Source organism: Convolutriloba macropyga, chromosome 1 (assembly GCF_964194025.1).
Source record: "Convolutriloba macropyga chromosome 1, txConMacr16.3, whole genome shotgun sequence".
NCBI lineage: Eukaryota > Metazoa > Xenacoelomorpha > Acoela > Convolutidae > Convolutriloba > Convolutriloba macropyga.
Genome location: NC_134468.1, coordinates 47,925,082 through 48,042,828, shown reverse-complemented (window position 1 = coordinate 48,042,828; position 117,747 = coordinate 47,925,082). Strand labels below are relative to the sequence as shown.

The following is a 117,747-nucleotide window of genomic DNA, read 5'->3' as shown; positions in this document are numbered from 1 at the left end:
ATCTATGCGTTGTTATGTAATTGCATTGAGTTTTGGAAGTTCTGACCTTACTTTGTCCACCCAATTCGCTTTTGATTGCCAGTGTCAATGCTTTCTTTGGTTCTACTGTGTTACGGAGCAATTGTTTTTGAATTTCACCATCAGGCATGTTAGCTATGAAAATGTCTCGTAGTATGCAATCTTTGTGATATAGCGAATAACAAGTCTCTGTTAATTCTTTAGGACTTCTGAAAAACTTTAAAACGGTTTCACGTTTGAGCTGTTTGCGCACCAAAAACATAACGATTGGAAAGTGATGTTTCGCAGCATTGAAAATGCTTCAGTCATTGCGTCCTGTGATCCCTTAGTCATATATCATCCATTCAAACTTTTGATATTGAAAACGCTTCGCTTCCGCACCCAAACACGATGCTGCTTTCTAGTTGCAAAAATTAAGACATTTGTTCCACCATATAACTTTTGCGTTGTTGGAGTTCGCGTTCTGCTTGGGCTGTTGCATTCTCGTTTTTTTTTCTCAAATACTGCTCTGCTGAGCAACTGCACATTGGTGGACTAAGAATTTTTCTATTGCATTTCTTCTTCTTTGACCAGGATTGCCATTTTCAAGTGCACTTTCTGTCGTTCCCATCTTAAAGGTTGTTCCAGCCTCCAATTTGTTATACGGCTCCATTTGAAAAGGATATATTTACCGCGCGCTGCTGATTTCGGCATGTGGTAGGAGGAAATTAATATTAATCTATACTATTATTGCTATTGTCATAGTAATTTAGCTTTTGGGATTCGCGATGCGAATTGTATCTTAATTTGGGCTAGATTTGCCTAAAAAAGATGCAAAGTTAAGGGAATGATCGCCAGACAACAGTAAAGTGTAAAAAAAAACAATTTTTACAATTTTTTTTAAAATGGTGGCTGAAAATGGCTGAACAATTGAAAATCGGAAATCAGATGCAATTTGATCTAGACTAATCCATTCGGGAGAAAACGTAAGTAAACATTTAAGTTTGATAAAAAAATATGGCAAGCACTTGCAGTGGAGAATATGAATAATGTAGCAGTGTACCACAGATAAAAAATGAAAAAAAATAATGAAGTCATTTTTGATTGATTGCTGAGGAAAGGTGGCGGAATGAAGAAAGATCAACCCGCCAAAACAAAGATTTCAAAATTCAAGTTATGGCATTTGCGTGGCAGGTTCTTTAAAGCACTTTATAACAATATTCCATTACAACAAAGTTGGTTTTACAAAAGGCAGCTTGGCGGCTTTTATAAAAAAAACCTGCTCAGGGTAACTTTTTTTTCGAACAGTAAAAAGGTCAAATTAGTCAATTAGCAGCCGGGTATTTATACAAGCCGAGCCCTGAAACAGCCCGTTATAACGATGGGCGTATTGTTTTATGGCACAACAGGAACAACAGACTTTGAAAATTTGTTCCCATCTCATTTTGATATTGTAAATTTATGTTGAAGTGACAAATTTTTTTGCATAACTAAATAAAACCGCGGGGGTCACAATGACGCTAAAATAAGATAAACTAAAAATTTGCAGTTTATCTCCGCTTTCGGGAAAAAATTTGTATTTCGGATAACATACGCATGATTTTTGATGCCCTTTGCAGGATTAAAACAAATTTTAATAAATTAAAAATGAAGATTTGCCTATCAAAAACTCGAAAGCTGCGTAAAATTTGGACTCATTCCTTTACGGTCAAAAAAGTTAAATGAAACGGAAAACAATGCTTCGATGACGGGGAGGAAGCTGAAAGCTGAAGATGCATTTCCAATAGCAGTGAAACTGCTTGTAAACGTGGGAAACCCACACAGATTTAAAAAAAAAAAAATACCGCCATTTAATCTAGCAACTGAAAGACTGTAAAATTAACATGATGGCTTGGACAGCCGAACAACAGAAGTTAACTGAAAGATGCCAAATTTAGAACCTGACAGACACTGAAGAGACACCTGCTCTTTCTGCCAGCAGTAGCCAATGTGAACGGTTCCTGACAGTAGATAAAATGGAAAACTTTTCCTGAAGTCAACCTTGATATTTGCGAGATTTTAATAAGCGTTCATGTTGAAAATTTTTGAAAAACCAACGTTTTAGCATTTCAAAAACGATGTAGTACAGAGGACCTAAAAAAACTACATACCCAAGTTACTGCTCCAATTTTTGAGGAAATTTTTTCACAAAAATGATTATCAAGAGATTATCAGTTTATGGAGTAGGCAGTGCACCATGGTTCTTTTGCGGGACGACATTTTTTAAAAATTTCATAATTCATCTACCTCTGCTTTGCAAATACAGCAGCACATAAACGATTACGCTACATTTGATAAGTTCTCTCGTAAACGATCTTATTAACAAATTGGAAAAAAGTATGAAATCATCTGTGATTGATTGCTGGAAGAGAAACGTTATTTCAAGGAAGCAAACTCAATCCCTCAAAACAAAGATCTCAAAAAACAAATTTAACTCATTTTCCTGGCAGTGTCTTGTAAACATTTAGGAATATTCCCTGATGGCACAGGTGTTTTGACAAAACGCACTTTGGCGAAACACAAAAATAACGGCTCCGAATAACGGTTCATTTTTCGGACATTTAAATAGGCTGTTAGCCAAGTAGCACTCGGTTATCAATACAAGGCAAATATTCAACCAGCCAATTCTAACAATATGGTGTATTATTTTATGGCATAGCAGGTACAACAGAATTCGAAAATTTAATTTGGTCTCGCTTTGATCTTATAAAAGTTATATTTGAGTTATAAAAGTTTGAAAGCTTTTCAAACTCCTATGAGTTTTCAAGATCTTTGGCGCTTAAGAACTTCAATTTTGCGAACTCAGCCGGTTGGTTGCAAATACTTGAAGACAATAGTCGATGGACTGTTTTTGAATATCAAAGTATAGCTATCTTCGAAACAGAAAATCAAGAACAATAAACTGAAAACTTAGTTTCTAAACTTCTAAACTTTCTAAACCTAGTTTACAGAATTACCAAATTGATTTCAACGTTGGATAATAAATCCATCCATTGATTGGTTAAACAGCGTTCTAATTACACTGAAAGGACTGTGATGTAATCTTTGATTGGTTACTCCGAATTCATCTTAACATAAAGAGAAAAGGTAGATTTATGAAGACAGAAAAAATAACGACAAATTGATCTGAATATTCAAACACTAATAAACACTGCTTTTTTACTTTTTGATGACAAGTTTTTATTTACAACGCCAATTGAGAGACACAAAAACTACTAAAAGCAACAGCTTTTGTGAGCAACATGGAAAGCTTGTTAGTTGAGAAACACTAAATCTGTTATACAATGCCAACTTTCCCCCAATTCCTCAGAGAATCATATTCATATATGGTACAGTGAGTACCATTTACTCTCCAACCGACACACTATTTTTAGATAGCGCATTCAGTCATATAATTAAAAAAAACTTTCCCCTTGTATCATAACATTTACAGCATTTGAAAAGTATGCCTTTTCACCTATTTTGATCAATCATAATTATGTTTTGAAATTATCAGTATCTAATTTGTCTCGGTTGAATACAAACCTAACATAGTGTTCTTAGTTTTTGCGAAATCTTCAATTTGCCATATGTTTTGGTCCCAATTTGGAAATAACAATAAATTTGATATCTTATCTGAATTTGATATGTTATCCATAAACTTGTTATCCATTCGATATACTTTGATGCATGTTTAATTGTATACACAGAACTAACATATAAATGTGCTATATATCCCATTTAGGTGATCTTTGGTAATTTAAAGCCGTACAATTGTGCTGACCAAACATTTTAAGTTTGTTATCATTTATCTACAAATGTTTTATTTGTTTGCTCAAGAACAAAAAAGCTGTTTTTTGTTAACAAAACCGGTGAACCTCTCCAGCTTATGTGGTGTGTACAAAATTTATTTGACAACCTTCGCTTTGATGTTTGAAGTGCATATTCATCCATGAAAGTGTCAAGTTTGTTATAAACATATATTCTAGTCTGTTTATTACGAAAAATGTGAACTAAACAACGGAAGTTAGGCTAACGTTCACAAAAACTATAAACCTCCGTAATTCCTCTGAAAATGCTAAACTCAATAAAACCTTTTTAATTTGAAATTATATTGTCGACAAGCGTTCTAATGATACCACGCACATCTCTGTACCATTAATATATCGATAGGCTAAAATTGACCGAATAAAAAAACTAGTTGAGTATGTATTCCCCCCACTAAAGTGGGTCGGAACAATAATGGCTCCTGGAAAATTGGCAAAATAAGTGTTCTCTAAAGTGTAACGTGGTCGTGATCGTTCTCCAATTAAAAGATTGACCAATAAGGGACTTTGTTCGGCCGGAAAAAAAATAGAACATTAGTTAAATGTCCGTTTCATTAAATGGCCGGTGTCCAAAAAATTGGGTATAAAAACTTGATTGTGTCGGGCTTTTTCAGGACCATGTTTTAAGATTAAAGTTGTAAACGTGTGGGGGAAAATTGACGCTAAGCTAATTTAGTTCAAGCTCTCTTCGAGGTTGGAAATCTATCCTCCATTGTTTCACAAAGCGTGTTTTTAGGGATAGTGCAAAAACCTGTGACAATCTTTGGTCACTCATTTCCATGCTATAAAAAACTAGATTCAACACTGTGAAAAACTCTTTCCAAATATTTGATAGAGTGTGAATTAGACCAAAATGAATGAAAACCCAATTGGTAATTGTCTTTAAGTTGGGTCTCAAATAGTTTAAAATAAAACTCGGGCAGTAAAGTTTTAGTATAATTGTATGTTTTCAGTTGAGTTACTTAGAAATGAGTCAAATATATCCATGAGTACTCAAGAGAGAAAGAAAACGCTTTCCACGATCTTTTTTGCACGATTAGCGTAACTAATTTTCAACGTCAAAAGTGATATATGAATGCCACGAAATGCTAAACTTTTTGATTTTTCCCTTTTGGGACATTGGCCACGTAATGTTTCCTTCGTTATGATGACTAATGATAGCTTCTTACAACATAAATTTAAGGTCCAGAAACTTCGGTACACCATAATTTAGTAGGCAAGTATGTCGCTATGAAATTTGCTTTTGACTTAATGCCTATGGTTCGTTGTTCGTTGTTGGTTAATCGTTGCTTCCCGTTTCTCTGTATGTCACAAAATTCCATGAAAAACCAAGAAGACACACATAAAGGCTGAAAACTTTGCTTACATAGATTAGGACGCCAAAAGCACTAAAAATTGGAAAATTTCTTGGTAGTGTTTCATATCCCTCGTAAATTACTATAATTTAAAATTGATGCTGTTAGCCCGTACCGAACTTCAAGTCTATATCAATACTAGGCAAGTCTAAATCCCAAAATTTATTTCGTTTTTCAGTACTGGGCAAGTCTAAAAACAAGTCTTACCAGTCTGAAAAGACTTTGCCAAGACTTGGGTAACACATTCAAGTGGATTCACAAGTCAAAACTAACTCTCAAGTAACAAAAATTTCAACTGGCAATTTGGACTCCAGAAAATTTTGCAACGTGCCAAGATTTTCGTATTAATTTTTGGTCACTTTCCCGGGGTGTTATAAAATGATGTCGAGAGATACCAAACTGTATGTTAGCCTTCCTGTTCAGCACAAATCGATGGTATTTCAGGTGTTGAGGGCCGTTTTCAGCTATTTTTAAGCCGTCTGAGCCCCAAAAACAGCCAAAATCCTAACTGTTGTTTTTTTTGAGCTAAACCAAATGTCGAACGTTTCCAACCGAGCCAAAATTGTCAAAATGGATGCAACTGTGGGCGTCACCATGCTGGCACGAGGCCCTGTTATCCGACACCAAGTGGCAGTTGACCCTATTTTTGTACAATCACAAATTAGTCAGAACAGGAATTGCCTATAGATGTGCAATTCAAATTGTCCCGTGAATCGATATTGCCCTCAGTTAGTGCTAGTGTTCGATAAATAGCCTGGTTATAATTGGTTATAACACCGGTTATAAATAATATTGGTTATAATCGATTTTGTGACTTATAGTTAGGAATGAGTTAAAATTGAGAAGGTCGGGGGGAGTGACATCGCTCGTTGGTCTTTATTTCGCCAAATTTTTTTTCAAAACATGATGTCTTATATATGACGCTTGTTTCACGGGCAATTGAATGAGCTATGTCCCGTCCCGATTGGAATAATATTTGAGTCACAATTTCAGATTTCAATTGCGGTACCCCCAAACAATGGGTTATGCCTGATGCTCGCACTCGAACTCTTGTTTTTTTCGACTATTTTTGACGTTTCTTTGGTTATTTTTAGGCGTTTTCCCCAGCTATTTTTGATGTTTTTTTGGCTATTTTTGACGCTTCTTCGGCTATTTTTAGGCGTTCTCCCGGCATTTTTTGTCTTTTTTTGCTTTTTTTTTGACGTTTTTGTTTTTTTTTTTCGGCTAATTTTGACGTTTCTTTGGTCAATTTTGGGAGTTTTCCCAGCTATTTTTGATGTTTTTTTTGGCTATTTTTGACGCTTCTTCGGCTATTTTTGGGCGTTTTCCCGGCATTTTGTGTCTTTTTTGCTTTTTTTGACCTTTTACGGCTTTCTTTCAGTACGGGAGGAGTCCTGGCCACCAGGAGGTTTAGCCGAAAAATGAGAAGCTTAGCAGACGGCTTTAGTATTTTTATTACTTGAACAATCTAGTTGTTCAAAATGTCACTAGCTAACCAAACCATTAGAACTGGTACGTGTGGCTGAGGCGTTAGGTTATATAACCCCCTGTCGGCCAGTTCGGTGACCGCAATAATTGATACTTTTGTATCTTTACAGTGATACCTATTACTTGTAAGGACTACCTCTCCTCTTTTCAGGCTATGCAAACCATTATCTTCGAATTCGCTCAATTGTGTGCTCAGACAAGCTAATAAAAAATTTGTAGAGGAGAGAGAGAGTTTTAATTTCTGCCAGCAGCTTTTAAAGCAGAGCATTCTCTGTAAATAGTGGTTAAATTTCCGCCAAAGACGTTAATTTTGATGTTCAAATTGTTTATGATCAGCTCTATGTCTTCTATCAATAACGAGTATCTCCATCAAAAATTGAATTAGTTAACATATCACTGGTGAATGATTTTAATCAATAAATCAACATTATTTTTATCTATGCATCAGAATCACTGGGACCGTCCCTGAGAAGCTTAGTCTCGTCATCATCTCCTATCTCACTGTGTTTTCGTGATATGATTGCGTCCTCATTCCTTTTCCTCCCAATAATATTGGTGAGTTTTCCTTCCTTCTTTGCGTAGAGTAAGAATCCCGAACAGAGTACCAGGATTGCTCCAAATATTTTCCATTTGTTCAGACTTTCCTGTTTATTATCATCATGTCAACTTATGAAACAAATCATTTTTATCTCTATTTACCCCATCAGTTTTTGAACAAGTTTTCATGTAATCAGTGTTCAGCAGGTAGTTCCTGACCGAAATGACCTCTCAGCAGATCCTGTTCAGAATATCCAGTACACTTTTGTGCATGCAAACTGCTATCCAAATACCGTAATTTTGGTCTGAGAATGGCAGGGTGTGTGCTCAGATGGTTCTGATCAGAGGTTATTTCGATTTTTGAACTCGCTTTGAGAAATGAGGTTTAAAACGAAGGAACTACTTAACTTTAAAACTTTTAATAAACAGTAGAGAATATAGGGAACTTGTTTTTTGGGATCAGCTCCAAATTGTAGGTAATAATTAAAATAGTCCCAGCATTTTGTCGAGGCAAAAAGTTAAACAATTCAGTTTCATAACAGTCTGTCTACGTGTGGTCCTTCTTCGATTTTGTCTGAATTGTGTTACACCCCAAATATTTTTTCGCTTTCTTTCCTCTCTTTAAATCTTACCGTACCTAACACATTCTTTTTGTGTTATTCTCAGCGTTCTCATTCTTCATCTTCCTCTTTCTGCTTACGTTAAAAAATGGTTCGTATATGATAAAGTATGCTTTGTTTTGCTGCGGTATGTTGACTATGCCATTCTGCTGGTTGGTCGTTCTTGTTCCTATTGCTTTTTGCTTCTTAGGGTGTGATTTCGTTGAATCACGAGTTAAGGCTGTTTGTATAAGGACTTCAGTAGTTTAGAGGTGCTCTGTTGTAGTATATTAACTATTGATGTTGTATATTACTGACTTGATGAATAACAATTAATTTAGTCAGTCTAGATTAGGACGTAATTTATCCTAGATTAACGGTCGGATTGCTTCCTGAATTGTCCAACTGTGGTATTTCTTAAGTATGCTGTGGCATTTTTATTTTTTGTTTTACTATGTCTGATATTGTTAGCATGCGTGTTAGTTGTTTGGACGTAGGCTTATCAACGATTTGACTTATTTAACTTATTGTAAGCTCCGTGACTTTTTCTTAGATGTACTTTCCCTTTCGTGCGTTATTTGCCCTGCGTTTCCCTCCCTTCTGTTTCGTTTCTCGTTTCGTTTTTGAGTCATTCAATCAGCATTTTAGTCCCGACCTGTCTTGTTTCCCTATTCCGTTATGCGTCGGTCGTCCGGCGCTCCCACTCCGATTGCACTTCTTCGCCGCTCAGTGTCAGGCTGCGTGCGCACACGCAATTTTGACGATCTTCCCCCTTTGGCTGTTTACTCTTGCTGTGTACTGTCAAACCGGGTAACTTTTTTTCTGCTCATCTGTGGTTCAACTTTCAAGTTGCTCTCAATTGGGATCGGTGTAACCTTTCTGTTGTGCAATTGTTTTTCATACTATTTTAATTTATTCAGATGAATTTACCAATTCAAATCCGAGGTTAAACTGCAAGACAATTTGAGGAAGAGGAGTTTACATAGCAGGAGTTTAGAAAAACCTACAAAGATATAAATTAAGCTGTCAAATTGTACGTTAGGAGGGTAAAGATGAACGCTTAGTTACTAAATTTTAGGATACCTTCAGTATGCTAGTACTAAACAACGAAGAGCCCTTATACCTAAAGAACCTTGATTTTTCCTGTCCTAGAGCAGTGGCCGGATGTTGTAATTAAAAACAACGACAAATTCCTGCATGCAACTAGAGGTTTTATGGATGAGGCGATCCACCAGGACAATAAATGCAAATACAAGATACCTCGAGGCTTTTGCAAAAGACGATTGGACATAATTTCGTTTTGAACATTACCCATACGTCATCCAGGATACGTTATCCAGTGTAAACATGAATTTTCTCGTGGCAAAACTGAAACGCGAGCCGGCAAAGAATTAAACGCAAGCTTGTTGTTCCGACCCCTCTTGAGGGGGAGGAACTATATACTCAAATGCGTTTTTTTTGTTCAGTCAATTTTGGCCGATCGATATATTCATCGTAGAGAACTGAGACTGGTATCATTAGAAAGCTTGTCCAGCGTAGAATATGGAATTAAAAAGATTTTTTTATTTTTGTTTTTGACAGGGAGATATCGAGGTTTAAACTTTCGAGAAAATAGAGTGAACTCCGTTGATTTCATTCACCTTTTTTCGGAATTTTTGACTTAAATTTCGCCAATTTTGATAAAATTTAATAAAATTTTTCAAGAAAATGTTGTTGATTTTACGTTTAAAGACAAAATAAATTGTTGGCTATTTTCATTGAATTTTTTTGTCACAAATTCCGGCTAAATATTTCGCAAAATTCAGACTTTTTAATCAAAAACAGCACGAAATAAGTTTCTTTAGTCCACTCTGATTAAATTTGCAGGAAGTGCACACCCAAACACTACAAACACAATCTTTGCAAACTGAAAAGGGGGCTAATTCCACTTCAACTTCCGTTGAGAGTGCTCTGTAAATAAAACTTTGCCGTTTTTTGATAACTTTATTCGTTGATTATCAAAAACGCAGCATTTCTTTTTGATTTTTTAACTAACAAAATATCTTGGTCAATGACATTCCAAAAACTAAATTTTCCTATGAAACAATCAGCATTAGCAGGAGTAGTTCTGTACCAATCTTGGACCGTTACAACCCAAAAATAATTCGGATTGTCGACAGTCGGTTTTTTATAAAAAAAAATTCGGTCTTTATTATATTAATTAAATAACAGAACATTTCAAATCCTAGCTCACAAGTGATAGGTCCTATTGACTTCCTAATTCGGTCGAAATAAATTTATCTAGTTGATTGCTCGAAAGCTCATTGTCGTTTTTGACTTTTAAAATATTTGATTTTTAAATAAAAAATGGCTTATTGAACTTTGCCTCCAATTTTCTCTTAATTTGGTCAACTTGTAGCTTAGTGTCGGCAATCAAATAGTGCTCCGTCTTTCTGCTGAATTCAAATTGAGTCTGTTTTGCGGTTTTACGCCTTAAGTTATGGTGTTATGGCTTTGATACTACTAGATTTCACAATTTTTTTCTAATTTTTAGGTATTTGCCCATTTTTCATGTTTTCTAGTCTTGTCAAATTATCGCGTTATTGTCCGTTCATATATCACAATTGTCGCGTTCAAAATAACAAACAGCCTAATTGATAATAATTAAATCCTTAAAAATATAGATTGTGGTTCATTACCGCTTCGACATATTGGAAATAAATTTTTTTCAATAAAAATAAGTATTACATAATCTTGTTTTTTTTTTTCATTTTAGTCGAATTTTCACCTCGTTTCATTAATAAGAGGTCACATAATACATTTCAAAGGAAGTTGTCAGAGGGGAATGGTGTCACAAAATCAAATGTTTTAAGAGAATTCGTTATGACTTTACTGGCTTCCACACGGGTTTTTCACAAAAAAAGTAAATTAATTTTTTATTTTTGTCAGATTTGACATTCCTTTTGTAGACGTAAGACTTGTTCTGGATAATTGCAGGTCTTAAGGGCTTCCTTTGGAAGAATAAACGAACTTATTCAATTTTTTCATTTCGTAATTAATGGCTTTCATTTCTTTGGAAATAAATTTTTTTCGATAAAAATAAGTATTATATAATCTTGTTTTTAATTCTTTTTAGACGAATTGTTACCTAGTTTCATTAATAAGAGGTCACACAACATTTCAAATGAAGGTGTCAGAGGGGATTGGTGTCAAAAAATCTAATGTTTTAAGAGAATTCGTTATGACTTTACTGGCTTCCACACGGGTTTTTCACAAAAAAAGTAAATGAATTTTTGATTTTTGTCAAAATTGACGTTCTTTTTTGTAGACGTAAGACATATTCCGGATAATTTCAGGTCTTAAGGGCTTCCTTTGAAAGAATGGACGAATCTATTCAAATTTTTCATTTTGTAATTATTGGCTTTTATATCTTTGGAAATAAATTTTTTTCGAAAAAAAAACAAGTATTACACAATTTTGCATTTTTTTTCTTTTTTGTCTAACTGTTGCTTATTTTCAATAATGAGCGGCCACATTTTATATTATCGGTGTTCGACAAAGGAGCAATCGAACAAATTTTGGGGTCCAAAGTATGGCTTTACGGCTTCCAAACATTTTCTGGCAAGTTTTAATTGATTTTTAGTTTGTTGTCTATTTGCTGTTCTTTTTGTAACCGCATAAAAAATTGAATACCAATTGTTCTTAATTCCTTTATATAGAAGCATTGGTAATTATAAACCTATGTGATATTATAGTTGATTCCTAATGGTTTTCATTACTTTGAAATTAATTGTTTTTTTTTTTCAAAAAAATCAGCGAATTCTCTAACTTTAAAGTATCTGTTCATTTTTGTCTAATTGTTACCAAACTTTATTATGAACTGGTGAATAATCATTTTTTTATGGTGAATTACAAGTTATTTTTCTTTATTTTCAGTTTTATTTGACACTATTTTGACTTTTCTATTAAGTTTTGTTTTTTAAAACGGACATAAATTTTTTATGTAATTAATGTTTGTTGTTGTTGTTTGATTTTGCCGTTCGTCTTCGCTCGCTTTCTTAATATCGGCATATCTCATCAATCTAATGCATCATTTTTTACTCCACTGAGTTATTTGTTTTGGAGGCTATCTTTTCGTTCATACACCAGTTTTTTTTGAAAAATACTTGAATTTTTTGTGTTTTTCCATCTGTTCCTCATTTGGTAGACAATTATGCCAAAATTGTGGATGAGCGGGGTCGGAACCTTACGTGCGATCGCACATTACCGAGGCGCCTTGTTAATTAAGTGCAGCAAAGGCAGGATATTGCCATGCGAAAACAAATGCAGAAAAACAAATTGAGCAGAGGGCAGTTCAAGAAATATAGGAAGCTGCTGCATCCGAAATAAACAATACCGAATTGATGGGAAATTGTTCATTGTTCATAAATCACGCAACTTAAATGAATTTTCCAAAAAATAGGGTTTCAATTACCGGAAACTGTAGAGGACTGGGTAAATTCGTTTTCACCTCAAGTTAGTTTGACCGCATCAAATGAGTAGGTTTTGTCGAATCCTGCTTTTGAAAGCACCAGGTTTACCGGTAAAAATCCTGCAAAAACTGATCTACCAGAACAGCAACAAAATCTGGACCTGCTGAATGCTGCACGAACACCAAAAGATTCCAATAGAATCACTTTCATTGGAAGAAACACGAACAGAGCTGAACAATTGATTTGAGACTGATGACGTGAGTCAAAATTCGAAAAATGGCGAAATACAGTCTCAATAGACGCAACCGGAAGTTGCAATTTTTTGCTAATCAAAAGGCACTGCACTGCAATCGGATACCAACCTTCAAGCCTCCTTTGATCATCAATTTTCAGGTTTATTGGCTTCCCAGCTCAAAAACAGATTATTTACCGGCCCTGTCTAGATTTCCAGTTATAAATAGCGCTAAACGCATTTTTTTGAAAAAAACTGCTTGCTTTCAGTGTTTTTAAAAGGTGTTTTTTTAAGTTATGTGTTGAAATTGGCAAGCGAGAAAAAATCTCGTTTAACGGAATATTTCTCAATCATCAGATCTTTTGAAACTGGTTGACATGATGTGAATATTAACCTCTTGCGGAGTTAAGAGTACGGTATAAAGGAAGCCTAGGAATACATTGAGGGTATTGCATAGGACACTTTTGACACTGGCCCTGATGTGTTTGAGAACCTGTATGTTTGTGAACTGAGCAGAGTACCCGAGACACCCAGCCACTAGAACTAATGCACTTGTGTGCACAGTATTAATGCACAGATCTGTTGAGTGAACTTGCCCTGACTTGTACAGCACCAGAAAACCCACTGAGCCGTAAGCTGAAACAAATTGCAAGCTTGCAGCCACACTTAATGACAACTAGTTTCATAGTATAGTCTTTCTGTGTAATATTAACAGCCCGTATAAATTTTTGTCTGGATCGCTCTTTTAGTTTCCCATATTAAAACCCAGACCAAAGTGACCCCTGATCAGACAGTCGCAGGCTGAAATCACCTCTGATCACAGAATTCCGTGAGCAGAAAATGTTTTTTGCTTTTGCTCGAACCATCTCTGATCCAAGATCGAAAAAATTCTCTGGCCAGATCATGCCCAGACCGCTGCCCAAACTTTCTCGCGACGCCGTTCCATATAATTTTAAACATTGTCAGACTTTCGTGTGCTCAACATTATCTATGAGAATACCAAAACTAGCATTTTTTTTACTACAGTTCGGCATAAATCTTCTGATCAAATTCTCATCTTCTAAACAAGTTCTAATCATTCAAATCTTCTAAACAAGTTCTGATCATTTTTACCTCAGTTAGCTGCGTTTGAATTTCCTTAATAACTTATGAACTCTGAGATAATTTTTGTGATGCGTCAATAATTAATGACGCAAACTTAAATTCATTTCTATTTTTAAATTTGTTCAAGCGTTATCATTTATCTCAATCAATCAAATGTCACTAGATAAATTCTTCCACCCACAGAAACTTGATTCTAACATTCACTGACCTCAAGCTAATGAACTCGATCCAACCAAGTCTCATCTTAGCAAGACTGAATTCAAACATAAACAAATTAGGATGAATTGCTCTCGAACGACAGGATGGGGGCGATTTTATTCAGAAGGGTGTAGCTTAGAAAAGTTTTATTGGCGCAAGAAAAACGACCCCACAGGGGGTTCAAACCACCGACAACTCGGATGGCAGTCTGACCAGAATGAGCTACAATGCATTTGATTTCATGACGATCACACATCTTTTCTACCAGCAAACTTTTATATTTCAGAACGAGAGCAACTTCGATCAATCAAAAATTAAGAACTATAGTGAGAAAAAGTCACTCAAGAGTCACCGAATGTTCTAGAGCCAAAGCGCAAAAATGGTCGAGCCAAATCTTTGCACTAAAAATGACCAATACGTTTAGAAAAATTGCTTCAAACCCTATTCAGCTGATCTTAAAATTCTTTGTATTTTTTCCAATGTCTATTAATTTTTTTTGTAACAAGTTAAAGGTCACCACATAAGATTAAGATGATTTCACTATTAAAAATTGGTGAATGCTGCTGTTTTGGGCCACTATTGCAGTCTTGTTAAACTCACTCAAATAGAAAAATATTCCCATTCGTGCTTTGTGGCCACCGACCAGAGTTCTGTCAGCTTTAAACTGTTTCTGATCAGAAGTTTTAAACCACCTTTGAATATTTGTTGTCAATTCATTCTAGATTGAGTTGTCATTTGATAAAACTTTGTAGAGACCACCGTCCGAGGGTTCATTATCTCAAAATATTTGTCCCTGACTGTTCAGATGAGCAGAAAATGCCCCTGAAGGCTAGTTTCTTAAGAGAGAAGAACGATTTATTGTATTATTTGTACACTTTGCAAGAAATCTAGATTTTCGTTGTTAAAAGATTGCCAAAAATCGTTTTGTGGCAATTTTGAAGTAAAAGAATTATTCAATTGAACTTAATACAAGTTGTCATTAATTTTATAGCTGCCCATTGATTTCTATTCTTCTAATTTTATTGGAATTCAACGCAGAAGTTTAAAATTATCAGAGATCTGATTTTTGTCACAAGTAAACAGTTTGTTCTTCATTACGTTGAGTCAAAAATTGTTTGAAACCTTTAGAAAACCTTTTGGCTTTTTGCTGTCCCAAAACAATGATGTTTTCCTTTTTATCATGAGTTGCACTAGCTTAATAATGTTTCTGTTTTTGCCTTTATTTACTACTTTTTAACCTTTTGTATAAAAGAATCCCCTTTCTTACTGCTTCAAGTTATATTTAACTTTAACGACTCCGCATGTTAGAAGTATGTGAACGCACATAATTAACCATTTTTTTTAGAAGGAACGGGTTTTCACTACAAGTGCTCACCCAGACTGAACGTCAAGTCTTAATCAGCACTGAAAAAGTCTTAATGCAAGTCTTGGATCAGTACTGTATCAGAGCGCTGATCATGTCACTTTTCAAACGTGGCACGTTTTGAATCAAATCGTAAGACTTGACAAGTCTTGGGCAAGTCTTTACCAATACCTGGCATGTCTGAGTCAAGTCTCGAACGAGAAAAATAGCCAAGAAGTTGTCCAAAATAGGCCTGGAAAACGCCAAAATACAGTCTACGGGTCGCATTACTGCCCATTACAACTCCCCTTAACTCCATTTTATCAAAGCAACAGCCCGCGACCAGTATCAACCTAACTGTAGTGAGGTTCTGTGCAAATAATGGCACGTTACGAAACTTTTTTTGGTCAATTCGAAATTTTCTCTCAAAGCGCTTTACGACCTGTCAAGTCTTGGTCAAGACTTGTTGAGAAGTCTTAAGACTTGAAATAAGACGTGATCAGTGCTGATTAGCCAATCCAAAACGTACATTTCACTGGAGAGAAGTACTGATAAAGACTTTAAACCCGTTCCTGGTAAAGAAAATTGACTACCAGTATCTTCACCTACTTTACTAGCAACATAAATAAATACGTGTTTAAATTATTCCAAGGAAATATTACCGCCAGGCAGTAAAATCAAATATATACTTTTTGTTGCAGTTCTGGTGAAATTCAAAAAAAAAAGAAATTTGACTGACTACCTCCCAATGCGTATAGTTTCAAGCAATTTCATTTTAGATATAATAAATTCCTTGCTACTTCCTGGTAAATTCACTGGCTTAACTCAAGATGATGATCAACTCAAGATTGATGTTCATGTGACAAACAGTTTTCAATTTTGAAACTATTTTCCAACCAAATTTTTCTCACCCAATGTGCGGGGAAATTGAAAAAAAAATCAAAATTAAATGAGAACTTGAAAAACATGAAGAGCATGACGAGAAGTTTGAGCAAACATTCTCCACGTTGATGATGGAAATTTTGTTAAAACAATTGATCAAATGCGATTAAAGTACGATAAGCTCCCAGAACCAGATTGTGTGGGTCTCACCAGGAGATCGAAAGTGAGCATGAACTCTGCACACTGACCAGGAAAAAGGAAACTAAGATATTTACTCATTTATAAACTGGTTTATATAATAGTATTATAATAGTATCATTTATATAATAGTATGTTGCACCACAGTTGCTCTCACAGTTAACGTTAAGATTTAATGAATTTACATCAAAAGCACCTCAAAGGGTCAAGTTACAATGTTTTGACCGCTTCAAGCTTAATGAGCTTAAAATGTCGCCTTGCTGTTGACCTATTGCAGATCATAATTAAACTGAGCAAGATTTGCTTCATTTTATACAATTGGACTGAAATATCTCAAAATGATAATGCCCCTGGGTTTCTCCTTACATTCAGCTAAGACGTGGTGAGGAGCGCAAGCATAAAAGTTGGGAGGGGAGGGGGGCAATGAGTGTATAGGGTAAGGTCATGAGGAATGCAGGAGGCGGGGTTTCAGGGCTGTAGGAGTTTCCAAAACCAGCGCAAGCGCACATCTCGCCTTTTTTACATTACATCTTGAAAAATCTAACAACAAAAATTCCACGAGTTGTCTAGGTTATTCGGCGGTCTAGGTTGTTTTGAACGTTTTGATGAAAACTGAAAACCAATTGTTTGCGAGTTGAAGAAGAGTTTGCAAAGTTTGAAGCCATCTGGAGAAAATAGGTTTTTGACATTGAAGTGTTTTCTATGCATAAGGTTTTGTTAACTCATTTCACGACAAGGGGAGTACATCATGTTCTTGTACGACATCAGTTGAGTTGTCTGCAGCAATAAGTTAGGGTTGTAAGGTCCAAAAATACTATAGCAACATCAATTGCTGAGCTTAACCTTGATGTTGAAGTGAGGAAATACGCCATTCACTTAAGCGGAAATCATGAGGTCCTCACAATTTTGTGTGAGATACAATTTTTGTGATATGATTTCAGTTTTGTTCAACTACGGCTGAATATGATGCACATGTGTTCAGATGTAGAGAGAACATGGACGCGATTAAAATGTGAATCTATGGCAACTCTCTTTTTCATGTGAAACTATAAGTTCATCTCATTTACATTGGGGTTTCTAGTAAGTGAACTTTGCTAATCATCTGAATTTCATAGGTAGACGAAAGGACTAGTTAGGGGATCAATGGCATGAAATTTGACTTTAAGTTGGAGTAAATTTAATCCAAAAATTGACATTTTTGGTCGTTGAAAAATGGGGTGCCAACTTAGTTTAGCCGTTTAAAACAAAGGTAAAATTACCAGGATTTTGGCCTCAGGTCGTCCGATTTTTTGGTTATCATCAGTGTTAATATTCACAGCATGGCACTGATACAATACTAAAGGTCAGCAAACCCTGAGAGAAATTAGGCATTAGTAAAAATTTCTTTGCAAATAAAAAACCAGCATCGCCTTGAAACAACGTTTTCACACTTCACTCACAAATTTAACTTCTGGCGATTAAAATCAGTTTTTGATCCGACAACAACAGTTGTCTACTTGATTTGCTTGAGAACAATAAAAGCTCCAGACAATTCAGAGGACAGATATCAATTTTAAAAAAACAGATAATGTTCGGACAGAATAAAAAAAAACAAATTGCTAGATATTGTCTATCAGCAACTTTCTTGCAAAGTCAATCAGCACAGAAGGAATTAGAGCAATTAAAAGTTTATGACTTTCTCAATGAATTGAAATAGTATTCTTCATGGGAAAAATTCAAAAACCGTTTTCACCATTTCAAGGCTTTAATTTTTTCCCTTTTTGGTGCGGAAAAAGATGGTTGGGCTCTAAAAAACTTCCACCTAGGTTATTGCTCTTCATACGGCCAAAGAATCAGAATTTTTTGAGTCACATTGCGTCTTCCAATTTCTCCAAATTCTTATATTTGTATCTGATTCAGGACAAGTCTTAGCGTCATTATCCCCAACTATTACAAACACATGGGCATGTAGCCATATTTCATCAACCAACTCCATCGAAAGGGCGGAACGTCTTACGCCTTGATCATTAAAACGAGAGTTACAAGTACAATATGTTGTAATATTTTCGATGTCCGTGAAAATAAAGTTTCTGATGGTCAAATGGTTTTTCATAAGGTTGAGTTAGGTCGTCTTGCTTTATTAGAGGCACGAGTTTCTTAGTTTTTAATCTTATTACAAGGAAACTCATCTAAAAGAATCTAATTCAACAAACAGCTTTCAAACAGAGATTACGAGAGAAGTACAGTATGGACCTTTTAACATAAGAAATTTTAAGGACAATGACTTTAAAAAGCATTTCGAATTTAAAGCATTTGAATGCTTTAAATTTTTCTGTGCTGAAGGACTTTGCAAAATAATGCTGATAACAAATTGTAGCAGTTTGTTTTTATTGATTTCAAGTGAAATATATACGCCATTTACTGATACACTTAACTTCTGGCAATTAAAATCAACTTTTGATAAAAAAAACAGTTGGTTAATTGATTTGCTTGAGAGCAATAAAAACTCTACAAACTGCTACGAATTGTTATCAGCAGTTTTCTTGCAAAGGCCTTCCGCACAGAAGGAATTAGAGCATTTAAATGCTTATGAACTTCTCTATGAAATGAAACAGAGTTCTTGCTGGGAAAAATTCAAAAGTCGTTTTTCTTCACCATTTAAAGGCTTTAATTATTTTTCCCTTTTTGGTACGAAAAAAGATGGTTGTGCTCTAAAAGACTGTACCTAGGCTATTGCTTCTCTTACGGGCGAAGAATCAGAACTTTTTGGGTCACAGTGCGTATTCCAATATCTTCAAATTCTTGTATATATATATATATATATATATATATATATATATATATACATATATATATAATATATAAATATATATATATATATATATATATATATATATATATATATATATATAATGCAGGCCACGTCTTAGCGTTACAAGTACAAGAAATTGTAATTTTTTCGTTGTCTCTAAAAGTAAAGTTTTTTAAGATCAAATGGTTTTTCATAAGCTTGAGTTAAGTTGTTTTGCTTCATTAGAGGCATGAGTCTCTGATATTTTAGTCTATTATTACAAGGAAACTCATCTGAAAGATTCAACAGAGAAACAGCATTCAAACAGAGATTAAGAGGGAACTACAATATGGACCTTTCAACATATGAAGTTTTAAGGATGGGCCAACCAAAAGCTCTAGAAGAGAGAGGTTGCATTTGTAGTGTACGTCCTAACTGTCTCGTTAACCAGGTTAAAACTTTAATTAATAACAGCTTGTGTTATTAGGCTAACTAATTTAATCGTCTTGTATTTCGAATAAATTAATTAAAATAATAACACTAAAGGTTGTTAGATTTTAACCTAATTAACGAGACAGTTATGACATACAATAAACAAAAGCAAGGTGATTGTTAATATTTCTCGTCTAATGCAAAACGTCTCATTTTTCGGCCGAGGATCAAAAACCTTGGTGCAAGTCATTTAGAACACAAACATGTTTTTCTGTACTAAAAAGCGGAAAATATAAAAGCCTTAAAATTGTAAAGAACACTGACTTGGGAACTTTGTCCCAGTAAAAATACCGTTTCAATTTTTGGAAAAATTCATAAGCATTTGAATGCTCTAATTTTTTCTGTGCTGAAGGACTTTGCCAGAGAAATGCTGATAACAATTCTATTGTAGGGTTTTTTATTGCTCTCAAGCAAATCAAGTAACCAACTTTTTTTTCGGATCAAAAGTTGATTTTAATGGCCAGAAATTAAATTTATCAGTGAAGTGCAAAAATAGTGCTTGAAGGCAATACTGCATTTTTGTCTGCGGAAATATTTTTACTAATGCTGCCTAATTTGTCTCAGGGTTTGCTGACCTTTAATTCTTTTTATCATAGCCGTGCAATAAATATTTCCAATGATGATAACCAAAAAATCAGACGGCCGGAGGCCAAAAACCTTGTATTTTTATCTTTGTTGTGAGGGCAAAACTAAGTTAGCACCCCAAGAAAAAGTCAATTTTTGAGGCCACTTTACATCAACTGAAGGTCAAATATCAAAAACTGGTTGTTTCACAAGAAAAAGAGAGTTGCCATAAACTTACAACTGATCCATCTTCTCTCTTTATTCTAACACATGTGCAAATTAGCCATAGTTGAATAAATATGAAATCATATCACATCTTGTGACAACTTTTTTTCTGCTGTGAAAATTTAATGTGTTGTGAAACTTTATTGTGAAACTTTAATGAGTTCATCATATTTTCCTTGACATATCTCGCAAACGAACGCTGCCTTTCATCTGAATATTATAAGTAAACGAGAGCACTATTGTACGGGAACGAATTGGCAAAATTGGTTCTTCTTGAAAACAGAGGATGCTAACTTACTTTTGCCGTTCAGTATATTAATTGCTCTCAAAGTGTGTAGTTAATTATTTTGTCTTGCGGTGTTTTCTATGTGGTTTTTCTTAGAGTTGTACTCTATAATAGTCAAAGTTTATGCGATTCGGCAAAACCCCATTTACTTGAACCCCCCCCCCCCCCAAAAAAAAACCCCACTCCACTCCTCCCTATGCTAAGCCCCAGCTGCCTAATCTCTCGTGGGTTGTTTGACAGCATTTCGCCAGACGTTAGTCGGATAGGTACATTTTAAACAGTCATTCGCTGAAATCAATTAAATTGGATTGTTTGTAACAATTAAGGTCTTTAGGTTTTTAGGTGTTTACTCTATTTGCACCGCTTGCTCAGCCTTTTTTTTATAATTTGCACAGTCTGTGACTTATTAACAGAATGTACTTTTTGTCTGATCAAATAATTCAAAGACTTGTTTTTTAAAACTTTTGAGAGTAAGTACAGAAACTGACTTTTTTGTTCTGATTTTGTGTCGGCACAGGGTAAAAAGTGACATTATCAAAATATGGCCAGAATAGGAAACGCAGACGTGAGTTACTATGATTCAGTACTGATTTACTCTGAGTGTGGACTTTTGGTAAGTGTTTATTGCTGCCAGAAGCTATCGAGGTGCTATGAGAGCTACTGAGGAAGTTATTGTCTTCGGTTGTCACCTTTTTATTCTATTTCGCAAGATGAAAAATCACGTGAACTTGTCGGTTGGGTAAAAGAAGTTCCATTAAAAAATCGCAATAAAATACAAACAGGACTGTAAAAACAGAGTAATATTTCTTATTCTCTATAACTTTTTAAAAATTATACAGCTTGAATTTTTGTTACACCTTTTTATTTTTCTCGAATGCTCATTAAACTCTTACTCTTAATTTTACTTCGTTAAAGTGTACTGTACTATCGATGGAATTGTTTGCAGAGATGGTGACTAACCTAGAGTGGACCATCCGCTGGAACACATGATGACTGCGAAGTGTACATTAGCAGAGGCCAACTGTTTCAACATAACTGTAGTAGTAGCGTTCACAAATGATCCCGCCAGCATACAAGCAGCAGCTACAAAAACACCGCCATCACACTTCATCTTTCCTTTCTTTGTTAGTATTATAATATAAAGCTATTTTTGGCCAGAAAAGAGCTTTGATAGCTTTGTAGACGTATGCACTCTCAAAAAATAACATAGCTGGCATATTGCCTGAAAATAACCGCCGTTAACGTGCTTGACTCACGACGGTATTGAAACAGAAAAAAAGAAGAGATAGAAATTGATACAATTTTTTTTCTAAATGTCAGAAAGTCTATTATATTGGTGTGCAGTTCCAGTTAGATTCTAAGAGTATATTTAATTCAGCTTCTTAACTGAAAGCTATTAAGCTTAATAGTAGTTTCAGCTAGCAATCGCACTAATTAACTTTGACGACCTAATGCACTATGACTTTACGGCCGGGCGTTATCGGTGTCCCGTTCCTTTTCATTTTGCACCCTTGACTTTGACTCTATTCACTACATTTCATAAATCAATGAGTGAAAAAATTTGAAATACATTCAGTTCAAATAGAGAGTGAATTAAGTCACGAATCAAACGTGGAAATTGTGACTAATGCAAAAGTAAAAACGTAATCAAAATGTAAAGTAAAATAAAAAACATAGCAGGACAAGTCCTGACCTATAATTCACAGAATTTTCATTGACTAAACAAAAAACTCGACCTAAAACGGACTATGAATGGATTGAAAAATCATTTAGAAAAAAATCCGATCGAAAAATTGAAAATACAGTAAAAACCAAAGTAAAATTGCTGCATATGAACAAAAACCCGCCCGATTTTCTTTTCATTTCCTGTTTCGCCGTCACCAAAATCATCACTTCAATTTGACTTAAAAGATCGTGAAAATCTGTGAACAGATCTTAAAAAATAAAAGATTCTTTGGAATCTTAAAAAGAAAGGAGAGCATCTAAATAATAGCTGGTGAGAGGCTGACGGCGGCTATTAATAATGAACAAAAAAAACCAAAGAAGAGAATACTCAGTTTCGTTTTTACTAGTTGCATATAAGTTGTATTTTGATTGAATTGTATAACTGTGAACTGTATAATGTGTCATTTCTATTAGTTGCCCTCAAAAAACTCCATTAGAACTACTTATACTCAGTTATCTCTTCAATTGAAGTCAGTAAAAGTGTCTTTAAAATGAAGAAATTTTTGAGAATGAAGTAAACTCCGTCACGTGTGAGCAAAATTATAATCACACAAAAAACAAGTATAATTCTGTCCAATAAGAATGAATAATGAACTAAAGCACGCAATTCCGTCAAAATTTCTTGATTGAAATAATTAACAAAACGCAGATTTGGAGTGAGCGTGACGTCATATGTTGCTAACAAAAATTTTTAAGCCAAAATAAGAACAAATAAATGCACAAGTTCGGAGTTGCAATTTGAAAAAATAAATTGACTTATGGCCTCACTATCTAAACATTTAAAGCAACAGCAAATCGTCATTGTCAACGAGACATAGAAGCGTCCTATTTAATTGTAAAAAACCACATCTAAAAAGTCCTAAGCTTAATTTCTTTCGTAAACATCAAACCTTTGCAAAAGTCAATGGAAAAATTTTGAGTAAATGCACGTTCTGAAAACATTCACAACTAGTGTACACCTAATTTGCGGAGACCGAAGGAACTCAAAACTCGTTTGTTGTTCTTCTTGCTGTCTTATGTGTGTCTCAAAAATGGTCTATAATGCTGAACAGTTGAATGTAGCAAGATAGTGATACAAAGTTGCATTTTCTTTTGCTTTTGATGCCAATTAAAAATATGTTCTCGACATCCAAATTATTGCGGAGACCGAAGGAACACAAAACTTTTAAAAAAAGGATGTTGAGAACATATTTTTCATTGGCATCAAAAGCAAAAGAAAATGCAACTTTGTATCACTATTTTGCTACATTCAACTGTTCAGCATTATAGACCATTTTTGAGACACACATAAGACGGCAAGAAGAACAACGAATACAATCAAAAGATGAAATGAATCATTAAATGTAAACATTACAAAATTTAATCACACACAACTTGCGACTAATTACAATAAGTACTATGACATCAACTATAGGACAACAGAATCCCAAATAAGTTATGCAAATACGTAATGATCAAGTAAAAATCTATCGACTAGACCTATTAAATGGTTTTTTTAATGTCTCATTAGAAAACCATTTTGAAATGTAAATAACTGTAAATAACACTACTAAATGATAAAACATCAAAGACAACAACCAACAAAAATAAAACGTAAAAAAACACTTTTTTGAGAATAAGACGGCACACATAAGACATAAGACGGCAAGAAGAGCAACTATTACAATCAAAAGATGAAATGAACCATTAAATATAAAAATTACAAAATTTAATCACACAACATCCTAGAGCCAATGACACCAGTCATCAATATCACTAAGTGATAGGACAACAAACAGAAAAACAAATGCATGCCATAATCGAATTACATGAAATAATCGAATGTTCGTTCAACGACATTTTTTTAACAGAACGGTCCATTTTAAACAGTCATTCGCTGAAATCAATTAAATTGGATTGTTTGTAACAATTAAGGTCTTTAGGTTTTTAGGTGTTTACTCTATTTGCACCGCTTGCTCAGCCTTTTTTTTATAATTTGCACAGTCTGTGACTTATTAACAGAATGTACTTTTTGTCTGATCAAATAATTCAAAGACTTGTTTTTTAAAACTTTTGAGAGTAAGTACAGAAACTGACTTTTTTGTTCTGATTTTGTGTCGGCACAGGGTAAAAAGTGACATTATCAAAATATGGCCAGAATAGGAAACGCAGACGTGAGTTACTATGATTCAGTACTGATTTACTCTGAGTGTGGACTTTTGGTAAGTGTTTATTGCTGCCAGAAGCTATCGAGGTGCTATGAGAGCTACTGAGGAAGTTATTGTCTTCGGTTGTCACCTTTTTATTCTATTTCGCAAGATGAAAAATCACGTGAACTTGTCGGTTGGGTAAAAGAAGTTCCATTAAAAAATCGCAATAAAATACAAACAGGACTGTAAAAACAGAGTAATATTTCTTATTCTCTATAACTTTTTAAAAATTATACAGCTTGAATTTTTGTTACACCTTTTTATTTTTCTCGAATGCTCATTAAACTCTTACTCTTAATTTTACTTCGTTAAAGTGTACTGTACTATCGATGGAATTGTTTGCAGAGATGGTGACTAACCTAGAGTGGACCATCCGCTGGAACACATGATGACTGCGAAGTGTACATTAGCAGAGGCCAACTGTTTCAACATAACTGTAGTAGTAGCGTTCACAAATGATCCCGCCAGCATACAAGCAGCAGCTACAAAAACACCGCCATCACACTTCATCTTTCCTTTCTTTGTTAGTATTATAATATAAAGCTATTTTTGGCCAGAAAAGAGCTTTGATAGCTTTGTAGACGTATGCACTCTCAAAAAATAACATAGCTGGCATATTGCCTGAAAATAACCGCCGTTAACGTGCTTGACTCACGACGGTATTGAAACAGAAAAAAAGAAGAGATAGAAATTGATACAATTTTTTTTCTAAATGTCAGAAAGTCTATTATATTGGTGTGCAGTTCCAGTTAGATTCTAAGAGTATATTTAATTCAGCTTCTTAACTGAAAGCTATTAAGCTTAATAGTAGTTTCAGCTAGCAATCGCACTAATTAACTTTGACGACCTAATGCACTATGACTTTACGGCCGGGCGTTATCGGTGTCCCGTTCCTTTTCATTTTGCACCCTTGACTTTGACTCTATTCACTACATTTCATAAATCAATGAGTGAAAAAATTTGAAATACATTCAGTTCAAATAGAGAGTGAATTAAGTCACGAATCAAACGTGGAAATTGTGACTAATGCAAAAGTAAAAACGTAATCAAAATGTAAAGTAAAATAAAAAACATAGCAGGACAAGTCCTGACCTATAATTCACAGAATTTTCATTGACTAAACAAAAAACTCGACCTAAAACGGACTATGAATGGATTGAAAAATCATTTAGAAAAAAATCCGATCGAAAAATTGAAAATACAGTAAAAACCAAAGTAAAATTGCTGCATATGAACAAAAACCCGCCCGATTTTCTTTTCATTTCCTGTTTCGCCGTCACCAAAATCATCACTTCAATTTGACTTAAAAGATCGTGAAAATCTGTGAACAGATCTTAAAAAATAAAAGATTCTTTGGAATCTTAAAAAGAAAGGAGAGCATCTAAATAATAGCTGGTGAGAGGCTGACGGCGGCTATTAATAATGAACAAAAAAAACCAAAGAAGAGAATACTCAGTTTCGTTTTTACTAGTTGCATATAAGTTGTATTTTGATTGAATTGTATAACTGTGAACTGTATAATGTGTCATTTCTATTAGTTGCCCTCAAAAAACTCCATTAGAACTACTTATACTCAGTTATCTCTTCAATTGAAGTCAGTAAAAGTGTCTTTAAAATGAAGAAATTTTTGAGAATGAAGTAAACTCCGTCACGTGTGAGCAAAATCATAATCACACAAAAAACAAGTATAATTCTGTCCAATAAGAATGAATAATGAACTAAAGCACGCAATTCCGTCAAAATTTCTTGATTGAAATAATTAACAAAACGCAGATTTGGAGTGAGCGTGACGTCATATGTTGCTAACAAAAATTTTTAAGCCAAAATAAGAACAAATAAATGCACAAGTTCGGAGTTGCAATTTGAAAAAATAAATTGACTTATGGCCTCACTATCTAAACATTTAAAGCAACAGCAAATCGTCATTGTCAACGAGACATAGAAACGTCCTATTTAATTGTAAAAAACCACATCTAAAAAGTCCTAAGCTTAATTTCTTTCGTAAACATCAAACCTTTGCAAAAGTCAATGGAAAAATTTTGAGTAAATGCACGTTCTGAAAACATTCACAACTAGTGTACACCTAATTTGCGGAGACCGAAGGAACTCAAAACTCGTTTGTTGTTCTTCTTGCTGTCTTATGTGTGTCTCAAAAATGGTCTATAATGCTGAACAGTTGAATGTAGCAAGATAGTGATACAAAGTTGCATTTTCTTTTGCTTTTGATGCCAATTAAAAATATGTTCTCGACATCCAAATTATTGCGGAGACCGAAGGAACACAAAACTTTTAAAAAAAGGATGTTGAGAACATATTTTTCATTGGCATCAAAAGCAAAAGAAAATGCAACTTTGTATCACTATTTTGCTACATTCAACTGTTCAGCATTATAGACCTTTTTTGAGACACACATAAGACGGCAAGAAGAACAACGAATACAATCAAAAGATGAAATGAATCATTAAATGTAAACATTACAAAATTTAATCACACACAACTTGCGACTAATTACAATAAGTACTATGACATCAACTATAGGACAACAGAATCCCAAATAAGTTATGCAAATACGTAATGATCAAGTAAAAATCTATCGACTAGACCTATTAAATGGTTTTTTTAATGTCTCATTAGAAAACCATTTTGAAATGTAAATAACTGTAAATAACACTACTAAATGATAAAACATCAAAGACAACAACCAACAAAAATAAAACGTAAAAAAACACTTTTTTGAGAATAAGACGGCACACATAAGACATAAGACGGCAAGAAGAACAACTATTACAATCAAAAGATGAAATGAACCATTAAATATAAAAATTACAAAATTTAATCACACAACATCCTAGAGCCAATGACACCAGTCATCAATATCACTAAGTGATAGGACAACAAACAGAAAAACAAATGCATGCCATAATCGAATTACATGAAATAATCGAATGTTCGTTCAACGACATTTTTTTAACAGAACGGTCAAGTTAAGATAACATTAACCATTTACTTGTAAACATCAAACTAACGCCTGTTTAGGGATTTCAGGAGTGAGTTCATTAGAATGTGCGATTAAACAACGAACATAATAAGAGTTACTTGCAGAAAAAATCTACCTAATGTTTTATAATAAAACATAGTGATAAAGTCACGAGAACCACAAATTATTAGCCGAAACCTTAAATAGGTCTGTTTATGCTTCTTCAGAAAGCCAACTAAACCTGCGACAAATTACAATAAGTACTATGACACCAACTATAGGACAGCAAAATCCCAAATAAGTTATGCAAATACATAATGATCAAGTAAAAAAAACTGTCGACTAGACCTATTAAATGGTTTTTTTAATGTCTCATTAGAAAACCATTTGGAAATTTAAATAACTGTAAAGTACACCACTAAATGATAAAACATCAAAAACAACAACCAACAAAAATAAAACGTTAAAAAAACACTTTTTTGAGAATTCCTACCATGGAGGTTTTCGAAAAAGGAACTTCTGTCCTGCTACACATAACCATTAATAGCGCGTCGTCTTTTACGGTATTGAAATGTTCTATCTAACGATCACTTTTGTTTCAGCAACAGATTTAGTTTCTGAATTCTGTGCTTAGATGTCGAAAAAGTCAAGAGGTCAAGAGTGAAAAATCTATTGGTCAGCGGTTTCAAATCTTACAAGAATCTTGCGAAATGATTTAAAATTTGCAAGATTCTTGCAAGAATCTTGCAAGATATCAATCCAGGCAAAGAATTAAATTTTGGTAATAATGTTTTAGAAAACACCTTTGAAGCAACCTAATCTTTATTAAACAATTCAATAAACCTAAATCAATAAAAAAAATTCTGGCCAGGATTCAACAAATTGTAAACATTTTGCAAGAATCTTGCAAGTTTTTTAATTCTGCGAATTTTGTTTGAGTATTTTTGGAGACTACAACTAACTGAAAACAAATTGAATTGACTGTTACCAAATTTTTGATCAGCAGAACTCATTCTAATTGACTTTTTTTCCTAAATATCTTTTGAATGCGAAAAATCTTTCAAGAATCTTGCAAGATTCTTGAAGATTTTGATTTCCAATACAATTTCCGACAAATAATTAAAAACGTTTCGAGCTATCCGAATCTTTCTTTATAACTTCAATTTACGCAATAAACGACAAATTACTTCCATTTTCTTTCTCTTATTTTTTTCACGCAACATTTTTATAGGGAAACCAGCAGTCGGATTTGTTTGAGACTTTGCAAAGTACCTCACCAAACTAATTCTACAAAACAATCTGCCACCATTTTTTGTTGTCGCAAAAAATCTCATAAATAGAAGCAGGAACGGGTTGTTAGATTGCTTTGTTAAAAAGTTGATGTTGGTTCAAATCCGGGAACCTTGTTTTTAAAAAAAATGCCGAATGTTAACGGTTTTTAATCTTCAAGTGATGTACTTTTATTCAAAAAATCTTAAGGGATCAGAAAGCAAGGAAAAAATGTTTGAAACAATGGTTTTTCTCACAGCCTGGCAAATCCTCAAAAAACTTTGTTTGTTACTAGCTAATGACGACGAATAGCATAACGTTATACTCATCTCAACAGAATTTGTACTCACGCTGAAAATAATATTTTAACATTTTTTATTGAATTAGTGCTTGTTTTACAGGATATGTTTCTCTATCGGAAAGTAACAACTGAAAGATATTTTTCTTATTTCTGTTCCTATAACTCCTAATTACAGCACCAATTTTGACATCAGCGTTCACGGTCTATAGTTATCTGCAGTGATTTTTGCTCTTGTTTGCCAGCTTTATGGATGGATGGATAAAAAATCAAAATTAAAGCAAACACGGAATACGTTTTTAAGTGAAAGAAAAATCTTTTAAAACCAAGGTACAAAAGAATTGACTTTGGCTAAGTGTTTTTCCGCCTAAGATTGCTTTATTAGCTTTAAAGGAGAATTTCAGCCCGCAAATATTATAAAGCATTAAAAGGATAATTCCAGGCATAGAGAACATTCAGCAGTTGTGTATTTATAGTAAACAAAATCGAAGAGGAGTTTCGTTGTGTATCGACACGACGGAGGCATTATTGACTTTTCTTACATGTTTAGGTTCTTCCGTCAAAAATCATATGTCTTACTATATCACAATCAACACACGTATTTCAAAAGTAGATGAAAAACCTTTTGTGTCAAATTTTTTTCTTAATTTACCCGAATTTTCTTCTGCTGGATATTAAGAATTTTAGGTTTTGTGTTCAAGATTTCGTCTTAAAAATGAAGTCTTGAAAAGAAGTTTTCAAGATTTCGTCTTCAGGAGAACTCTTAAAAATTAGAGCGTATTTTGTGATATTCTCTTTATCTCGAAAACTTCTGACCGGTTGACATTTGATACCTGTTAATTCTTGTTATGAGACATTTTTTAATTCAAAAAGAACCACGGGTTAGGTGTAATCGGGCTCAGTGAAAAAGACCTTTACTTTCTGACTTACAAAATTCTTCTCTGAAAAGTCTTCTCTTTTCGAGATCTCTTGATTTCGAGAAAATATGGTTTTTCCCCGTGTTTTTGTAGTTCAATCGGTTTTGCCAGTCATATAAACTGTCTTTAATGCCGAAATTACTAAGGAATAAATTAATTGCAAAAAATGGAATTTCGATATTAGCAAAATTTTGACTTTTTTCAAGTTTCTTTGTATTTTATTCTTATGTCAGCATATTCAGTCCAAATGTTTACTAATCCCACCATTGCCGGTTCTTGATGCAAAAGGAAGGGAGAAAAACAACCAAATCATACTCGAAATGCTCAAAAAATCAGCTTCTACATGAGTTGAGTATTTTTTCCGACAGATGTTTATCTTGTTTTATGTTAGATTTTTATTTTTGGATAGCAGTATGGGTTGGTCGTGACAACACCCTATCAGTATTGCTATAACATTATTTGTAACTTCGCCAATGCTGGTACCAAGCTCGGAATTAAAAAGGACGAGGAAAAACAACCCAACCAAATGATACTCCAAACAGCTAAAAAAAATCTCAGTTTGTAAATGACTTGGGTAAATTTTCCGACACAATGTTATCAATATCATGCTTAGGATTGACATTTTTGTACGTCTGCCTTCCTCATCCAGCCAGCTAAGTAAAGAAGAATTCAAAATTTTGCAAGGTTTTTTATGAAAAGTATAAAATCTTGCAATATTTTCGCAAGAAGAATTAAACTCTTACAATAATCTTACAAGATGAACGCAACAGGGATGTATTATCTTGCAAGATTTTTCGCAAGAAATTGAATTCCTTGATCACTAGGGAAGTCACTAAAAATTGTAATTGAAGAAATAATCTGCAAAAAAATTGCAAACTAATTAAAACTCACATTAATTACCAGAAACTATCAAACCTTTATCAAAACAGCTTAAAAGTAACACAATATTATATCAAACCTAGAAGCATTTTAACAAATTGCTTCAAAAAGCCAATTCAGGGACAAAAATTTTGCTCGCTTGTAGAAAACATTTTCACACCTCAACATCGATATGAACAAAAAAAACCACAGTCTTTTTGCCCAACTCTTCAATTTTGTTCAAAATTCCAAAATTCAGACCACTCCAAAGTTTTCCACGCGTCTCATTAAATGCTTTAGAATTCACTCCAATAAAATTGATTCAATAAGACGATTCTCCAATACTTCTCTTCGAGTCTTAAAAAGACAGCACCCCATTACAATTCAAAGTCTTTGAGTGGTATTTAAAACATAATAGGGCCGCTATAATAGCAGATATAATAGAAGATGTGGGCGGATTTTAAATAACGCTGCAGAATATTTTGTAATACGTTTCACTGTCAACTTTTCTCTTCTCGTTTTATTGTTCCTACTGCCAGTGGGTACTGTATATGTCGCAACGCAACAACATGACCTTAGTATGATATTGAGAATCTCTTTCACAAATCTTACATGCCCTTCAACTATTTCCAAGAATTCTTTTCTTTCTGGGCTTCGCTTTTGGCACACTTAAAACTAGAACTTCAAAGGAAAGGAAAGACGTTAATTCCCGATTAAATAAGCAGGCCTGGTGCGAATCATGGAAGTATCAGGTTGCAGCACAAGGAACACTCCGAGGAAGCAGAGAGTGATTATGGCTGCGTCCACTAGTGTCAATTTCTCCTTCAAAAATATGACAGCTATGATGCAGACAAAGACAGGTGTCGTCTGACTGATCACTGACATGTCTGCCACTGACATGTATTGCACACAAATGGCTTTCAGTGTTATAGTGATCCCATTAATGCATGCCCTGAAACAAACAAACACACTAATTTGTAAGATTAACGTACAAATTGCAATTTCACATGATAAACTTTGTTTTTGGAGACATATTTAATAAACATAAATTTGGCTTGCTCATTTGACTTTCATATCAATCGACGCATAATCATCAAAAATTTAATAGATTTAGATTAAAAAAACTGACAAGCCTGCTGTTCAACTGTGAGTTCATAATGCAAAATTTTGCTTGAAATCATGGAGGCATGATCTTGGAGCGACTCAAAATACTATTGATTCCGTAAAACTGGCCAACCTCCATCTGATGACTTTTCTCTGTATGCAGGCTTGTCAGTTTTTTTAATTTAAATTTGTTAAAAATCTGATGATTATGTGTCGATTGATATATAATTCACACGAATCAGCCAATATTATGTTGACTAAATATGACTTCAAACGAAGACAGTTTATCATGTGAAATTTGTGTGTTTAATTAGATCAATTAGTGTATTCTCAAGAATCAACGATGTTGAGTCCGAGGTGAAAATCTCCAACTTCTTTATCACAAAACTCCTGAACTCACATGGTAAATAATTCTTTGAGACGGTTGAGGCAAGATCAATTTCAACGCATATCACGTGGGATTTGTTCGCGTACTCCCACTGACATCTTGACCCGATTGAAGTTCAAAAAATTGTTTATTTTCAAATTCTACGCGACGTAAAGAATATTCGTCAACTTCTGTCACATTTTTTTGTAATACCTTTGTTAATTTGTTAATGCCTGAAAATTATCCGTGCAATAATATTAGAAATAGAAAAATTTATGTTGACAAAAAGTAACTGCATAGCAGACAGTTTACACTACAGGAGGGCTTTTGTTACTGGCTATCAAAATCAACTTAACATCTTCTATTTTTACGAATTAAAAACTCATTTACAGGCCTGATGATATTACATCACTACAACGCAGAGGTACACCCCAAAACTTTTGCCTAAGTAAAAATCGCGCGAAAGATAGAAACATGAAATGAACGTAATTAGGACACAAGCTTTGTATCTTATTTTTTCGAAAAGTCTTTCCGATCATTTTAGGTATCTATTTTTTGCAATAAATTTGTCTCTAATTCGCAATTGAGCCTAATTAAAAGCGCGCTTTTGAGCAAGCAAAAGTAATTTAAAGCTTTATTAATTGATCATGAAACAAGTCCAGGACGAAATCTGTAAAGATAAAAGACCCTGTCAAATGTAACCCTGTCAAATGTAACCCTGTAAATGTAACCCTGTAAAAAGCAGCAAAAAATTGATGGACACCTATAAACCTGTAAATGGGCAGAGAAAATAATGATTTGAAAATTAATAGACCACGTAAACCTGTAAAAGGATGGAAAAAGCGGTCGAGCTATGAAAGGATTAATCACAAAAAAATATTGGACTCCCAAAACAGACGCAGAATTGACGGATATTTCAGAGAAAAAAATGCTAGACACCTGTTAACCTCTAAATATACGCAAAAACTTTGAACAATCCTAATTTAACAATTCATTTGCTGAATTCAAATGCAAATCACTCATTGAATCAATTTTAGCAAGAAAAAAACACGTATCAATTCTCATGTGATTTTTTACCAGAATTGCCCTCTGTCCAACTCTATCTTGTTATGAACAAATAAAAGGAGTTAATAAATTGGTACAGGACAAACCTTCGTTTTATTGATTGAAAACTTTACCTAAATGGTATATTTTTGATGAAATAGCCAATTCAACCATAGAGCAAAAAAAGAAAAATTTTTCAGAATTTATTTTACTCGTGAAATTTTCCAGCAACTCCCTAAAAAAAGCTTTGATTGATGCCAACTCCATTTCCCGACAACTCGCATCAGATAAAAATGTAGTGATAAATTTGAGCTCCATATGGCATATTTTTAACCTGTAAAGCGCTTTCAATCAGTTATTTCCTATCAATTAACAAACACGCCTTGAATTAGGCTTAATTGCAGATTATAGATACCTTCAATGCGCAATTCCTTTCAATTTTGCCTGTTTTTGCTAAAAGATCTATTTTTCACAGTACTGTTGCATTTTCAATGTATTAACAAAGTAAAAACGAACAAGAGGTACGCAGGTCGGAAAAATTTGCCCTTGACAATTTGGGTATACCTCTGCGGCGTAATGACCACTTGGTAATTAAACTTCGATATCAATATACTAATAAGCATAAATTTTTATGACCCCCAGGCGCACGTGCTATTTGTTTACATAGTAACGTGCTATATAACAACATATCATTTGTAAGGGGGGTCATAAAAAACACTGGCGGCCGAAACAGAATAGATCCAGATTTTGATATCATCGTTTGCCTAAACAAGAGGTTTTGCCTACCAATGGAATTGAGATAATATATTATGATGACTTACCAGAGACCACAATGTAACGTTGATGATCGCCATCCAAATATCACAATAAAAAGGGATCTTTTTTTTGGTGTCCCAATTTTTCACCCCTATTCATTTAACCCCCTATTATTTAACCCCGATTTCTTCACCCCTGTATCATTTGACCCTCTATCTTGTAACGCCTCTATCATTTCACCCCGATTTTAAACTTTCTATAAAATAAGGAATACTAAATTTGGAATATAATCATTTGACCACGCCTCCCGGGCCATGGCCAAGCCTCAGCGGCCCGTGGGAGTTGATATGAAACTATCACAACCGAACGTGGGATCAAATTATCCACTTAATTATGACAAAACACGCCTTTAATGTCGACTGCTAATTGGCGGAATGAAATGATTGAGGAGTTAAATGACAGAGGGGTTAAATGATTGAGGGGTTAAATGATGTGGTGTTAAAATATGCGGGGTTAAATGAATCGGGGTGAAAAGAAGTAGAACCCTTTTCTTTTGGCCCAACCAGCTTCGTGGGCAAATAATTTTAGCGCTCCCGTATGCACTTTCTAGTTTCTTAAAAATGTTATGCAACAAAACATAATTTGTAAGATGAAGAAAACAATAGCGAGCGAAACAAATACGTTCAAAATAAATTTATCACGAAATCAACCTATATTCGCATATCTCAAACAGAGTTGAAAATCCGTCAAAGGTATCTTAATTTGAGGCATTGTTTTTCCGTGTGAACCTTATACGGGATTCATAATTTTTACTTTGGGGTATCTGATAAACTATCACTAAGTATTATCTAAACTGCACAGGTAGGCAAGACCAATTGTGATTGACGATAAAAAAAGATTTTGAAATTTAATTAGAAGCTGGTGTATTATCATGGTCAAAATTTGCGTTTTACACTTCGTAAAGCTAGAGAGTGCAAAGTACGGGTTAGGCGACTCTGCTTCAAATCACTGAATTTTTCTAGCATTTATCGAGAACCACGCAACTTTTTAAGATGTTCGGCCAGAATTTCAAAGCAGTGACTTCTGCAGAGTGACTTAACGTGCATGTTGAACAGAAAACGAAAATGACGAAAGCCAAGGGAAGCCAACTTCTGGCAATTTCTGTAACTACAGAGATTTGGCATTTTACAACGTTCATGTGTGTGTTTTAGCATACTTTTGACGTTCAGTTTATCTCTGTTAATTATTGTGAGCCAGAATCTCTGTGGTATTCAAAAGTTGCAACAACTTTTGTTTTATTATTATGATAATAGGTTATCTGGGTCTTTCTCATGCACTCAAAGTTGTTTCTGATCAGGCTATTACCACCCGGAAGTGACCTCTGATGAGACCATCCTCAGACCCAAGTGACCTCTTATCATATATTGAGCGCTCTAACCAAATCCCACTCACTGTATTTTGTTACACCGTTTGCCTAGGACTTCGGTCTGATCAGAGGACACTTCCGTCTGGCACCTCAACCTGGGGTATACGATATCTGACCACTAATCTGGGGTACGGGGCTATAATGGGAAAGACTCGATTATCTTCCTACACATTGTCATGAGAATTAACTAGAATAAACAATATCTGACTTTCGTTTTATTGATTGAAAAATTTACCTAAATGAAACGTTTTTGATGAAATAGTAAATTCAACCATAGAGCAAAAAAAAGAAAATTTTGAAACTAAGAGACATTTCAGAATTTATTTCATTCGTGAAATTTTCCAGCAACTCCCTAGAAAAGGCTTTGGTTGATGCCAATTCCATTTCCCGACAACTCACATCAGATAAAAACATAGTGATAAATTTGAGCTCCATATGGCATATTATAAACCTGTAAAGCGCTTTTAACCACTTATTTCCTATCAATTAACAAACACGCCTTGAATTAGGTTTCATTGCGGATTATAGATACCTTCAGGAAGCAATTCCCTTCAATTTTGCCTGTTTTTGCTAAAAGATCTATATCTCACAATACTGTTGCATATTCAATGTATTAACATAGTAAAAACGAACAAGAGGTACCCAGTTCGGGCAAATTAGTCCGTGACAATTTGGGTATACCTCTGCGGCGTAATGACCAATTGGTAATTAAACTTCGATATCCATATACTAATGAGCATAAATTTTTATGCCCCCCAGGCGCACGTGCTATTTGTTTACATAGTAACGTGCTATATAACAACATATAATTTGTAAGGTGGGTCATAAAAAACACTGAGGGCCGAAACAGAATAGATCCAGATTTTGATATCATCGTTTGCCTAAACAAGAGGTTTTGCCTACCAATGGAACTGAGATAATATATAAGGATGACTTACCAGATACCACTATTTAACGTTGATGATCGCCATCCAAATATCACAATAAAAAGGGATCTCTTTTTTTTGGTGTCCCGCTTTTTCACCCTATTCATTTAACCCCCTATTATTTAACCCCGATTTATTCACCCCTGTATCATTTGACCCCTCTATCTTGTAACCCCTCTATCATTTCACCCCGATTTTAATCTTTCTATAAAATAAGGATTATTAAATTTGGAATATAATCATTTGACCACGCCTCCGGGGCCACGCCTCCGGGGCCATGATTGACGATAAAAAAATATTTTGAAATTCAATTAGAAGCTGGTGTAATATCATGGGCAAAATTTGCGTTTTACACTTCGTAAAGCTAGAGGTTGCAAAGTACGGGTTAGGCGACTCTGCTTCAAATCACTGAAATTTTCTAGCATTTATCGAGAACCACGGAACTTTTTAAGATGTTCGGCCAGAATTTCAGAGCAGTGACTTCCGCAGAGTGACTTAACGTGCACGTTGAACAGAAAACGAAAATGACGAAAGCCAATGGAAGCCAACTTCTGGCAATTCAACTTCTGTAACTACAGAGATTTGGCATTTTACAACGTGCATGTGTGTGTTTTAGCATACTTTTGACGTTCAGTTTATCTCTGTTAATTAATGTGAGCCAGAATATCTGTGGTATTCAAAAGTTGCAACAACTTTTGTTTTTTTATTATGAAAATAGATTATCTGGGTCTTTCTCATGCACTCAAAGTTGTCTCTGATCAGGCCATTACCACCCGGAAGCGACCTCTGATGAGACCATCCTCAGACCCAAGTGACCTCTTATCATATATTGTGCGCTCTAACCAAATCCCACTCCCTGTAATTTTGGTACACCGCGTGCCTTGGACTTCGGTCTGATCAGAGGTCACTTCCGTCTGGCACCTCAGCCTGGGGTATACGATATCTGACCATTAATCTGGGGGGAGGGGGCTATAATGGGAAAGACTCGATTATCTTCCTAAGCATTGTCATGAGAATTAACTTGGATAAACCATATCTGACCTGTATGTAAGCAGCTTTCTCTTAGACCAAGCAACTTCTGCAATATCTCTTCTCCAGAACAGTGAAAGCACTATTGAACTCAGCAGAATGTGAGCAGCGGATCTAGCCAGTAGAACAAATACAGGGGTAACTGGCAAAACATTGGCGAGGGCTAAATAGGTGCTGTCCGTTAAGGAATTCAAAACGGCTAGAAATAGTCCAACCAAGTTCAACTGAAGACCTTTCATTCGAGAAGCTGTTCATCGAACGATAACTTGTTACTGTATGCTGAACAAATAAAATGAACATGAATAATATGTGAACACTTCAAGTTTTGCTACTGTTTTTTTGGAGCAAATGATCTCAACATGAATAGTAGGATCCGCTATTGTATGTTATCATGATTCTTTTAAACAATGTACATGTATTATTATCAAGCCGACCCACATTTTAATTCAAAAACCTCTTACATCGCTCATATTTCTAAAAACGAACATTCCATCAGTTGCCAAAATTATCAGCTAAGATAATGTTTTGGTTATGTGGTTGCTTTGCGATACGATTGGCTTTGATCTGCAAAATAGATCTAAGGTCAAATGAGAAAAATTAAAACTTGGATCCAAAAGGATAAGAAAGAAAGGCATGTTTCACAAGAAACCAAGCTGTCTATCTAATCTAGACAAATTGACAAATGACTCTGTTTCATTATGCTGAGCAAACAGAATGACCACTAATACTACATAATCATTCATAATAACTGCTTGACAAAATAGGGTTTGTAAATATTTAAGTAGGATTTGCAACTGTTAGGTCAACGTGATGAGCAAGCATGTTGGCACTGACTGCTATAGAAGGAGCCGAACACTTTGTTACCACAAACCTCTCAATTTCTGCTTGGGTTTATCTGTGTTAAACTTCTTCACTAGTTAAAACAAGATTTGCTATCTTAATTGGAACCGAAGAGCCACCCGCTTCCTTCGCTCGTGAACAAACTTTTTGTTTTCATACACTTGTGTGAACAAACTAATTTGTGTTTTTGCCCTGATTCGAGAACGGAATTAGCCATAACAATCTATGTATCATGCTAAGGTTTCAAACATCCCGAGTCGGAAAAAAAGTTAATCTTGCAAGATCTTGCAAGATTCTTGCAAGATTCTTGCAAGATCTTGCAAGATTAACTTCTTCTTGCAAGATCTTGCAAGAATCTTGCAAGAATTAACTTTTTCTTGCAAGATTCTTGCAAGAACTTGCAAGATTAACTTTTTTTTGGAAGAAAAAAATCGGCTCAAAAAACATTAAAAAAACATAAAAAAAGCGCTCAAAAATAGCCGAAAGAGCTGTCCTAGGTCCTTATCCTAAGTCCTATCTTAGCAACAAAACCTTTTGAAAACGTCAATCAATTATACATGGGCAGATTTTAGGATTAAGGAAATAATTCCCTTGTTTTTTTTTTCAATAAAAAGAATGTGAGAACAGCGCTTTTAAAGACTTAATGCACGTTAAATAGTGCATTTTTGTTAAAGAAAGTTCAAAATTTCCAATAGCATCACTAACAAACAGGCATAGTTACGAATTAATCGGTTGCGGAAAAAACCCACGAAACCCCCCCCCCCCCCCCTTCATTTTAGATAGGAAATAAACCCCCAAGGAAGTAAACCCCCACGGAAATAGACCCCCACGGATAAAACCCCCAATTTACTATAAAAGAGTTGCGCATTTAGCGCGTTTGGCCATGCCTCGCGGGCCATGGCCATGCCTCAGCTGCCCGTGGGAGTTGATATGAAACTATCACAACCGAACAAATTATCACGACCGAAATTCAATTTTAAAATGGGGGTTTATTTCCGTGGGGGTTTATTCCGTGGGGGTTATTTTCGGTGGGGGTTATTTTCCGTGGGGGTTTGTTTCCTATCTAACGTTAAGTGGGTTTTTTTCCGTGGGGGTTCATTTCCTAGACCCGAATTAATTATTTATGAAAAAAATAACAACCAAAAGTCATTGATAAAGATAAATTTTATGCTTTGGCAGTTTCGTACAGGTCAGGTCTCTATTTTCATGTGGAAAAAACAAAACAATCATTTGATTTTTAATCTGTGTTTGACTTTTGTTACAAGCGAAATGCTCATATGAATATTTGCGCAATGTTTAAATCAAGTATTCAACACAAATTCTTACCTGAATGTAAATTACTTCGAGCTGCGACAAGTTTTTTTTAGTTTTGAATTTGGAATCCCCGCTGTCCATCGCTAGCCGCATAAACATAGGAACCAATTGAAAACGATTCGACAATACTCCTGCGATCCTGATTAAACCTTTAAAATCTGTTTGCCTGTGTTGTTCACATTATTGCGCAATGAAGACTACTACTGAGAGCATTTTTCTCAAGTTTTCTCGATTCAAACATGATGACTTTCTACATTAGTCTTCAACATTTTTTTCCTTATGTCCGTATGTTAAAAATTTTGAACTAGATTGAAATATTAATTATGCTGTGGAACATTGCAATGGAATTTTTTTTAAACAATGATCTTTTAGCAGTATTCAAACATAGCAGCATCTTTATGATATCGTGAATCAACTTTTTGCTTTACAAATCGAAGAGATAACTTTTTAATCGATGTGTCTTATTCAACGATAGTGTTAATGGAGCTTTGCATGTTTTAAAAAAGATACGACAAAAATGAGGAGAGGAGACAACGAAGTGACTATTTTTTCCTGCCTTTCATGACGGAGATCAAGAAGTGTGAGAAATTTTAAGCCAGTGAAAAGTTTAGTTTGTATTTGTCTTCTTTACTTCAATTTTGTTACGCTGTTTAAAAATAGTGGGTTTTTGCAAAAAATTGTGCGTACCCCAATGGGGCTACACTACTTGGGTAAAATAGGAAACATCAAGTACACATTCTCGATTTTATGGGGTTTTTCAAGACACATGTACTCGGGTTGAAAATCTGAGCGTGTGTGGAAAACACTGACTAGTATAGCTAGGCTAATTTAGCTCAAATTTTTTTCAAAATTTGTTATATGCGCCCCCAACATTCACAAAGAGCTATTGCCAAATTTCGGGACAATCTTTTGTCACTGATTTCGACGCAATCAGTCATTAGTTTCCATACTATAAGCAACTAATTTCCGCGTAACCCATTTACAATTTAAATTATCGAAATGAAATAAAGCCTGATTGCTGATTAATTTCCCTCTCGATACAATTAGTGGATTAAGACAAAAAGTGGTTATACAACTACCCATAGCGATGTTCACAAGAAGAAAGAAGCCTTCACATTTGGTCTCAATTAATTACTAAAAAAATCCGGCATAAGTGTAAGGCTCAAATAAGTGTTATTGTATAATCACAATGGATGAATATTTGTAAGTGAACACATGTGACAAATTGTAAATAAATTGATTGTCATATATCGGACCAGGTTACAGGTTATGGTCACTCGATTCCAATAACGGTCAAGTCTTTTGAAGTTTGCCTTCTCAAACATTGTTGCGTATTTTAGGTTAGGTGTCAAAGTAAACAAAAGCTTTCTATTTTTATAGAGGTTGATTGTCGAGGTACTTTGTTCTGCGGAGGTTTATTCTAGATTACGGCCTCTCAATAGGATTTGAGCATCTCATCAGGTAATAGAGCTCTGCAGGTTTTTCTCTTTTACCTTACTATTCCATCACACAGACGTTTCGTCATTCGTAGGTGTTCTTTTCTTGTTAAGGAACTGGTCAAATAAATTCTGAATTTATGCCAGTTGATAATATATTTTTGCAATACTCTCTTCCAGTATTTTCTAAATGTTAATGACGTCACTTAGTGGGGCCAGTTTTCTTTATTTTCTCAACATATCCCCGTTTATTTTGAGTTTGGAGATTTGATAATTTGAGCAATCATATGGAGCTTGAAGACAGTTAGCAAGAGCGCTTTGTGCTGAGAAAAGAAGGATTGGTTTTATTTTTTAATTTGTTTTACAGAAAACTTTAAAATTTTTAGTCCTCTAGAAAAAGTAAGCATAAAATAATCATTATTTAATTTTTTTTCAGGCGAAATCTGAAAAAAATTACCTACTCAGGAATCTAGTTTCTAATTTGGTTTATATTTTTTACTCTGAACTCTGATTATAACACAACTTCAGGAAGTAGATTTTTTCATTGTATCACAGACAATAAGACTTTTGAAAAAAAAGAAATAGAGAAAATTTTGAGAAAAATGAACTCTTATTCAAAGATCCTATAATTTCTTTAGCACTTCATTCAAAGATGAATGGCTTGAGAATATTTTTTTCCAGAAACTGAGAACGCAATTTTAGATTTCTGCTTAGAAAAAAATTACAAAAACAGAGCATTATTTTGAAAATTACCTTGAAAATGAGTATTATCAGTATCTTTGAATAATTGCTTTTTTGTTTCCAAGGAAAAGATGTCTAGACAAGTTTTTGGCTTCTCTCAGTTGATGCCCCCGTAAAATTAACAATAAGCAACAACCTTAAAACTGTGAAAAACGCGTTAAAGTTTTTTTAGAAAACCAACTTCAGTCAGCAACGACATTAACAAGTTTTGTTTTCAAGAGGATGCAATCTTCAGCAATTCCATTTTTACTCCAAACATTTTACTAACCATATAATTAAGCTGTTAAAAACGTTGGTTTGTTTTTCGCATCACCGTAATATGTTGCAACTTTATAGGCGTTTCTTCTTTGTTGATAAGTATTTATTCTCATTGGTAATCCAAAAACCCGAAAACTATCAATATACAACAACTATTTATAGTTAAGAAATTTAAAAGAAGTAAAGAATTAAAAAACAAGAAAAAATGATTAAGGGTAAGTAGTATGTATTACAGATAATTTTCTTGTTATTTAATTGTAGAGAACTCTTTCGCGTTTTAATATAGAAGTAACAGTGTCTAGTTGTCAGTAATGAGGAAAAAATGAATTATATTCCAGTCACATTTTGGAAAAAATTCTTTCAGAAATTCATTCAAACCACCTTAAGAAAACGTTGATTCCAGTTTATGAGTTTCAGAAAAAAACACAGAAAACCAGTTATAAGCAAAATAAATGTTTTCAATAAAAAATTTCTTAGAGACGTCTCAAAAAATTTTGCGTTAACAGCTGATCACTAGAAAGTTGACAAACTTTTGCAACCTACTATACTTCTTGTTTAGCAGGTTGCAAAAATGATTTTCAATGAAGGATTTGAAAACAAATGGTTTATTAGTTTTTACTGAGTAGTGTTTAAAAATATTCTATTAATTTAAATACCAATGAAAGATTTGAAAACAAGAAGTTTAGTAGCTTGCAAAAATTTATCGAACTTTCCAGTGACCAGCCGTTAACGCAAAGTTTTTTGAGACGTCTCTAGAAATTGTTGATTACAAAAACAAAAAAAATGAATGCTTCTACTGAAATTTTCCATTGAAAACATTTATTTTGCTCATTACTGGTTTTCTGTATTGTTCTAAAACTCGTAGATTTGAATCAACGTCTTCTTCGGGTGGTTCACAAGAACTTTCCTGTTTTTTGGATCATCTGCCATTGCTTAGTTAATATTCGCTGTTCAAGAAAGATTGTTTTTCTGTAGTCTATTTTGATGAGACTATTTGATCATACATCTGGTACATAAAGACCACAAAAAGGTTTTATATCAGATTGAAGTAAACTATCACATTATTTGCTTATACTTCGATCAAGTCGAAACAAAAATCTAACGTTTTTTCATTCTTCGTCCGTTTGTCGGTATTCTGCAATATGTTGAGCCGCGATTTGGAAAGATAAGCGAAGTTTAAATGCAGACTAATTTCAAATACACATATAACAATGGCTAAATAGTTGGCTAACGTTGCTAATTATGATGCTTTACGACCAAAAAAACATAGCACAAGCAGGGCTAGAAATTACTAGCAACTACCGGTACCAAATCTTGCGAGTAAATTTACTCACGTTTGTAACCACGTTTCATTTTACCATCTTAACATTGTACGTGTAAAACGTACTTAAAAGCTACAATTATGAAAAGGCAGTGCCCTAATTAATATTTCAGTCAGTGTTTTCCCCTTTTAAACTCAAAGTTGAACAGTGAAATCTACTCTCGGCTGCAAAATATATTCTGTGGAGTGGTGCTTTTTACGCAAACTTGCCGTAATTAGATTTCACTTAATTGGGGAGAGCATATTAGGTCTTCAAGGACTGGAAGCAAAAGTGTTTTTAAATGGATTCCAGTTCGCTTTTAAGTGAATTGGCTAAAAATAAAACTAGATTTCACAAATTAGCAACAAATATAATGGACTAAAAGTGCAGCATAGTCCACAAACCGTCCAAAGATGACAGTGGAGAACAAACAAAGAGAATAAAGTTCGCGGCAGATTAATTGCAGTATAATCCTCCATTTTAGGAATCAATGTTGATAAAAGTGTTTACGTCATGTCGGCCACTTGTTTAGGAAAAGAACAGAACATAAGAAAGACAAGTGGAGAAATAAATTTCCATCATTGTTGGTACTTGAATATTTGTTTGTTGCAAAGCTTTATTAACGCGACTGTCCAATAAATTTTATATAGGGTTTTATGCAAATGCGTAGCTCCTTCAACCGTTTCACTTTTTGGCCAACCTTCCATTTATTTTTTGGTCAACCAGCAATTGTTTTTTTAAATGTCTTCATTCAGCAATTGATTTTCTATTTTTGACGTTCGGTTTGCCAGAGAGATAGTGAAACTATAATGCTTACAAATATAGGAAACATTCAATTTGTTACGGCTATTTGTTTTCAAAAATGTCCTATTTTGTTTGAATTTATGTCATAAACTTTTGAGTGACAAAATACAAACAACAGACTCAGACAATCATCAAAAGTTAAATATGGCGATGACAGCAAGTGTGAAGCCCAATTTATTTGGTTGCTGTAGTAAACATACGATCTTCGGTAACGCCAAAACCGGTATTAAGGTATTCCCAGCCTTTTTTTGCTTTCATTGTGAAATCTCCACCGATTTTTTCACTATTGGTTAGTGAAAAAATTATTTGAAGAGTTTTGATTGGTTCTCTTTTTTGCCAGTTTTTTTCAAGTTTTTGGGGGCACAAATGCAGCTCCCTAATACATCTTTGCTGTTTAACATTTACGCTTTTTCATCGCTTCATTGACGGACGAAGGCTAAAAATAATGATACAGCAACTGCATCTCTTGCTCTTTATTAGCTTGCGTACGCTATGACAGTTTATTGGCAAAGTTTTAAAAGTGTATTTAAGTTTTACACGTCTCTGCAACGGCTACACATTATTCTAGTCAAATAAAACTTTAAGTTCTAGCGAAGTCTAGTTTGGCAAATTTAACGGCCATCAAAAAATAAGAAAAAAATAACAACTAAATTGATGGAGATAAACTAAAGTCTGGTGTAGAGAACAAATATGTTGAAAGAATGTAAAGAAAACGAAAATGGAATTTCTTCGGCAACAGGATTTCCATGTCAACAGGTTTTCGTTTGCAATAATCAATGGTAACAAGTTTTCGATTTCTGATTTCAGTTTTTCCTGAATTTTTGGGCCTTTACTGCTTGTAACAATATTTACTATAACAGGCTTCGATTAAAAAAGCAAATATTTGTTAAAGAATTCTGACATTTTTTTTGAATTCCATCGTCGAATCAACATTGAAAAACAAGTTTGCTGTAATTTGGCTGTTGTTATTCCAAAAAGCTGGGAATCATCTTGTTGCACGCGACTTTGGGATCCATCAACCTAAACTTTCGACAGTTTTAAATTTAATTGTCCAAGAGTCTAAGGAAGTTTGAAGGGGCAAACTTTTCCAATTGAACCTCGTGGCCCTTGGCAAAAAAGTCAAATCTCAATAAACTTTTATTTTTGTGGAATCGAATGACAATAATGTGTCTCCGTTTTTCACAATTCATATACTTCTCGGGTCCAAATTTTAATGGAATTAATTGAGACCTAATTCATAGACCCAATTATTCTTATGAACAGTGCTAGGGGTAATCGTCAAACCGCTTATTGGCTTAAAGTACTAAAAGAGGAAAATTTTCGAAATTTATCACCAATTAGGCTTTTGTGCATTTCGGTAACAAGAAACTGTAACCGTGTGAAAGCGTGAAGTAGAAATGAGTTACTCCTAGTGTGGAAATGTGGGACCTATGGCGTGGAAATGAGCAACGAACGTTTGTCATAAGTTTTGATTCCATCCACAAAACGTAACGTAGTGAAAATGAGAGCACGTATAACCAATTTTAGAGCGGATTTGATTTAATTTTGCCTAATGTCATTCGTTTCCATACACGCTTACAACTCTAACCTTGCGTCTAGCTATGCGTTTTGAGAAAAATCTGTTTTATCATTGATCACTTTTTTGCTTTGCATGAAATTATGTAGTAAAAATTTGCAATACATAAAGAGTTCAATTTTTTTGCATATTTATCTTAAGTCATTTGGGAATGAGAAATTTGGTAATCATTTCTCAATTTCTTTATGCCTTAATGTTTTTGGAACTTCCAAATCAAAACAACAAAATTTGCTCAAAATGTCATCAGCATATAATATGAGTTTACCACTAACTGTACTATAAAATTTTGCATCATTAGGTTACTCGAAAAAGCAAGAGAGTTAGTTTTGTACTTCAGTAGTGATAGGTATTTTGCTAGCTTTCTTTATTTCAAATTTATAGTCTTGAAGGGGTGTTGATTCTGAGAGACAGTTTTCACGATGACCATCCGGTTGAATAAATTTTGCATCAGTTTTTCTCATGACGGTCTGTGAAATTTTTGAGAAAGCTAGATTATTCGAATCAAGAATTTATTTAAAATTTTGTCCTCTCAGTTCATTTCTAAAGCAATAAACGTTCAATTTGCATACATTTCTGCAGTAGTTTTGCATTTCGGTTCCTTGCGCTACTTGAATGATTAAGTTCAGTTTATGAATTGCTCTTTAGGTGGCATTACAATAAGCTCTATCCTCAAGTTTGTCTCGTGCTAAAACTAATTTCCACGAGTTTGGTTTGGATTTTGCATGGAACACTTGTCAAAACTATTTGTTTGCAGAAAGAAGTAGTCTGCTTATTTTTTGGGAAAAAATCTTTGCCCTATGCTACAGTCTTAGGTAAAAAAAACTCGTTTTTAGGCAAAAATTGCTCCTGTCGGATCAACTGATCGACTAAAATAACTTTATAGTCCAACATTAGGGTATTTCTTTAGGAAAACAAATGGGCTCGGCTCACCCTTGCTTGGAAAGATTTTGTCATAATGCCGAATTCTATGAGTAAGTATTCGGAATTCATTCATTTTCACAGTAGGAAAAGAAAATTTGAAAAACAAATCTCACAAAAATTTTGAATGGCTTCTGAGGGAAAACAATGAACAAAAGGTAGCCCCGACATATCTCGTCAAAAACAACCATTAAACCAGATTTTTTGGCAAACGCTCAACACCTTGGTTCTCTCACGTCCAATTGCAGCAGCACCAATTCACAGATTCATAATGGGTCATCCCATTACAGCTCCAACATTATGTTACGAGGGGCTATACGTTATTTGAACGCTAAGCCGGGAGGCTGTAACGGGAACAGACCCGTCAAAATTCTCCGAATGCGGAACACCCACATAATTTTCGAATTAAAATGACTCAAAGTACCACACTATCTTTCTAGTTTAAGAGGAGATCATTAGAAAGAAACTACCCAGCTTCATTCAACATACACTATGGCATAATTTATCGATTGCAACAGCCAAAGTAATGTAAGGGAAGGGGATTATACTAGAATGCAACAATATAATCCAATATAAAGCGATTCCTATAACGAACTTCAAGTAAGTAGTGGGAAAAAGTGCCCTGTGCGCAGAATTTGGCTTTTGTCAAAATGCTCATTTTGCACTCGGATCATCATCAAAATGGGCATTTGTCTGACGTATTTACTCAAATTAAATTTTTATTTTACCTATACCCTACGTTTTATCTCTAACTGCATCTCTGATTATATCTCTAACTATGTCTTAGGTGTGAATGGGAAAACCAGCCACAACTATGGCTTTTGCCTACTCTATGGTTTTGCTTTAGATTATAGTTTTGGTTTATATTATAATTTTGATTTTAACTCGAGCTAAAGCCAAACCTATGTTCTCAACCATAACAATAGATAAGGTTTTTACCAAAGCCCTAGCTCTGACACACAGGGCGCTTTTTTCCCACTACTTGGGTTAGGTCTATATTATATTTATGAACAAGTTCTATGGACTTATCAATAGTATGACGAAATCTAATTCTTTGCAAATAGATACATAATCTACATTTGTCTTTTTTAAAATCCAAAGTAAGTAATATGTTTACAAACTATACACAAACTACAATTTATATACAGATCTGGCTTATTAAAATGCTCACTCATTTGATCAGTTCTACATCTTTCATTTATTACAGTATCACATATAAAACATTTATAAGGCTGATCTCTAGATTTATCACAACATTTACTCCATGGCTTATGTTCATAATTATTAAACTCTAGAATAATTTTTTTTCAAACTGATTTTTTATTACTAAAAATGAATACTAATGGCCGATTCGAGTGCGACATTTGCAATTTATCTTTCAAATCAAAGAAAGAATATCTCAAACATACTTCAACAAGTGAACATATAAGACAAACTGAAAAAAATTTAATCGATGACGCTGAAGCTGAAACTGCGGTTGACGTTGATATTAAAGCTATTACTAAATCTAAAGCCAAAGCTAAAGCCGAAGCTGACAGAGAAGTTGATGATTGTATTGTATATTCAAGAAAAAACAACTGTATATATTGTAAAAAAAATTTACAAGCGAGAAGTCTCTAAGAACACATGAGAATATTCACTGGAGAGGGAACCTAGAATCTAGTGTTATATTTTATATTACTTCCTCTTTTAATCATCACCATCTCTGTATCAGCAGATTAGATGAAGGCTATGTTACTGATATTAATGAAGCTGTAAATTATGTTCTAGATTATATTATAGCGTGTAAACCTTATAAATATAAAGTCACTGCTAATTGCTTGTATAAGAAGAGGACACCAGATGGTGAACAAATAAAAACTAGACTTGTAAATCTAAAGACTGATGAACATATGACTAGCACTAGATCTTAACCAATGGCTAGAGCTATCTAAAGAAACATTTGAGGGTCAAAGCTATGACTATGAATTTAATGGTGTAATAGATATTCAACTAACTGTAGAGATAACTGAACCACAACAGTAACTTGCCAGATGACTTAAAACCAAAACTAAAGCTATATTGAACAGAAAGAATATTAAAAACAAACGTGTTAGACTATCCATCACTGCGGCACTATATACCGTGGATAAAGATATAAAGATGGGACCAGGGAAAGAAAATATGTAACTAATCTGGTCGGTGACTATGAATTAGGTGAAAGTGATTACTAGCATAAAACCAGAATCAAAGATAAATATAAATTTAATACGTATAAATACAAAGATATATATATATATATATATATATATATATATATATATATATACAAATATATATAGGTATATATATATATATATATATATATATATATATATATATATATTTATATCTGAACGTTTTGTTAATGGCAAAGTCAAAATACTAGTAAGATGTAATTTTAATTACTCTAAAGATAAAACAAACCTTAGACAACTACCTTGGAATAAACACTGTAAATAATGGAATGACTCTGAAACTAAATATAATGAACTCAATTGTTGTGTACAAATAAAACCAGAGTTTTTTTGCTCAACCAAAAACATATAATATTCAAGAACTTCAAAAACAACAAGAAGTAGTGAATGTCATATACGCTGCTATCGATTGTTATATGGAAGGTATTAATAGAAGTATAGGAAATAACATGTTTGTAATATCTAAGCACGTGCCTTTTTCAGTTGGCTTTAGCTGGGGCAATAATTACTACAAAGCCTATTTTGTTACTGATTGTATTGAAGATTTTGTAAAAGGCTTATTAAACGTAGAAAGTAAATATAATATCAAACTAAGCAAACCCATGACTTTTACTAATGAAGAAGAACTATACCATAACGTTTAAAGTTTATGGATAGTTATAGTTTTATGAGCACAATACACTAAATGGCTGAGATTTATAATCTAACAAACAAATCACTATACCCATACGCGTATATCAAACATGAGCTATCATATTATAATAAATTAGGTAACCTAACCACGAGAGGACTTCAAATCTGCACTAAAAATCAAGCTAACATCTCAAGAAGAAGTTGATAACAATAATATAGCTAATAGCAAGAAGGTTGGTAAAGAACTAACACTAGAATACATTCATAATGATATTCATATATTACAATATGGTTTTATCTCATGTATTAGACTGAAAATAAAAACAAATAAAATCAACACTCTATACTAAATAAGCCTTCCCGGTTATAAATTTGATTGTTTTCTAATAATAAGTGGGGTAACTTTAGATATCACTTAAAATGGACAAATGCTAAAAGACTTCATTGGTGCAATAAGAGGTGGTACATGTGGTCTATGGGCAATACATTTGTGAAATGTTTCATCTTTAGCTCTAGTCCGGACTTTAGTTTTGACTCTAATCCTAACTATATTTATAGTCAAGACTCTAGTCAAGGTCCATGGTGCATCAAGACCGGAGGTCCATGGCGCAGCGTGATCAAAAATTCATCCAATACATAGACGACAAAAATCTAAACGGCTATATTTGAAGATAGAAACTATCATACAAAGTTTAGCTTTACAGACATATCTCTAGACAAAAGGCTAATTACTAGTGATGATAGTGACTATGGATATTGTGTTATTTGTGAGATAAACTGTAAGGATAAATGTAAAGTTAAAACTAGATGTTTACAACAGGCAAATACAGAGGCCCAGCATGTAAGATATTTAATCTCAATTATAAAGATCATATATTTATACCAGTTGTATTCCACAATAGCAAAGGCTATGACTTCAATCTACTATTTGATGAGATATTCATACATAGACGCTAATCCAAGACATAGACGCTAACAATCTATACGGCTATATTCGCAGGTAGAAATCATCATACAAACTTTAGCTTTACAGACATATCTTTAGACAAAGTACTAAATACTAGTGATGATAGTGACTATGGTTATTGTGTTATTTGTCAAATAAACTATACGGATAAATGTAAAGATAATACTAGATGTTTACAACTACTCCCACTTATAAGAAAAGTAGCAAATAATGAATTAGGCTATAGACAAAGAGAGAAAGATAGCACAAGAGGAGAAAAACCATAATCATAGACCAAAACAATAAAACAGAATATCCAATTCAACATAAAATGCTCAAATTTGTTTTTAGTATGGAAGCAGAGGTTACTAAAGAACATAGAATAAATAAATTTAAACAAGACTATAATTGAGACTATATAGACCTTAATACTGATAAGAGAGCTGATGCTAAAACCGAACCTGACAGAGATATCTTTAAGCTAATGAATAAGGCGCTATTTGACAAAACCTGTGAGAATCCTCTAAGGCATATAAAAGCCAAGATACTAACAGATGAATATCAAATATTTAAATCTGTATCCAAACCAACAATCAAAGATATATTTAGACATTGAGACACAGATCTAAAAGAGTTTTATTAAAACGAATTAAAAAATAATAAGCCAATATATCTGGGTGCAACAGTAATAGAATTAAGTAAACTAAATATGCATGATAAATTATATATTGTTGTAAAATCAACCAGCCAAAGATCTACAGCTACATTATATGGATACTGACAGCTTCATAATAAGTTGTAGTGAAGGTAATATCCCTGACGAGTTGGACTTAAGCAATCTTGATATACAAATCAAAGCCAATAATAAAGTACCTGGTCAATTCGAACATGAATTTGGAGCCAAAATCATAGATGAATATATAATTTATTTAATCAAAAACATATAGTTTTCACTATTATGTTACTAAAGAGAAAGGAATAAAGAAAGAGAATGCAGCAAAACATGATGACTACTATAATGCGCAAATGTATAAAACAGAGGGACTCTAAATGAAAATAGATTACAAAAGATACGTAAATAATTGGTCACAGTCAACACAACTAAAAGAAGCCTAAATTTATTTGATGATAAGAGATTTCATGTGTTTAATTTTGAGAGCTATCCACATGATAATGATCTATATCTATGTAAGAAAAATTTAATAAACAAAAAAGCTTCGTTAGAGCTATTAAAAAGATTAGGTCTTGAAAAATATATTGGAGACCAGAATCTAATTATTGAGAATATTAAAGAGCTAACGATTAATGATGAGCGTGAACTAATACTTGCTGCTATTACAGTATATAATGATTTACCATTATAAGTTTAGGAGGACCAGAAACACTAATAGAACTAAATAGATCAGAAAAAGAAAACAGAAGAAATAGATTAGAAGAGAAAATATGAAAAAAATGGAGTTTTATGGTAAAATTGAGGAGTTATTTGATCCCCTCATAAAACCCTTAAATGCTATTAATGAAAACAATTTATCATTGGGTAAACAAACTTTTTGGGCATTGAATTGGCAATATCAGGAGTTAGATAAATAAACAAAGGCTCTGAAGAAGCATGGAAAAATTCCCATGAAACTACCTCACTGAATGAACTGGAAGATGAATCACGAGTTATAATTGATAAAGACACAGCCAATTTTCTTCTTTAAATGTGTGTTCAATCTAACCCACAATTATCGTTAAAGCTCAAACATATACCTACCAGGGAATATGAAATGAATGGTGTTGATATAACACCAGAGCAGAATTCATTTTTATTTTGGGATAATATGTATATGATTTTTCAGATGACCTTATTAATTTTTTTTACCAATCCAAATATAACATATGGGGACATTGGGGTTGAAGATGAAGAAAGATAAAAAAGCAGGTTTTTGCAGGGTATTAGATATGATAGAGGAGTGGGTTATAACGGAAACAAAAAAGATTTAAAACAATAAAACGCTTGTTTGAGGTGCGAAAAAATCGTTATTTAGGTAGAGCTTCTTGTTCTAGAAACAAAAGCTGGACATGGTTTGTATATTGGAAACTTAAATATTTCTAAACAGCTGTTATCTATGAATATTTTCAGTCAGGAGCAACTAGATAACTTTATTAGTAATTAGGACAAATGAAAGTGCCCAAAACTACGTTGCCGAATAAAATTCTTGCAAATAACAAAACTTAAAAGAAAAAGAATGGCACCCTTATATAAAGGTTAAACTTGGTCAGCCGATTTGATTGATAAATCATCTTTAAATAAATACATAAATAATTATACAGTTAAATTAACCGTTAGAGATATCTGCACTAAATATGCCTGGGCTATACCATAAATAAACCACCAATAGAGTTAAAATAATATTATCAGAAGAAATCAGAAAGGTTATGGGTTAATAGAGGTAGTGAGTTTTATAAAAAACCATTTAAATCTCTGCCTAGAGAAAGTAAAACGAATATTATTTTACTTAAATTGATCTTAAAGCTGTTTTTATAGAGAGATTTAAAAGAAGATTTTTGCACATAATTAACAAACCAATGTTTATAAATGGTGATGGTAATTGGGTAAGTCCACTAAAAGATGCTATTGTAGCATATAACAATAATAAACACACAACAATTATTATGACACCTGTTGTTGCTTCAAGCAATCCTGAAAAATTTAGATACTCGTTCAGTTTTAAGATCATTAAACCCAAGCTCAAAGTCGGTAATTATCGTAGAATTGCTAATAAACGTAACCTTTTCTCTAAAAGATATGCATCTAAATGGAATACAGAGTTATTTAAAATAATCAAGTTCTAAGAACTCAACCACCAATATATAGAATAGAAGGCAAAAACTATGAACAAGACTTTTTGAAATTTGACTTTAAGTATGAATCTAAATATAAGGTGTTGGAATTATTAAAAATAGATCTCCGGTCATAAGCCAGCAAGCTGGATGAATTTACAATCAGCTACAAATTAGATTTAGTTCTTACTGTAAACCAATACAAAGATGACAAGAAAAGAAACAGATTCAACAAAGCGGATCATCAATCAGCAATACCAAACAGTCTATAAACAAGTAAGGACCACCAATTATTCTTAGAAGATAGTGATAACATTGACATGAAAGATACCAATCAAAATACAAATGTACACCCTCCCATAGATAAAAAAATATGTTGTTAATAAAGGGTATTGTGATAACAACTTGTTATCCTCTTCTAATAAAATAGATATTTTAAGTGAAAACATAGCTGAATTAAAATTAAGTTTGATAAAGTTACAACTAACACATTACAACTAAAAAAGTACAAGTTAACGATATACTAATTAATGAGTTTATTAAATCTACAAGGGAAGTTACAAATTCTCTGAAGTTTTGCAATAAAAATGCTAGTATACTATCTTTAAATACAATCAATTAAAACTAAAATTTGATAAGAATAAGTATAATCAGGACCTAAATAACATACAGTTAGATGATATGTATATTACTAGTCGAGGTGAATTTAAGGAAGTTTAAATGACTACTTCTGCTGTTGATGAAGCTCCTCTATAATTTAGAAAAACAAAAGTACAATATATAATTGCAATACTATTGGAAAGCTAACTAGTAGACAACAAAGAACAAGCAAGACAAGAGATGCACAATGACTTTAATCAAGAGGATAAAATGAAAGAGATTGAGAGTCAATTTGTTACAGAGTCTTAGCTTTAGTAATAGTTATAGCTATGGCTATAGTTATAACCATAGCTTTAGTTATAGCTATAGCTATGGCTTTATCTATAGCTATAGTGATAGCTATAGTAATAATTATAGACGTAGTAATAGCTATAGTTCTAGCTATTGTTAAAACTACATTCATAGTTATAGCTATAGTAAAAGCTATTATCATTGCCATAGCTATAGTTATAATTATAGTCATAGTTATAGCTATACACATTTAGTTACATAAAATGGAAGAAACTAAGTCTAGTGCACCTTTACTTTACCCCATTTTTAGCTCATTATCAGAGCAACACATAAAAGAAAAAATCCTAGCTAATAATAAGTTTAATAACTAATTTAACAACGTAGAAGATATAAAAAATTACTACAAAAGAGAAACTGGAACTTAAAATTATAAAAAGAAGCTAACCAAATATAAAAATTATATTAATATAGCAGAGAAAACTGAAATAGTATTATCGTCTATAGCAACAACAGCAACAGCAACAACAGTTGCAGTAACTGGTATAGATTTGCACTAATCTGTACCAACAGCTTTTGCTACTGCAATTATATGTGGTTCATAATTAAAAACAGTTAATACTGAAATAAGAAGTAAAATTATAAATATTCACAAATTTATATACTATCCAAACAACTCAATGATAAATTTAATAAGCTTTATTTTTATTAAATAAAAGATAATGAGGTAGATAATGATGAATGTAATGAAATAGATAAAGTATATTAAGACTATGAGACAAACAAGAAAACAAACATAAAAATTTTTTTCAACTAAAGTTAATAGTATTTAGTAATAACAAAATACAAAGTAAAAATGGTTTCAGTTTTATTATTCATAGATAGATATATTTATAGCCATAGCTGTCTTAATAGTCATAGCTATAGTTATTGCTAAGCAAAAGTTATAGTCATAGCTGAAATTAGAGCTTAAATTATAGATTTAGCTATAGTTATAGCTATAGTTATAGCTATAGTTAGTATAGTAACAATTCTTCTTTGTACTTAATTATAAGCCCCTATCTTTCTGTACTACATCTATACCTTCCCCAGTTGTTGCAAATATAATTAAATCAGGTGTAGCTGCTAGAGCTGCTTTAGTGTCTCTAGTTGGAGCTGCACTTCCTATTTTGTTTGCAATCTCTAAAGCTCTTACTGGATTATTAGCAATTTGTTTTCAAAAATTAACTGTAGCTCTACCAAGACTCTTTAAGAAAGCTTTTAATCCATCAAGTTTCTATTGTTGAATCAGTTAATGTCGTAGATTTATTTTTTTACATTTAGTGCAAGAATTTTTTCTTCAAAATCTTAGTACCTTTAGCTGAAATACAACACTAGATATTTGTAGTACCACTATGATGTCTAGCACCAACACAATAAGATTTAGTTTTAAACATTTGGTAATGCCCCATATTTCCATATATAAAACTAACGGAATGTAAGAAGTATAACTTTTCTATCTGCGAAGAAGCTTCCCTGATCGTTATACCTAAGAGTAAGCCTAAGACTAAGACTAAGACTAGTGTTGAAGGTAAAAGTCTGACTAAACCAAAAGAAAAGAAAGTAACTATTATATATTCTAAGGGTTTTGTTAAATTAGCTAAACATAACAAGTCTGGCTAAGACTATAACTATATTAACTAGAGTATTAGCTAGGGTATTAGTATTCGCTCTACTATTAGACATAACTATAACTATAGCTATAACTTAAACTAGGGTATTAACTATAGCTATAGCTATAGCTATAGCTATAGCTATAACAATAACAATAGTCAGAGTTTTAACTAAGGCTATAACTATATTTTTAAATAGAGTATTCATTATAACTATAACTATAGCTATAGCTATAACTACAGCAAAAGCTAAGACTCTGTAACAAACTGTTGGCTTTCCAATAGTTTTGCGATTATATACCGTACTATTGGTTTTCTAATTTATAGAAGAGCTTCATCAACAGCAGAAATAGTCATTTCCTTAACTTCTTTAAATTCTCCTCGTCCAGTAGTATACATATCAACTAACTGTATGTTGGTTAGGTTCTTATCATACTTATTCTTATCAAAATCTAGTTTTAATTGATTGTATTTAGAGCTGTTATACTAGCAACTTTATTGCAAAAGTTAACAGTATTTGTAACTTCTTTTGTAGATTTAATAAACTGATTATTAATTCGTTCATTATTAACTTGAATTTTTTTAGTTGTAATGTTTTAGTTGTAATTTTATCAAACTTACCTTTTATTAATTCAGTTAAGTTTTTACTTAAAATATCTATTTTCTTCGAAGAGGATAACAAGTTTTTATCACAATACCCTTTATTAACAATATCTTTTTCATCTATGGGAGGGTGTACATTTCTAATTTTATATGTATATTTCATGTCAATGTTATCATTATCTTCTAAGAATATTTGGCGGTCCTTACTTTTTGATAGACTGTTGGTTATTGCTGATTGATGTTCCGCTTGGTTAAATCTGTTTTTTTTTGTCATCTTTGTATTGGTTTACAGTAAAAACTAAATCTAATTTGTAGCTAAACGCAGGTTTATCCAGGTTGCTGGCTTGTGACCGGAGGTCTGTATTTAAAGATTCCAACACCTTATTCTTAGATTCAAACTCAAAGTCAGATTTCATAAATTCTTGTTCATAGTGTTTGTCTTCTTTTATATATATATATTGGTAGTTGTGTTCTTAGAACTTGATTATTTTAAATAACTCTGTATTCCAATTAAATGTATATCCTTTAGAAAAAATGTTGCGTTTATCAGCCTGTCTACTATAATTACCGACTGTGAGCTTGATTTTAAAATCCTTATACTCAACGAGTATCTAAACTTTTCAGGATTGTTTAAAGCATCAACATGTGTCATATTTTTTGTTGTTAGTTTATTCTTGTTATATGTTACAACAGCATCTTTTAATAGATTTACCCAATTACCATCACCTTTTATAAAAATTGGTTTGTTAATTATGTGCAATAATCTTCTATAAAATCTCTCTATAAAAACAGCTTTAAGATCACTTTAGTATTTACCTAAAATCAATAAAACAGAATTATATTCTAAAATACAGTTCTGTTTTATAAACTTTAGGTAAATATTTAAATGGTTTATTATAAAACTCACTACCTCGATCAACCCATAACTTTTCTGGTTTTCTCCCTTCTGATAAGATTATTTTGAACCTATTGGTTACAGTATCATTACATTAAAACCATAGTTACAGTTATATTTAAACCCTAAAATAATTACTTCATTTTCTTAGAACCTAAGTATAACCCTCTTCCTTTTTCTACTAATTTTATACTTTCTCCATTAGTTGCAAATTTAATTAAATCAGGTGTGGCTGATAAAGCTTCTCTTGGGTTTCTACTTGCAGCTGCACTTCCTATTTTACTTGCTATTTCTAAAGCTTTTACTGGGTTATTAGCAACTTTATTTCCAAAGTTAACTGGTGATTTACCAATAATTTTAAAGAAATCTTTCAACCCTTCTGCTTCTGTTGATGCATCACTGACAGTCATTGACTTATTTCTTTTAAATTTAGTGCAATTAACCTTTAAAATTTCAGTTTCTTTAGCTGTAATATGTCCATTTATGTTATCACCGTAAGTCTACCACCAAGACAATATGAATTAGTTTTAAAATTCTGTAAAAGACTCATATTTATATATTAAAAAAATGGATTGTAAAAAGTACTAAGATCAAGCCTAAACCTAAAGTAAAGTCTAAGACTAAAATTGAAGCTAGAGGTCTATCTCTAGAGAATGAAAAGAAATTAGATATTATTCATGCTAAGGGTTTCGTTAAGACAGGTAAGAAATAGTTTAGGGTTATAACAAAAAAATAGATATATTTGTTACTTGAACTGTAAACATACTATTAGATATAACTAGAACTATACTGTTGTTAACTGTAACTATATTATTATTAACTATAACTATACTATTAGATATAACTACAACTATGCTATTAGATATAACTATTAGATATAACAAGAATATTAGATATTACTATAACTAAAATTAAGAACTTATAGACTTTCCGTGGTTAGTCTCTACGAGACTATATCAACCATCTTACTACCATCACTATTAACACTTATTATCTTTCTAGTTAGCACAAACGCATGACATACATTATCAGCAACACCATAAATTTAAAATTAGGCTGTATTGCTTGTGCTCCTATATGATATGTTCGATATCTAGTATCAAATATGTATATTTCTTTATTACTTTTAAATGTTCTAGGGTTTATATATGGTTTAATACTATCTAGTAAACCAATATAATTTCTGTTAAAAATTACAATCTCTTTATGTGCAACGTTAAAGTTATCAGCACCATAATAAATACTCCTTCTATGATCGGAATAGGATACACTACTAATCTTACAAATGCATTCAGTTACATTCATCTCATTAGCTATAGTAGAATCATTAGATTGGTCATTAGCAGTATTTATTTCAAAAGTCAATACAATTAATAGAGGTATCACAAAACCACTCTCTACACCCAAATCAAACAAGAAGTTAGTAGCATCTACCTTATTCTTATACAATGTCGTTCTTTCATAGAAGCTAAAGTCATTATTATTGTTTTTACTTAATTCCTTCTGTACAATTATTCTATTATTATTAAAAGGATCAAAACAAGGTACATAATAAGTTATTATATCTCTAATTTCTATATAACAATCATTAGCTACTGCAACAGCAGTAGTAAGAGAATCTGCCATATGCTTGTAGGGGGGGGGGGTTCGGACCCCCCCTACAAGACTTTTTACCACCGAAAAACTGATTTTCTCTTTGTGAAACAAAGTTTTTTGGCTAAGTTTCGCCAGCCTGTGAGAAGTTCTTGGGTTAAGTAGTCTGGCGAAACTTATCCAAAAAACTTTGTTTCACAAAGAGAAAATCAGTTTTTCGGTGGTAAAAAGTCTTGTAGGGGGTGGGGTCCGAACCCCCGCCCCAACAAGCAAATGGCAGATTTCCGCTGTGGCAATGTTTGCTGTATATAGAATAAGGCGTTACCTAAGTTCTAGACACTCACCAAATGTTTTTGGTGAAAACATAAAAAATCCAATATAAGACACCAGAGGCCAAAAAATTTCAAAAATTTGAAAAATTTTTTCGAAAATTTTTCAAAGTTTTTCAAAGTCCTAAAATGGTCTGAAATGGATTTTGCGCTATGAAAGAGCACTCAAAAGTGATTTTTTGTTGACTTCACCTTTTCCACCTATGCAGTATGGGGGTCGAAACACAAAAATTTCAAATTTTTGAGGAAAAATTTTCAAAATTTTTCAGAGTCCTAAAATTGTATGAAATGGGTTTTGCGCTATAAAAGAGCACTAAAAATGATTTTTTGTTGATTTCACTTTTTTCACCTATGCAGTATAGGGTTTGAAACACAAAATTTCAAATTTTTGAGAAAAAAATTCCAAAATTTTTCGGAGTTCTAAATTGGTATGAAATGGATTTTGCGCTATGAAAGAGCAGTCAAAGGTGTTTTTTTGTTGAGTTCACTTTCCTTCACCTAGGCATTGTGGGGGTCAACAAATATTGAAATTTTGAATTTTTGAGAAAAAAAATTCCAAAATTTTTTATAGTCCTAATTTAGTTTGAAATGGATTTTGCGCTATGAAAGAGCACTAAAAAGTGATTTTTGGGGACCTTTTTTTGTTCAACCAGGTAAGACCGGAACAACTCAGTTTCTGAAATGGTCTGAAATAAATCAAAGAGCAGTCAGAAGCAGTTTTTAATGACGATACTACTGCAAATGTGCAGTATGATGTGGAAAGCATGTCTTTATTTTTTGTATGCATTTGTAACTATCTATATTTCTATCTAAACAAGTAGGTATGTTTGCATGAATGAGTTCAAAAATGTAATTTTTTTGTCTGAATGAATAATTAAAAGAAATGGAAGAATGAAAATTTTACGTATAAAAATATGCGTACTCATATATATAATAATGAAAGTATAAATGGAAATTTATATTTGTTTTTAAATAAATATAATTGTGCTTAAGTATAGTAATATATTTGTATGAGTATAAGCTGGAATGTATGTTTTCGAGTAGATATTGTAATTGTGTGTATATGTCAAGACGTTTATGGTTTTATGTGTGTTTGTTTTTCTTTATGTATGTGGTGGAAAGTATGTATATATGTCTGAATGTGTTTGTATGTGTGTATTTATATGCATGCAAGTCTGACGAGAGAGGAAGAGAGAAGTCCCTGGAGGAGGGCAAATTAATTGCTTAGAAGAATGTTGTTATTCGTTTCCACGATCCAATAGTTTTATATCTTACAAAGAGATTTTGACCTTCCGCGTAGTCAAAATTCACGCTTTTGTTCTTTAAACATTGGCAAACAAAATGGTACCACCGAAGACGACAACAATTTCTTGATGCTCTGAGCATGCTCTTTTGAAAATTGTTGAATTTTCTACACCTATCTAGCTACTATATTAAAAACTATGAAGATTCTTTACAAAAAAAAATTAAATTTATGCTTTTGTCTTTTAATCCTTGGCAAGAAAATAAAAAAAAATTTGAAACACAGTAGACAAAAACAATTTTTTGATGTTCTGAGTATGCTTTTCTGAAAACGGAGATTTCTCCACACTTATTAGCTACCCTTTTAGGATTGAGCAAGATTGTTTTCAGGAAAAATATATTTGAGACAAATTGTTGAGAGATAAACAATAAATTGAATTACGTAAAAAGAATAAATTCTGTAAAAAAAACCGAAAAAGTTGGTGGAAAAACTATGATATGCAGGAGCAGGTGATTTTTTTAGTTAAATAAAGTAGAGTGATCGGAATTCATCAAGAGCTTGAACCAGACAAAAGTGTAATGATTTACAAGAAGAGTAGTTTGCACTGAAACTGTAAAAAATAGCTAATTTTTCAAAAGTTTATTAGCCACTTGATCAATTAAGCAAGAAGGAACACAACCTCTGTATCTGCGGGGCTTGCTAGAAACAACTTCAACAGTGTATAAGCCTTTTTGCGTATTGGGAATAACACTAATGTATAATGCGTGCTGGGACTTAAATCTTAAACAAAGGCGAATAGCTTCTTCAGTAAATGGTTCCAACATACTCAAAATACTCAACTATTGAACACTGGAAGAAAAATAACCGAGCACCTCAAGCCAGCAAAAATCAAATGAGTTCATTATTGTTCTTTCTTGGATCAATTTTACTGTGCATTCCGTAACCCAGTGTATATATTTTGAATGACTTATCGTTCGGTTAACGTTTTAAAAGATCAAAACCGTAACGATGTTTGATAGAGCATCGGAAAGAGGTACATCCAATGGAGTTTGAAAAGAGCAGAGTCTATATAACATATAATTGGGCTAAGAAGCCTGGCGAACATTTCGGTATTGAACACAACACTACTGCTACCTGCTACTGTTACTACCTAATACTACAACCTGCAACTACCATCTACAATTAGTCACTACTACTACTACCTGCTAGTACTACCTACAACTACTACTAGATACTATTACTCACTACTATAACTACTTATACCTACCACTACAACCTACTTTTTTTACCCTCCAATATTACTTGTTTTACTAACTATCTACAACAATGTGTTTTTGTTTTTCTAAAAAACGAAAACGATTCGTTTCTCTAGACACTCGCTTAACATAAACAACAGAAACTGTTATCTACGTTAAGGTAACGTGGCCTGACTGAAGCACACCGATAGACTTTATCCGCCAATATTTTCAAAAAATCATCAATTGTTTGAAAGTTTTTCAAAGATATGAAAAACTCTTAAAGGCATTGTTACATACATTAACTCAGCGTTTTTCAACTTAAAGTTATTTTTCTGAATTAACAAGTAAAAAATCCATAGTATGATATATGAGGTGATATTTAATTAATAGAAAAGAATGTAGGGTATTTACTGTTTAGCGAACAAGTCTAATTTACTGAACTTCAAATAAGTTTTATTGCATGTTTTTTTGAAGTGTAACTTTTTTGTGTACTTTTGTTACTTATGACGGATCAGTCAAAAGTTTTTTGTTCAAAAGCTGAGTTTTTTTTGCTTAATCAGTGTGTGACGTCTGATTCCATTTGCAATTAATTGAAAGATATGAAAATTAAACTTTTTTAACATTCTTATTTAAAGGATTGTATAGCGTAAATATTGAGTGCTTGACAATGGCACTACACTATGTCTATTTAAAATATCAACATCATAGACATATGTTTGTTTCGAGAAAAAATCTATAGAGTGTACCTAAATGGAGTCCAATACTTTAGAACGTACCCACATTATCCAAAAAACTGAGGTTTCACTGTATATAGTTGTTTTCATATGTTTATTCAGAGTCATTTGTTATTTCAATTGTCAGATATTACACAACTTCTTCTGAACACTTAGGTTTCAACTTTTTGCATAGACTAAAAACTGCTGGGACTGCTTGACAAAAACAATGTATTAGTTAAGTTTCATGTTAACCTTAGCTTGGGCTCAGAATTTGTTCATAGCTAAGACTGTAATTGTGAACTTGCATTTCATCAAAAGTTTAGCGCTACAAGATTTTGCAATTTTTGTTATATTAACTGCTTCCTAATTTTATTGAAGTTCATTTAATCCTTGTTTATCTGAAGAAAATGAAAAATAAATTAACCTCATCAAATGTTTCTTAGCAAAATTGAGTGAAACAGTCTTGTTGGATTTGAGAGCTCAAACAAAAACCTTAAATTTAGGGGTCTAGGTAAACAAATTTGTTTGTTTTCGAAGTCTGCTTACACTAAATGGACACCAAATGGTTCCAGAGAAGTACTTTTTAGGGAATTTGAAACAAGTGTTCAAAACTCAACAACCGGAGACGGTATGGCTTTGGATAAGCAAGTATAATAAAAATGTGAAACACGGCCGATCACTTTACCTAAAAATTGAACCATTGGGTTCGTATTCGAGTTTGTGATCTAAAAATAGTTTTCAAGTATAATTGACTTTTTTGAAAAAGACTTGTTTTTTTAGTATTCAAAACTCAACAATATGCAGTATGGATTTCGATAAGCAAGCATATTAAAACGGTGATGCTTGGTAGATCACTCTACGTAAAAATTGAAGTTTTGAGTTTGTGTTCGAGTTTGTGATTTAAAAACACTATTCAAGGATAATTGACTTTAAAAAGACTACTTTTAGCCCTAAAAACACAATAATCGGTGATCGTGTAACTTGGAATTACCAAATATAATGAAATATGAAAACTTGGCCTATCGCTCTATTTAAAAGTCAAAGTTTGAGTTGGAGTTTGTAATCTAAAAATAGTATTCAAGGTGTAATTACGTCAAAATAGTTGAGTTGTGTTATAAAGTTGCGACATCAAAACAATTGAAACATGTTCTCACAATCTATTTCAACTACAGCTATATATGTTTCAAAAAAGCGAAAGAGACCTTTTGGTTTCACTAAAGTTTTTGATATAGTTTACTATATTATATAGACTATATTCACATAGTCTATTATGCAATCTTTACTGCACGTGTTCTACAAGCATTCCTGAAGAGATAGTTTTGCATTGGTCTATAGAAGAGTACAGAAAAAACACATAATTTTCCTGGTGCTAGGAAAATTGACCGACAGAGCGTTTAGCCGACAAGGAAAAAATGAGAAATTTAGCTGACAGTTTTTATCATAATTGGTAATAAAAGTGTGATTGGTTTATAAATCAGTAGTTCGGTTTTGATAGATTCATATCAAGTCCCACAGGCCGTTGAGGCATGGCCATGGCCAGCGAGGCATGGCCAGATGCGGTTAAATAAAATCCGACCAGAGATAGACCTCCGTTACACTAGTTGATGAAAAAACTTTGGTGTTTTTGCCCGCTTACGGAATACTGTTTTGAATTGGCCAATCACAGCTTCAGAATAAGTTTTATTACTCATTTTCTTTAAATTGTTGGTTAAATTTCTCCTTTTTTGGTTGTCTATAAACACCCTGTCGGCCAATACGGCGGCAAAAAATTTGCCGAAATTAGCACAGTGTTGACATTATTTACCAATAATCCTTGAAAAGAGAGGTCAGTGCAACTCGTTGAATGATTAATTTTCTCTTAAGAATGTTCTGCTAATGAACTTTAAATATTGCAAAATAACTAATATGAAAAACTTTCAAGTCATGACCACATTAAGTAACAGTTAACACAACTAACTTTGATTTTTGCTATCATCAAAAACCGTCAACACCGAGAGTAGAGATCAAATTAGGCTCTTTGAGACCATCGTGAAACTTACAAGTGTATTTCTACAGTCAATTTGACCGATTTGGAAAAGTTTTCAGCGTTAAAACCCTGATACCCATTATGCACTAAGTTCAAAGTTTAAACTATTGAAAACTTTTGGTAAATAGTGTCTCACTTTTCTTTGTGTTAATAAGTATTCTTGGCTTTGTGCACTTCTTTTCGATGGTATCTTTCTGAAGGGGTTTCTATGTTTTCAAACGTTTGTTTGTTATGGATCCTATGAGGATTTGACTTGAGTTCTTTCAACTTAGTCAAAGAAAAAACAACTGACAAAAAGACTAATATTGATTATAAAAGCAATTAGGCTAATAAGATTTGCTGGTTTTTTTATGCAGTATTTTAATTTTCTCTCAGCTTAATCGATGTGAGAAATTTGTAAAACTGCATCTTTGAGAAAAGTTCCAGGTGGAACTTTAATACTGCGTATTTTGCTAATTGCCACCATTGTAACTTAAAATGATTTGTATCCTCTATAACAAAAATGGTAAAATCGTTATGTACAAGAAAATGTTTTGTTTCATGAGTAATCTTATAGCAAAACCTTAACCTTCAAAAAAGCTTTATTGATCTGCAATTTACTCTATGAAAGCGAATTGGCGTTCTCACAGTTAGCATGAAAACATTTTTTTTCCCATGGCGCTCAAAAAAAGAAACCTCTAACTGAACTGTGAAATTAACGAAGGTAAGAAAAGAAACGTTTTTCACGTCAATTTTGTTTTTTATTCGACACGCTTAATATAAAACAATGCCCAGCTGGCTGACATAAAAAAAATTAGACTATGCAAACCATTATATAAAAACAATTTGACAATCAAACTGTTTATGTGCAAGCTGATTTTTTATTGCTAATTTATCAAATTAAATTTGTACTTTTAAGACCTCAATAGTTTGCCTTGAAGAAACTCATAAGAGAACGGACAAGTATTCACTTCTTGCATTTATCGGAAAATTCGTTCTGATACGTTAAATGCTTACTTTTCATAAGATCATAGCTTTATAGAATAACGAAGTTTTGCGTCCACGTTAATGAATACTTAGGTTTTGAAATTTGTTGACTTACTTAAGTAACATACTGAAATACTTCAAATTGATACATAGATACAATTAAAAGCTACTGAGTGACTTCTCTGAAAACCATATATTCCAAGACAAACACCAAAGGTTGTACAGAAAAACTAATGCATATTTACGTTTATGGTTCAGATTGAGCCTTTGAAAACAAGCTTATTATCTACTAACAGAAAACGTTAGCAGGGAACTTATTATCGTTCCTCAAAACAAAACCACGTCAATACTATGCAAAATCAAAAGTAATGTACAAATAAATTGATATTAAACCTACGTCTTGGAACCAGTTACTATATAAACTAGAAGCAATTGTAACCGTGAAAATCAAACACGAACGCCAATAGTTGAATTTAAATGAATTTGAACTCTCCTGCTTATTCCATTGCTTTATTTAACTTAACGATATTTTGCTTAACTGGAGCACACTGGAGGTCGAAATGTATTCCCTAATAAACAATTACAAGCCTACGTACTCACTCTCTATTTTTTTATCTCAATTTTTGCTGCAACACAGTAGAGTTCATGTATATACGCCTTCTTGATCAGAGACTAGAGAATACTTAAGCAAACTAATAAAAGTGCTTTTAGCAGAAAATATTATGCAAGAAATTTGTAGAGCAGACTGAACTTCTCATAAGCACAATATAGGTGTTTTTTATTCAATATTTAACATAGGTGACTGTTTGTTCCAACCAGTCGCTTGTAAGAAAGCTGAAGTGGAAAGACCAGAGAGAGAGCTGAAAATTTGTTTAAAATTTTAGTTGATGATTTAGGATAAATTTTGTGGCCAATTAAATTGGCTTCTCAAATGAGACCAATAAATTTTTCACCAATCGTAACCCAGTATTTGAGAAAAGAAAATTTAGTATCTCCTAGTATAGACACTGAAAGCGAATTAAAAATTAATTATCTTGAAACCATCGCGGACCATGGCCATGCCTCAGCGGCTCTTGGGACTTGATATGAAACTATCATAACCGAACATGAGACCAATTAACCCACTCAGGTACTTTTCTCAGTAATCAACTAACAATTTAAGTTAATTAACAGCAACTTTTTGATTTCGACTCTACTTATATCAATACAAGTTGCGGCGTTTTCTAACGTCAGCTCTTTATAACGCCGAATCACTTGCGCGTATCCGTTTCAACATTTTCAGAACAACAATTTACGGTTTGGGGATCCTACTCTACAACAAATTTCTGACTTTCTACTCCTTTGAGCAGGCCGAACACCGTTTCCTGTTTCTCTGACGTGGATAATGTTGAATCAACAAACTGTAAAGGAGTGGTTTTGCAACTACTAAATTTTGGATAATGAGCATACACAATGAAGTTTAATAATGCACAGCATTTCAAAATAACAGGTTATAAATGGAAACAATTCAATACTGAAAACCAACGTCTATTTCATAAGCTTTAATCAACAAGAATTTTTCACTTCTAGTTGTTATTTTCACATGAACACCTCACATTTTCATCAAATCTCATTCTTTTTGGAAAATTTCCACTGTGAAGTACACATCCTCGAACTACACGATGGCTCCTCTTTTGTAGAGCAGTGTTCGACGACGACGCAGTGCTCAGTTTTTGGAAGTTTTCTTCAATTTTTGAGTTTTCTTCAAGAAGGCTAGGGAATCGTTCTAAGATGGAAGATATCACAGTCTTTCTGTTATCATCGGATATGGATGATGTAGTATGATCAATTTTATCGTGAATAGTGGTTAGTTTGGTTTCAATTCTGCATGGTTCGAGCTTTTTCCACAGATTTTCCAAATCTTCTAAAGCAGCGAAGTATTCTTTATGGCTCCTGGAGAGGGGCATACTTTCGAAATCGTAACTGCGCAAAATCCTCTTGGTGTCCGTGGGAAGTGATCCTATGTCAGAAGTCAAAGGATTAGGTAAATGCTGAGAAGTTAATTCAGTTTCCGAGGGGGTTGAGTTGTTGATAAAGTCTTCTTCTTCGGTTATATTGGGTAATGTAGTAACACAGTCAATAAATTTTTTGGGTATGAGGCAATGATCGAAGGTAGTCCAGCTTGAAATTGAACTGTCCTTGCTTTGTTGTATAAAGGTAATATTGTTTTCATATCGAGTTTGATAGACAATTGTGCGCTGAAATGAGCCTTCAAATTGCGTTAGGATATGATACATTATAAGTTATAACCCGGCAGTTGAGTTTGGGTTTTGGCATACACTAACTGAATGGAATACAAGTGAAAAATGAAAACGCTAAAATGTTATTTTGAGAAGCAAATCATTCAGTTAAAAGTAAATTCAAACTGTTGGCTGGGATGTTAGCATTCGTTCTATTAGCCTAAATAGCCAAATAATTTCCAATGAATACCTAAAAAATTTCGAGGAGGCCTCAGTTGTTATACTTGCTAGACTAATTCTTATTTGTTTTCAATTGTAAAATGGATTGAAATTTCTCCTAAGTACCTCAGACATTGACATTTCAAGGTTTTGATCTCATTGCTACGCATACAGCAGAAGAATTGCTCTGTGCGTGTGAGTCTGCTCTGCAAATTTCTTGCATAATATTTTCGGCTAAAAGCACTTTTATTAGTTTGCTTAAGTATTCTCTAGTCTCTGATCAAGAAGGCGTATACACATGTACTCTACTGTGTTGCAGCAAAAATTGAGATAAATAGAGAGTGAGTACGTAGGCTTGTAATTGTTTATTAGGGAATACATTTCGACCTCCAGTGTGCTCCAGTTAAGCAAAATATCGTTAAGTTAAATATAGCAATGGAATAAGCAGGAGAGTTCAAATTCATTTAAATTCAACTATTGGCGTTCGTGTTTGATTTTCACGGTTACAATTGCTTCTAGTTTATATAGTAACTGGTTCCAAGACGTAGGTTTAATATCAATTTATTTGTACAGTACTTTTGATTTTGCATAGTATTGACGTGGTTTTGTTTTGAGGAACGATAATAAGTTCCCTGCTAACGTTTTCTGTTAGTAGATAATAATCTTGTTTTCAAAGGCTCAATATGAACCATAAACGTAAATATGCATTAGTTTTTCTGTACAACCTTTGGTGTTTGTCTTGGAATATATGGTTTTCAGAGAAGTCACTCAGTAGCTTTTAATTGTATCTATGTATCAATTTGAAGTATTTCAGTATGTTACTTAAGTAAGTCAACAAATTTCAAAACCTAAGTATTCATTAACGTGGACGCAAAACTTCGTTATTCTATAAAGCTATGATCTTATGAAAAGTAAGCATTTAACGTATCAGAACGAATTTTCCGATAAATGCAAGAAGTGAATACTTGTCCGTTCTCTTATGAGTTTCTTCAAGGCAAACTATTGAGGTCTTAAAAGTACAAATAAAAAAGTACATATAAAAAGTAGCAATAAAAAATCAGCTTGCACATAAACAGTTTGATTGTCAAAGATTTTTTATATAAGTGTTTGCATAGTCTAAATTTTTTTATGTCAGCCAGCTAGGCATTGTTTTATATTAAGCGTGTTAAATAAAAAACAAAATTGACGTGAAAAACGTTTCTTTTCTTACCTTCGTTAATTTCACAGTTCCGTTAGAGGTTTTTTTGAGCGCCATGGAAAAAAATGTTTTCATGCTACCTGTGAGAACGCCAATTCGCTTTCATAGAGTAAATTGCAGATCAATGAAGATTTTTTGAAGGTTAAGGTTTTTTTTGCTATAAGATTACTCATGAAAAAAAAACATTTTCTTGTACATAACGATTCTACCATTTTTGTTATAGAGGATACAAATCATTTTAAGTTACAATGGTGGCAATTAGCAAAATACGCAGTATTAAAGTTCCACCTGGAACTTTCCTCAAAGATGCAGTTTTACATATTTCTCACATCGATTAAGCTGAGAGAAAATTAAAATACTGAATAAAAAAACCAGCAAATCTTATTAGCCTAATTGCCTTTATAATCAATATTAGTCTTTTTGTCAGTTGTTTTTTCTTTGACTAAGTTGAAAGAACTCAAGTCAAATCCTCATAGGATCCATAACAAACAAACGTTTGAAAACATAGAAACCCCTTCAGAAAGATACCATCAAAACGAAGTGCACAAAGCCAAGAATACTTATTAACACAAAGAAAAGTGAAACACTAATTTCCAAAAGTTTTAAATAGTTTAAACTTTGAACTTGGTGCATAATGGGTATCAGGGTTTTAACGCTGAAAACTTTTCCAAATCGGTCAAATTGACTGTAGAAATACACTTGTAAGTTTCACGATGGTCTCAAAGAGCCTAATTTGATCTCTACTCTCGGTGTTGACGGTTTTTGAAGATAGCAAAAATCAAAGTTAGTTGTGTTAGCTGTTACTTAATGTGGTCTTGACTTAAAAGTTTCCCATATTAGTTATTTTGAAATATTTAAAGTTCATTAGCAGAACATTCTTAAGAGAAAATTAATCATTCAAAGAGTTGCACTGACCTCTCTTTTCAAGGATTATTGGTAAATAATGTCAACACTGTGCTAATTTCGGCAAATTGATTGCCGCCGTATTGGCCGACAGGGTGTTTATAGACAACCAAAAAAGGAGAAATTTAACCAACAATTTAAGTAAAATGAGTAATAAAACTTATTCTGAAGCTGTGATTGGCCAATTCAAAACAGTATTCCGTAAGCGGGCAAAAACACCAAAGTTTTTTCATCAACTAGTGTAACGGAGGTCTATCTCTGGTCGGATTTTATTTAACCGCATCTGGCCATGCCTCGCTGGCCATGGCCATGCCTCAACGGCCTGTGGGACTTGATATGAATCTATCAAAACCGAACTACTGATTTATAAACCAATCACACTTTTATTACCAATTATGATAAAAACTGTCAGCTAAATTTCTCATTTTTTCCTTGTCGGCTAAACGCTCTGTCGGTCAATTTTCCTAGCACCAGGAAAATTATGTGTTTTTTCTGTACTCTTCTATAGACCAATGCAAAACTATCTCTTCAGGAATGCTTGTAGAACACGTGCAGTAAAGATTGCATAATAGACTATGTGAATATAGTCTATATAATATAGTAAACTATATCAAAAACTTTAGTGAAACCAAAAGGTCTCTTTCGCTTTTTTGAAACATATATAGCTGTAGTTGAAATAGATTGTGAGAACATGTTTCAATTGTTTTGCGGTCGCAACTTTATAACACAACTCAACTATTTTGACGTAATTATACCTTGAATACTATTTTTAGATTACAAACTCAAACTCAAACTTTGACTTTTAAATAGAGCGATAGGCCAAGTTTTCATATTTCATTATATTTGGTAATTCCAAGTTACACGATCACCGATTATTGTGTTTTTAGTGCTAAAAGTAGTCTTTTTTAAAGTCAATTGTCCTTGAATAGTGTTTTTAAATCAAAAACTCGAACACAAACTCAAAACTTCAATTTTTACGTAGAGTGATCTATCAAGCATCACCGTTTTAATATACTTGCTTATCGAAATCCATACTGCATATTGTTGAGTTTTGAATACTAAAAAAAGAAGTCTTTTTCAAAAAAGTCAATTATACTTGAATACTATTTTTAGATCACAAACTCGAATACGAACCCAATGGTTCAACTTTTTAGGTAAAGTGATCGGCCGTGTTTCACATTTTTATTATACTTGCTTATCCAAAGCCATACCGTCTCCGGTTGTTGAGTTTTGAACACTTAAAAAGAAGAATTTTGTTTCAAATTCCCTAAAAAGTACTTCTCTGGAACCATTTGGCGTCCATTTAGTGTAAGCAGACTTCGAAAACAAACAAATTTGTTTACCTAGACCCCTAAATTTAAGGTTTTTGTTTGAGCTCTCAAATCCAACAAGACTGTTTCACTCAATTTTGCTAAGAAACGTTTGATGAGGTTAATTTATTTTTCATTTTCTTCAGATAAACAAGGATTAAATGAACTTCAATAAAATTAGGAAGAAGTTAATATAACAAAAATTGCAAAATCTTGTAGCGCTTAACTTTTGATGAAATGCAAGTTCACAATTACAGTCTTAGCTGTGAACAAATTCTGAGCCCAAGCTAAGGTTAATATGAAACTTAACTAATACATTGTTTTTGTCAAGCAGTCCCAGCAGTTTTTAGTCTATGCAAAAAGTTGAAACCTAAGTGTTCAGAAGAAGTTGTGTAATATCTGACAATTGAAATAACAAATGACTCTGAATAAACATATGAAAACAACTATATACAGTGAAACCTCAGTTTTTTGGATAATGTAGGTACGTTCTAAAGTATTGGACTCCATTTAGGTACACTCTATAGATTTTTTTTGAAACAAACATATGTCTATGATGTTGATATTTTAAATAGACATAGTGCAGTGCCATTGTGAAGCACTCAATGTCTACGCTATACAAACCTTTAAATAAGAATGTTAAAAAGTTTAATTTTCTATCTTTCAATTAATTGCAAATGGAATCAGACGTCACACACTGATTAAACAAAAAAACTCAGCTTTTGAACAAAAAACTTTTGACTGATCCGTCATAAGTAACAAAAGTACACAAAAAAGTTACACTTCAAAAAAACATGCAATAAAACTTATTTGAAGTTCAATAAATTAGATTTTTTCGCTAAACAGTAAATACCCTACATCCTTTTCTATTAATTAAATATCACCTCATATATCATACTATGGATTTTTCAATTGTGAATTCAGAAAAATAACTTTAAGTTGAAAAATGCTGAGTTAATGTATGTAACAATGCCTTTAAGAGTTTTTCATATCTTTGAAAAACTTTCAAACACTTGATGATTTTTTGAAAATATTGGCGGATAAAGTCTGCCGGTCTGCTTCAGTCAGGCCACGTTACCTTAACGTAGATAACAGTTTCTGTTGTTTATGTTAAGCGAGTGTCTAGAGAAACGAATCGTTATCGTTTTTTAGAAAAACAAAAACACATTGTTGTAGATAGTTAGTAAAACAAGTAATATTGGAGGGTAAAAAAAGTAGGTTGTAGTGGTAGGCATAAGTAGTTATAGTAGTGAGTAATAGTATCTAGTAGTAGTTGTAGGTAGTACTAGCAGGTAGTAGTAGTAGTGACTAATTGTAGATGGTAGTTGCAGGTTGTAGTATTAGGTAGTAACAGTAGCAGGTAGCAGTAGTGTTGTGTTCAATACCGAAATGTTCGCCAGGCTTCTTAGCCCAATTATATGTTATATAGACTCTGCTCTTTTCAAACTCCATTGGATGTACCTCTTTCCGATGCTCTATCAAACATCGTTACGGTTTTGATATTTTAAAACGTTAACCGAACGATAAGTCATCCAAAAAATATACACTGGGTTACGGAATGCACAGTAAATTTGATCCAAGAAAGAACAATAATGAACTCATTTGATTTTTGCTGGCTTGAGGTGCTCTGTTATTTTTCTTCCAGTGTTCAATAGTTGAGTATTTTGAGTATGTTGGAACCATTTACTGAAGAAGCTATTCGCCTTTGTTTAAGATTTAAGTCCAAGCACGCATTATCCATTAGTGTTATTCCCAATACGCAAAAAGGCTTATACACTGTTGAAGTTGTTTCTAGCAAGCCCCGCAGATACAGATGTTGTGTTCCTTCTTCCTTAATTGATCAAATGGCTAATAAACTTTTGAAAAATTAGCTATTTTTTACAGTTCCAGTGCAAACTACTCTTCTTGTACATCATTACACTTTTGTCTGGTTCAAGCTCTTGATGAATTCCGATCAATCTACTTTATTTAACTAAAAAAATCACCTGCTCCTGCATATCATAGTTTTTCCACCAACTTTTTCGGTTTTTTTACAGAATTTATTTTTTTACGTAATTCAATTTATTGTTTATCTCTCAACAATTTATCTCAAATATATTTTTCCTGAAAACAATCTTGCTCAATCCTAAAAGGGTAGCTAATAAGTGTGGAGAAATCTCTGTTTTCAGAAAAACATACTCAGAACATCAAAAAATTGTTTTTGTCTACTGTGTTTCAACTTTTTTTTTATTTTCTCGCCAAGGATTAAAAGACAAAGCATAAATTTAATTTTTTTTGTAAAGAATCTTCATAGTTTTTAATATAGTAGCTAGATAGGTGTAGAACATTCAACAATTTTCAAAAGAGCATGCTCAGAACATCAAAAAATTGTTGTCGTCTTCGGTGGTACCGTTTTGTTTGCCAATGTTTAAAGAACAAAAGCGTGAATTTTGACTACGCGGAAGGTCAAAATCTGTTTGTAAGATATAAAACTTTTGGATCGTGGAAACGAATAACAACATTCTTCTAAGCAATTAATTTGCCCTCCTCCAGGGACTTCTCCCTTCCTCTCTCGTCAGACTTGCATGCATATAAATACATAAATACAAACACATTCAGACATATATACATACTTTCCACCACATACATAAAGAAAAACATACACACATAAAACCATAAACGTCTTGACATATACACACAATTACAATATCTACACGAAAACATACATTCCAGCTTATACTCATACAAATATATTAATAAACTTAAGCACAATTATATTTATTTAAAAACAAATATAAATTTCCATTTATACTTTCATTATTATATATATGAGTACGCATATTTTTATACGTAAAATTTTCATTCTTCCATTTCTTTTAATTATTCATTCAGACAAAAAAATTACATTTTTGAACTCATTCATGCAAACATACCTACTTGTTTAGATAGAAATATAGATAGTTACAAATGCATACAAAAAATAAAGACATGCTTTCCACATCATACTGCACATTTGCAGTAGTATCGTCATTAAAAACTGCTTCTGACTACTCTTTGACCATTCCAGAAACTGAGTTGTTCAAGTCTTACCTGGTTGAACAAAAAAAGGTCCACAAAAATCACTTTTTAGTGCTCTTTCATAGCGCAAAATCCATTTCAAACTATTTTAGGACTATAAAAATTTTTGGAATTTTTTTTCTCAAAAATTCAAAATTTTTATATTTGTTGACCCCCACACTGCCTAGGTGAAGGAAAGTGAACTCAACAAAAAAACACCTTTGACTGCTCTTTCATAGCGCAAAATCCATTTCATACCAATTTAGAACTCCGAAAAATTTTGGAATTTTTTTCTCAAAAATTTGAAATTTTGTGTTTCAAACCCTATACTGCATAGGTGAAAAAAGTGAAATCAACAAAAAATCATTTTTAGTGCTCTTTTATAGCGCAAAACCCATTTCAGACCATTTTAGGACTTTGAAAAACTTTGAAAAATTTTCGAAAAAATTTTTCAAATTTTTGAAATATTTTGGCCTCTGGTGTCTTATATTGGATTTTTTATGTTTTCACCAAAAACATTTGGTGAGTGTCTAGAACTTAGGTAACGCCTTATTCTATATACAGCAAACATTGCCACAGCGGAAATCTGCCATTTGCTTGTTGGGGCGGGGGTTCGGACCCCACCCCCTACAGGACTTTTTACCACCGAAAAACTGATTTTCTCTTTGTGAAACAAAGTTTTTTGGATAAGTTTCGCCAGACTCCTTAACCCAAGAACTTCTCACAGGCTGGCGAAACTTAGCCAAAAAACTTTGTTTCACAAAGAGAAAATCAGTTTTTCGGTGGTAAAAAGTCTTGTAGGGGGGTCCGAACCCCCCCCCCCCCCCTACAAGCATATGGCAGATTCTCTTACTACTAACAGCTCCCGTATTAACGTTCTCTAAATATTGCTCTATCATTACGTTTTTTTAAGTATTTGCTTAAAGCCTATGTCATGAATAATCTTTTCTAAATCTTCTTTAAATCCAAATAGATCTTTTATTTTAATCATAATATACAAATGACCTCTTTGTGCAGCTTGATGATCACTTTTATTTAACTATTTCTTTTTCTCTGATCTCTAACAAAACCACACTCATCGCTAGTGCTAGTTAGTAAATACTTATCAATATATTACGATGAAAATGATCTATACCATTTACCACTATTAGTTGTTTAAGATTACCACCGATGAAACTGATCAAAGATTGTTTTACAGTTAATAGTTTCTAGACTAATAGAACCAAATAGTGCCATTGCACCATTGTTTACTAATCTAACAATGGCATCATTAGCTATTATCCAACCAGCATCATCTGAAACATTAAACTCTATCTCTAAATAAGATCAATGTATGTTTAGATGACTCTCTTCTCTACTAATAAGAATATTAATATTATTAATAGCAGTATCGAAGGTTGATAGAAAATTTGTTTTATAATTTATTATCTCGCTAGTGTGCATGTCATTTTTATGCATCTATTGTTTATTTAATTCAAAGTCCACTTTTGTACTACAAAACTATAATTACATTTAGCTATTACTTTATCTTTTACTTTAGATTTTACTCTAGCTATTACTATAGCTATTATTTTGTCAACTACTCTATCTATTAATATAGCTATTACTCTAGCTATTACTGTAGGTATTACTATGATTACTACTCTATCTATTACTCTAGCTATTACTATAGCTATTCCTGTGACTAATACTCTAGCTATTACTATAGCTATTACTATGACTACTACTCTAGCTATTACTATAGCTATTACTATAGCTAAAAATTTGACTAACACTCTAGCTATATCTATAGGTAATACTATGACTATTACACTAGATATTACTATAGCTATTACAATAGCTTTTACTAAGACTACTAATCTAGCTAAATCTATAGGTATTACTATGACTACTACTCTAGCTATTACTATAGCTATTACTATAGCTTTTTCCATAGCTCTTACTATAGCTATTTCTATAGCTATTACTATAGCTATTACTATGGAAATTACCATAGCTATTACTATAGCTTTTACTATAGCTATTACGATAGCTATTACTATAGCTATTACTAAAGTTATTAATATAGCTATTACTATAGCTATTACTATAGCCATTACTATAGCTACTACTAGAGATATTACTATAGCTACTACTATAGCTATCACTCTAGCTTTTATTATAATTATCACAATAGCTATTACTTTCGTTATTACTATTACTACTACTCTAATTAATGTATTATTTAAATAATAAATATGACAGACAACATAAACCTATATGAACTACAAATAAGTTACATGAAACCTTAACTGAAATTAAAGAAGAGATTACACTCAGCTTTAGATTGGCAAAGCCAAAAGAGAGCTCTAACGTTATTGAAACTATACTTATTGCAACTATATTAAGTTTACTTAGAGTATCAGTTTATAGTTCAGTTTTCAATGTAAACAGAGGGAATAACCAGTTTACATTTAGAGAAGATAATGAAAATAATTCGTTCAATGTAAATTCTACTGGCGAGATTTCACTTGATGCTGGCACAATCGTTGGAATAATACGCGGTTCATATGAGTTATCAGAATTAATATCATAAAGAACAGAACAAATAAAAGAAGTAACTGATGGTAATGTTATAATAGAACCTGATAAGAATATATGAACGGTAGAATAGAAATAAAACAAAGAGCACTTAGATTTGATGTAAAAAACACAACAGTCACATTACTAGTCTTTAGAAACTTATTATACAGAGCAGGTAAATATACATCTCAAAAGATAATTGATTTTATGGGTTTTATTACTATTATTATTCATTGTAACGAGATATCAGGAGTTGAAGATAATGGCAATGATACTGATATACTATATACTTTTAATCTAATAGAACCACCAGGTTACTTAATCAATATTATACCAACTAATGTGCCATATCAAAAAATATTAAGCAAAGAAAAGAATATATAGAGATTCATATTAGAGATAACCAAGGACTAATTGACTTTAATGGAGATGTATTAAGTTTTACTCTACCTTTTGCTTAGAATATAGCTATAGATACAAGTATAGCTATAATAAAAGATATAATAGTGGATATAGATATAATGTTAGATACACTACTAGATATTATATTAGATATAATAGTAGATATAGATATAAAATTAGATGAAAGATTAGAAATTACAGTAGATATAACATTAGATATATTAGTAGATATAATAGAGGATATAATAGTTGTGATATTAGATATATTATTAGAAATTATAGTAGATATAATATTAGATATAATAGTAGATATAATAGTAGATATAATAGTAGATATAATAGTAGATATAATAGTAGATATAAAAACAGATATAATAGTAGATATTAGATAATAGATAATAGATATTAGATAATAGATATTAGACATAATTCTAGATATAATAGTAAATAAAACAGAAGATATAATATTAGACATAATATTAGATATAATAGTAGAGATAACCTTAGATATAATAGTAGACATTAGATAATAGATAATAGATAACAGGTAATAGATATAAAAGCAGTATTAGATATAAAATTAAAAATAATTTTAGACATAATATTTGATATAATATTAGTTATTATAGAAATTAGATAAAAGGTAATAGATAATAGATAATAGATAATAGATAATAGATAATAGATATAATAATACATATAATAATGGATATAATATTAGATATAATAGTGGATTTATTAAAAGATATATTAACAGATAACAGATATTTTGGTGAGGCATTCGGCCCCCTCACTTGTATCCAGGACTCCAAAAGTATTAGTATAAACTCTGTTAATACTATATTGGTAGTATATATACTCAATGTCCTTCTGTAATTATTTACCGCCAACGCTTTTTTAAACGGCTGGTTGAATCCCATTTAGCTTATAGTTCCGATCGGAACAAATGCAAACGTGCTCATTGTGTCTAGCTCAGCGAGAGAAAAGCGGTCAGAAAATTGTTTCTCAGCCTTTTTCTTTTGATCTTTGAGAACCGTCGAAAAGCGCATCTCCACATGGCGCAGTCAGCAATCATTGCAAGAACCCCAGTAGGAAACCTTCTCCTCCTCAGATATTATTTATGCTAAGGTTTCGTTAAGACAGGTAAGAATTAGTTTAGGGTTATAACAAAAAAATAGATATAATTGTTACTTGAACTGTAACCATACTATTAGATATAACTAGAAATATACTCATATTAACTATAACTGTATTATTATTAAATATAACTATGTTATCATTAACTATAACTATACTATTAGATATAACTACAACTATGCTATTAGATATAACTATTAGATATAACTAAAATATTAGATATTACTATAACTAAAATTAAGACACTATAGACTTTCGGTGTTTAGTCTCTACGCGACTATATCAACCATCTTACTACCATCACTATTAACACTTATTATCTTTCTAGTTAGCACAAACGCATGACATACAATATCAGCAACACCATAAATTTAAAAAAAGGCTGTATTGCTTTTGCTCCTATATGATATGTTTGATATCTAGTATCAAATATGTATATTTCTTTATTACTTTTAATTGTTCTATTGTTTATATATGGTTTAATACTGTCTAGTAAACCGATATAATTTCTGTTAAAAATTACAATCTATAATTTACATGCAACATTAAAGTTATCAGCACCATAATAAATAGTCCTTCTATGATCCGAATCGGATACACTACCAATCTTACAAATGCATTCAGTTACATTCATCTCAATAACTATAGTAGAATCATTAGATTGGTCATTAGCAGTATTTATTTCAAAAGTCAATATAATTAATAGAGGTATCACAAAACCACTCTCTACACCCAAATCAAACAAGAAGTTAGTAGCATCTACCTTATTCTTATAAAATGTCTTTCTTTCATAGAAGCTAAAGTCATTGTTATTGTTTTTACTTAATTCCTTCTGTACAATTATTCTATTATTATTAATAGGATCAATACAAGGTACATAATAGGTTATTATATCTCTAATTTCTATATAACAATCATTAGCTACTGCAACAGCTCCCGTATTAACGCTCTCTAAATAATGCTCTATCATTACGATTTCTTTTAAGTATTCGCCTAAAGCCTATGTCATGAATAATCTTTTCTAAATCTTCTATAAATCCAAATAGATCTTTCATTTTAATCATAATACACAAATGACCTCTTTGTGCAGCTTGATGATCACCTTTATTTGACTATTTCTTTTTCTCTGATCTCTAACAAAACCACACTCATCACTAGTGCTAGTTAGTAAATACTTATCAATATATTACGAAGAAAATGATCTATATCATTTACCACTATTAGTTGTTTAAGATTACCACCGATGAAAATGATCAAAGATTGTTTTACAGCTAATAGTTTCTAGACTAATAGAACTAAATAGTGCCATTACACCATAGTTTACTAATCTAACATTGGCATCATTAGCTATTATCCAACCAGCATCATCTGAAACATTAAACTCTATCTCTAAATAAGATCAATGTATAATTAGATGACTCTCTTCTCTACTAATAAGAATATTAATATTATTAACAGCAGTACTAATTGTTGATAGAAAATTTGGTTTATAATTTATTATCTCGCTAGTGTGCATGTCATTTTTATGCATCTATTGTTTATTTAACTCAAAGTCCACTTTTATACTACAAAACTATAATTACATTTAGCTATTACTTTATCTTTTACTTTAGATTTTACTCTAGCTATTACTATAGCTATCATTTTGACAACTACTCTATCTAATAATATAGCTATTACTCTAGCTATTACTATAAGTATTACTATGGTTACTACTCTAGCTATTACTATAGCTATTACTATGACTACTACTCTAGCTATTACTATAGCTATTACTATAGCTAAAAATTTGACTAACACTCTAGCTATATCTATAGGTAATGCTATGACTATTACACTAGCTATTACTATAGCTATTACAATAGCTTTTACTAAGACTGCTAATCTAGCTATATCTATAGGTATTACTATGACTACTACTCTAGCTATTACTATAGCTATTACTATAGCTATTTCCATAGCTCCTACTATAGCTATTTCCATAGCTATTACTATAGCTATTACTATAGCTATTACTATAGCTATTACTCTAGCTATTACTATGGCTATTACTATGACTACTACTCTAGCTATTACTATAGCTATTAATAGCTATTACTATAGCTAAAAATTTGACTAACACTCTAGCTATATCTATAGGTAATGCTATGACTATTACACTAGCTATTACTATAGCTATTACAATAGCATTTACTAAGACTGCTAATATAGCTATATCTATAGGTATTACTATGACTACTACTCTAGCTATTACTATAGCTATTACTATAGCTATTTCCATAGCTCCTACTATAGCTATTTCCATAGCTATTACTATAGCTATTACTATAGCTATTACTATAGCTATTACTATAGCTATTACTATGTCAATTACCATAGCTATTACTATAGCTTTTACTATAGCTATTACGATAGCTATTACTATAGCTATTACTAAAGTTATTAATATAGCTATTACTATAGCTATTACTATAGCTATTACTATAGCTATTACTATAGCTAAAAATTTGACTAACACTCTAGCTATATCTATAGGTAATGCTATGACTATTACACTAGCTATTACTATAGCTATTACAATAGCTTTTACTAAGACTGCTAATCTAGCTATATCTATAGGTATTACTATGACTACTACTCTAGCTATTACTATAGCTATTACTATAGCTATTTCCATAGCTCCTACTATAGCTATTTCCATAGCTATTACTATAGCTATTACTATAGCTATTACTATGGCAATTACCATAGCTATTACTATAGCTTTTACTATAGCTATTACAAGAGATATTACTATAGCTACTACTATAGCTATCACTCTAGCTTTTATTATAGCTATTACAATAGCTATTACTTTCGTTATTACTATTAATACTAATCTAAATAATGTATTATTTGAATAATTAATATGACAGACAACCTAACCCTATATGAACTACAAATAAGATACATAAAACCTTAACTCAAACTAAAGAAGAGATTACACTCAGCTTTAGATTGGCGAAGCCAATAGAGAGCTCTAACTTTATTGAAACTATACTTATTGCAACTAGATTAGGTTTATTTAGAGTATCAGTTCATAATTCAGTTTTCAATGTAAACAGAGGGAATAACCAGTTTACATTTAGAGTAGATAATGAAAATAATTCGTTCAATGTAAATTCTACTTGCGAGATTTCACTTGATGCTAGCACAACCGTTGGAATAATACGCGGTTCATATGAGTTATCAGAACTAATATCATAAAGAACAGAACAAATAAAAAAAGTAACTGATGTTAATGTTATAATAGAACCTGATAAGAATACATGAACGGTAGAATGGAAATAAAACAAAGAGCACTTAGATTTGATGTGAAAAAACACAATAGCCTCATTACTAGTCTTTAGGAAATTATTATACAGAGCAGGTAAATATACATCTCAAAAGATCATTGATTTTATGGGTTTTATTACTATTATTATTCATTGTATCGAGATATCAGGAGTTGATGATAATGGTAATGATACTGATATACTATATACTTTTAATATAATAGAACCACGAGGTTACGTAATCAATATTATACCAACTAATGTGTCATATCAAAAAATATTAAGCAAAGAAAAGAATATATAGAGATTCATATTAGAGATAAGCAAGGACTAATTGACTTTAATGCAGATGTATTAAGTTTTACTCTACCTTTTGCTTAGAATTTAGTTACAGATACAAGTATAGCTATATTAAAAGATATAATAGTGGTTATAGATATAATGTTAGATACACCACTAGATATTATATTAGATATAATAGTAGATATAGATATAATATTAGATGAAAGATTAGAAATTATAGTAGATATATTATTAGATATATTAGTAGATATAATAGAGGATATAATAGTTGTGATATTAGATATATTATTAGAAATTATAGTAGATATAATATTAGATATAATAGTAGATATAATAGTAGATATAATAGTAGATATAATAGTAGATATAATAGTAGATATAATAGTAAAATATAATAGTAGATATAAAAGCAGATATAACAGTAGATATTAGATAATAGATAATAGATAATAGATATTAGACATAATTCTAGATATAATAGTAAATATAACAGAAGATATAATATTAGACATAATATTAGACATAATAGTAGATATAACATTGGATATAATAGTAGACATTAGATAATAGATAATAGATAACAGATAATAGATATAATAGCAGTATTAGATATAAAATTAAAAACAATTTTAGACATAATTTTAGATATAATATTAGTTATTATAGAAATTAGATAAAAGGTAATAGATAATAGATAATAGATAATAGATATAATAATACATATAATAATGGATATAATACTAGATATAATAGCGGATTTAATAAAAGATATATTAACAGATAACAGATATTGTGGTGAGGCTTTCGGCACTCACTTGTAACCAAGATTCCAAAAATATTAGTAAAAACTCTGTTAATAATATATTGGTAGTATATATACTCAATGTCCTTTTGTAATTATGTACCACCAACGCTTTGTTAAACGGCCGGTTGAATCCCATTTAGCTTATAGTTCCGATTGGAGCAAATGCAAACGTGCTCATTTTGTCTAGCTCAGCAAGAGAAAAGCGGTCAGGAATTTGTTTCTGAGCCTTTTTCTTTTGATCTTTGAGAACCGTCGAAAAGCGCATCACCACATGGCGCAGTCAGCAATCATTGCAAGAACCCCAGTAGGAAACCTTCTCCTCAGAAGGGGTTTCCTACTGGGGAAACATGTTTTATCCAGCAGAACCCACATGCAAGCCTGCGGGACAAGGCGAAACCCAGGCCCAACACAGAGACAGGGATCAACGCAATATAAAGCGAAAAGTGGACTGGGAAAACGAATGCAAGGCCGTCGAATTCAAAGGACCACTCGTGAACGGAATTCCCTGGGAGGGGGCCGGCACAAAAAATGGATCTACTTATGCATTGGAGCTGAAGGACAACGCATATACCATCAGCGTTTCCCTCAATCCAACATAAATACGAGTTCATCTTTCGAGCTTTTCCACGAACTGTCCTTGGCATTAACGCGACCTAGAAACACGACCTACAACAGGTTCCTCCTATTCACCTGCAAGCAAAAAGACGATGACAAGCTGGCATATTTCCACTGCAGGCTTAAAGCCCTAGGAGCACACTGTAGACGGGTCACGGCTGAGGGTGACTTCATAAAAGATTAGTTTATGGCATTCGTGAAGAACACAAAGATCCAAAGCGAACTCATAACAGAGCCCGAACACCAGCCCAGGTCCTACAATACGCCCTCAAAAAAGAGAGAGGACAAGAGAAACAACGAGCTATCCCAGGTCGACTTCGAGGAGGGTCCCATCTGGACAATCAAATTGCGCTGGTAACCGCCAGCCAATATAGCCAGCAACAGCGACGCTTTCAACGCCCACAGACGCAACAACAACCAAGACGCCCCCAAAAACAAAAGACAGCGGGACAAAGCAAACCATGCCGACAATTGGGAGCACCGTTCTCACTAGAACACCTCCAAATTTGCCTAGCCAAGAAGGCGCAGTGAAACAACTGCAAAAAAGTGGCCACCTCGGAAAGGTATGTCTTTCCTCAACAACATAATGGATTGACTAAAAACAAGAAAAAGCCGTTAATAATCCCCCAGCGAGACGGATACGTAACATAAGAGAATAAACATCAACTTCCTCACACACAGGAGAACATGACATTGCTACAGAGCAGATGGTAAAGAGTCTGTGGACGTAGAAAGTACGCACTACAGACAAAAAATTCCGGATAGCTGGAACCAAGTGAACCACATCACCCCCACAGAGTTCCAAAGAAGAACACCATCCGGACTAGTCGCTTCCCTCCCGAACGAAATTTGGATCAAGACCGAGTCGGAAAACAATGAGTTGGATTGAATCGCAGACATAGGAAGCCCAAAGAACTTCATGAACAAAGAGACGGCCGAACAGATACTGAGAAAATGCCAAAAAGAGAAACGGCTACAGTACACGCACGACCCCTCTAAATATCAATGTTTCAGCAACGTATCAATTCCAGTGACAGGAATGATGCAAATGGACCTCACGTCAGGTGATTGGACTTCAAGAATAACATGATACTAGTAGAGAAGACCGACACGGTGAAACCTCTTGAAAGATTTATACTCTCTAAACTCGGATTCACATTGTCCCAAAGCCCAGGTAAGCAAGTAAACTATATAAACACAGACCTCTCGTTCAAAACAAAAATCATTGAACAATTTCCTCACCTTTGTTCCAGAATAGGAAAATCGAAAAACCACATTGCTAAATCCGACATAAAATGTGACATCATCCCGACACAACACAAAGGAAGACGAATACCGCTCCACCTGACAGACAAAGTAGACAAAAACACTAAATACTTGCCCAACACAAATCAAATAATCAAGCTCGGCAAATGATCAGACGACGTATTCATAAGCTTAACCGTCATCACCGTCAAACACGATAGGTCGACTAAACTTGCACTCGTTTCTCAACTCTTAAATGATGCCATCAACAAAAACAATTACCAAATGCAACCAAAAGACAACCGAATGGATGCCGTGGCCAGATACATATCAGACAATAAACAATTCCCCAAGGAATTATTTTTCAGAAAGATAGATCTAAATTACGCCTATAGCCAAATACCCTTCCACCCCACTATTCAGAGACATTTTAATTTCAACATCCCGGGGGGAAATAAACAGGAACAAACAGATTTATCAACAGTTTTTACGGCTTATCAGACATGCCCGTCACCTTTCAAAAAACAATAGACAAAACGCTCGACAACGAACGTAATAAATTCAACTTCCTAGATGACGTTCTAATAGTAACAAAAGGTACTATACTACAACAAAAATCTGACATCAGTCTAATACTTGAACGTCTGAACAAAAAAATCTAGCAATAAAATTAGAGCAATGCGAATTCGTGGCTCGGCTAGGACGTAACCCAAACAAGCATCTCTCAGAGCACGAAAAAAACAGAATCCATACAAAAATTAGAACCACCCAAAACACTCAAACAACTTCGCTTCCTTATGGGCTCAATACCTTAACTAATTAAATTCATCCCTAATTTAGCCACACTACTCGACCCTATTAGACCACTAAAAAAAGAAAACATTGTCAACAATAAAATACAATGGTCAGACAAACATAAGGATGCGCACGACAAAATTAAAATTCTGATATCTAAACTCACTGAACAAAAGGACTTGGAGAGAGAAAAACCTACGAGGGTGAAATGTGACGCCAGTCACAAAGGCCTCGGCGCATCGCTCGAACAATGGCACCCAAACGGGTGGTTCCCAATAGCATACGCTAGCCGCTTCCTAAAGACAGCAGAACAAAAATATAGCACTACTGAACTCCAACTATTAGCTGTTGTCCGGGCCAAGGAACACTTACAATACTGTCTTTACGGTTCCAAATTTGATCTCGTAAACAATCACAAAGCCCTTCTCTCAGCCTTAAAGACCAATAGAGGCAACAAATCCCGCCATAGCCGCCTAACCCGGTCGGTAGACAGACTACTACTCTTCACATTTAAAATCCATCATATACCGGGCAAGACCATGGGCTTCATGGACTATCTTAATCAACATCCCAATCACCAGCAACCGAGGTAAGCAAAGACGACGAACTTTTTGTAGTTAACCGCATAAAAGAGTTCAACTTCACACTAGAGAACCAATTTCGAGCATTTAAATTTTCGGCCAATCAGAACACAGTACAATTTAATAGTCCCTTTCAGATAACGTCATTAACCACGCTCAAAACGCACGCACTCAATAAAGCGAACTTTGCCTTAACCACGCTAATTTACAGTTGCCTTCTATGCATTCCACTTCAAACTCAAAATTTTCTTCACCTCATTACAATTCAATTAAACTCAATTCACCCATTAATCACATAAACGTCATTCAAAACAAAATCCCAATAAGAACATTTTCGGAACAGTAATCAGTAAGAGACAAGGAGGCCACAACGAAAATCACACAATGGAAATTCCGTCTAACCTCAATGAACAATCAACCGGAACTCAAACAGAGAAAGGAGAAATCTCTAACGTCGGAAAAGGTTGCGCCCCCTATAGATGAAGACAAACATGGCCCACAATTCCAGTTTAATGCGGCACCCACGCCACACTAGCGCCAAAACCTACAACAGGTCCTCGGAGAGGCATTTCTCGCGGAAGCCACAGATAAAGACAAACACCTCCAGAACATTATTCGAATAGTGGAGAAACAAAATTGGGATGAGCTGAAAAACGTGAGCAAATATTATTTCAATCTAAGAAGAGACCTCGCAGTATCACCTTCCAGATGCTTACTATACGACGGGAAACTAGTAATACCCTACCAACTCCAGAACACCCAGAACACGGTGATCAACGCAGTACATCGCAGGCATCCCGGTCAAGTCGGAATGGTCAGATTAGCCAACCTAATCTGGTTCCCTCACATTCACAGAACCATCAAACTCCGAGCGGAGAACTGCACTGCAAGCAGTGTACAGACAAAAGTAAAAACTTAAATACCCTAATACCCAAATCCCATCTGGGTAATTTGCCCACATTACATGAACCAAACCAAGAGGTACAAATAGACTTCGCAGGCCTAATACCTAACGAATCTAACAATGACACCTATACAATGACATCCGTAGACCGATACTCTCGTTACCCTACGGAAATTGTACTGCCAATTTGTGACACGTCCACCGCAATAAAACACTTACAAAACTACTGCGAATTCCACGCATACCACGCAATTTCCGCTGCGATCAGGCCCAATCTATTAAAGCCAAGTCATTTGACTTCTTATGCAAAAATCAAAACCTAATATTAATATTTTCTCCGACGCACGACAGTAGAGCGACACGTATGGTTGAACGCCTCATTCAAACTCTTAAACGCAGATTAGCCTCAATGACAATAGACCTACTCTGGGATAACACAACGCATGCAGAAAAAATCTCGGTTATAATCTAATCGATCAGACTAATCTCCCATAGGGGCACAAAATTAAATCCCTTCGAAGCACACTTTGGCCGACCACCTACTACTTAATTGTCAAATTTACTAACGAAACCAAACAAAAACAATCTGTCATACTCTAAGTTAAAATCTTTCCACCTAGACAAGAAGCTGCTACAACAAGCCGCCCTAACCCCAGCGACGTCTGGAACCGCGAGACAAACAACAAGGCCAACCTCAACATTCGGTACCAAGATCGAAAACCGACTCCCCAGGGAGCGGACTCGGACTCAGATGGCAAATCCGACAATGACCCACTCGAAATCATAGCAAACAGGGGTACAATAATACCTTCTAAAATAACCTTTAATTTAGGAGATAAAACATTAACTATTGATCAAACTAAGAAAAACTTAGCACGCAAAACGATTAGAAGGCAAGAAACTGAACCAAGAGGAACTTTAAAACCATTGTGGTCATTAATCGCAGACGGAACGATTACAAACTATACTCCTCATACAGTAACTATCGATACACATAATAGGAAAAACACAGTAATAGGAAAAAATGACATTACAATTTCAACGGAAACAGCGAATGTACAAGAACCTAAACAAACAAATCCCCCGGCACAAAAAACAGAAGAACATAAGCTCCGCCTCATAAACTTTGTAGCGTGCAGGACAGTATGAGAAAACAACCGAAATAAAAGAAAAATACACAAATTTTGTTTAGAAGAGCAAACCAAAAAGCGCAACACCGAAGCCGTAGCCCAAGGCACCAGGAGTTCGGCGACAAGAAGAATCGTCAAACGTAGAGCGTCAACGTCGGCTTCACATTCAACACCAGTGGATTTGCCCGGCCCTTGCAAAGCTCCTCGCTCCATCTCGCCTATCAAGCAAACAACGAGAAAGCATCCGACTTCAAAATCCAAGAAAAAAGCCACCAAGAAGTCTCAACCAAAAAGGAAAGGCAAATCATCCACACAAGCAACCGCCAAGAAAAAGTTAATGAAAGCAAAACCGGCCACCCTGAAACAATCGCAGGCATTCGCCGACAATTCGCGAGGAAAACTCAACATCAGCAAGATCTCTAGCCCCCAAACAAAGGAAGATCAAAGTCAAGGTCATAACGCCCAACACCAAAGACCATATTATACTAACGTCCTCCTCGCCAGCGGATTTTATGAGCGCCCCGATGCCTCAAGCCAACCCGATCATCCGGACAATCGCTCATAGCCAAACTGGACCAAACCCAAGAAAACGTTCAGCCAAGCCCACGGTCCGGAAACTCCACGTGGAGACTATGATCTCAAACCTACCTCTATCGCCAACCAAAGAGAAACCCGAGGTTATCGATCTAGTGGACTCCTCTGATAACACACTTATCAAGGACCCACCAATTCCGCTCACAGCACCGGTTACTCAGAGCACCACCCCGCCAAACATCTCTATCGTACCGCACTCAGCTAATTTCGGGCAATCGTGCACAGTGGTATCATCGACTCACAGGACTCGATAAAGAGCTTCCACACGGTCACCCTCTCAATTGCACGTAATTCTGTAGTGCCAAGTGCGCAGTCAGAGCGAGCCATGGAGATAGAGCAAACCCACGATCCTTCAAGCCCAGTGTAAATCACGAACAATATTCCGGATTTTCTTCCTGGGGGAATGTGGTGAGGCATTCGGCCCTCACTTGTAACCAAGACTCCCAAAGTATTATTATAAACTCTGTTATCCTATATTTATAGTATATATACTCAAGATCCTTCTGTAAATATGTACCGCCAATGCTTTGTTAAACGGCCGGCTGAACCAGCCTCTTTAGTTTATAGTTTCGATCGGAACAAATGCAAACGTGCACATTGTGTCTAACTCAGCGAGACAAAAGCAGTCAAGAAATTTTTCGAGAGTCTTTAACGTTTGATCTTTGAGAATACTATGAGATTTCGTACCATAGCTAACTATAACATTACATCATCCCATCCAATTCCTAATTTACCATCCATATTTTCAGGTTTAGATACATCAATTACAAAATAATTATGAGGTGTTTTCCCGAACATCATTTCATATGTTTCATATATTTTATAAATCTCTATAATTGAGTTCCCCCTCATTTAGAAAGTCATGATCAATTGTTTCAAGTACCTTACCTCTTTGTTTAAATAAGTTGAATAGAGTATATTTTTCTCTAGCACTTTGTCCATTAGTAGAAAACATGTTCGTATCAAGATAGAACATGTTACAATTATTGTTTCTACCTCTACCGGAATACTCATTCATTACAGGTAACTTAGGAGGAACATCATCAAATATCATTACATTCTTTTGTGTTTTTGGTCTATATCGCTTCTGGTTTGGCTAACTCATTGATATCTAGTATGAAAATGGGGCTTATCCTCCTTTGGTAAAATCCTGTTGGATATCCTGTTGGTCCTATAATATACAAATTATCAAAGTCGAAATTCTTGAGGAATAGGTTCTTCAATAAATAGGTCTTACCACATTCATTTGGACCTTATATCATACATCTAAAATTTTCTGATTTTGATGGTTTAATTACACTTGCTGGTTTATCTATTTATATGATGTTATCTTTATCTTTATCTATAGTTGTAGATGCAGCTTTATCTTTAGCTGTGTGTATATATATGCTATTATCTTTACTTATATCTATATTTTTATCTTTGAATATATCTTTATATTTATCTCTACCTTTATCTTTATCTTTATCTATATCTATATCTTTATCTATATCGTTATCTATCTTTGGCTATATCTTGATTTATATCTTTATCTGCATCTTTATCTACATCTTTATCTGTGATTAAACATCTCTGTATTACAAATCGATTTTATGCCTAATTAATATGAAATCCTAAATCTACAAGATAAGTTATATATAGAGAATAAGCTCCACAACAACTATCACCATCTCTATGCATTCTTTCATCAAAACCTAAATTAGTATACTTTTGTAAATTTGATGGTGGTGTTTTTGTTCCTTAACTATCGAAACATTTTATTCCTCCTAATTTATCTCTTGATATAACTAAAACCCAATATCTGCCCTCATTTGGATGTAAATTAACGATTATGCTATGATCTATATTCCTATATATATTTATCTCTTCATATCTCATCATAAACCCTGGTGTTAGAATTATCTGTTCTCCTTTTCTCATTAAATCAGTATTACTCATAGCTTTATTCTCAAAATTATACTTGACATGAATGTCATCAAAAGTTAAAACTTTCATGTTGGCAAAAAAAATTATCTTGGATTGGATTTATATGGTTTGTTATAGTTTTAGTAAGTATAAAACTTATATTGTCACCTCATGATAGATATGGATTGATAAAAGAAGACTTTGAGGGATGTATGTATATATAGAAAAAGAGTTAAATTAGTTTAGGTTTGAAAAATCAACTTTAGATACTGTTGTTTATGGTGCTACAGGATCAGGAAGCACTATTTGGTAAAAGAGTATTTAGAGTCAATTACGAGTGTATATAAATATGCAGCTATGCGAAAAGTTGAAGATGAAGATAGAGATAAAGCTATAGATAAATCTACAACTTGAACTATAGCAATGGATGATGAGAAAGTCGTAGATAAAAGTAAAGATAAAGATAAAGCTTCAACTAAAACTACAACAACAACTTCAATTACAGCTAAAGTTAAAGATAAAGATAAAGCTACAACTTCAACCGTTGCTAAAGATAAATCAGAAAACTATACCAAAGATGATGTAACAGTTTTTTGTAAAAATATAAGTGATTGGCTGGGATATCATGTTGGTGATATTAATGATTTTTTGACAAATGATATATCTGTATTTAAAGATAGTATTTTAGTATTACATGACATGGGTGATAAATTATATAAAAAAGATTGCACATTTCTTCACAACAGGTAGTAAAGACAATATAAAGATGGCTGTTATGTGTCTTAAACCTGCTCAGATATATAATATGTCTAGATCTAATACAGATTCTATCTATATGACATGATATATATTGATGCAGCATTCTTTTATAACTTTATAATTACCTTTCAGTGAAAACAAGACTTTCATGGAAAATGCAAAAAAATAAATGTGATATGCTGAAATATAATACGAAAAAAGGTGTTTTTTTGTGGTAGATATAGATAGACAGATAATTTTTGATTCAGAAGTGGGTAGATTTAATATAAAAAATTTAAAATATTATAGAAAGTATAACAGAGGATTAAAGATAAATTAATAGTAATTTTAAGAATTAGGTTGAAGAAAGATGAAGATAAAGAACTTATTGATGAAAATAACTATAAATTCTATTTAGAAGAGTTTTTAAAGTTTAAATGTGTTACCCAATTTTGTGAAAGTAAAATAAAATTATATAATTTTTCCTAACTATATTTATTTTAGCGACCTCTTTTGGTGGTATAGGTTCTCTTTATTATCTTTTCTCTGGTGAAAACCAAGATGACAATTACAACAAATAGCAAAAACGACTAGTTTAGTTTGTGATATAGTTGCTAGAATTGATCGTGGGTGGGGTGAAGACGAAGAAGAAAAAGAAGATAATGGTGAGTCTCATAATTTAGCTCCTGCACAAACTTCACTTGATCAGCAAGATGTAAAATTGATCAAAGATCTAGCTAAACATAAAGTAGTTCATGTATTAAAAATTGAGTGAAAAAGATGAAACTCTAGGTAATCTGTTTGAAATGTGTGTAGATAAAAAGACTGTATTATTATAGAAATATGGGAGGGAAATGTTTTATTAATTATTGGATACAAATAACGTTTTTTGTAAAAATGGAAATGAAAATTTAAATTAACAACATAGCACTAAATCGAACCCTTAGCTAAGTTTAATAGATAAAAGAAATGACAATTTAAACACTTTTGCTTCTACAAAGCTAGAAGGTTTAATAGTACAAAGGGATCATGTATATCATTTAATTGGAATAATGTCCCTTAATTAAAAGATTAAGGCTTACAGTGTTTTAAAGAATTTCGGAAATTTTATTACATTAAAAGGTCATTGCACTGGTTTTCTTAGTAAGCTACTAATAGATTTTAGTGGGTGTAATGATAAAAGATTTGGTGGTGTAGGTATTATGAATGATTGTCATAATAAAAAGATTAGATCTAGCATTAGGGCTAATGTTGACGATAACACTAGAGACAATACTAAGGATAACACTAGAGATAATAGAAACTACAAACGTTGGGGCTTCGCCCATGCTTCACCATATTACTAGAGGTAATAATAACGATGGGGTTTCGCCCATGTTTCAACAGAACACTAGAGATATTACTAATGATAACACTATAGCTACAGAAGAAGAAACAATATCTATTTTAATCAAGAGACGAGCGTAAAAATATGTATTAAATGTAACACTACTAAGAATTGAAAATTTTTGGTGAGAAAAAAGTACATGTAAGCAACGTCTGTCAGAAAAAAAATTAAATGTAATTTTTGTTCTTCTCTTATTTCTAGAGGTAATAATACAACCCATGTTAAAAGGATGATTTGAACTAGCTATAATTGTGAGCAATGTAATGAAAATTCTAAAAAACACTGGAAAATAATATAAATATTAACCAATTATTGGTAGCAGATAAAATTTTATTAGAGATCAATTAGTAGGTAAACTATCTTGATAAACTATTTTAGTAAACTATCTTTCCAATTTTGGTGAAAAATTTTTCCCTGGTTTTTAGATGTACAATATACACTATTTTTTCCTCAAAGTATCTTTATCTTTTACTAAAAATAGATCTTTATCTTTTGCTATAGAATAGATTTAGACCCAACCCAAGTAGTGAGGAAAAAGCGCTCTGTGCGTCAGAGCTAGCGTTTTGGTAAAAAAAACCGTATCTATTGTTATGGTTGAGACCATAGGTTCGGCTTTAGCTCGAGTTAAAATCAAAACTATAATCTAAACCAAAACTATAATCTAAACCAAAACCATAGAGTAGGCAAAAGCCATAGTTGTGACTGGTTTTCGCATTCACAACTAAGACATAGTTAGAGATATAATCAGAGATACAGTTAGAGATAAAACGTAGGGTATCGGTAAAATAAAAATTTTTAATTTGAGTAAATGCGTGAGACAAATGCCCATTTTTATGATGATCCGAATGCTCGAGATTGTGCAAAATAAGCTTTTTAACAAAAGCCAAATTCTGCGCACAGGGCAAAATGAGCATTTTGACAAAAGCCAAATTCTGCGCACTGAGCACTTTTTCCCCACTACTCAAATACAATTCAGTACTGGGCACATCTAAATGCAACTCCTCATCATTACTTATTCATTCACTGGTTAATGTCAATTTCTTACTTGCCAGACCTGCGTTTAAACTGATTTTACAATAGTCAGACTTGCACCAATTCGGATTTCTCACTTGCAAGGCTTGCGCCAGTTCTGATTTTTTACTTGACAGACTGTCACCAATTCTGATTTTTTTTGCTCAAAAAAAGGTCAGGAATACAAAAAAATCCGTTAGCTTGGTCTAAAATCAGGGTCCGTTAACACTCAGTTGGCCGCAAGCGACCAAAAAAGACAAAAATTATAACGTGAATAATTATAACCCACTGATGGTAGTAGAACTAACTGAGGTTAACATTGGCTCACGGACTAGTTGTAATTGAGGTATTAGAAGAATATGGGACTGATTCCTCTTGTTACCGATTTTGGGTCCCATTCGTTTTTCAGCAAAAATTGGATCGATTGGGAGTTTATTTACCACAAGCCCTCGGGCCAGCAAAGGAACCCTCGTTGACCTCCCCGCTTTAACATTTTTCCACGGTTTGCGAAGTTTGACATTTGGGAAATCTTAAAATTACAAAAATTCGGAGATTTTGGCTATTTTGGGACAGTAATTCGATTGAAAACTGATGAAAATGGCTAAAAATCGGTTGAAACTATCCAGTAGCATCAGGGGTCAGAGGAGGCCATTAATATGGCCTCCTCTGACCCCTGATGCTACTGGATAGTTTTCAATAGCTTTGGGGTGTTGTCAAAGCACCCCGAGAAAGGGGCTAAAAATAAAGCCCCAAAATCGTGGCACGTTATAACATTTTTTGAAATTCAAAAATTTCACTCGAATTTTTTGAAAAGTTAGTTTTTTTACTTGGCAATCATTTTGCCAAGTGCGATTCAAGTCTGATATGAATAATACAATTGATTTTTAATGATATATTAGAAAGACGTGCCCCGCACTGAATCACACTTGGAGTACCAATTATCTTTGCTCAATGTTTTTTAAATTTGCAGTGTGTCTGCTTCAGCATATTCGGACGCAAAAAAATAGATATCAAAGGTTTTTCCTCGTTCAACAAAATAGACTTATCAGAATAAATTTCTCGAACCATGAACATACCACGCATGACCAAAATTACCTGTGCAAAGACTTGATCTCGACCCATAAAAAGATTTTTGCTTCACTTTAACGAGGTACCTCAACCGTGCATAAATCAATATTTGCAATTCCCTTAAATCCCCCTAGACATTTCGAGTCTATTCATCAGTCGAGGTATGGACTCGGGCTATCTTTGACTTATAACAAATTTTGATTATATGGAGGCCTAAACTAGGGGCACGATGTCTCCCGAATTTGTTAATTTTGATGAATTTTGAAAGCATGATATTATAAGGTAGTAAATTATAGTGTCTTTACTTCGCCTGCGTAGTGTGTCAGTGCAAGAACCTAACCCACTGAGAGTTTCATCTTCAACTATGAATGAGTTGAACGCTTCCAAAACATCCCACTGCATTATGACAGACACTCGGTCATTGGAACTTTTACCCTTGTTTATTTATAAATTATAAAGAACAGTCTCACCTCAAAAGCTATGAAAACAATTACCAGTGCAAAAGCAGGCATTAGTTCGTTCACATATTTTAAGGAGAACAAAAATATTTCTCACGAAAATAAAAAAGGAAACAATGTGAAGCGAATATGGTATTAAATGAATAGCAATGATTAAGGAAAAGACAATCCGACTTTGAAGTGTATGACGAATTAAGCAGGTCCTAGTAGATTAGTAGATTCTGTGTCTCTGTGTGGAATGGGTACACATAGGTCAGTCTCTGTTGAAATATTTAAAAACAGGTCTGTTAATTGGTAACACTCATCTTTTTATTCTGTGATAAATGATTTAACCATTCAGGTCACTCAGGTGCATTTTTCAGGCTTTTTCTAGTGACCCTGAAATAGCTTTTACACAAACAAAAACATGCTGCAAAATAAAGCATTAGGTAGAAAAGCTTTTTCTAGATCATAAATGTGAGAGCCGCTGGACCTAAGTAAGAAAACAAAAAACTGGGAGCTTCTACTTTTGAAAGTCATTAAAACATTGAAGCTGTCACAGGAAAAAAAAACGAAGGAGACACAGAGACACAGTGCATGTAGGCATAATTGCCCGTAAAATAGTATACTCATAGCTTGGTTCTAAGGTAAACCTTGTATCGGATTATGAAAAATTATTCGATATAATTCCCTGCATCCTATCTATAATTGTCATCAGAAAACTTCAGGATAACCTTAGAATAAAAAAACTCAAAAAAGCAAACTTTAGAACAGAGAGAGGAAAATTTTGACACCACAAATTATTTATACAAAATTTCCAGTAAGTGATAGATAACTTGAAGTGATAACAAAATACGTTGTATTTACAGATAAAACGTTCTTTTTATGACCCGGAGGACTTCAGATAAAAATCATAATATGATTCAGAGAAGTTCACCATAACTGGCGATGATTGTAAAACCAATGTTAATAGTGCCAATTATATAAATGATTAAAATCGGGGGAAATGATAGAGGGTCGAAATGAGCGGCATGAAATGATAGGGGTTTAAACAAATAGGGTTATAGGGTTGAAAAAGCGGTAAGTCATTTCAAGGACAACATGGCCACAATTACTTCACTTAAACAGAGGGAAACAATTTCAACTGAAAAAAAGAACGCATACTTGATCCAGGCAATTTAAAATGCTGATCCCCCCTAATAGGTGTTTATTCAAATGAAAGCGATAAAAAAAGTTTAGTTAAAAAAGGGTCGGATATTTACAAAAATTCAACTATCAACAACGCTCAATGAGAGGACTGCGAAATCAGAGAAAGAGCGCACAATTCTATTACTGTTGGTGCAACCAAATGGTAGTGCATACAGAACTAGGCACTCTTGTTGTTTTACATTAACACAAACATTAAAAACTTTTGTAAACAACACGCGACCTTGACAGCTCAGCTCGACAATGATAAAAAGCAAAGAAAAGGAAAATTACACGGGATGTGATATTAATGTCTCTTCGATTCATTATCACTGATTTAATTGTATACCATATAATAGTTACTCTTTTCCTCTAACTTGCCACTGGGCTTCCGTAACAACTTTGGTACTATTCTGATAAATCAAAAACAAAATTTTCTTTTAATTTGCGCCAGCTTTTCATCACAACCTGCTCGACTAATCCCAGCTAACTCTATACTTTTGTTCAGAACCGCGTGACATACGGTTGTTAAAGCACAGTAGGCGCCTGCAGTTTACTCATAGTGTCGATGTTTAGTTGAATTAAAAACAAATACATATTTCGAAACAAATTAGGGAAACTTTGCAAAATGACCCTGGCTGAGTAAAACTGTGTAGTCGGGATTTACATGCGCCATTCTGTCGCTAACAGCTTGAAAAACAACGAATTGAAAAAGAAGTTGAAGACATCCTTATCGTTTGTGCCCCCGTCATTCGTTTTCGAAATGACAATTGGCATATAATGTAAGCAGCAGTTGAATAATGCGTGTTTTTTATCAATTCGATGTTTATCTTGTCTAAGAAAGTTTTATCAATCTATTTTTTAATTAATCGGAAGAGTAAATCCCTTCAATTTAGACTTGATGTCGACATTTTACAGTTATCAGAAATAAGTATCGATAAATAACAAAAATGGAATTTCTGGGGGTGAAAACAGATTGGGTACAAAAGGCTGGCGGCAATAATAGAAAAGAGCCCAAGCAATTTCAGGTCGTCTAGTTTCCCGTACCTAACTTCAAGTGCGTTTCAGTATTGGGCCAGCATAAATGCAATTCCTCGTCATTACTGGATCATAGACTGGTTCATGTCACTTTTTTTTACTTGTCAAACTTGCGTTCAGTCTGATTTTACATGGTCAGACTTGGGCCAAGTGTAAAAATAAGGCTTAGTACAGCTAGGGATTGAACCCACGGTTTCGCGCTCCGTAGACGTTTGTCCTCCTGACTGCGGCATCCGTACTGTTGATAGCATAACTTTTGCGCCGTTAATATACGCTTGAAAGAAGCGAACTTCAAGCAAGAGAAGCGAGCAAAATATATCACATGGGAAACTTGCATTTACAATTGCCCAGTACTGATTTACACTTGGAGTTCGGTACGGGTTTGTACAGAAAGAGCTTAATGCTCAACCAGATAAAAAGCACGTATCATCACATAAGATATCAATATGTAAAAACTTGGCACTACCATCTGGGTTTGCAAGTAATATGCGCTTGCTAAGCTTGTGGTGGACAGAAACAGACACTGCAGAAAGGAAAAGATATCAAAGATAGTTGCTCAACCTTGAAAGTTAACTAGCTCTCCGTCGAAGTGTTTATTGCATCTGCAAACCAACAGGACAGCACAGATAAGCCAAATTCTCGGTCAGATAAACGAAACCATTAACTCGTTTCTTTTCTAAATCGTCCATTAAAATTGAGTGTTTGAGTAACCGCTGATAATCGTTTCGCAATTAATACAATTATCACATGATATTCCGATGGCCTCTCTGATAAGTTTCTTCTGGCTATTCTTTGATCTGATCACAAATACGACTGGGATCAAATTCAAATATTTTTAACGGATATAAATATTCTTTTCAATCTGTTAACTTACAGGTCGTCTAGGTTTTTTTACAGAAAAGACCCAAATGCTGAACCAGTTACAAAGCACGTGTCATCATATAAAATATTATTATATAAAACCATGCACGTTCATCTGTGTTTGCAAGTAAATTTCGCTCACTAAGCTTGGGTGGACAAAAAGAGACATGGCAGAAAGAAAGTGATAAAAAAGATAGTTGTTCAATCTTGGCAGTTAACTAGCTCTCCAGCGAAGTGTTTATTGCATCTGCACAACAGCAGGACAGCCAATAGTGAAGCCATGTTCTGGAGTAAATATGAAAGGAAGCCGTTAACTCATTATTTCTTAAATCATCCATTAATGCTTAATTTTTGAGTAACCGCCGATAGTAGTTTCGCATTTATTACAATTGTCATTTGATATCCAGATGGTCTCTATGATAAGTTTCTTCTGGCTAACCCTTAATTCGATTACAAATCCGATCAAACTCAATTTCTAATATCGCCCTATTTTGAATACGCAATTCGTTTTTTTTTCACTCTAGAATTCCCATATATCTTGAAAGCTCAGATACTTTCAGAGGCTTGACAGCCGAGAGGTAAGGTGTTATATTCATATGCCAATGATAGCGAGATCAATCCCCTGCCTTCATGAAGCTGTCTGTGTGAGGATGTGCGAGTTGCTAACTAACTTTAGCTGCAAGCTGACTTTAGCCTGACCAATGTTGGATGAAACCATGGTACCACGTGAAATTTTCAGGCGCAAAAAGTGGACGAAGCCACCAAAATGAGGATTGCTGTTCATGAAAAAAGACAGTCTTAAATGTGGGGAATAATTAAAAAAAGTGCAACTGAGAGCAGGCCGCTGTGGTCTAATGCTGTTCAGCTGCGATTACGCCGAAACCACAATCATGGTAATTATGCCCTAATGGTGGCTAAAAAAATGGTGGCTATAATGGGAAAGACCAGACGAATGTATCATATTTTTCATAATGATTTACTATGTAATGGCACGTGCTCTGTAACTATGGGGTGCATAAGGTCCCGGGGAATAAAAACGGAAAAGATCCCAAACATCTTCATCAAAAATATGTAAAACTTAATTTAACGGAGATAAAACTGACCAATTTGAACATTACGGGACCAGTATCCGAAAAGGCGAATTTCAATAAGTTTTGCGTTCTGTGGAAAAAAAGAGCATGAGATTGTCCTGAGATTTTTTTGCCCAAGTTTATAGTAAATATTTGAGACCAAATTCAAAAACTTAACTGTTCCTGTGAAAAGAGCTATGGGTAATTTCAAAGCCACTAATTGTCCTCTTAATCCACAATTAGTATCTAGAGGGACATTTGTGACATTAATCACCAAACTGGCTTGATTTACTTTTGGTCATTTTATACTGTATCCGTGGGAAAAGGGTTATTTAAAGCAAATTTGAACAGGGTTTGCCTAGTGTCACCTGTTTCTACATACGCTTATAACTGTAATCATGTTTCATAAGAAAACACAACTAAATCGAGTATGTATGCTCTATTTTTCGGACATTGGCCACGTATTGAATCAGTCTACAAATATTGTGACAATTGGTACTAGTATCTTGAATTCGCAGATAAATATAGACTTGTTAATTGAACGGTGGTAAAAAATTCGAAAAAAAACAAGTTTAAAAAAAGCAAACAAAGAAAATGCAGGTGCAAGTTAAATCGATTGAAAAGGGTTATTAAAAAACTAATTTTTATTTATTTTTTTTGCCTTCAAAAACTTTTCACATCATCTGAATTTTAAATTTTGATTCCTCAGTAAACTAAAGAAAATACTCGTCTAACTGAACAGTGGTAATGTTATCTTTTGGAGAAAACTGTTATTCAATAGATCGTTTTCACAAGATTTTCATTCTGGAGTTGATTGTTATCCGTACCTAAGCCCTAGCGGATATCAGCACTGAATCTGTTTTTTCGTCTAACCCTAGCTATGTTCATGCCAGCTTAAAAAATTATCAGACTGGTTTTTAAGATGAGTCAAGTGGGCAAGATTTTGTCTTCATGATTTTATTCAGAACCCAAATAATTACGCCTTAGTTTGCTCTTGGCATCGATCCTTCATCGATTATGTCTGCTTCTTTTTACGAAAAAGAAATAATTTTTAGTCAATTTGTGTCAACGGGTTGAGTTCAGTTAATTGTTGATAAGTTATACACAAACTGCTCGCAACTGCAAAATGGATAGTACTTCCCAGTGATTCTGGAAATTATATCATGTAAGATCCGATAAGATGCTTACTAAGAGCGTTCATGTGAGCATAATTGGTCTGACTCGAACCGCAAATATTTGCTTAGTTATAAAATTGATCCTCTTTCTGCGCTTTTGCGTCCTAATTTAATGATGCTCACATTAGTGAAAACCATGCAATCGATTAAAGGGAATTATTATAAACATGCCCGGATAAAATGAATAAATAAGGTGATTTATTATAAACATGTCCGGATGTGGATAAAAAATGGTTTTAGTTCTGAGTTCGATATCACAGTTCTTTGTTTGATCTTACACTCTCTGTTTGATATTGGCTGAAAAGTTTGATATTTATCTGTTTATATGGATCACCTTCTCTCTTCGCGGCCATCTGGTACACTCTCCATGAGCCCCCGACTCGCTTGTGTGCATGGTGACCATCACCTTCGGCGACAACCTGGTCCACAGTGATTGCTGAACTCAGTGACATCGAACTGAAGCTGAACAGAGTACTATGCGGAGCACTGTCATCATCAGGACAGCACAGTTGTCTTTAAATGAACCAAAAGGAATATCTTTAACAATGAAAAACAAGAGACACCGGAAAATAGAAAATGAAACTTGGACCAACAAGACGCATTAAAGATAGAATAGTAAGAACAGAAATGAAACATGCACAATATTTCAACTAAAGCTCGCGGCATTGTGACAGCTTGTAAATTTGATAACAATCAGGCATCAACACAAAGCAATATTATGAACACAACCGGCTAGCGTCGGGCGAATTGCTCTCAAACGAAAACGACTGACGAGTGGTTGGCTTCGAGGGGTTAAAGAGACGCGGGGGCACAATAGGCTGTTGATTATTTCACCACTGATCTGCGCGGGGGGTGGGGGTGGCCGGGCTGTAATTGCAAAGACACCCTTTTTTGGTACTCAAAGAATGATCGACTATGATTTCATACAACTCAAAACGAATTTCCCCCGTGCGACCCGTCCATGAAGTTAACGAAATCATGAATGTGACAGTTCGGGGAGAATGCCTTTCAAAAACAACAATAAAATCAAGTACATCCTTTATTTCAAGATTGTTTTAGCTTAAAACTACTTTATAAAAATATAAATTTTTCGCAACGAACTCACAATATTAGTGTCCGCTGAGTCATTCTGCACGAATTGTTGCTCCGGGCCTCTTGACGAATACAAGTCTAATCCCATTTTGTTTGAATATTGCTCTACAATTGGGTTCCCGAGCGTATTTGTTAATTTGACTTCTTGAACAATTGTGACTTTTCCTTTTTGAGACATATCTGCTGGCTCAATAGTTAATTGACATAACAAGATCATAAACTGAAAAACATGGTAGGTAATGTAAACTAATGTAACATCGTTTGATTCATTATTCTGACCACATGCGACCAAAATCTTATTAACAGTAACAGGATTATTGCTAGCAGCGATAACGAAAAACCCCCTCGCCCTCGCCCCCCCCCCCCCCCCCGGTGCAGATAACCCCGGGCAATAACTGTATGGGCGGAGTACTAAATTGTAGAGTTTCAATTCCTTTTTGCTCATTTCAAGACGTTTTCGTCAAAAACGGTGCCGTCCTGATGATGACAGTCCTCCTCATAGTACTCTGTTCAGCTTCAGTTCGATTTCACAGAGTCCAGTGATCACTCGAAGCCAGTTTGTCGCAGAAGGTGATGTTCGGGGCGTTCAAGTCGAGTGTGCCGGATGACTCAAAACGGCCCTTTGCGAAAGTTCAACCAAGCTCAAAAGGGGCATTTTTTTTTGGGGGGGGGGAGGGGTTTTTTTTGAAATACTATCGGGATCGGGAAGTGGGGTGGGGTGGCAGGGGGAGTTGGGAGAAGAAAGAATGATTTATTTCAGATTGAATGACAACCGGAAGAAGAAAAAGATTGAATTAACCACTAGATCACACTGACAAATTGCCCTAAATTTGCTTCAATTTGACAAAATGCTCCAATTTGCCACTAAATTTAATGTTTGTTTTGACAACTGTAAATAATCTGTCAATTTGTCAGTGTGATCTGATGGTAAGTCAATATGACCACCAGAACGCACGCTGAAAAAAAAATATGGACCCCGTCTTTTTGTTTTCCTTGACATGCCCAATTTTCGAAAATTTTTGAAAAGTGAAGAATGATCATAATTTTTTTCATGCAGTATGCCCAGTGTGAAATCAGACTGCCTCAAGTCATGCCAAGTGAAGATTCAGCCTTTTCTCCTCCATGCCAAGGCTGAACTCAGGTCTTGTGTAAACATGCCAGAGCTGGTGTTTATCTGGACAGGATGAAATCTTTTTTTTTACTTGTTTTCTAATGGTTCAGTACTGGATATTATGGGTTTTCAATGAATCAGTAATGAAATGTACTGGAACTCGGGTACGGGTAGACACAACACTGCAAGGTAGTTGGTCTCTTTGGAATCTGGAAAAAGAAGGGGAGCTCAACACACTTAACGAATTATCGACCCAAAACAGTTTCACTATTCAACAAAAGATTGTGCCACTATTTCTGTGTCTTGTTTTAAAATTCAATTTTGCGTTGGAAGGCTGAAATAGATGACGTTAATTCAATCAATGAACATTTTTATTTGGGCATGCAGTTGGTCATTCAAAAAACTGCTTTTAATTCTTACACCATCAGCAATATTGTCCAAAATTGCGATCCTTCATCGATTATGTATGCTTCTTTTTACAAAATAGAAATAACTTTTAGTCAATTTATGTCAACGGTTTGAGTTCAGTTAATTGTTGATAAGTTATACACAAACTGCTCGCAATTGCAAAATGGATAAAAATCCCCAGTGATTCTGGAATTTTTATCATGTAAGATCGGATAAGATGCTTACTAAGAATTTTTATTGTGTAAGACCTGATAAGATGCTTGCTGAGAATTTTTATCATGTAAGATCTGATAAGATGCTTATTAAAAATTTTTATTGTCTAAGATCTTATAAGGGAATGCATGTTCTTACGACATCTTTTAGGATTTTACACGATAAACATTCTTAGTAAGCACCTTATCAGATCTTACACGATAACAATTCCGATGACAAAAAGGAATTTTTATTGTGCAAGATCTTATAAAATGCTTAGAATGCTTAAAATACTTAGAAATTTAATCGTTTAAGATCTGACAAATTGTCTGATAAGATCTTGTAAGGGGATGCATTTTCTTGTAAGTTCTTATAAGACAATTTTGTACGAAATTTGTCAGATCTTACACGATAAACATTCCAGAATCATTGGGGCTGTCACTAAGAAAAAAAAATAAGAACAAAAACCTAGAGCAATAATTGGGTGAGTAACATGGTAAAGTTTTCCTTATTCAAACTCACTATAATATATTTAGTTAAATTGAGTGGTTTTGGAAAAAACCCACACGGAAAGCCTTGCCCAATTTGGAAACAACCAAGGAACAAACTCCAACGGGAAAAAAACCCACATAAAGAAACCCCGCCCAAACTGTTAAAGAGCTACTTATTTAACCCAATTGGCTACGCCTCGCGAAGTCTGGCCATGCTTTAGCGGCCCACGGGACTTCATGTGAATCTATCGAAACTAAATAAACTATCACAAACAAAGTTAGATAACAACAATGTTTATTTCCTTGGTGTTTTGTTTTCCCAGGGGGTTAATTTTCGAGAGCTTACCTCATAGTGTCAACTACTGAGTGAATACTCTTCTTCACAAAGACTGACATTTTTATATGAGCTATTTCTGACAAACGCTTTAAAATTTTCAACTGTGAAGCTGAGAGCGTAGTTGGATAATTACAAACTGATTTTAAACTGCTTTCAGATCTCTTAAGACGAGTGGCATTTTTTAAGCTTCGAAAGTTGATTCCAACCTGTATCATCTTTTTGTCCTTTTATTAATAGTAACATCAGCAGCATAGTAACGTTTACTACGGGAATATTTATATTCATAGTCATTCGAGAGTTCAGGGACACGCCTTCGGTCCAATTTTTTCCCCTTATCCAAAAACTTGATCTCAATTAGACAAGCCTTCTGCAGCACTGCTGGTATCTCAATAACACTATAATTGCAGTATCGGAGCAAGGGCTGTTGGAAATTTTAGATATTCTAGCCAGTAGTGTTGATAGACGCAGTATGGAGATCCGTTCTTCTTCTAGTTCAAACAACATAGATCACGAACAAAAAAGAAACAAAAAAGAGGCATTGAGATATTTGGTGCTACCACTGAATCCACCAGTTTTATGGACTCAGTCTTATAAAATTAGTTAAAAGAATAAAAAACGTTGCAAAAAACTACACAGATGTTGCGCAGTGCGATTTAAACATCTTGAGTTGCTGTCCAGGGCTCCGAAATTTAACCGCTTGCTTTAACAAAGTCCATTAGAATTTGAAAGTTTTTTAATTGTAAACATGTAAACACGCTTATATCTCAATCTCTAAAACTGGCAACCGATTGATAGGGTAACCGAGGCCTCTGGTATAAGATGTGGAATTCTCGTGTATCTTCGTGAACACATTGGAAGGTCCCACTTTCATCAAATCAATTGAGGAGTTGAGCGGCTTAGTGGTTTCTCAATAGACGCGGCTTTTAGAAGTTTACTGGAAAGTTCCAACATTGAAAAGGCTCCCCTCTTTTCTTCATCGTTGTCACATTGACAGCCTTGGTTATCAACTGCATCCATTCCAGACTTCGGTTTGCAACTCACGCTAAAGCAGTTTTGAGCAGCCCTGAATTACGTCCTGGAGGTTTAGCTGTATAACAACAAACGAACAACCCGTACTCTATTTCGTGTACACTTGAGGATGTTGTTGATCATGCAGCCTCTTGTCATGACAAGAGCAACATAATGGGCCGTGGCAATCGATTGAGCGACAAACTGGTATATCAGCATGCGCGTCTGCTAGCCTCTCACCTGCATGCGAACAAAAGCAAAACCTGGCCAGGAGACATTTATTTGCCGGTCAACCAGCTAACTTAGCGGTTAAACGTTACCATTACAACCCCACTGCAAGCCAAACATATCATAAATGCGGAGAGGAAGTGTTGTTTACCGTTATCTGCGGTTGGAGACAGATAAACTGAGCAATTGTTCCGAAAATGAAACAATACTTGAAATCAATTCAATTCATACCGCTGCCATTAATAACTTTTGATCGACTATCTTAAACTGTTGGGAAAATTTTGAACTGAATTGCCCAACTTGCAGATAACTGAATTTTTCAGCCTGCTGGACTGTCAGTAGACCTCAAGAGACTAGCGCCAGCTTTGAATCGGTGCGATGCGTGGGTCAGCCCAAATGATTATTACAAGAGATGCAAAAATGTGAGCATATAGCTGCTTATTGCGTCCATTATCGACGCAAACCCAAACGGATGGCAGGGTCTCATTAACTCCTGTCACCTAAAGAGAGGCGACAAATAACCCGAATACTCTACGCGCCCAATGAGCGGGGACTTAGACAATGCAAGTTTTCATCAATTCATTAATGGGTTCCTACTACATAATAAGATGCGGAAACAAATCTTATCTTTGGAAATCTCAATCAATGAATTTAACTTCCTATTAAGAAAGCAGAAGAAATGTCATTCAAAGTGCTGTTAATCTGTACATCTGATCAAAATTAACCTTTCAGTTTCACAACGTTATCATTCAACTGCGATTGCACTAAAATAAAAATTCACTGACATTAAAAATTATTTTATTTGAAAAGTTATCAGCCTAAATAAGACAAAAATTGAAACCCCTAGAAGCGATCATTGTCCAGTGTTAAATTTTTTTGAATTTTTAACTTCTGGAAGCGCGATTAAAACCAAATTTGCACTGTTTTGGCGACACTTTTTGCATGCAAGTAACAAAACCGACCTGAGTACTGACTGAGTAGTGGGTAAATTTATTTGTAGAATTACTAGCAAAATTTTTAAAACAATTTAAGCGAACCATAATTCAGATATGTGTTTGAAAATCTTGTAAAATAGTAGATTACACTGATTACAGTTATAAAAGAGGAAAGCATTTTTTGAATTGATTCAGAAGAAAAAGAATGGTTAGAACTGTTGCAGATGTGCAAAAGACAGTGGGCAAACTGTGGGGCCCAAATAGGAGTAGACATCTTTTCTCGGGTTTCCACTGATTTTGATTTTCTTAGACTCTGGCGCGGTAAGGTGAAGTGAGTTGCTGCATCTGATGAACTTGTCAAAATAAGAGCCATCAACATTCACGTTGAACATTCGGGGTGGTTTGATCTTGGCCCAGTGTGCCAGCAGACGAAATGTGAATGAGGGTACGATTGTGAATAGAGGAGCTGAAAGACAACACTCATGTGACATCACCATAATTAATTAGACAGTCTATATAGATTTCTATTTAAAAAAGAACTAGAGCAGGGCATAGGAAAAATTCGAAAACAAACTGAGGATGCAACCAGGGATCTGGATAAGCAAGAAATAGCTGCGACAAAGAACGGCCATTGAAACCCAAGGCATGTGTGGGCCAGGAGGCACGTGCTAAAATCTGTAACTTTAAAAAACACCAAGTCATAATGTTGATTATATAGATGTAATTCAATGGTTAGGAAATTGATGACCTTTTCACGGTAGCAAAAGAAGATTTGTGAAGCAAATCTCACGAAAGTTTTAACTGTTGATACGGAACAACAGTTGGCAAAGGGTAGCCCAGGCATATCGTGCCAAAGTAACTATAACTCAAGGGTCTTTTTATGAAACACCACCAACACTGGCGTCAGTGAAGCAAGCTGATTAGTCTGCTTCTTTGACGTCCGGCCACAGCACCATCAACACTACACATTCAATATTAACTGACGGCGGAACACCGCACAGTTTTTTCTGGTGACCCCCCCCCCCCCTTAACCAAGCTCAAACGCGCAACCTCAAGGCAAAGGCAAGGGCAAAGGCAAAGACAAAGACCACGAATCAACCCCAAAGACCAAGACCCCCCCACCGGAAAATAAAGACCCCCCAGTACAGTCAACATTTCAACAACACAAAACACAAAGCAGAATACAAACCTCCTGACAGCAATGCCAAACAGAACCATGCAACCACCCGTTTTAAAAGCAAAAATTAGGGTGATGGGGAAGAAAATTGCGAAAACCTGCAAACCATGAGCGAATTGATTTACAGTGGCAACATAAACGCAGCGAAGAATGTTCATGAAAATGCAGCGGAAACATTTTCGAAGTTCAAGGAAACCAGTTACGAGTTGATTTCACAGCTTGACGAAAATCAGCACAAGGAGTACATCGACAAAATCACTGACACGTGGAACAACATCGACGACATGGAAATTAAAATTCAGAATCACCTTTCGCAAGAAAACACCACAGCAAATTTCACACAAGACAACAACGAGACAACAGTAACAGCCAATTTGACAGCCGATAACTCAGCAACCAACAACAACATCAACACTAGAGCAATTGGACAACGGCAAACATCCATTAACAGAAGTTTACAAAACGAGCAACCGGAAACTAGCAGTTCCGCTCAACGTGACAATCTTAACAGCTTTTGGTATAACAGACTAGCTTACTCACGTAACCTAAACAACCAGCAGAACAGAGTAACTGGAATGGGGGGCACACAAACATTCAATCAGCCAGCCGTACAACCACAGCAATTGTCAACAACGTTTCCACAACCAGTTCCATTCTATACGCCTTATGTTGAAGCTCATCCAAAGATGCATCTTCAGAAGTTCAATGGTGACCCCAGCAAATGGGCCAGTTGGTACAGCCGTTTCAGCTTCATGATTAGCGACAATCATCTGAGTGATGGACAGAAGATCGCCTATTTGCAAGGACTTGTGATTGGAAAAGCCAAAACAGCAATTGAAGGATTTGCCTGCAACGGACACCTCTACAAAGATGCAATAAATGAGTTGAAACAGCGTTTTGGGAACCAAAACGTCATCATCAGCAACTTGTTGAAGAAACTCATCAACTACAGGCCACCAACGACATCCCTTCCTTGGACAATTGTAAATTTCTCCACTTTCATAAACAACATGACAAGGACACTGCAAGAACTTAATTTCGGAGCCGATTTCAACAGCACAACAATTTTGAAGCATGCATCCGACAAACTGCCGTACAGCAAAGAATTCAAATGGAATCAGTTTGTTTTAAGGCGACGAATTCAACAGCCGACACATGCAGACCTAAATAAATGAATTAAAGAAATAGCCGAAGCACATGAACGCTCAACGCATCAAGGACGAAGCGGAACTAGCCTTAACACAGCCAGTGACAGACATCAAAGAAACTTCAACACAATTGGAACCCGACAGTTTCGTCAACAACACACCCATTCGAACATGGAACAACAGCAGCAACAACAACCAACACAGAACATAAACAACTTTAGCAACAACAACAAGAACCAGTACAACCAGCGGAGCACACACAAATGTTTCAAGCAACAAGAGGAAGCAATAGCAACAACCAGCCTCTGCTATGTGTCTTCAACGACGGTAATCATCATTTATTCCATTGCCCAACGTTTAACGGAAAGAAAGCAGACGAAAGGCTTCAAACTGTTTATCAGTTGAACCTTTGCGGAAATTGTTTGGGAGCGAACCATCGAGCCAACAGCTGTCCTTCAAACTCCAATTGCAGGGAGCAAGGATGCGGACAACGACACAACACTATGCTATACGGTGCCAACAGCAGATACGGACGACTAGTAACATCAATTGTTCAAACAAACTCTCAATTGAACCACTCAAGAGGAAATGGTAACTCATTTAAAGTCATCAACAACAAAAATACAACCACAACAACGGACACAACAGCAGCAACTAAACCACAAATCTTTTCTATGTCTTGCCAGTTATTTAACATAACAAGGAGAACAAAGTCTGGACGTACGCCTTCATCGACAGAGGAAGCAGTTTGACAATACTTCTCTCGAAGAGAGCCGATGAACTACGCCTTTAGAAAGAAACACGTCAACAACTTGTCTTGGAAGGAGCCAACGAAACAGACACAAGAACTTGTTACACAACGTCAACAGAAATTTCAGATTTGGAAGACGACGAACGCTACAATCTCAAACAGATCTATGTTGTGGAAAACATCAATTTTCCAAAGCTGAGGGAACACCGGGAGACATTGCGAGAAAGTATGACCACCTTAGACATGTCAATATGCCAACTCTGGATAATCTCCAAGTCACAGTATTGATTGGACAGGACAACATTAACCTTGTCTCACCAGTCAGAGTGGAAGAAGGACCATCGTCAGCACCAAGCGCAAGTCTTTTCAAACTTGGTTGGAATATTTCTGGACCTCATACAGTATTGGATGACAGCAAAACACAACATTCAATGCATCATACTGCTTTGTTTTGCAGCATTTGCCTGGAACAAGACAATGACCTCGACGAAGAAGTTTTTCATCGGTGGAGCGCAGAGATAATTCCATTGGAAACCAAAACCAAGTCTAACGATCCAGAAGTCTTTTTGGCCACCAAGACACTTAACACAACATGCGTGAGACAAACAGATGGACGTTATGAAACGGGACTTCTCTGGAAAGACGACAGCAGTTTACCAGACAACTGGTCTCAAGCATTGACTCATCTGAATCATCTCGTCAACAGACTACAGAAGAAACCTGAACGGTACAAGAAAAACAATGAGGGAATTCAAGCAGACCAGGAAAAATGCTACATTGCAAAACTACCTTTTCATCGACAGAAAGATACAGGACGGTACATATCACACTATGGTCTTGTCAGCCCAAAACAAATCCGACAAGATACGCAATGCCCAAACAAATCCGACAAGATACAATCTGCAATGCCAAAGCACCACAAAGCGGAAAAAGCCTCAATGACAAACTCTTAGCTGGACCCGACCTCCTCGAAAATATGCTTGGAATTTTGCTACGACTCAGACAGGGAGCCATCGCCATCCGGGGAGACATCGAAGCGATGTTTATGCAAATCGGAGTACGACAAAAGAACCGACGTTATCTGCGATTCATGTGGAGACAACCAAACAGCCAAAATTTAGAGGTGTACGAATACCAACGACACATTTTAGAGCCAGGGACTCACCAGCTTGCGCAAATTTTGTTTTGCAACAGACAGCCAAAGACGACAACGAAGATCACCCAAATTCTCTGGAGATAATTCAGCGGACATTATACATGGATGACATGGTTGCATCTTTCAGCGACACCATCACAGCACTCACTACAGCCAAGGATGTCAAGGATAATCTGAAAAAAGGTAAATTCAACCTGACACAATGGTGCAGCAACAGCCGTGAGTTTTGTCGGCAGATGCAAGACAATCTTTGCAAACCAGTTGATGAGCTCTTTAGTAAAAATTTTCATCAAAGAGTTCTTGGAATTCATTGGAGCTTGGACGAAGACAAAATAATGTTCAAAGCGAAAGACAGAAAGAATTTGGACAGAAAAACATGAAAACAACGCAAGTTTCTGTCTACTGTGTCAGGTTTCTACGATCCTTTGGGAATCATATCTCCATTCCTTATCCAAGCAAAGATTCTACTGCAAGAACTGTGGAAACATGGACGCGAATGGGATAAAGCCATCAGTGGAGACAATGGAAAGGCCATCAAGGATTGAGTAGAGGAAACGGAACTGTTAGGTACGGTAGGGGTAAACAGGTTGGTAGGTGGTACAGCACTTGGGGACACAAGGGAACTTCATGTATTCTGCGACGCATCATTGGAAGCAACAGCAGCAGTAGCATACATCAAGACAACCAGGAACCAAGAAACCAGAACTCGTTTTCTTACGGGAAAAACAAGGGTGGCATCTTTACGTCAAACACCAATTCCCAGATTAGAACTGCAATCAGCACTTTATGCAGCAAGACTGAAGAAAACAATCGAAGCAGAAATGGATTTCAAGTTTGACAAAATCTTTCTATGGAGTGACAGCACGACCGTTCTCAGTTGGAAAAAGAACTTCAAGTTGAAACACAAGATGTACATTGGAAACCGAAGTGCCAAAATAAGGGATCTCACAAACACCAATCAGTGGAACTACGTCAACACCAAGGACAACCCAGCAGATCAAGGAACGAGGGGACTTAAAGCAATAGAGATGACAGAAAAATCTCTTTGGTTACAGGGACCACAATTTCTTCTATCTTCTAGCGACAACTCGACAACAGACGAACAACAACAAGAAACTGTTTTCTTGAACAGCACAGAACAGAAATCTCAGGGAACACGACCACAGCCAAATGACAGGGACCTCATTGATGCCAACAGGTTTAGCCAGTGGCTAAAATTCAGAGCCGTCATCATCAAAATGAAAAACCTGCGAAACAAAACGAGAACACGGGACCAGCACATCATAGATGAAGAGAATTTTCTTTTCCATCTATCTCAAAAACAATCGTTCCACGACGATACAAATAAACTAACACACAACAAGCCAATTCAAAAAAGGAGTAGATTGATTCAGTTGACAACTTCAATAAACGATGATGGCATCCTTCGATCAAATAGCAGATTAGCAAACGCACCAGTTTCAACAGCAACAAAGAAGCCAATGATTTTAGACGGCAGAAACAGGATTGTACGTAACGGATTCTGGAACTGCAACACAACATCAATTGTCATGTTGGAGTTGAACACCAAACAAAAAGCATTCAGTTGAACTATTGGGTTCTTCAATGCAAAACAGTAATGAAGAAGATCTCAAATAGATGCCACGAATGCAGACGACAGAGACAACTCAGCAGCCAGCCTCAGATGTCAGATCTTCCGAGCAACCAATTCTCAGTCAAACATGTAGCCTTCAAAGAAACCGTAGTGGACTTTTTTGGGCCCTTCGAAATCTACAGCCAGATCAGCACAGCCATGAAAGCTTACTGTTGCTTATTCACCTATGTGACGATACGAGCCGGTCATATTGAAGTGGCTAGGAACTTGCAAAAGGAATCAGGCATAATGGCATTCCAAAGATTCTTCAGCCAACGAGGACTTCCGGTAAGAATTCACAGTGACAACGCTTTATATTCCACCAGCACAGCAGAGACATTCGAAGAAAGCAGCTTCACAACTACAGAAATACAGAAATATGCGGAATCGAAAACGATTGCATGAAAATTTATTCCACCAGGAGCACCACATTTTGGTGGACTATGGGAACGCCTCATTGGGATGAGCAAACGATTCTTCTTCAATATCGCCAAATCTAGGAAACTCCAGGAAGACAGTTTCTCAACACTTTTTTGCCAAGTCGAAGCTCTACTCAACAGCAGACGTCTAACATCAGCCACCAGTGACATACGCGATGTGGAAAGCCTGACACCAGGACATTTTATGACAGGAATGACAACAGGACTTACATCAGATACTACAATTAGCAGCAACGACAGAGGAACAGGAAAACTATGGAACAATGTCAGCAGTATCATGAACAAATTTTGGACACGCCTTTTAAAGGAATATCTCCCAACACTCAGACAACGTCGAAAATGGCATTCAACAGTAGACGGGATAGAAGTAGGGGACATGGTATGGATATTAGAAAACAACACAACCACGGGTATTTGACCGGTAGGTAGGGTACAAAAGGCAAATAAAGTTAAGGATAATGTGGTAAGCTTTTGCCTTGTTAAAACATCAACAGGGGATTTTGTTAAACCAGCTATAAAACTTAGTTTGATTAGCAACAAATCAACATAAAGGTTATCAATAGTAAATGGGGAACCACAATTCAAACACAATCTGAAGCAAACTTGATACCAGTTTTGGGATTAGGGTAAAGTGAAAGATGAAAATTTAAAGTTCAATTCAATGAGTTATCAATTCAAAGGGACTTTTAGGTATTATTCAGGTACATTTAGGTATTTCAGCAAGTAACTCACAAGGAAACTCCAGATAGCAAAGCTTATTGTATATTAGAGAAATACTCTCAAATGGGAAAACTTAGGTAGGTAGGTTTAACAGGAAGACAAACTCTAGATAGACAAAAGGTAGGTTTTGGAATTCAAATGCACAATTAATAAGCTTATTGCAAAACAGCAGAGAGTTGAATGGAAAGGATACCAGTAATTTGAATAGATATATGACACTAACCAACTTAGGTAAAACCAGACATCAGCGGTAAAAATTATTACAAAACATTTGGTATTCCGACAAACTCTAATTTGGGAAAAACAGGTAAACGTAGGCAAAAGGTACAAGATGGTGGTAGGTCTAGGTAGGTAGTGAACATGAGGGATCAGTTTGTCAACCAGCATCTTTCGACGATCAGACAAGCAACAACAACATTTCCAGAAATCGTTCAGTATTTGACATTCGCCAATCAGCCAATACAAAAGTAGATTCAGAACAACTACAATTGTACACAGTCAAACGCAGTCAGCACAAAAGCAATTCAACTTACCAGCATACAATTCTTTCATTTAACACTGCAAACAGCCCGTCGACAACCAGTACATAGCAACAATCTACAGAAAACAACGACAAAGACATCAACAGATATTTCACGACAACAGCAAACACCTGAGCAAAAATTATTTCAGCAGAAGCAGCAGCATTTTTCGAAGAGCAGTCAACACATTCTTCAACAGCAGACATCATCAAAGTCATTTCAAACCTACTTGTAGATATGGACGTGTCCATAACTTCAAGATCAGCGTTTTATTGAGGACACAACTCAATACAACATTTTCAACAGAATCATCAGCAGCTGAAGTAAGAATATACAGCTCGGCTACACCAAAAGACACAACAGAACAAAAGAGAACACGATGAGACGACAAGGAGCAACTTCAAACAACAACAACAACAGATCGACGACAAACGTTCTGATTTTTGGTGCCCAAAAATGGGGCGGAGTTTACCAGGAGGCACGTGCAAAAACCTGTAACTTTAAGAAACACCAAGTCATAATGTTGGTTGCATAGATGTAATTCAATGGCTAGGAAATTGATGACCTTTTCACGGTAGCAAAAGAAGATTTGTGAAGCAAATCTCACGAAAATTTTAACTGTTGATACTGAACAACAGTTGGCAAAGGGTAGCCAAGGCATATCGTGCCAAAGTAACTATAACCCAAGGGTCTTTTTATGAAACACCACCAACACTGGCGTCAGTGAAGCAAGCTGATTAGTCTGCTTCTCTAACGTCCGGCCACAGAACCACCAACACTACACATTCAATATTAACTGAAGGCGGAACACCGCTTAGCATGTGTGGGCCAAGCAGAACTCGATCGCGGAGAGAGCGCATAGTCTAAAAAAGTTTCACCATGCCGTTCCATGTGGAGTAAACCTGAAATTATTCTGTACTGTCTATCCAATTGGCCCTATCAACAGACTGAGCCCAAATCTATAACCGATTAACACATATTGAAGCATCAATTAAAAAGTTATTTAGCTCGCCCAATTTATCTATGGCATGCAAGGCCTCGTTACTTTGTTGACAAAAACCAATGAAGAAGAAAAAGATAGATCAATACAAAAATTCACACACACACCACACATACACACACACAAATACACAAACACACACACACATATACACAAACCAACACGCACAAATACACACACACACGCACACGCACAAATACAACACACACACACACACACCTCACACACACTCATGCGCAAATACACACCCACACACACTCACACCACACATACACGCACTAACACATATATGCCAGCACACAGGCTAAAGAACATTTACACACACTAGCCCACACACAACACACATATACACACAAACACACATGCATATACACCCGAACAAACACAGTCTAACGCATACACAAACACGCATACAGACACATAGAAAACACACACACGCACGCACACAAACAAACACACACACACACACATTTGCACATCACAGACCCAAACACGCACAATCACACACACACACATATACAGACACACATAAACACACACAAAAACACACACACAATAAACACACACACGCACACACATAACACACACACACACACGCACACCCAAACACCCACTCAAAAACACAGACACGCAAAAAAGCACATTCACATGCGAACGCAAGCACACGGAGATGCACAGAACTGGCAAATGCATACACGCATGCGCGCATAAAACATATATGCAAAGAAATATACACATAGACGCAAACATACACATACACATATACAGGCACATACGCACACACTCAATACCACATACAATTGATCACACACACACACAAACACGCACACAATACAACACAAACACGCGCACACAAACACAAATGCGCAGACACACAAACACGCAAACAACACACGCACGCAAAAACAAAAACAAAGCACACACAAACATGACACACGCGAACACACATAATCACACGCACGCACGCACGCACACACACACACACACACACGCACAAACACACAAACGTTTAAAGACACACAAACAAAAACACACACATACATAAACACACACACATATAAACTCGCAAAAAAACACACACACAACACACGATCCCACACAAACTTACAGACACACTTGCATGCAATACACATACCACACACACACACACACACACACACACACACACACACACACACACACACACACACACACACAAACACCCACACTCGAAAACACAGTCCCGCAAAAAAACAAACACCCACATACAAAAAACACACACATTCACACCCACAAACATCCACACGCAAGCACACACGCAGACATAACGACACATACACACACGCAAACCTAAAAACAACGCATAAACACACACACGCAAGCACACACAAACCCACACATAGCCCACATACGCATACGCATCCATACACACTCACACACACAAACACACACACACAATGTACACACACATTAAACACAAGCGCGCGCACACAACACTCACAAAGAGCACACTCAAGCATACTGACACGCACACAAACAGGCCAATGCACACACATGCACCCACAAAAACATACACAGAGCAGACACACAGATATACACGCACATACACAAACACCCTCATAAACACCTACACATCCAAATACTTACACATCCAAACACACGCTTCTCTCACACACGCACACAATACAAAACAAACACAAATGCACAAACGCGCAGAAAATCACACATTTACAAACATATTACACACACAAAAAAGACACACGAAAGCACACACACAAAATCAAACACATGCACCCACACACACATGCACACATAAAAACATGCATAAAAACAAAAACGGAGAGACACACCATGACAAAAACATACACACGCAGATACACACGCTCACATTCAAAAACACATACATATACCTACACACGCACAAAAACAAAAAACACTCACCTCATTCTCACGCACATAACACAACACAAACACGTGCACACACAAAAATGCACAAAGACGCAGGCACCTCCACATAAACACATGCATATTTATATATATATATATATATATGTATATATATTTATATGTATATAAACATATATATATATATATATATATATATATATATATATATAAATATATATATATATATATATACCAGCGCGACGCGCGCCAATTATTACCACATAACACAGTAAACCACAACCTAAACAAACACATGTAAGCACACCGACACACCAGCACCACACACAAACACCCACGCGCAAACACCCTTACCCAAGCACACAAACACTCATAAAAACAAACACACACACGCACACGATACACCCACACAACACACACGCACGCACACACACCAGACATAAAAACCACATGCAAACACACCAACACGCAAAAACACATACACGCAACCACACTGACACGCACAAAAACAAGCCAATGCGCGCGCATGCACCCACAAAAACATACACAGAGACGAAACACAGATATACACGTACATACACACACAGACTCAAAAACACCTACATAAACTTACACATCCAAACACACGCTTCTCTCACAAACGCACACAAAACAATACAAACATAATTGCACACACAAGCAAACAATCACATATTTAAAAACATATTACACACACACACAGACACACAAACAGGCAAACACACAAAATCAAACACACATAAGCACAAAAGACATACATACAAACACAAACGGAGAGATACACCCTGACACAAACATACACACACAGATATACACGCACATACACATACACAAAAACATATACTTACACACGCACACAAACAAACACATGCACCTCTTTCACGCGCACATCATAATACAACACAAACACGTGCACTAAAAGAAAAATGCACAAAAACGCAG

General features: G+C 34.3%; 1 protein-coding gene across 3 annotated transcripts; it reads right to left on the bottom strand.

The window, feature by feature from the left end:
- Window positions 1–7,048: 7,048 nt before the first annotated feature.
- On the bottom strand, window positions 7,049–98,029 carry LOC142349635 (uncharacterized). Of its 3 annotated transcripts, none has more exons than XM_075401361.1 (7): window positions 98,011–98,029; window positions 37,463–37,729; window positions 31,510–31,750; window positions 24,839–24,962; window positions 21,526–21,648; window positions 12,899–13,140; window positions 7,049–7,329 (listed from the first exon to the last, which is right to left on the bottom strand). In XM_075401361.1, exons 2-7 carry the CDS (start codon window positions 37,687–37,689, stop codon window positions 7,123–7,125), a joined length of 1,164 nt encoding a protein of 387 aa, XP_075257476.1. In that variant the 5' UTR covers window positions 37,690–37,729; window positions 98,011–98,029; the 3' UTR covers window positions 7,049–7,122. The 3 variants fall into 3 exon arrangements, with proteins under 3 accessions (XP_075257476.1, XP_075257459.1, XP_075257468.1); XM_075401344.1 differs by lacking the exon at window positions 98,011–98,029 and adding an exon at window positions 39,431–39,548; XM_075401353.1 differs by lacking the exon at window positions 98,011–98,029 and adding an exon at window positions 39,478–39,548.
- Window positions 98,030–117,747: the final 19,718 nt, after the last annotated feature.

Excerpts from the sequence above, each read along its gene's own strand:
- LOC142349635 (XM_075401361.1), bottom strand. The coding sequence starts at position 37,689 with ATGAAAGGTCTTCAGTTGAACTTGGTTGGACTATTTCTAGCCGTTTTG. Across the intron at positions 21,649-24,838 it reads CAGCGGATGGTCCACTCTAG|CTGCTGCTTGTATGCTGGCG; the intron begins GTTAGTCACCAT and ends GTGTTTTTGTAG. Across the intron at positions 7,330-12,898 it reads TACTCTTAACTCCGCAAGAG|GAAAGTCTGAACAAATGGAA; the intron begins GTTAATATTCAC and ends GATAATAAACAG.